Source organism: Apodemus sylvaticus, chromosome 3 (assembly GCF_947179515.1).
Source record: "Apodemus sylvaticus chromosome 3, mApoSyl1.1, whole genome shotgun sequence".
In the NCBI taxonomy this organism is placed as follows: domain Eukaryota; kingdom Metazoa; phylum Chordata; class Mammalia; order Rodentia; family Muridae; genus Apodemus; species Apodemus sylvaticus.
This window is the reverse complement of record NC_067474.1, coordinates 170,932,037-171,054,820: the sequence shown is the minus strand read 5'-3', so window position 1 is coordinate 171,054,820 and position 122,784 is coordinate 170,932,037. Positions and strand designations below refer to the sequence as shown.

Genomic DNA, 122,784 nt, shown 5'->3' with positions numbered 1-122,784 from the left:
TCTCTCCCACACTGGGCAGAGCTTGAGCATAGGACCTCAAATCCCACCCCCACGGTGACACATTTCCTCCAAGGCCACACCTATTCTAACAAGGACACATCTCCTAATAGTGTCACTACCTGTGGGCCAAGCATTCAGACATGACTCCATGGGGCCAAACCTCTTCAAGTCACTACACATTATATGGTGGTACAGTAGGCTTTAACCTTATTTCGTCTGTCTCTCTCTTATTCAATTTTGTGTTTTGTCCAATTTTCATCTAGGGCTTGTCTTCTTTTTTCTTCTAAGGCCTGTCTCTGTTTTTCATATCGTTCTTTTTCTTGTAAAACCTCTTTCTTTGAGAAGGCATGGCCGGGCAGTGGTGGTGCATGCCTTTAATCTCAGCACTTGGGAGGCAGAGGCAGGCAGATTTCGAAGTTAGAGGCCAGCCTGGTCTACAGTGTGAGTTCCAGGTCTATAGAGAGAAACCCTGTCTTAAAAAACCAAAACCAAGAGAGAGAGAGAGAGAGAGAGAGAGAGAGAGAGAGAGAGAGGAGAAAGAGAGCACAGAAAGCCAGTATGATTACAAAGGGTTACCAACATGGTAATACTCATAATAGGTATTGTGACCATTTCAATTAAGTCATTTATCTCTGTTTTTTATTTCTTTCATCTATTTTTCTTTTGGTTCTATCTTTAAGCCTTTAAAAATGGCATTATTTACAGTCCAACCTCTGTGTTGTTGGAGGTTTTATTTGGTTTTTTTTTTTTTTCCCCCCCCGAGACAGGGTTTCTCTGTATAGTCCTGGCTGTCCTGGAACTCACTCTGTAGACCAGGCTGGCCTCGAACTCAGAAATCCACCTGCCTCTGCCTCCCAGAGTGCTGGGATTACAGGCGTGCGCCACCTACCGCCCAGCTCCATCTCTTATTTCCTGAGACTCATTGGCCATAAGCTTTTTTTATTGACAAGTGATGCTTATAAAAGATTTGCTCTACAATAAAGGTCTCTGTGTCATTATTCAGGAACAAGGGAGGCCATAAAAGCCTTTGTGAAGGGAGGCAAGCTGTGTGAAGATGTATCTGCCCTTCCCCAACAGGAAAAGAACATGATATGAGGGTTTAAGGAAATTGGCCCAAAGCAAGGGCCTGTTTCTATGTGTTTAGCAGTGAGTTTTATCTTCCTAGTTTATGGGAAACAACTTAAGTGGATCAGAGTCTAGGCCTGGTCTGAGTTATCAAGCCTGCAGAGAAAACAGATACCAGATTGGAGAAGTTCACACTCAGCCCAGCCTGTTACTAAGAGACTCACTTTAACCAAAGAAAGGTATACCAAGAAGAAAGATGGCATGGACTCCAGGAACCAAAACATGAGAACTCAGAACTTAAGGACAGTAGAGAAAAGCTTCTTACCAAATAGCTGTGTGGTCTAAATTTTAACACAAGAATAGAGGGCTCTTTGAGGTCTGTAGTAATCATGATAAATGGCTTTGGACAATGTTACAGAGAAGTGAAGATTTTGGAACATTTGGAAACTAGCATCAGATCAGCAAAAGGCTAGTAGTCAGACAGTGGTTACACAAGTTTTTTTTTTGTTTTTTTTTTTAAGATTTATTTATTCTATGTATATGAGTACACCATAGCTCTCTTCAGACACACCAGAAGAGGGCATCAGATCCCATTACAGAGGGTTGTGAGTCACCATGTGGTTGCTGGGAATTGAATTCAGGATCTTTAGGAAGAAAAGTCAGTGTTCTTAACCACTGAGCCATCACTTCAGGCCCAGTTGCACAAGCTTTTAATCCTAGGAGTTGAAAGGCAGAGGCAGATGGATCTGATCTACAGAGTAAGTTCCAGGACATCCAGGACTATACAGAGAAGCCTGTCTCAAAAAACAAACAAAACAACAACAAAAAATACTAGAAAGCAGGCTAAAGGTGTGGCTCATTTGGTAGAGCACTTGCCTATCATCCATGAAGCTCTGGGTTCCATCCCTAATGTTAGCTATGGACATGCATTTTCAAAAAGTTCTTCAAGAGGTTGAGAACACTGATCGCCTTCCAGAGGTCTGAGTTCAAATTCCACCAACAACATGGTGGCTCACAACCATCTATAATGATATATATATATATATATGCATGCAGAATACTGTATATAATAAATCTTTTTTTTATGCCGGTGGGACTAAAATCAGTAGCTGGGTTGGGGGTTGCTCAGTTGATCCTCACTCTGCCCCAGAAAGAAGGCAGGAAAACAAAAGAAAAAAAGGGGTGCAACTATGATTTTAAAACAAATTAAGTCGTGCTGGGTGTGATAGTGTATGCTTTTAATTTTCAGCACTCAGGAGACAGAAGCCAGTGGGGCTCCATTAGCTCGAGGGTCAGTCAGGTCAACATAGCGAGGTTCAGGCTATGTTGCTATATGTTGCTACATATTGCTACACAGTGAAACCTTATTTCAAAAAGAAAAAAAAATGCCAAAAGAGTTACTTTGGATGCGTTTTCGCTACAGCTCTGGAAACCCCACCCATTTCAGGCAAGACGTCACCCGAAACTTCTGTCTCCAAGGCAACAGAGAGCGTCCCGGGAACAAGTACTGCGCAGGAGACACGTGCCGCGCTGGCTCCGCCCGGACGCACTTCCGGGTCTTGCTCGCGTCACCTTTCTACGCTCGCTCTTCGTTCCGAGAATGCCGGGCCGCAGGCATTTCCAGTTTCTTCTTTAGAGAAGCGGAGCTCCCGCTGGCCATACATATCGCGGCTGTCAGCCCGTTTGCTACCAGACCAGACACGTACGTCATGATCAGAGTGCCTCGGTAGCTACATGCCCCGCCCTCTGACCTTAAACATATTGCGTCACGCGCGGGGCCTCTTGGGAGTTGTCTGCCCCGCCCCCGGGCTGGCTCTGCAAACTACAGCTCCCGGCAGTCTGTGCGGCGACCCGCGACTGTAGTCGGGGGGCCGTGGTGGGGCTCCCAAGTGGGCTAGCGCAGGAGAAGCGGCCTTGCCAAACACTGTTAAGGGGCGGAGGACGGCGGGCTGCAGCTGGCGCCTCGGTGGCTAGCCGAGGATCCACTGTCAGCCTCTGCGCTGCTCAGGGCCGTGTATTCCTGGGCCGAACAAGCGCGGAAACTCCTGGCAAGTGGGGGGCCGGGCCGGGAGTCCTCCCAGCGCCGGGGGCGGTGGTACGGGGCCTAGGGGGCCTGATCATCCTGACGGGGCTGCAGTTTTGTCGTCTGACCTCGGCCCTTCAGCGCGACAGGCTTTTGGTCCTTCCCCCTGGACCCAGCTCGTGCCCGTTGCGCGTTCTCGGTGCGTGGGGGTGATGCAGCGTGTCCCAGCCACCAGACCCTTGGGAGCTGTTTAAGGCGACCAGCGGCTTCTGTCCCTTCTCAGATCTTAACTGCGTCTCTGCATCCCTGGCTGTAGATTTGGATCTCCAGGGGCTTTCAGAAAGGAAGGTCAGCACAGCGGAGGCCAGTCCCACAAACATCAGGGCTCCTGCTGGATTCTCAAGGCGGCTGGGGGACACTGGACCTCCAGACAGGTGAGCGCTTGACAGTTTGGGTTTGGTTTGTTTCCTTTGAGGATGGCGTCTGATGATGTTATGTCAGGGTTTGTGTTTCTGTTTAAATGTGCTTGAGTGGACTGGGCAGTGAGAAATCGTCCTTTCTGCCTCCTCTGGGTTCAGAACCAATGAGAAAAGCAGAGATGCCAGGAAAGCTCATAAGGAGCTAGTGGGCTTGGGGACAGAGCAAGGCTGGCTACTTATACAATGTCTCCTGGCTACATATTCAGCTGTGGCCTGTTGCTTCTGATGCAACAAGTATCTGAATGTCATTATCCCACCCAAGGTCAGCCCTAGGCAGGGTGGTGAACCTCAAGCTACAGTGTACCTAGAGTTCCCCTGCTAGATGACCAAGATTAGCAGCCATGATATCCCTGAATCTTAATGATGTCCCCCAGCAGGTGTCTTGGTGCAGGGTAGATCTGGTTTCCTGGCCTGTGTCTTCAGTTGACATTCTTGTTTGCCGCCGGGCGGTGGTGGTGCACACCTGTAATCCTAGCACTCTGGGAGGCAGAGACAGGCGGATTTCTGAGTTTGAGGCCAGCCTGGTCTACAGAGTGAGTTCCAGGACAGCCAGGGATACACAGAGAAACCCTGTCTCGAAAAAACCAAATCCAAAAAAACCCAAAAAAACAACAACAAAAAAAATTCTTGTTTGATTCTACTAGCATCTAGGACATCCACATGTCTAGTAGGGGCTTCTGATGAACCAGTTTTGTTACATATTTTCAATTCAGTAGTATCTCAGACATCACCAGAGGTATAGGGAGATAAGTTTGAGTCTTGAGCCGGGCAGTCTTTAGTCCTGGCACTTGGGAGACAGAGGCAGATGGATTTCTGAGTTTAAGGCCAGCCTCGTCTACATAGTGAGTTCCAGGACAGCCAGGACTACACAGAGAAACCCTGTCTCAAAAAACAAAACAAAATAAAAACCACCGGGGGGTGGGGGGGTGGGGGAGTTTGAGTCCTGAATTTTCTCTGTGTCATGTAGTTTTATTCTTCTGAATAAAGGCAATCTGCTAACTTTTATACTATAACATGATTTAATTTTTGTGGCTGTTTGGGGATTCCCAATAAAATATTCATATAATAAGGGGCAACATTCCCCTACACTGTCCTGATAATTCTGATCTATTAAATGTCTTGGTGTGGTGTCCCACAAATGCTTTTAATCCCAATACTTGAAAGAAATTTGGTCTATGTAGTGAGATTAAGGCTAATGAAGGCCATGTTTTAAAAAAAAAAAAAAAACAAAGAAGAGAAGAAAGTTTGTTTCTTAAAGGAAGGAACACTGGTAGCAACAGCAGCCAGAATGGTCACTGTCTGGTAATGGTAGTACATACTGTGTGTAAAACTGCCTCTAAAATGATCTTTCCCTAGCCCGGCTCCCTGCCTTCCTGTTTGGTTTGCTGTATTCTATGTTAGCAATGGCTGCTAGTTTCCCACAGGAAGTTTTGATGGCTGAGCAAATTTGTGGCCCAGGAAGTAGCAACTAAATGCCTGGGATGCTGACTAGAGGCTTCTTTGTGTCCTAAGGTGAGTTTTTGTTCATTTGTCTGTTTTTGGTTTCTCTTAGCTTTTCAAGACAGGATTTCTTTGTATAGCCTTGGCTGTCCTGGAACCCTGAAACTAGCTAGTTCAGTAGACCTGGCTGGCCTTGAACTCACAGAGGTCTGCCTGCCTCTGCCTCCTGAATGCTGGGATTAAAGGCATATCACCTAGAGTAAGGTGAGTTCTACTTCTGCTGAAGCACATTTGTCTAGAAAATCCTCATCCTTTAACTTACCCCATTGCCGGGCGGTGGTGGCACACGCCTGTACTCCCAGCACTCTGGGAGGCAGAGGCAGGCGGATTTCTGAGTTCAAGGCCAGCCTGGTCTACAGAGTGAGTTCCAAGACAGCCAAGGGCTATACAGAGAAACCCTGTCTTGAAAAAAACAAAACAAAACAAAAAAAGAGCCTTGACAATTAGGGATGGAAGATGGAAGAAAAGAGTCAGAGGCTTCCTATTCAGTGGAGAGGGCTGGCTTGTGGTAGTTGTTGGGAGGTCATGGCACATATATTAGTCAGGGTTCTCTAGAGGAACACCACTGAATATAGTTAGTTAGTTGGTTTTTCTTGAGAAAAGGTTTCTCTGTAACAGCTCTGGCTGACCTGGAACTGGCTCAGTAGAGCAGACTGTCTTCAGACTCACAGAGTGTGTGTAGCTAGACTAACAGGCTGTGATCTAGCTAGTCCAACAATGATTGTCTCCCAGTGGAAAGTGCCAGCATCCAGTAGTTCTGTCCAAAAGGGTGGATGTCTCAGCTGGTATTCAGTGTATGTTACAAAGAAGTAGGCTCTAATTAATACCAGTGGATTGTTAGTGAGGGCAAGCAGATAAGAACATTTTCTTTTCCTGTTCTTTATGTAGGCTACCACCAGAAGGTGTGGCCCGTGTCAAAGGTGGATCTTCCCAGCTCAAAGATCTAGATTAAAGGGTCCTTCCACTTCAAATGATTTAATTAAGACAAATCCCTCACAGGTATGTCCAGCTGTTTGGGTTTTAATAAATTCCAATGCAATCAAAATGTTGACCAAGAATAACTATCACAGCAGAGGTGGTCAGAAAGAGGCAGTAGTATTAAGATCCTTTGAGGATGCATGTATCCCAGAGGAGTTGTGCTGTCCTTCCAGACAGGCAGGCCTCCAGTCCTGCATTTCATCAGGAACTTCTCTCCCTAGGAACCCTGAGTAGCATATATACTCACCCAAGGTTTAGAGACTGGCTAGCCTTGGCACAAGGTACTGTTCAAGCATGCAAGCTACTTCTTGGACTTACCTAGAGGGTTGGCATAGTAGACACATGACTCTCTGACTGGTGTCGTGCCCAGTATGCTAGGGACCATCTTCCCTCTTGGCCTTGTAGTGCTTGGTCAATCAGTTGCCAGGTAAGCTTAAGGGATGAGACTTCTATTCTGAAGTAACCTCATGTCCTCTCAATCTCTGTTGATCATGAAGTAGACAGGCTCCTTCACTGTGGTCAGGGTCCCCATGGCATCCAAAGAGCAAGACCCTCAGGGTGAATGAAAACAACCTTTGCCCAGTCTGCCTTTCTGCTTCTCATTCTGGTCTGTCCACTATCCCACATACTTCTGGTGAACTTTTCCCAGATAGTGCCATCACAGGCCAAGAAATGCTAATGGTTAGTTGATAACACTGCAGAGATCGGGCATGGAGGTCTGGAAGGAGAGGAGAGGGAAAGCTACTGCGTCTTCTAATAATGTCATAGAATGCTGAATCCAGCTGCCTTGGAGGCCTAGGAACCTGTCTCCTGTCTGGTCCTGCAGGATCTATGTTCCAGGTGGCAGCAGGGAGGCATTGCCAGAGGCACAGCTCAGGTCAGGAGATGCAAATGAAGAGTTCTGCCTCCGAAGCAGAGGAGAGACCCTAAAACCTCCAGGATATAAGGTAGTTGGGAGGGAGAATACAGGCTCTCACGTTTAGTGCCACCAATGCTGGGTGCTTCTTTTTTTAAAAAGACTTTATTTATTTATTATATATAAGTACATTCTAGCTGTCTTCAGACACACTAGAAGAGGGCATCTGATCTCATTACAGATGGTTGTGAGCCATCATGTGGTTGCTGGGATTTGAACTCAGGATCTCTAGAAGAGGAGTCATTGCTCTTAATGGCTGAGCCATCTCTCCAGACCAGGGTGCTTCTTAGTATTTACCCATTTCAGTACTATAGGGAAGACCGTCTGTGAGAGAAGCTGTGCGCTGAATCTCTTGGCTGCTTCCCTACAGTTTTGGCATTGAGATGCTGATTGTGAGCAGAAAGCCCTCTTGCAGTGTTCCTTATGGTTGTATCTGACTTTGCTGGGCTGTTCCCTGGGAACAGCCCTTGAGACTAGCAGTTCACTGGCCAGGGCTGAGGAGAGTTTGCCATCAGCCTGTGGATAAGCTGTAACTGAGAAGCTGGTCTCAAAGCGTACACCACAATACATAGCTTTAGCCTTTACTGCCCCTTTATTTTATCCCAGTGCTGGGCCGGGTCAGGGGGTTGGCTGTCAGGGTGTCCTCTGCTGTCAGAGCTACTAGTTGAATGTGTCTGCCCACCTTTGTTGGAGTCTGAGGTTCTCTTATAACAAGCCTTGCTCTGGCTAAACAGGTATGTTGGGGGTGGGAATGAAGTCTTCTCAATATGTCTTCCCAGCGTGCTGAACTCTGGAGGCAGGAAGGAAGTTTAATCTGGTTCCAGCAGAGATCAATAGCCTGGCAGAGGCAGAGCTGTCTCTGAAGAGCCGTGCCACCACTGTGCCCACAGGCCACTATCTTCCCCTGCCTCAATCACGTGTACAAGGAAGGTTTCTGTGTAGAGGATACTGGGAGTGGATGGAGATGCATAGCTTGAGAGTGACCGCTCTTGTAGGAGATCTATACAGAGAGAATATGAAGTCACAGCAAGGAAGGGCCTAGGAAATGGCACAGCCAGGAGCTTTAAAGATCAGGCAGTGAGAAGTTCTGTGACTGAGAAAATATATTGAGAAGAACTCATCCCCACTCCAACATAGCTGTTTAGTTAATTTCCCTCCAGGATATTTCTCAGTAGTACAGCCATGGCAGTTACCAGGGAGGGGTGGTGGAGCTGAGCTGACCAATAGCGCTGTGCCCCGTGTTGTCTATGCCACTCAAGGCTTACAGTGAGCAAGCAGTGATGGGATCCTGGATCCCCTAAGTGCAGCAAGGGACTGCTCTGGCCACACTTGTGTTAGACTCCTGTGGCTGATAAGGAGTTGAGGCTACACAGACTGTAGAGGAGCAGAGCCAGCTGTCATGGCTAGCTGCCACAAGATCTTCCCCTTGTCAGGGGCTCACTAGCACCAAACAGTTTTAGACTTTTCATCATGAGTTCTCACTGTGACTGCTCTGTGGATTGTCTCTACCCTGTGGAAAGAGGAAGAAGCTAGGATTTCCTCTGGCATTAGGCCCCAGTGCCACAGCTTAGCAGGGACTCTAGAACCCACGGAAAAGAGTGAGTTAAAAGAGAGGAATGGCATGGTCTGTGGACATATGAAGGGGATTCCTCTGAAGAAACAGAGCTCTGCTGTTTGGGAAGGCTTTTCATAGGCAATGAGCCAGGAGAATGTGCCTGCCTGCTTTGCAGTGGTTCTAGAAGTCCTGGGCCTGAGTAAAGGAATAAGAATTGAAGAAGGGACTTGAGAGATGGTTTGGTGGTTAAGAATACTGCCTGCTTGTTCAGACAACCTCCAGGTTCAATTCCTAGCATCCACATGGTGTCTTACAATTTACTTGTAACTCCAGTTCCAAGGGATCTCACATGCTCTTTTGGCCTCTCCTGGTACTGTACACACATGGTGTATAGACATATGCAGGCAAAACACCCATACACATGAAATAGTAAACTTTAAAGATATTTATTTATTTATTATATGTAAGTACACGGTAGCTGTCTTCAGACATACCAGAAGAGGGTGTCAGATCTCATTATGGATGGTTATGAGCCACCATGTGGTTGCCGGGATTTGAACTCAGGACTTTGGGAAAAGCAGCCAGTGCTCTTAACCGCTGAGCCACCTCACAGCCTCCCCCCCCCCCCCCAAATAGTAAACTTTAAAAGAAAACTGCACAAGACTATACAGGCCAGGAGGCTTGTGTTCCTGAGAATGTGGTGAGATTCACATCCAGAGTCTGCATGTGGCAGTGCCCAGTGTATACACACAGGCTTCAGAGTAGTGCTGGATTTCTTACTGTACTTGGCTCTGAGACAGCCTGTGGTGCTCAGGCTACTACCACTGGCTGTAGACACCCAGCCATCAGCCGGTGTACGTGGCTAGACAGAGCTATTGGTCTTCCTCACTGCCCACCTGCAGCTTCACAGTAGGTAGTGGGGAATGTTTTCTGAAGGCTGTCAGTCTGGGGCAATGCCTGGAAGAGGGCCCAGGCAGAAGGCTGCTGTGTGCTATATTACTCACTTAGCCCTGATCTGCCTCATGGCTGGAGTGCTACTAGGCCCCAGATAGAGTTGGCAGGACCCTGTCATGCTGACAGCTGTGTCCAAACCAGGTTGGGGGTGACCTTTCAGCCTCTTATGAAGGCTAAGTGTATGTGTCCTAGAACAGGACCGCTGGCTGCTCTTTCTAGGCAATCCCCCACACCTCTCCCAGCTCCAGGGATTGTTGCTTAGATGGGATGAAATAGAAGTGGCTTGTCAGAGTGCAGGAGCCCCTGTGCCTCCCCGTGTCAGACTCCCTTTCAAATTCCTTTGTGTGCCTTGATGTTGGCACTTTAAAGGCTGAGGCAGGATAGTGAGTTTGAGTTCAGCCTAGCAAAGACCTTGTACATGTTACTTTAGGTTAGTATAGAGACATATTTAAAGTTAGTATGATTCAGGTTAGTATGATTAAGGTCATGAGAGTAACCTAAAACTTGGCCTGGCTGTTCACAATGCCCTGCATGTGCCTGTCCACTTTTTAAACTTCTGTGATTAGAGTCCCTGTTCTGACACTTTTTTTTTTTAAATATTTATTTATTTATTATATGTAAGTACACTGTAGCTGTCTTCAGCCGCCATTAGAGGGTGTCAGATCTCTTTACGGATGGTTGTGAGCCACCATGTGGATGCTGGGATTTGAACTCATGACCTTTGGAAGAGCAGTCGGTGTTCTTACCAAGTGAGCCATCTCTCCAGCCCTCTTTTTTTTTTTTTTAAGGATTTATTTATTATTATATGGAAGCTGTCTTCAGATGCACCAGAAGAGGGCATCAGATCTTGTGATAGATGGTTGTGAGCCACCATGTGGTTGCTGGGATTCGAACTCAGGACCTCGGGAAGAGCAGTCAATGCTCTTAACCGCTGAGCCATCTCTCCAGCCCTGTAGCTGACACTCTTACCTGAGCTTCTCCCCTTCCCCTTACCTCATCTTTGTTCTGCTGCCCCACCTGCAACGTAGGTTTATATTCTCTTGGGCACCGAATTCTCAGGCCCCAGTCCACTGTGAAGGACATGGGGCAGGTGCTTCCATGAGTGTAGCACTCCTGCAGCTAGACCATGCTTCTCTAAAGCGTTGCATGACTCTACTGCACAGTCATTTGAAATGTAGAGCAGAGGACCTTGTCCTGCCTATGAGCAGCATTCTGGAAACAAACCATTCCACGTGTAGCGCGTGTTCCGGAGCACATGTTTCCACATCTTGCCCATTTTCAGATTGTCTGCCTTCTTACGGACTATGGGAGTTCTCTGTGAATTTACATTGTGAGCCTCCTCCCTCACATCCTTACCCTCTTCAATTGCTTTATAACAACTTGTTGAAAAACAACCCTTTAATTCAGTCCCACATATCAGTGAGCTGCACAGAAGTCTTTGCTCTGAAGGATGGATAGCCTTATAGTCTTTCGCATGGGTGTCTACAATGTACATCTATTAGGTTTATTTTTTATTAATTTAATTTTTGGAGATATGTTCTTAGTATGTAGCCTTAGCTAGCCTAGAACTCACTAGACCAGGCTGGTCTTGAACTCAGAGAGAGCCTCTTGCCTCTGTCTCCTGGGTGCTGATGTTAAGGTACGCACTGTCATGTCCAACTCTAGCTTTAAAGTGTACCTGTGCTGATGGAGCACCATGTGCAGACCTTTGGAAGCAGATCCACTAGCATGTGGCCACCATGCCAGGCTCAGTTCTGGGTTCTGTGGGCCTGTCCACTTACACTCTTTCTAACTTCAGCCCCTTCCTTTCAGGTTACCGTAGTGACTTCTAAATGTGGTGGGCACTCTTGCATTTGGCCACTGCCCTTCTGCATCTAACAGTATCGTTCTTCTTCCCCACCATTCTCACTCCTGGCTCTCTCTGGTCATGGTCTGTAGGCCCATGCTCCTGGCTTTCCCAAGCCCCTGCTGTCCTTTCTTCTTTGGTCTTCTGGCCTAATTTTCTCTGTTCCTGACCCATACTTCTCTCCCAGGTGGTCATGTCAACATGCGTCCTATGGTTAACCTGGCCACATAGCTTTCTGACATAGTCTAAGGATGCTCTTTGTTGCAGGTCTTTGAACAACCCCCCTCACCATGGACCTGGACCCCCATGCAGGTGTGCAGGTGGGCATGCGTGTGGTACGCGGAATGGACTGGAAATGGGGCCAGCAGGATGGAGGTGAGGGCGGTGTGGGCACCGTGGTGGAGCTTGGCCGCCATGGCAGCCCCTCGACCCCCGACCGTACAGTTGTCGTTCAGTGGGACCAGGGCACACGTACCAACTATCGAGCTGGCTACCAAGGTGCCCATGACCTGTTGCTCTATGACAACGCCCAAATCGGTGTGTGTTGATTCCCAGCTGTGGGTGGGGCTGGCCAGGTGACAGGAGACCAGCAGGTCCTCACTTACCCCATCCTACACCTAGGTATCCGCCACCCCAACATCATCTGTGACTGCTGCAAGAAACATGGGCTTCGTGGTATGCGTTGGAAGTGCCGTGTCTGCTTTGACTATGACCTCTGTACACAGTGCTACATGCACAACAAGCATGACCTTACCCATGCCTTCGAGCGCTATGAGACATCTCACTCACGCCCGTGAGTTCCCTAGGCAATAGCCTACCTCCCCAGGGCCTTCTGACTGGTGCCTTTGACATCCAGCTAGGCTTTAGCCTCTGGATAAGTCACTTCAAAAGTACCTAGTAAGCCTTCCCTGCCTGATTCCCTTGAAGAATAGCCCTGAGAATGTTACTCCCCCATTTCTCACTGAAGGCTTTTTCTAGGCACACTGTAAGGTGGAGTCCATGGATGGGTTTTCTCTGTCACTGCACCCTTAGAGACAGGCAAGCATACATTTTTATTAGAGCAGTATCCTAGAACACTGAATGCGGTCTGAATATAGCCACATGGATAGCAGAAGCAATTGAAACATACACCATCCCCTTGTGGTGCCAGGCCTGGCAGGGAGGCTTGTCACCTGGCAGCTCAAGGCCATAGTGATAGCTGGGAATGGCCCTGGCCTGACACAGAGAGATGAGGATAGGAGACAGGTCTTTGTTGGATTGACTTGGGAAGGCAGTCAAGTACCATCTTTTTATTTTCAGTGACCTTAGTCTTTCCTATGTATGGAGAGAAGGGTAGTATAGGTCTCCTCTTCTGATGAGCCTGAGGTCAGGGTAGGTGTCAGTTCTGGTGGCTAGATAATGTTTCTTTCCTCTGGGTTAGGCTCTGCCCCTATTGGCCTATAGGCAGCAGACATGGACTGGTCACATGGACTGTGCTCCAAGAGACATCTCCGGTCTCTTTCCAGCCTGGTATTGGTGAAAGTCTCTGAGTCCAGAGACATTGGATAGTTTGTTCCCTCTGCCAAAGTGGAGATCTGCTGGGAAACCACTCAAGGGCAGTAGTTTGACCTGAGATCCAGAATACCTATCCCGATGCTGTTAGGATAGAGGGACAAGGTGGGCAGTGCTGATTCTGGCCATCACAGCTGCATGGCTCAGACTCATTCTTTTACAGGGTTACACTGAGTCCCCGGCAGGGCCTCCCTCGAATCCCACTGAGGGGCATCTTTCAAGGAGCAAAAGTGGTCCGAGGCCCTGACTGGGAATGGGGCTCACAAGATGGTGAGTGGTGGCTGGAGAGAAACAGGGAGGTGAAGCTGGTTATAGCTCAGCCTTAAGGCACACATACTAAGTTTGTTGGTGTGCATACTGTCTTCCAAGGAGGGGAAGGCAAGACAGGCCGTGTGGTGGATATCCGTGGCTGGGATGTGGAGACAGGCCGAAGTGTGGCCAGTGTGACATGGGCAGATGGAACCACCAACGTGTACCGAGTGGGCCACAAAGGCAAGGTGGATCTCAGATGTGTTGGTGAGGCAGCTGGAGGCTTTTACTACAAGGAGCACCTCCCGAAGCTTGGTATGGGGCTGACTCTGACACTGGCTGCCCTCCTGCCCTGGCTGTACCCATGTCACCCTGGCATGTCCTGTTCAGGGTGGGCAGGTTGCTTCTTGAGGCCTAGCCTGCCACCCTTCCCCCAGGCAAGCCAGCAGAGCTCCAGCGCAGGGTGAGTGCTGATGGCCAGCCCTTCCAGCGTGGGGACAAGGTCAAGTGTCTGCTGGACACAGATGTCCTAAGGGACATGCAAGAAGGCCATGGTGGCTGGAACCCTAGGATGGCAGAGGTGAGCCACCTCTTCTGCTGACTCCCCATGTGCTCCCCTTCCCAAGTCCTTTGGACCCCATCCCTCTTCCTGCCCCAAGCGTCCAGCCTGACCCAGCCATAGCCTCCGTGACCCGCCACAGTTTATCGGACAGATGGGCACCGTGCACCGCATCACAGACCGTGGGGACGTGCGTGTGCAGTTCAACCATGAGACCCGCTGGACCTTCCACCCTGGGGCTCTCACCAAGGTGCCTAGGGGGCTGGGCTGAGCTCCACTTACTGCTTCTCTGATTCCCTCCATGTACCTGTTCAGTCTTGGGAGTGGTTAGGCAGGACTAGGCACCAGTCTCCCCATGAGTTTGCAGACCTGAAGGAAGGGGAGAACCTGGTGGGTGGAGGTAAGACCAGAAGGGAACGCAGGTGTGAGGGACACAGAGGAGAATGAAATACAGACATCTGAGACCAGAACCCGTGGGCCAGGGGCTCTGTCCTGAGAACGAAGGAGTACAGTAGACTAGTCATGGGGTTGCTTGCCATACTCTCTTGAGATGCTGTTTGCACCAGGGAAACAGATGGAGTAATCTGTAAGGCTGGCTGAAGTGTAGGCTTGCCAAGGTGTTGGAGACTAGGCTGAATAGGTTCTGTGGAAGCTGTTTGGAACACTGGACTGTGGAGATGAGACATGTGCCAGATAGATGGGAACATCCAATGTGAACCTGGAGGATACTTTAGATCAGGTTCATTCTGCACATGAAGTGTGTGCGTAGATCTCAGCAGGAACCCTACACCCCAACTGGCCCTGCCCTTCTTCCTGGCCTGTCACACAATTCCACCCTCAATTTCTTTCCTGGATCTATACAGCATGTACTGTGCTGCCTTGTGTCTGGTCAGTGGATAGGGACCCTCGCAGCAGGTCTTCTTGACCTTCACACATCTCCAGAGCTGGGCTTTGGTCTCTGCTTCTCAGACTGTTATCTCCTATGGCTCAGGCTGGCCACCCAGGCCTGATTTGGTCACCTGAGGCCCTTGACCACCAGCCAGACCATTTGGTTGTACTTGTGTACTTGAGGCAGGAACTGGGACCAAGGATAAGTCTTCTTGCCCTGTGGAGCAGGATGTGCCCTTCTACCTGACTCTGAGTAGACACAAGTAGCTGGAGGAACTCTCCTTATTGGCTTCTCTGTCATCCAGCACAACAGCTTCTGGGTGGGTGATGTGGTCCGGGTCATCGATGACCTTGACACGGTGAAGCGACTGCAGGCTGGACATGGTGAATGGACCGACGACATGGCCCCTGTGAGTCTTAATGTCTGTTGTCAGCACGTTGACCCCACCTCCACTTCTGTCTACACCACCTCCAACCTCTTGTGATCCCACCTCTTCTCCTCAGGCCCTGGGCCGAGTGGGGAAAGTGGTGAAGGTGTTTGGAGATGGAAACTTGCGTGTGGCAGTTGGCGGTCAGCGGTGGACCTTCAGCCCTTCCTGCCTAGTGGCCTACCGGCCTGAGGAAGATGCCAACCTGGATGTGGCTGAGCGTGCCAGGGAGAACAAAAGTGCGGCATCAGTCTCAGTGGCAGGTGGGAGGCAGGGCAGCCGCTGGCCAGCACTTATCTCAGCCCTGCCCCCAGGCTCACTGAGTGTGGCCCTGGACAAGCTGAGGACCCAGAAGAGTGACCCAGAACACCCAGGGAGGCTGGTAGTAGAGGCTGCACTGGGAAATGTACCCCGGGCTCTGGACCTTCTGCGAAGGCATCCGGAGCAGGCAAGTTACCACCCTACCCTTCTGATAGCCGCCAGGGAGAGTGCCCAGAGTTCATGTGTTGGCTTTCTTCACAGGTGGACACCAAGAACCAGGGTAGAACTGCCTTGCAGGTGGCTGCTTACCTGGGCCAGGTAGAGCTGCTGCGGCTGCTGCTGCAGGCAAGAGCAAGTGTGGACCTACCAGATGATGAGGGCAACACTGCGCTGCACTACACAGCCATGGGGTGAGGCCTGGGCAGGCTGGTGGGTCCTGTTGGGAATGAACTCTAGAGCCAGTGTTCAAATGGACTGTCCCCAAACCCTCCCACTTCTTCCATTAGGAACCAGCCTGAGGCCACAAGGGTGCTCTTGAGTGCAGGATGTGGGGTGGATGCTCGGAATGGCACCCGCAGCACAGCCCTACATGTGGCAGTACAGAGGGGTTTCCTAGAGGTGGTAAAGATCCTGTGTGAACGTGGTTGTGATGTCAACCTGCCGGTGAGTGATAGTCAGTCCCTGGATTCTCTGCCACTAACCAGCCCTAGGTCAAGGAACAAACTTGACCGTGGAGAAAGGCACTGCTCTGTGACCACCCCCTCTGTTGCAGGATGCCCATGCAGACACACCCCTGCATTCTGCCATCTCTGCGGGTACTGGTGCCAGCAGCATTGTTGAAGTCCTCACCGAGGTCCCTGGCATCGATGTCACTGCTACCAATAGCCAGGGCTTCACCCTGCTGCACCATGCATCCCTCAAGGGCCATGTGCTGTGAGTGTGGGGGTTGGGCACACTGCTGTCATGCAGTCTTCTGACCTACAGCTAGGTTACCCTGATCCAGAGCACTCAGTGAAGGCTTAGGGAAGCCCTTGGACATGTATACCTTCTTGTTCCCACAGAGCAGTTAGGAAGATTCTGGCGAGGGCACGGCAGCTGGTGGATGCCAAGAAGGAGGATGGCTTTACTGCACTACACCTAGCAGCTCTCAACAACCACCGTGAGGTGGCCCAGGTCCTAATCCGAGAGGTGGGTGCAGGGGTCCCAGGGCCACCCAAGGCCAGGAACCAGGCCAAGTGCAATATCAAAGCTGAGCCTGTGCCCATCCTTTACTTAGGGTCGCTGTGATGTGAATGTGCGAAACAGGAAGCTTCAATCCCCACTGCATCTGGCTGTGCAGCAGGCCCACCTGGGGCTGGTGCCGCTGCTAGTGGATGCAGGCTGCAGTGTCAACACTGAGGACGAGGAGGGCGACACAGCCCTACATGTGGCACTGCAGCGTCATCAGCTGTTGCCCCTGGTGGCTGACAGGGCTGGGGGAGACCCAGGGCCCTTGCAGCTGCTGTCAAGGGTGAGGAAGTATGGTGTGGGTACTGGAAAGGAGGGCCCGGATGATTTATTTCCCATTATACTCCAGAGAACCAGGGTTTCTGGAGAGTAGGGCAGTTTGTAATCTCTAGTTTCAAGAACCATTCTCTGTAATCCAGACCAACCTGGAAAAGGATTGGGGCCCATTTGGGATGAAGGGTCTCAGAGTTTCTGCCCCTGCCTAGCAAAGGGCACCTTTGGAGTCTGCTTTCCCCACTCATCCTAGAACTAGAAGCATTAGCCCAGACAGTGGTACCATTGTTCAGACCTCTGGGGTAGCCCAATGCCAGCAAAGGCTTCCTTCAAGTCTTTGTGGGTTTCCACCCTTATCTGTATGTCCTGCCACTCAGCTACAGGCCTCAGGCCTCCCAGGCAACACAGAGTTGACTGTAGGCGCTGCAGTGGCCTGCTTCCTGGCATTGGAGGGTGCTGATGTGAGCTACACAAACCACCGCGGCCGAAGCCCACTGGACCTGGCCACAGAAAGCCGAGTGCTCAAGGCCTTGCAGGGCTGTGCCCAGCGCTTCAGGTGAGTCCATGATGGGGAGTTTGTAGGGGGGCAACCATTGAGGCCATCGGGCCGCCTTTCAAGCCCCCTCCTCCAACTGCAGGGAGCGACAGGCAGGTGGCGGTGGGGGTGTGCCCCCGGGCCCCCGGCATGTGCTGAGTCCTCCTAACACCGTGACGAACCTGCATGTGTCTGGCACAGCAGGGCCAGAAGCTGCCGAGTGCCTGGTGTGCTCGGAGCTGGCATTGCTAGTTCTGTTCTCACCGTGTCAGCACCGCACAGTGTGTGAGGGTGAGTTCGGGGTGTGGAGGACCAGGGTGGCCCAGCTGCCTAGTCCAGCCCTACTAACAGTGCACTACCCCTGGCAGAGTGCGCTCGAAGGATGAAGAAGTGTATCAGGTGCCAGGTGGTCATCAGCAAGAAGCTACGCCCAGGTGGGTAGGATGGGGCTTGGTCCCGCCCATCTTTGTCCCTTGGAATGCTACCTTGCACCAAATCTTCACACCTACTGTTGCCAATTCCCTCTCACCTCATCCCACAGACGGTTCAGAGGTGGTAAATGCCATCCAGGTGCCCGGCCCACCTCGGCAACTGGTGGAGGAACTACAGAGCCGCTACAGGCAGATGGAGGAGCGCATCACCTGCCCCATCTGCATCGACAGCCACATCCGCCTGGTGTTCCAGTGCGGCCATGGAGCGTGTGCCCCCTGTGGCGCTGCGCTTAACGCCTGCCCCATCTGTCGTCAGCCCATCCGTGACCGCATTCAGATCTTCGTGTGAGCGCACTCCTCACGCAGTGGCTGATCCCAGACCCTCCTTCAAAACCCCTGTATTTTATAAAAAGATTATCCGTCGTTGCTTCCTGTTCCTTGCCTGAGGGTGTTGGGCAGGCCCCAGAGATCCTCGCCTCCCCTCCCCCGCCCCGCAAGCCCCACCCCACGCCCGGCATCCGGCTCCAGAAAGCCTGTAAGTGAGGAACACGCTCTGGTTGAGGATACAGGCCACCATAAATGCTCTGGTTTTGGTTTGACACAAGACAGTCCGGAAACTCCAAAAGGCTGAAATGGCTCTTCTATCGCCCCTATAAGGGGGCCACCCCACTTTGCACTTTCCCTTGCCTGCTACTCCCTCCGCCCCTCTGGGGCAGGACTTGATCTGTGAAGATGGACTAGAGAGGGTCCTAGCTAGGAGGGAGTGGGTTGGAAGCCGCCAAGCTCTTGACAGTTGAGCAGGGGCAGAGGAAAGCAGCGAGAGAGGGTTCACTTGTTGGAACAAATACTTAGTAACGAAAGGAGAGGACAGATGGCTGGCTGACCCTTTTCAAGAATTTCCAGCGCAGCTATTCCCGGCCGCAGGGCACTCCAGCTGCTTGTCTCTGACTCTGCTGGCGGAGTACATTGTTGCAGTCACCAAGGGTCCAAAGCCCGCAAGGAAGATTGGGAGGGAGAAGACTTCTGGCTAGGAGCCCTTCTTCCCTCAGCCCCGGCTCCTACGCCTGCTCTCACTGCCTCAACCACCCATAATCATCTCCGTCCCGGGATCGCAGCTGTGCCTGGCACAATTTCGGTTGCCGTGCTGCATCCATTCGGTACCCATCCATTACAGCCATCGGCTACCCAGTCTAGCTTTCCTGCCCCCTAGCCCTACCGCGCCAGACCACCACACTCAGGCCCTGACTCATTTCCCTTAATTCCCTCTCTTCCGAGCCGGGGCAGGAATTCCAGGTCCTGGCACCCTCCCCAAACTTCCTGCACTGGTCCAACGAGAGCACCCTCTGGTTAAAGCAGATGTCCTAAGGACTCCCACTGGTCTCCTTAATCCTTGTCTTTCCTGAGGCATCTTTCCTGCTGCAATCTCTCCCCTCTGCCGGCTCAGCCACCCTTCTCTCATTGCCACGTCCCCTCGCTCTGCGCTCCCCTCTGGCGGGTATGCTTCTTACACTCAGTCACTGCGAGCCAGAACCGAGGCTTCCCTCCCAAATTTCATTGTGGGACCAGAAGGTTGAGGGGTAAAGCCAAATGTCATTCAGCCCCAACCAGTGGGCGCAAGAAGCAATTGATTTCCCTACCCCAAAGCCCCGGAGCCTCGCATTCTGATAGACCCCCGACACCGTGGGCTGTGTTCTGGCCTCTCCTGCCGACTAGGATCCTGGTTCCTGGAATCCCACTGGGGGACGCGGACCGTTTCAGACAGGCGCATTGGTTCACTACTCCAGCCAGCGCCGCCAGGTCCTCACCCCACCATAGGGCTGTAACTCGAGCCGTCCGCGCCCACCCCCTTCCCACTCCGCCCCAGCTCTGCGATCCAGGTCCCTACGTCGCGCGGCCCCTTGTGGCCCTAACCCGACTGCGAGTCTGCTATGGGCTGCCGGGCCTGTCTCCGTCCGGAGGCGTCCGGCGCTGTACAGGGCCGCTGGTTGGGGGTTGTCCTGAGCGGGTTGTGCCTTCTCTCCGCGTTGGCGTTGCTGGAGAGGCTAGGGGAGCCGACAGAGACCGCACGGAGTGCAGCTCAGGTGAGAGGAAACGGCTAGGAGGTGCGAGCGGCAGGTCAGCATCTGAGGGTTTATCAGTGGACCCACGTGTGAGGGGGTTTGTGGGATTGCATATGAGTGCTTGGTTCCAAGCATCTTGAGTCATTGTATCCAGTGGTCGCTAAGGTGGGAGACAGCATCCATCTCCAACTCTGCCCGTTCCCAATAGTTTTTTTTTATTTTTGTTTTTTTGTTTGTTTGTTTTGGTTTTTGGTTTTTCGATACAAGGTTTCCTGTGTAGACCAGGCTGACTTCTATAAACCACCTGCCTCTGCGTTCAGAGATTAAAGGCATGCACCACCATGGCTGGCTCAACTCCCACCGCTCTTTACAACACCCCCAGCCCAGGTGTTGGCAAAAACAACTCATTAAGGGTAGACAAAACAGTACATCCACAGCCTCCTCTACCCCATTGCCTAAATGTCCGCTTTCGACCACAATGTCGAAAGACTGTTCCTCTGGGCTCCTCACATCCACTTTCTTCCTGTGAAGGGAAATGAAGATGCGCCAAATGTGGGCGGCTCCACTGCCCAGGGACCCGGCCTATTAACCATGCTGGTAACCCGAAGACGCCGCTACACGCTGACACCAGCCAGGCTGCGCTGGGACCACTTCAACCTCACATACAGGTGCCGCCTGGACCGGCGAGGAGGGTAGGTCAGGCCATAACTCAGACACTGCCGCAAACATTGACTCTAACATATTACCATCATCCTCCATCCCAGGATTCTCTCCTTTCCCCGGAATCTTTTAAGCCCGGAAGAGACGCGACGGGGCCTAGCTGCTGCCTTTCGAATGTGGAGTGATGTTACCCCATTCAGCTTCCGTGAGGTGGCCCCTGAACGTCCCAGTGACCTCAAGATAGGTGGGTAACTTAAGTGCTCCCCAACCACGCCCAGTCTCGCGGGTATTACTGCAGCCTTGTGCTTTCTTAGGTTTCTACCCAGTCAACCACACCGACTGCTTGGTCTCTGCTCTGCACCACTGCTTTGATGGTCCTACAGGTGAACTGGCCCACGCTTTCTTCCCACCTCACGGTGGCATTCACTTTGATGACAGCGAGTACTGGGTCTTGGGCCCCACGCGCTACAGCTGGAAGAAAGGTGACCCAACTCCTTGGTCTGTCCTGCTGGGGGTGCCATTCTCTCTTCCGTGGTGGGCTACAAAGAGGTTTGAGGCAGGAAGGGTTTCCTGGGGCTGAGTATTAGGGTCAAGCAATCAAGGAAGAGGAACTCTGGCTCTCACAGGCCTTAGTCGCCGTCCCCGCCTCCACCCTCCCCCACATGCCACTGAAGAGGGAGTTGGAGCTGCATTCCTGAAGGCCAAGCTCACAGCCTAGGCTGGGGAAACCCACTTATCTTCCTTGGCTGTGGGTTAAGGGTGGCTTGCAGCTGAATCCCAGCAGCAGCGCTGGGCCTCCTGAAGCAAGACTGGGAGTGGAAGGACTGAGGGCTCCTTACTAAGCCGCTGGCCCACAGGTGTTTGGCTTACAGACCTGGTGCACGTGGCAGCCCACGAGATCGGCCATGCACTGGGACTGATGCACTCACAACAAGATCGGGCACTCATGCACCTCAATGCCACACTGAGAGGCTGGAAGACACTGTCCCAGGATGAGCTGTGGGGATTACACCGACTCTATGGTAGGTGTAAGGGGGCAGGTGGGTGGGCGGATGGATGGTGGGTGGGGCTCTGGGCAAACCCTAAGCCAGGTCGCCCTCCTATTAGGCTGCCTGGATCGGATTTTTGTGTGTGCATCCTGGGCACGAAAGGGATTTTGCAATGCCCGCCAGAAGCTCATGAAGCGGCTCTGCCCCAGAAGCTGTGATTTCTGTTATGGTGACTGAGGCTTAAATGGGGTTGGTGTGGGATTCTTGAGCTCAAGTCTCTATCTTGGACCTGGTTCTATGGGGGCTAGCACTGACTTCTCATTTCACCACTCTGAATAGAATTCCCATTTCCTACGGTGGCCACCACTACATCACCCACCAGAACGAAAACGAGGTTGGTGAGAGAGGGTAGGAACATGACCTTCCACTGTGGACAGAAGATCTTACACAAGAAAGGCAAAGTATAGTGAGTAGCCAGCACTGGCCAGGCTTGGGGCGCTCCCTGGGATCCCCTTGGTGCATATATCCTGGGGCCCTTGGCATGGGCAGAAAATGCAAGGCATGTAGGAACCTAACCTCTGCAGCTGGTACAAGGACCAGGAACCCCTGGAGTTCTCCTATCCTGGCTATCTGGCCCTGGGTGAGGCGCAGCTGAGCATCATTGCCAATGCAGTCAACGAAGGCACCTACACGTGTGTGGTCCGCCAGCACCAGCGTGTTCTCACCACCTACTCCTGGAGGGTCCGAGTCAGGAGCTGAGCCTGCTTGTGGCCTCTGGGCTAGAAGCCAGCAGATAAAGCACTTTCTCTCTGATGTCTGTGTTGTTTCATGGGAAGAGGGAGGATCAGTCTCCGCCCACCTGGATGTGGGGATCCTGGAATGAGTGTTCCTACTTATGCAAAGACCTTTGTGGTGAGGACCTAGTCCACAGGACAAGGGGTTTTACCAATATGGTCTCTACACTAGCCCAAGTGTCAGCGAAATCATCTGGGGTGTGCTGAGAGAAGGGTGTAGATGGGCTGATTCAGTGTGAACAGGGAATGGAGGCTGAGGGCCAGCTTAGGCAAAGGTAGAGGCCCCAAGCAGTCGTAGGCAACAACTTGCTCAGTCAGATTGGAGGAGGATCAGAGTGAGAGGCGGGAAGCGCTAGGAAGTCTGGAAGGGTTTGGCATGTGTAATGTCAAAGCAAGACTGTACCCAAACTTCTCAGTCTGCTCACCCTAGTCTAGGCTGCTAGCAGTTCCTACCCCAGGCACGCTCACAGAGCTCAGCTGGAAGCCAGCATGCTGACAAAAAGGCCATGCCAGAGCTTCCTCCAAGAACCGCTTACTACTGCTTAGGACATCTAATAACCTCATATATAAAATCCACTGTGGCTGAAGTTGGCACATACTTGGCTCTGAGGGCCAAGGTCTGTATGGACAGTGTAACTTAGATACTCCAGGGAGAAGCTGCCTCCAAGACTGGTAAGCATGCTGCTCAACTCTGCTCCTGACCAGGTCCCTCTGTGTGTTTGTGTGTGTGATCTACTGTGGCACCTATGGATACACACACTTCCTCACGAGGCAAGTTAGACACTTCTTTCCTTCTGGAAGGAATATTTCATTTAATTCTACAAATTTACAATACCCCAAAACAAACAACATGGAAAAACAACAAAGTTGTCCTGATTCAGCAGATCTGGCTGTCACAAGTCCATCAAGCTGACCTCAGAACTTAAGGCTGAAGCCAGGCCCAGCAGCTGAGGCTCCCTGGTTGGTGGTGGTGAGGTGGAAGCCGGTTTCCTTCAGGTCATCATCACCCTGTGAAGTAAGGTGGCCATCATAAGGACTGTCCCCACCCAGACTCCCCCAAATGGGAACCCCTATCAGTCATGCCCCTCACCAGCTGGCTGTAGCCCAGGCCGCCCTCCGGAGGCCGTGGACTTGTGCCTCGCTTCACCCTCTGCTGCTCGCTCTTGGCAGGCCACGTGGGGAACATGGATGGGTCGATGGGGAGGGGAGTCTCTCGGAAATATTCGTGCTTGAGGCCATCTTCTGCATTGATCCTTCTCCCAGGGTAGTATGTCAGAAACCTAAAGAGACGAGGACAGGACAGTGGGTATCTGCTGTGTGCAGTAGGGCACATATGCCATCACAAACTGAGCCAAGCCTTTTGCATTCTTGGTGGACAGTTGTGGGGCTAAGCTGAAATGGAAGGTGAGACCCCCTGAGCCTTAGCATCCCCTAAAACCTGGTATTCTGGGGCTTCCAGGCCTCAGGGCCATTCTTTTTTTGTTTTTTTGGATTTGGTTTTTTTGAGACAGGGTTTCTCTGTGCAGCCCTGGTTGTCCTGGAACTCACTCTTTAGACCAGGCTGGCCTTGAACTCAGAAATCCGCCTGCCTCTGCCTCCCAGAGTGCTGGGGTTACAGGTGTGTGCCACCACCGCCTGGCAGGGCCATTCTTTAAGAGAGTCAGCCTAGAGTTCAGTGATTGTAGACTATGCTACACTCAGACTTACTTGTTCATGAGATCAAATCCTTGATCTGATAACAAAGCCCCAAATCGCTTTCGGAGGTTATTATAGGGATACTCGCTGAAGGTCATCTTCTTGACAGCTGGGAGGTCATTATAGCCAGGCCAGATTTTCTCACTGGGAGTACCCAGGTCCTGAAATACAGGGATGTCTGAATTAGATACACCCTATATGGAGCCCATGTGTGTGTCACTTTCATCAGAGAGGCCACCAAAGGACCACAATGTGCCTGGGGTACCCAATTCTGATCCCAGTTCTGCATCCATGATGCAAGACATTCCCAAGTCAGTCAGAGTACCTCCAACATTCACCTTGAAAACCTTGTTAATCTGATCAATCTCTGACTTCCCAGGGAACAGAGGTTTCTGTGTCAGCAGTTCTCCAAATATGCAGCCCACTGACCACATATCCACAGCTGTGGAGTATTCCTAAGAGTCCAAAAGAAACCGGTTTAGATGCATGCAGACTCATTAGTATTAGCCACAGGTTCAAATAAGGCTGGCATGGGGCATGGGGCAAGGACGGTTCTCAGACCCCTCTTCGACTCACCTTAGCACCGAGCAGCAGTTCTGGGGCACGATACCACAGGGTTACAACAACTGGAGTGTAGGCCTTCAGGGGTGAACCATACTCCCGAGCCAGCCCAAAGTCGCCCACCTATAACAAGGACAGGGTGGCCTATAAGACCACACTGTGGACTGCTTTCTCAGGCACGAGGCAGAAAGGATAAGGGCTCACCTTGAGAATGCCAGCATGGCTCAGCAGAAGGTTAGAGGTCTTAAGGTCACGGTGTAGGATCCAATTGTCATGGAGGTGCTTCACCCCACTCAGCAGCTGAATCATCAGGGTCTTCACCTCCCCTGTGAACGTGATGAGATCACACAGATGCTCTGTTTGCATCTCTGACACCTCTGTAAAAGGGCCCAGGAGCCCAGGGTTCTTTGGTAACCCAGTAGCAACTAGTCTTCTGGGCAAGTTCATTCCAGGAACCCTTACAGACCAGGGTGGCTCTGAGCTTAGTAGGACGACCATTCACACAGATGGGGTTACTAGGGCACTATTCCTACCTTTGCTCAGAGATACCTCACAGCGTGGCAGAGAGAAGGATGCCCTGCCCTGATCTCATGACTGAACAACACTGTTGTCTGGGGTGGCATGCAGCCATACCTGGCAGGAAGGGCTGCTTCATGGTCTCCATTAGGCTTTTGAGGTCATGTTCCACGTAGTTCATCACAATGTAGATCTTGTCCATGTTGCTTCCCACAACAATTTCCTAGGAATTAACAGTCAATGTATGGGTTCTGGACATGGCTTCTACCTCCTGCCTCACCCTAGCTAACACTGGTTCTTGAAAACCTGAAACTGAAGACACACATGCTGTGGGCAGCAAAGAACTACTAAGACATCTTGGGAAGCTGATGCCTTTGGAAGTGCTATCACCTGACCCTAGGATATCATGGAACCCTCTTCCTTGTCCCTTCAGGGGATAAGCTTCCACAGAGGCAGGGCATGGCAAATGTGGAAGCTGAGCCTTACTCTGACAGTGACGATATTGGGGTGCTGGGCCTTGAGGATGGTGTTGATTTCCCTCAGTGACGTGATTGGGAAGCCTTCCTTCTCTTTCTCCATCTTTAACCGCTTCAAAGCCACAATTTCATCTGTAAAGAGAATTGTATAAGCTGGGCATGGTCGTTCATGTAAGCTGAGACAGGAGATTTGCCACAATTTTGAGGCCCATGCTAAAGAATGGGAAATATCTCAAAAAAGTCAAAATAGTCAGCTGTAGTGGTAAATGCTTTTGAGCTCAGCATTTGGGAGACAGAAGTAGGCAGATCTCTGAGTTCAAGGTCAGCCTGGTCTATATGATAAGTTCCAGGGCCAACCAAGTCAACATAGAGAGTTCTATTTTTCAAGACAAGGTTTCTCTGTGTAGCTCTGGCAGTTCTGGAACTCACTCCGTAGACCAGGCCAGCCTCGAACTCAGAAATCCACCTGCCTCTGCCTCCCAAGTGCTTAAAGGCGTGCGGCACCACCACCAGGCTAACAGAGAGAGTTTTAATAAAGACACAGAAAGAGCCTGCTTCAAAAAAACAAAACAAAAACAAAAACAAACCCCAAGCCAAACCAAACCAAAAAACCATGTAAATGCAAACTGAATTCAGGAGCACTTCAGTGATAACCATGATCAAACTGGCTTTTTTCCAATGTCAGGGATGCTTCAATATATGCAAATCAATAAATGATATAAATTACATAAATGGACTCAGGAACAGAAATTAAATGGTTATCTTGATGCTAAGAAAAAGCTTTTTGACAAAAATCCTTAAAATCTTGAGGGATTTTTAGTATAGTAAAGGATAAACACGATACACTTACAATTAACATTATATCAAGTGGGGGGAACTTAAAGCATTTCGAGGGGTTGGAGCTGACTCAGCAGTAAAGAGCACTCACTGCTCTTGCAGAAACCCAGATTGGTTTAACCTATCCATACATGGGCCATGGAACTGAAGAGCATCCTCAAAAGAATACAGGGGTCATTGAGATGACTGTCATCCAGAAAACCTGGGATTGGTTCCCAGAAAACCCGTGGCAGGTCACAACTGTCTGTAACTCTAGTTTCAGGGAACCATACCCTCTTCTGGCCTCCATAAGCACTGTACATACATGGTTCACAGATTTACATGCAGAGAAAACACCCATACACATTTTTAAAAAGTAGAAATGGTTAATAAACATTTTTTAAAAGTATTCAACATTGTCTGCCATCAAGAAAATTAAAACTGCTTTGAGATCCCACCTCACCCTAGTCAGAATGGCATCAAGAAGACACATGACTACAAACGCTGAAAAGGATATAGCAAGAGGGGAAGAGATGCTATGCAGGCTGCTGTAGAAAAGACATCAGTAGCCAGAGAAGCTTCTTTTGTAGTGGGTGATGGTTATGCAGAGGCTTGTAACTTATCAAAGATATCAGAATAAGTGACTGTTCGAAGCTCAGTCCTAAATGGGACACTTATTATCACCTAGTCCAAGGTTCAGGAAACACGGAAGAGGAGGAAGAAAGAAAGAGCTGAAGGCTGAGGAAGATGCTGTAAAACACTCTATTTTGGACACAACATGGTGAATACACTCAAGCTGAGGCTGCCCATACAAGATCAAGTTAGTCAACATTTCAACACGGTTGTGGGAGGGGCTCATGAGATCCCATCTTGAGCTGAGGCAGTTGATAGCATCTGGGTAAGGTGTCATGCTGGCATCGCTAACTGAATCATGTTAGTTATAATGTAGGAGGAAAAGGAAGGAAGGAAGTATTCCTTCCAGATTGCCTGAGTTCAGTTTCTCAGCACCTATCTTGGATGGCTCACAATTACTGTCAGGAGTCATCTAGGATAGGCTAAGACTAGCAGGTGACCTTCCTGGAGGTGGCCCAGTGCTTCATAATTACACTAAAAAGAGAATTAGGCTTGGGACAAATTTGAGTTCAAGGAAAAGCACTCAGGTCCAAGGATGAAGTCACTGGTGTGCACTATGAAAAGGCAAGGCCATAGAAACATTGCTTTGGGGTCTGGAGAGATGGCTCAAGCGGTTAAGAGCACTGACTGCTCTTCCAAAGGTTCTGAGTTCAAACCCCAGCAACCACATGGTAGCTAACAACCACCTGTAATGAAATCTGATGCCCTCTTCTGGGGTGTCTGAAGACAGCTACACAGTGTACTTACATATAATAAATACATTAATCTTAAAAAAAAAAAGATACATTGCTTTGAACTTAATAATTAACACATAGAATGAAACAATGCTTTGAACTTTCAACATCCTGTAACTCCTATGTTGTGTAATATTTTATCTATGAGGTAATTTTGGTTTTTTGGATTTGGTTTTTTGGAGACAGGGATTCTCTGTAGAGCCCTGGCTGTCCTGGAACTCACTCTGTAGACCAGGTTGGCCTCGAACTCAGAAATCCGCCTGCCTCTGCCTCCCAGAGTGCTGGGATTACAGGCATGCGTCGTCACCACCTGGCTTTATGAGGTAATTTTCTAAAGAACTTTTATCAAAAAACAAAAAACAAAAAACAACAACAACAACAAAAAACCCAGGTAGTGGTGGCACACGCCTTTGATTCTAGCACTTGGGAGGCAGAGGCAGGCAGATTTCTGAGTTCAAGGCCAGCCTGGTCTACACAGTGAGTTCCAGAACAGCCAGGGCTACACAGAGAAACCCTGTCTCGAACCCCCCCCCCCCAAAAAAAGAACTTTTATCTATAAAAAGGCCAGAAAAAAGAAATAAAGATGGTGGTGTCTTGGGGAGCTCTGCTCCATCCATCCAAATGCATGTATGTATATTTCTATACATGTGTAGATGTGTGTGTGTGTGTGTGTGTGTGTGTGTATGTGTGTAAGCATGCATGAACACTTATGGAATTTATAGAAACAGATGGTTGAGCTTGGCCAGAGAGTGTATGAATGTATGTGCACTTGTGCATATTTGCCTGTGTAAACAATCTTAATTCTTTTCTTTCCTTCCTCTGTGGTTCACAAGAAGTTAACCAGCTCTGCCAGGGAAGGGCTTCTGACTGCCTAGCCAGAAAAGGAAGTGCTAGCATTAAATCATTCACCTAACCCCCAGCCATTAAGCAACGGGTTATAATTCCTCTGACGCCATTGGTTTATGCCCCCTGTATGACTAAGAATCAAAGAGTAAGTATTATTATTAATACTAAGCAACCTTTATACCCCACTGATGCTCTGCCCAACTGGCTACATTTCAGAGAGGACCCAGCCCAGGGAAAGCTCTCAGCAAATTATAGCTAATTATAGGCAGCTTCTGTGGGCATCTGTACTCATGAGCACATGAAACCCCTCCTCCCCACATATACATAATCTTTTAAAATCATGTTTAAAAAAAAAAAAACAAGTATGGACTGAAAACTCTAATGTGGCTAGTTATGTTGGCACACACCCTTAATCTTAGCGCTGAGCAAGACTACAAGTTCAAAACTAGCCTGGTCAATATAATAAGTTCTAGGTCAACTTCCAGTAATCAGAGACCTTGTCTCAAAACTAATAAGACAAGCCATACATGGTGGTATACACCTCTAATCTCACTACTTGGGAGACAGGGAGCTCTTGAGTTCAAGGCCTTCCTGTTCTACATAGGGAGTTCCAAACCAGCCAGGGCTACACAGTGAGACCCTGTACCAAAAAAAAGTTAGAAAAGAACAAGAGAAGCCTGGGCAAGTTGTTTAACATGGTGGTTGAGTGTCTTAAGAGCCCCAGCCTTGCAAACAATAAAAGGAAACACATGGCCTATACAGCACCTTTACCATTCCCTGGCCTTCTCTCTCCTCTGGTGCTTGCCATCTGGTGTCACAGTAAACAGCAAGATCATAGTGGAGCTGACCTCTGGTTCTGAAGATACCAAGAGGCTCAGGTACGGGGCTGACAGTGCATAGGTAGAGACCACAGGCCAGCTGCTGGGGGCAAGACACTCAACATGCCTTCCAGGGTCTGCACAAAGACCAAGGGAGGCTCACTGCTTGTCAGAACTCCCATGGCTGACTTTGTTCTAACTAGTGCAGGAGCGACAAACTCGTATCACTCAGGAATGACTCCTTGCCCCAGGGTGGGCCAAAGCTTTCTGCTGACCAATACCTGTCCCTGACACTCCCTTAGTAGACTACCTACCTGTTTTCTTGTCCTTTGCTCTGTAGACCACCCCATAGGTGCCTTCTTCAATCCTGTTCAGACACTGAAACTCCTCTACACTCCGGCATCCCTGTGGAGGAAGTAGAGTAAGAGGGCTCAACAGCCATATCTGATAGCCTAACATCTGTACCTTGTACAGGCAGTCATACTGGAGACTAGCCTATGTGACCTAAGAAGAACAGAGTATACACGTGAGTGTACAAATAGAACCAACTTAAATTCTTTCTCTGCTTCATCTAAGACCACCTACCACATTCCTGTAAAATAACCTGGCATGAAAAGAATATTTCTTTTACAACGGCATAATCTGTCTGGTGAACCATGCCACCCTAGAGAGGGCGTGGCCAGCCCGCCCCTAGTGAGGACCTTCCATGTATATCAAGGACTTGGGTACCACTACTCTGTGTGGTCTATGGCTAGACTCAACTACCTGGAAGCACTAAGAGGAGGGTAAGTGACAAGAGCTCAGAAAGGTGCTATCCTACCTAGGACAGCCACGGCCTCTACATCCACAGGGCAATGTTGCACACCCACTGGCAGTTTCCTAAACAACTATAAGTCTGCAGTCCTATGCACCTACAGTGAATCCCTTGCAATATCTAGGGATCAAGAGAAAGCAGAAGCAACAAGACACAGCTCTTGGTACCAGTAAGCCTGACAGTGCTGCCAGGCATAAGGAAGGATCATGGTTGAGGTCATGAGAGACTGGTGGCATGAATAGCCAGACCACTGTATGGAGAATGCCAACACCTCAGGAGAGCCATCAGTACCAGAGTATGATTCTGTTCTGCAGCACCTATTTAATCTGTAGGTTTGTCAATGCAGGGTACCAGCCTTAGGGTGAATGGGGATGAGTCTGACCTGTAGGGCTGGCAGGTACTTGGGCAGTTCTTGTTTCAGCTCAATAGGTGACAGAGCTGGAGAGTCAGGCACATAGTCTCCTTCAGTAGGGGCACTGCTCTGTGGGGTTCCTTCACCAACTTCTTCTTCCCCTTCTTCACTGTCCCCAGAATCTCGGTCAAATCGTGACTCTGGAACTTTAAAAGTTAAATCTAATTATAGAACAGGAGAAAGTAAGTACAACCTACCCTACTGCTCTGGGGCTGTGTAGAAGTGGTATATCCTGTGTTTCCCATGGAAGATGGAAGGAGCCAGTTTAGGGCCTATCCTTGGGAAACAGGTACTTGAATTAGCTCTGGAGCCCTGCTGATCTAGGCAGAGTAAGAATCAGAGCTGGGACCAGTTATTGGACTAATGCCACACGAAGTGGGTAGGCCCCTAACTCAAGGCTACCAGGCCACAACCTTGCTAGCTCCTTGAGGCCAGGCCAGGTCTCCCATAAGAGTGTCTGTGCCATCAGACCCCAGAAAACTGCTCTCTAACACAGCCTCATTCCCTCTGAGCACAAAACCATGGGCTCCCTTAGCATCTATGTCACAGTGAAGGTTGCCATCCAAATAAAGCTGTTTTCTGCCAAGAAATATCAGCCACAGTGGGCACAGGCAGCTAAGTGACCTATGGTGTGTCCTCTGGGAATCAGAATACCTCTCAGATCACTACCTCTGTTCTTCAGCACTGCCAGGACAACAGTTCTCTACTAGCTTCTAGAGAATATCTTCAATTTATGGGGTTATTGCATGCTGTGGATGGTTGTGCCTTGCTCAGAGCATCACTATACAGGGGCAGAGGAACCACAAAGAGGTCCTTACCAACCAAGATGTGGTTCTCGTTTTCTCTATCTTCATCTTCACTCATTTCTTCATCACTGACTTCTTCTGCAAAAGAAGAGAGGTGTCTGCTCAGATCAGTGTGCAGCTGAGAGCTGGCCTTGGAACTACCAGTTTACCCTGCTTTAGGCTGCTTGCTCTAAGGGGTTAGCAAGAGGTGTGGAAGACAGCATGAGTTCTTACCTATCAATTCATGGTGAGGGTATCTCTTTGTTTTCCTGGTGGTGTTAGGGATTGAACCCAGGGCCTTATATACACTGGGCAAGTGGCAAGTGTTTTACTATTGAAGCACACTGCCAGCCTCAATTCTGGAGTCAATGTGTGTCTCACAGAATAAGGCCAAGTTTATTTGGGTATGTGCTTTCATTAAATGTTAAATTATTTTTCTGTAGTACATGAACTCTACACTGTAAACATAAAATACTTTTCTATCACTGTAATCCATTACAGCCTGCCAGCTTCTTACCTGCAGACTGTTCTGAGGCTTCCTCAGAGTTGCTCCCAGTCTCCTCTTCCTCCTCCTCTTCTTCCTCTTCCTCCTCTTCTTCTGATTCTTCACTAGTGCTCCCTTCTTCCTCTTCTTCCTCTTCTTCTTCTTCCTCCTCCTCTTCAGAACCTGAGCCTGACTCTGCTACAGAATACAATAGTCACAGTTAAAATGTAAATCTTGGCTTTTTTCTTACAGCAGCATGGCCTCAGCCAGGTGGCCTCAGGTACCTGATGAAGACTCGGCTGAGCTGGTTTTCCTCTCGCTGTCACTGATGTCCTGGAGGTCTGACAACAAGTCTCTTTCTTCCACCTTCTCTTCTTTTACTTGTGAAAAAAAAACATACACAGATAAGTTTGGAGAGGTGTTTTAAAAATTGCAATTTCTTTCTAAAACTATTTTATTTATTTATGATGAGTGTTTGTCTACATGTATGTGATACATGCCTGGTGCCTGCTGAGGTCAGAAGAGGGTACTGGATTCCCTACAAGTAGTTGGCATCTGCCATGTGAGTGTTGGGAACAGAATTCAGGTCTTCTCCAAGAGTAACAAATGCTCTTAAGCACTCAACCAAATCTCCAGTCCTTTTTTTTTTTTTTTTAAAGACAGCATCTTATATATCCCAGGCTGGCCTAAAGGTCACTATGTAGTAACTTCTGATCCTCCTGTTTAACCTCCAGAGGACTGGGATCAAAGTCCTATTTGACCATATTCATTTTTTTTTCAATTTGTGTTGCTTAGGATCAAACACTGGGCAGGCTACAATATCCCCAACTGTGGGAAAATATTTTAACAAGACAGAATCACCCAAAATTACATGCAGCTTACACAATGATCAAGTTCACTATTTTCAGAAAACAATTCATCCACACATATTTTAACTGGAAGAAAAACTTCTAAGAAGACCAGCAATGAGCATCTCAGTTGAGACACACATGCCCTATTGGGAGCATGTGTGGAGGTCAGAGGACAACTGTGCAAGGAGTTTTCTCCTTCCATCATGTGGATCCTAGGCATCAAATCAGGCTATCCCATTTAGCAAGAACTTTTACCAGATGAGTCATCTTGCTGGCTCATCAACACATGATTTTACTGTGAAAAATAAATTGCTTGGCAAAGACTCCTTAATTTCATAAATTGTTTTGTCTTCCCCTCACATTTTAAAAATAAACTTTTAAGGTTAGCATATAATACAAAATAATAGGTCACATTATGGCGCTTTTATATATCATAATTACAAAAAAAAAAGGCAAAACTTCATGTATCTCCCAGGAAAGACAGCCATGCTTGCCTGGACTCACCTGGCTTCCGGTTGTCTCCGAGCTCAAAGCGCTCTCTTGGTGGCCTCAGAGGACTGCGGCTCCAATGGCCAACCTTCCCCTTATCACTGTAGTCCTCCCTCATGGTACGGTGATGTGCAGAGACTACACACACAAAACAGAGCAGACATGTTAGTGAGAGCAGCCTTGCAAACACAGCTTCACAAACCTATGGCTTCAACAGCTTCAACATCACAAGCCAAGACACATTTGGGAAAAGTTCTACTCTGAAGGCTATCAGCTCAGCAGGGGACCTTCTAAAATGATCTTCACTGGTCACAGAGGCCAAGGTAGGAAAGAATTCTGGGAAGATGGTAGAGTGAGAAATACCAGGAATTTCAACAACAACTTGGCCTGTGTTACCCAATTAGTACAGAACTCTGGGATCAGTTGAGGGTCTTCAAGTTCCAGGAAAGGCTTGAGATAACTGGTCAATTCTTGTCAATTTATCTGTTAGCATAGAAGCTGCCCACTCCCGTCTACAGGGCAATCAGTTATTCTGGGTTCCAGAGAAGCTTGCAGACAAGAACTAGTCCCCAATCATCTAAACCTATGCTTCTAGTGCTATGTGCAGTCCCAGACAGGATAAAGTACCCAAGCGGTTGAGACTACACTCCACTCTGGTTAGAGTGTCCTTTAGAGAAAACATGAGGTCCAGGGCATTTGTGTCCACTTGTTTTTTCTTTTCCTCCTTTTTAAAAAAAGATTTGTTTGTTTGTTTGTTTATTATCTGTGAGTACACTGTAGCTGTTTTTAGACACCCCAGAAGAGGGAATCAGATCTCATTACGGATGGTTGTGAGACACCATGTGGTTGCTGGGAATTGAACCCAGGACCTTCGGAAGAGCAGTCAGTGCCCTTTAGCGCTGAGCCATTTCTCCAGCTCCCTCTTTTCCTCCTTTAGAAGCTAGATATTTAAGGACATGGACATTGAAGCAATTGTATGCACAGCAGAACCTAGAAAATGACTGCATATTCCCAGAGAAAGGCAGACTTAGATTTTGATGTTTAAGAGGACGTGCCAGGCCAACTGTCAGTACAGATAATACCAAAATTCACAACACAGTCATACCAAGTCCTGAAGAGGGGTCTGATCTCAGAGCCATGACAAACATTTAACTTAAATGACAAACAAACAAGATCCAGCATGGTCGCACATGCCTTTAGTCCCAGCACATGTGGCAGAGGCAGAGGCAGGCCTATCTCTGTGACTTGGAGATCAGGTTGGTGTACATAGTGAGTTCTTGGACAAGTAGGGTCACATAGAGAGACCCTGTCTCAAAACAAAACAAAACAAAAATGCTGCAACAACAACAACAACAACAAACCAAAAACAAACAAGTAACAAGAAAAAGCCCACAATCAAACAACTGTGCTGGGTAGTTCTATGTCAACTTGACAGAAGCTAGTCATTTGGGGAATCTCAATTAAGAAAATTACTCCATACAATGGGTAGGAGTAAGCCTGTAGGGCATTTTCTTAATTTCTTAATTAGGGCTCAACCCAGTGTGGGTGGTGGGCTGGTGGTCTTGGATTCTGTAAAAAAGTAGACTAAGCAAGTAATGAGAAGCAAGCCAGAAAGCAGCATTCCTTCATGGCTCCAGGTTCCTGGCCTGATTGAGTTCCTGTCCTAACTTCCTCTGATGCTGAATTGTGATGTGGAAGTGTAACCCAGATAAACCCTTTCCTACCCAACTTTGGTCATGGTGTTTTACCAGAGCAATAGTAACCCTAACTAAGATACCAACCAATCAAACGAATGAACGAACTGGAACAACTTTACTCCTAGCACTTGGGAAGCAGAGGCAGGTGGAACTCTCTGAGTTGGAGGCGAGTATGGTCTCCATAGTGAGTTGAAGAACATTCAGGACTATGTATAGACCTGATCTCAAAATACAAACAAACAAAACAATAAAACCCATATCCACAAGACATTCAAAAAAGTAACAATGTTTGTCCCAGTCAAAGGAAAAAAAACTAACCACTCCAATGTAGGTGTGATGAGATGCCAACAAAGCCAAGTCTGAAGATGACCTATAGATACAGTCTCAGAGAAATGGAAGAGAGACAGACAGCAGCCTATGTCTGACCTCAGAAAAGTGTGTGGCTGATGTCCACGCAGTGGTACCACGGTCCATATGCTTACCCTCCCTGCTGCATACCTGGGATGAGAAGAAAGCTAATGGAGTCCAAGGCATGCGCTGCCATGATGACTGCTCAGGAATGGTTCAGAAATACAAAGAAACTGTGTAGTCCTACCTGCCACAGTCTGGGCCACAGGAGGAAAGTGGACTCCTGAATCTGGGCCTCAATTAGCCCAAAGAGTCCTGCCCACTAAGGTATCAAGGCAACATGAGATTTAGGGTGCTGTTCTACTCCTTCACCAGTGCTATGAGCACGGCTCCATATATCACTGTTTTCTCTGAAAAAAGCCTCCACTGACACAGGGAACTGAGAGACATAGCCATGAAAACTATGGAACCTAAGAGACAGGAAGCAAAACCACTGAAGAACAGTCCTGAGAGCAGAGAGGACCTGGGGGACACCAACAGCCCAGCCTGAGATTACTGAGTCCAATAAGGATTAGAGAGCATCAGAGAATACACCTAAAAAAGTTAACTGCTGAAACTCACATTTTCCACAAGACATTCATTCTCCTCAACACTCTCTAAGAAGGATGAATTCAAAATGCAGGAGACATAGTACAATGGAACTGCTCTCTCGTGTAAGGTAACAACTGTTTGTAACTCTTTCTTAGGCTAATGCATTTTTAAGGGTACTACATACAAAGATTCATTTTTATGACAGGATCAACTTAAAATGGCTTCAGAAAGATTAAAGCAACAGAATTTATAACTTACTGAAATGAAACTAAACTAGTATTAATTCAAATGTCATAACTTTAGAATGTTATATATGTACCATTTGTACCCATACAAGCAAAAACCAGATATAGAATAAACACAAAAGAAAATGAAAAATGAATTCCAATATTTGGCTTTTAAAAAAAAGAGTGAGCTAGAGAGTTGGCTAAGTGGTTAAGAGCACTTGCTCTTGCAAATGATCCAGATTCAATTCCCAGTACCCACATGGAGACTCACCACCTCCTTGGGTACCAGGCATACATGTGCTGCACAGATGTACATGCTGATAAAACACTCATACACATCAAATAGAAATAAATAAAATTAAAGCAAGAGAGAGAGAGAGAGAGAGAGAGAGAGAGAGAGAGAGAGAGAGAGAGAGAGAGAAGGAAATAGGTAAGTAATACAAAGAATGACAATAAAGCAAAAATAAAGGACAAAATGTATGCAGGATATAATATATAATGGCATTACATATTATAATATATAAACAGCAAAATGACAAAAGTAGCCTATCCAATCAGCCAGTCTTCAAAAGAAAGTCTGATACAAGTTTGAGTTCTAACACCCACCGAGAGGCTCACTATAGTCTGTAACTCCAGTCCCAGAGGATCTGACACCCTTTTCATAACTCTAAGGACACCATGCATATACATGTTACAGACATACATGCAGACAAAACACTCAAACACAGAATGAAAATAAATCAGACTTTGTTAAAAGGTTAAAATAGATAATGTACATATATTGATATAAAATTTAAAGGAGGGGAAGGGGGAAGGGTTTAGTAAAGCAAGCATAGGAACCAAAACTTGCCTCTTTCTGCCTCCCTTCAGGACCTTTCCCAAAACCCAGTCAAGGCTGTGACATCACAGGGTGAGCCATGTGTATGAATCTATGGCACACCAGTCAGCCCCCTCAAAGTAACCAAGGAACAGTCCCAGAGAGAAAGAGGACAGTCCCTCCCTCCTACCTTCCCTACGAGCTTCTCTCTCTTTGCGACGCTCCTCTGCCCTCCGTTCCCGCTCCTTTTGTTCCCGCTGTTCCTTCTGTTGCTCCCTCATTTTGCGCTCCCGCTCCCTCTTCCTTTCTAACTGCTCCAGGCGGTCCCTGGAAGAAGCATACCAGGTCATCATGTTGCTACCCTACAGAAGTTTCTTTGGGGAGGGGGGGGGTACTTGGGGATGAGACTGTTGTACTGGCTAGTTTTGTGTGTCAACTTGACACAGGCTGGAGTTATCACAAAGAAAGGAGCTTGGGGAAGTGCCTCCATGAAATCCAGCTGTGGGGCATTTTCTCAGTTAGTGATCAAGTGAGGAGGGCCCCTTGTGGGTGGTACCACCTTTGGGCTGGTGTTCTTGGGCTCTATAAGAGAGCAGGCTAAGCAAGCCAGGGGAAGCAAGCCAGTAAGAAACATCCTTCCATGGCCTCTGCATCAGCTCCTGCTTCCTGACCTCCTTTAGTGATGAACTGCAATGTGGAAATGTAAGCTCAATAAACCCTTTCCTCCCCAACTTGCTTCTTGGTTATGATGTTTGTGCAGGAATAGAAACCCTGACTAAGACAAATTGGTACCAGCGTAGTGGGGTATTCCTGTGACAACCTGACCATGTTTTGGGGAGGACTGTGGAAGGACTTTGGAACTTTAAGCTAGAAAAGCCATTACTATATTAAGAGCTCGGTGGAAACTTCTGTAGGAGCTTGGAAGACAATGTTAAGAATAGTGCAAAAGATGGAGGCCTGGCTTGTGAAATTCCCAGGGAAGATTAAAGACTCTTACAGTGGACATGTTTTGATTGTGAAGATTCTGTGGTTTTGGTTAGCTGGGGCTAAAGAATCAGCTGTGAGTAAGAAGATACCAGAACCACTAAAGCAAACCTTTGTGTTACTGGGACTATTGATGCAGGTTAGCTGGAGCTAAGAAGTTAGCAGTGATTAAGAAGAGACCAGCATCACTGAGATGAAATCTTCTTGGAAGTATTTTCGGAGAGCACACAGAGTATGTTCCAGATATAGCCACAGTTGTATTTTGTGCTGTGGCTGGACTTGGTACTGTGTAAGAGTCACCCAGATGGTACTGGTTTTGAAGGCATGAAGGGGTCATGAAGAGCAGCTGAGGCTCTTGGCACAGTGAGAGGCCACAGAAGGCCATTGGTGAAGGTGCAGCCTCAGTTGCAATTGATGGCCCAGGACATGAAGGGGTCATGCATAGGAGCAGAGGCTTGTCACCATGAAGAGAGCCTATGAGAGGCTATTGGTAAAGCCTAATTACAGTTGAAGTCAGCAGTGTTTTGGAGATGCCAGTGCTATGAGATGACCACCAAGAACAGCAGCAGCAGTGGAGTACAGGCAGCTGGAGCCTAGAAGACAAGCTGTGTGCTACAAAGGACAGAGCTGGAGAAGTGACCCACATCCTTGGAGGAGCCCGGAAGATTGTGAGCTGGATCCCAGACACTGAACCATTGCAGTTTAAGTTTTGCTTTTGGTTGTGACTGTGCCCTGATATGTTTCCCTCTTGAAGGAAGAAAGTATTTTAGTAAAGCCCACAGTTAAAAGGCTTTGAATTTTTAAAAGACTTTGAATTTTAAAGATATTGGACATTTTAAGGTGATTGAACTTTTAACGTGTAAAGACTGTAGGACTTTTTGGGGTTTTTTTTGTTTTTTTTTGTTTGTTTGTTTTTTATTTTTCTCCTGAGACCGGGTTTCTCTGTATAGCCCTGGCTGTCCTGGAACTCACTCTTTAGACCAGGCTGTCCTCGAACTCAGAAATGAACTCAGAAATTCGCCTGCCTCTGCCTCCTGAGTGCTGGGATTAAAGGTGTGTGCCACCACTACCCAGCTTGACTGTAGGACTTTTAAAGTAATTTAGATCTTGGGGATGAATAAGAAAGTAAGGGTTGAGACTTAATAATGATGTGTTTGTGTGTCAAGTTGACAAGGGGTCACCTGTACTGGCTAGTTTTGTGTGTCAACTTGACACAGGCTGGAGTTATCACAAAGAAAGGCGCTTCAGTTGGGGAAGTGCCTCCATGAGATCCAGCTGTGGGTATTTTCTCAATTAGTGATCAAGTGAGGAGAGCCCCCCTTGTGGGTGGTACCACCTTTGGGCTGGTGCTCTTGGGTTCTATAAGAGAGCAGGCTGAGCAAGCCAGGGGAAGCAAGCCAGTAAGAAACATCCCTCCATGGACTCTGCATCAGCTCCTGCTTCCTGACCTGCTTGAGTTACAGTCCTGACTTCCTTTAGTGATGAACTGCAATGTGGAAGTGTAAGCTCAATAAACCCTTTCCTCCCCAACTTGCTTCTTGGTCATGATGTTTGTGCAGGAATAGAAACCCTGACTAAGACACAGGGTTTCTCTGTGTAGCTGAGATCTATGTCATGTCCTGGAAATTGCTCTGTAGACCAGGTTGGCCACAAACTCAGAGATCTGCCTGTCTTAGCCTCCGAGTGCTGCAATTAAAGGCATGTGCCACCACTGGCTGACAGAAGTTTCTTAGACCAGGTTGTGTGTTTTCTGCTCAACTCATGTAGTGTATTTGTACACTGTAAGCCCACAAATGGCTTCTTAGTTGTGGAATGCACATATCATCAAGCCATCCTGGCAAGCCGGAGAAGGCAAAGTCCAAGAAGAGGTTATTGTGTCAGATTCCAAACACTGGTTCAATGGCTTCTACTAACAACTCCAGGAAACACAGCATGTAGGTCCCCACATATACAAGAGAATCCAAGTTAGATCCAGCAGATCAGGATCTACACAAATAAAAGCTATGGTAGAGAAGCTTCCTGGGAAAGTGAGGAGGCAGCCAAGGCCCCAAGACCTGGGGGCTGATATTCCTTCACTTGGAGTCTGGGCAGATGGACCTCAAACCGCTTCCTGTCCCAGCCTGAGACATTGTAAGCTTGAACACCATGGTGAGAGCAGAGGAGCTAGCTGCTTGAAAACAAAGTGTCAGAAAACTAGGCACTAAAACATGTTTAAGTGGCTAAAGTCATCAGTTTTCATATTCCTGTGCCTAGACAAAGGTACTGTTTCTAGAGTTTTACATCTCAATTATTCTTTGATTCCCCCCCCCCCCCCGCAAGACAGGGATTCTCTGTATAGCCCTGTCTGTCCTGGAACTCACTCTGTAGACCAGACTGGCCTGGAACTCAGAAATTCGCCTGCCTCTGCCTCCCAAGTGCTGGGATTAAAGGCGTGTGCCACCACTGCCCAGCCTATTCTTTGATCTTAAATATAAACACCAGATACATTATTTAAACTTGTGGTATTTTTATTTTAACTTTTTTTGTTAGGGTTTTATTATGCCTCCTGGACTGGCCTTAAACGTTTAGTAATCTTTCTGCCTAAGCTCCTAAAAGCTGGGAATACAAGGATACACTACAAAGCCTGGCTATTTTTACTATCTATTGGGAGAAATGGGAGGTTGAGACAGGGTGTTACAATGTAGCTGAGGCTGGCCTGGAACTCCTGTAAAGCAGGCTAGTCTCAACCTCATAAAGACCTACCTGCTCTACTACTGACATATACAGTCACCATTTCCAGCCTGAGGTTTATTTTAAAGGTCTTCCTTACCATTTCCATAGAGCTGTAAACTATGAAGTCCACCAGTCTTTACCACATAATGTCTTTATTTTCCTTTCAATTTTGTAGAAAAGTTGTGCCAGACACAGAATTTCCAGTTGAGATTTTTGCTAAATGGTGTAGGGCTAACACATCCTAGCCCCAATGCCACCATCCTGACAGGAAGTGTAGATCTCTTTGGCAACTCTGTTCACCCTGCTTGGAGATCATTGAATTATTTGGATATGGATATCTGGATTTGAAAGCAAATCTGGGAAGTGCTCAGCTGCTATTTAGGAATTTACCCTTCTGCTTTTCTCTGTTCCTAGGACTCCAGTCACAGAAGGTACATGTGGTACCATGGAAGTTGCCCCACATAGGCCACTCAGACTCTTCTTTCTCTTCCTCTTCTCCAAAGAGGATAACTCCTACTACTCTATGAAGCATAGTGTTCATGTTTAAGCTAAACCCTAGACCTCTCCAAGGCAAGTTCCCTGGACATGTCAGGTCACCTGTGTAATCGATGTGATCTTCTTTTAAATTAGTTAATGTGTATAATTGTTGTGTACACATATACGTGTGCCATGTACATTACTGGTGCCTGTGGAGATCAGAGAGGATATTAGATATCCTTGCACTGTAGTTAAAGGCAGCTGTGAGCCACGATGCGGGAGTTAGGAATTGAATACAAGATACCACCTTCACTGCTGAACCATCTCTCCAGCTCTGTCACCACCTCTGCCATTTGAAACAGGGTTTTCTGTATCCTAGGCTGGCTTCAAACTCACACTACATTGCTGAGGATGACTTTGAACTTCTGATCCTCCAGTAGATCAATGTCTACTGCTCTCACCCTCAGTTCTCAGTCTATACTCTAGTGGGTCTCCAAAGCACAGATATGGTTACTTTACTCAATTATAGCCAGCATTAAAGCTAGTTTGGGGGAGAAGACAGGTAATCTTTGCTTAATCTTATCTAGAAATCTGTGTTTTCTTTCTTCTGTTTTACCTTACAAAAAACTACATAGATACTCAAACTTCACCTACCAAGCTCCATTTCTATCTTAAGCTCCTGTCATTGGACAAGGCACCCTCTGGCTCTAGAAACGGAATGAGGCATTCCACATGCTCTGAGTTTATATCGGGCCCCTATAGGCCTCAGATTGCCTGCTGAGTATACCTAGTACTTTAGTGAGAAACAACTTTTTTGTTTTTGAGTCTCAGAGACAGGGCTACTCTGTATTGTCCTGGAACTCGATCTGTATAGACCAGAGATCTGCCTGGCTTTGCCTCCTGAGTGCTGGGATTAAAGGTGTACACCACTACTGCCAGGCTTTATAATGAATATGTTAGGTGAAATAAGAAGATACAGCTACTCTGGGTGGAACCATTCCATCAGCAGAGGGTTTTAACCATGTGAGGTGGAGGAAGTGAGGCTAGAGAGATGGCTCAGTGGTTAGAATACTCACTCCTCTTGTAGAGTTTGCATCTACATCAGGCAGTTTACAAGCACCTGTAAGCCCAGCTCTAAAGGATACGGCACTCTGACCCCTCAGGCCACCTGCACTCACATACACAAGCATGTCTGCACATAATTAAAAAAAAAACAAAAGCTTTTTAAGAGGATCTTTAAGAGTGGATAAAGTGAACTGAACACTAATGCGCATGCATTAATTTATCTCTCTGCTCCACTGTAGATGTAATATGCAGAGATGCTTCAATCTCCAGGCACGAACTGCCCTGCAATGACGACTGTTAACCTGAAATTGTGGAACAAGTCAGCCCTTTCTCCCTTAGGTTGCTTTTGTCAGAGTATTTTATTATAGCAGGAAAGAAAACTAAAGCAAAGCATCTGCATTGACCTCTGCTAAGCACTGACTATGACAGGATTCAAACTATGAACTTGAGTGACTTCCTCTAGCATGCTGCTACCTTTCTTTTTTTCTTTTTTTAAAAGACAACATCGCTGGGCAGTGATGGTGCAAGCCTGTAATCCCAGCACTCTGGGAGGCAGAGGCAGGTGGATTTCTGAGTTCGAGGCCAGCCTGGTCTATAGAGTGAGTTCCAGGACAGCCAGGGCTATACAGAGAAACCCTGTCTCGAGAAAACCAAATCCAAAAAACCAAAAAAAAAAAAAAAAAAAAAAAAAAGAGTCTAAAAAACAACGTCTCACTTTGTAGCCATGAGAATGACAAGACAGAACCTGCCTCACTCCTCAGTGCCACGGGGTCAGAGTTATTCACAAAACACATCTTCCCACTGTGCCTCCCTCTCCAACTCTACAACTTTACATTTAGCTCAACTTCATCCTTAATGCCTGAATTCCTATCTGGTAACTTGTGTCAATACTGTCATGTTGATGGGTCTACAAATCTCTGGGTACCACAATAAAGGAATTTTTAGACTGTTTTGAGGTGAAAGGACCCACCTTAATGTGGGTACTGCCAATCAATGGAGCTGGATTCCAGAATGAATAAGAAGAAATAAAAATGACTATCAACATTTATTAGTCTGATTCCTGACTGTGGATTTAATATAACTAGCTGCCTAATATTCCTGCCACTCTGCCATGATGGAGGTTACCCTCAAACCGTGAGCTAATCTCTCTCCCTCCCTCCCTCCCTCCTTCCTTCCTTCCTTCCTTCCAGTTGCTTGTGTAAGGTGTTTTTCTCACAGCCAAGAAAAGTCGCTAGTGCAGATCCCCAGCATTCCCCTGTAATATCCTTTCCCCAACTGGCCACAGTCACTTTACTAAAGGTCATTCATGAGCAGGTCTCACCTCTCTCTCCTGGAATGCTCTCTTGCCATTTCCCTCCTCTTCTGTCTTTCCCATTCCCTTCGAGCTTTATCCTGTTCCTCTCGATGGCGTTTCCGGCGTTCGTGTTCTCGTTCCTTCTCTTTTACTCTGGCATGTTTCCCTAATGAGATATAAGCATCATGAAAAGAGACTTGGTTTTCAAAAACTTAACTTGAATATTAAATCAAGAAAGAAAGAATAGTACTAAAGATGAATCTTAAAAGTGCTTGCTGTTCTTCCACAGGACTCATGTTTGGTTCTAAACACACTCACAACCACCTGTAACTTCAGCTCCAAGGGATCTGACGTCCTATCTGACTCATCTACCTATGGCATACATAGGTGCTTGCATACATGAGTCTAAGCTCTTGGGGCTGGAAGGATGTCTGACGTGAGTGCTAAGAACCAAATCCAGATCCTCTACAAGAGCAGTACACATCCTCAACCACGGAATCATCTCTCCAGCCCAGATTTTTTTCTTTCTTAATGTTATATCATGAGATATTATCTTCAGAACTTTAAAGAAAATCAGTATTCATACACAATATAGAACAAAATTGTTTCTTTTAAACAGATTTCTACACCATGTTAGAAAACCACATTAGCATCTGCACTCAGAGTTAAGATTTAAATAGGTTCCAGAGAACATTTTAGAAGCTAGGTATGCAGAATTAAGGAGGTTAATGGAGAGAATCTTGGGTGCTAGGGGACAGACTGAGCCACCTAGCAATATTTTGCTTTTAATAAATGTTATTTAAAAAACAAAAACAAAATAAACAAAACCAGACCCGCTTGGCAGCCTGGCAGTGGTAGCGCACACCTTTAATCCCAGCACTTGGTAGGCAGAGACAGATAGATTTCTGAGTTCCAAGCCAGCCTGGTCTACAGAGTGAGTTCCAGGTCAGCCAGGGCTACAGTGAGAAACCCTATCTCAAAAAAAAACAAAACAAAAAAACAAAAAAAAAACAAAACCAAAAAACCTCTTGGTGGTGACATAAGACAAAACGTCTCAAAGTCAAAGCCACTAGTCAGACTTAACTCCAACATCTATTTTTTCTTTTTCTTCTTGTTGTTTTCACCTGTATGTATCAAATGACAGTAACTGTGTATGTAGACAAATGACACACACACAGAAGAAAAGCAAACAGCCATTCCAAAAGTCTACTATGAGTTTATGATTTTGGCTAAAATTCGACTTGTCCTCACTTTTAGACACCACTGAAGAAGGCAGAGCACAAGAGAGGACACAGGCAGCTGTGGCCACCACAAAGAAAGCAAAGCCACTCATACCTCCCTCTGCCGAATGGCTACGGTGTCGACGTTTCTCTTTTCTTTTCTCATCTTTTCTGTGATGAGCCTTTTCTTTCCGAGACATTTGCTGGGGTGGTTTGATGGCGAGAGAATCATCCTCCTCTCCTCTGAAAGAGAAGAGCAACACCATGACTCCAAGTGCAGAGAACCAGAGAACTCAAAGAAAAGCATCATTCCCAACACAAAGATCTATGAGAAATCAGTGTGGTCTGTCAAACAAGAGTGCCTTTCTACAGAGAGGGGCATGTTCGTTTATTCATTACCTTGATTGTGGTGATGTCAAATCACACATTATATGCAATTCATTTAATTATACTTCAATAAGGCTGCTAAAGTCCTGTAATTTTATTAACTTTCACAAATAAAAAGGCCATTTAACAGAACCTTCTACTAATTCTTTAATACCAAGATCCTGAAAGAATTTACACTCTGAGTATCTCAGAAGTAGTTCCCTTACTCTCAGAAGTAGTTCCCTTACTTATTGTAAAGGACGGGAGAAGAAAACAAATGATATCACTGCACTGAAAGAATCATCAGACATCAATATTACTGACAGTGGGCCCTCTGAACTCAACTTTGGGTTACTTTGAAAATTGCAGACTTGCAATACAAGTAAGCCATTTAAATATGTTATCTAAATGGTACTAGCTTGATTGAAGATATCACAAAGAAAGGTATATATGCTCATTTGGACTTCATAATAACTGACTCCACCCAAAAGCAATTTCACATGTGAGCTAAACTTCAGATCAAAATACAAACATTAAATAGCCAGGCATGGTGACACACACCTTTAAATCACAGCACTTTTGAGGCAGAGGCAAGTGGATTTCTGAGTTTAAGGATTTATATAGTGAGTTCCAGGACAGGTAGGACTATATAGACACCCTGTCTCAAATAAACAAAAAACCAAACATATAAAAATTTATTTTTAAATAAATTCACTTATGTGTATGTATTTTTTCCTGTATATATGTATGTATATTACATGTGCCCATGGAGGTCAGAGGAGGGATCAGATTTTCTGGAACTGAACTTACAGATGATTGTGAATCACCATGACTCACTACTGAAACCAAACTGTAGACTTGCAATACAGGATATAAAAACAACAAGGGCTCTTAAACACTAAACCTCTCTCCAGCCCCCAAACCTTTTCCAAGTAATACTGACAAAAGGCAGGCTAGGGGACTAGAGAGAAGACTGAGTAGTTAGGAACATTCGTTGCCCAAGTTCAGCTCCCAGAACCCATACTGGGCATCTTACAACATCTTACTCCAGTTTTGGGGATCATCTGGGTCCTATGGATGAAGACAGACAGACAGACAGACACACACACACACACACACACACACACACACACACACACAGAGTCATTCTCCCCCCCCCACCCCATCAAACTGAAAAAACAAAACACCTGATTTAAGTAGTTTTCAATTCTGCATTGGGATGCAGTCATAGCTAACCTAGGGTACATGTAACTCATGGGCTACAGGCTAAATATGACAACACCTTAAATTCTCTCACCTGTCTTCCATAGAATCCTCTCTTCTATATGGTGAGTTCCTGATTGTGATCTCCATTCGATGATCTCTCAGCTCCCCCTCCTCAAGGGAATCCCTTTTGGAATCCCGGTCATCAGACTAGGAAGCAAAGAAAAAGGAAGCATTAAGTCATCTTCCTTATCAATAACCTTATTTCTTTTTCTATCTTTGAAAAATAACTTGTTATGTAGCCCAAGATGGTTTTTGAGCTAGAAATCTGCCTCAGTTTTCTAAATGCTAAGGTTACATCACCATACATATCTCACTATATATATGCACACAAACACACACACACACACACATACACATATGGAAGTATATGTGCGTATGCACATATATACACATACACAGGAATATGTGTGTGTGTGTGTGTGTGTGTAGAATTGGCTGGCATATATATATATATATATATATATATATATATAGAGAGAGAGAGAGAGAGAGAGAGAATTGGCTGGCTTTGAACTCAAGAGATCTGCCTGCCTCACCCTCTTGAGTTCTTGAGTGTTAGGATTAAAGTTTGTATAGCCTAAACTTATCTTTAATGGTAACTGAAGTTTGCTAGCCAACTCTAAATATATATGTTTTTTGAATAGAGACTTTGCAAAATATAACTTTTGGGACTAGAGAGATGGCTTAGCAGTTAAGAGCACTGACTGCTCTTCCAGAGGTCCTGAGTTCAATTCCCAGCAACTACATGGTAGCTCACAACCATCTGTGATAGGATCCAATGCCATCTTCTGGTGTGTCTGAAGACATAGACAGTGTATTCATATACATAAAATAAATAAATCTTTTAAAAAACAAAATGTAACTTTTGTTCAAAACTAATGTAACTGACATCACATTTTTTTTTTTTTTTGGAAACATGAAACCTGAGAAGAGAAAGTTTAAAACACCGTATATGATAAGGGACACGAGACCGTGCAAACGTTAGCTTTTCTAAGCCAAAACTAAGATTTTAGTTGGATTTTTACACATGAAATAAATCATATATACATTGACAATAAGAAGTACTTAGGTCAATGTTTCTTATCCAGTCACCTAGCAACTTTAAGTATATCATCAACCAAACCAAGGTAATTACAAAGCACTCATTTTAATTGCAAGGAAAGTTCCCACTATATTAAAAATGCTTGGTAAATGATATTATGAATATACTAATAATCAAATGAGAAAAATTAGTCTGGTGGCATTAATGATTCTAGGTTCAGCCATTTTATTTTTAATGAAATATTCCCATTTAGATACAGCTTCAGTGTGTTATTAATCTACCTTCAATGTCAACTGAGTATATGAATGTTTTTGTTAATTTTAGAATAGATTTTGGGCTCACCTGTGACATTTGGAAGTACAAAAGAACTTCACCGAAGAAGCGTTGTTCTAATGGAAAAATGAGGGCAAAGAAATTAAATCTTCTTTAAGAAAACCACTTACTTAAAAAACATAGCTTACATTTTTTAAGCGTTTTATCTCTGCTTTCTCCTCTTGTTCTTTCCTTCGTTTCTTTTCCTGGAGAATTTCATCTAACGTTTTCACTTTCCAAGAGTCCTTTTCATCACCCATTTGAGTTAAAACACTGCAAAAAGAAAAATTATTCAAGCAACCTCGGGACACAGAAAGCTAAGATCTGTCGCTCTGTCTTTTCTGAACACTTAAGTCTAAACATTAGTGTTTCAGAATAAGTCTCGGAAGTCCCGGTAGGTAGGAAGGAGTCTGCCTGAATATAGTGTCGTTTCTGTCATTCCTGTAAGGTTTTGGGCAACTCAGTTTACCTCAGTTCAGTTTTCCGTAAAACGCAATCATCATCATCATCCACGTAATGGTACTGTTCTAGGATGAAAGACCATCCAGGTCAAAGCTCTTATTTCAGTGCCTCGCACTCAACAAACTCTGCCTTAGGTGTCAAAAGGTTGTATGAGAAAGCTCCAGGACGCGGGGAGGCCTGGGTAAGATCAAGGTGTACTGTCAAACACTGGACTCCGGAACGGGGTCCGACTTTTGAGGGTTCAGTCACGCAAACCTGAGGCAGGGGCTGGCTTCGGGGAGTGCCAGGGCCTGCCGCCTCCACTGCCCTCTCAGCTCTGTGTGGAGCAATTCTGGTCGCGGCAGCAATGTGTCGCTAGCCGCGATTCGTCAAGAGCGCCGTAATCCCTGATCCGACCTCCCCGCCGCCACTCACCACTGCGCCGCTTCGGCCGCCGCAGCCGGTCCTGGAGTCTGGGAAGAAACAGCGCCCGGCGCGCGCCAGGATTTTCGTCACTTCCTTCGCGGAAGCGTGCTGATGACGTATTGACGACGGCGAACGAGGTGCGAACTCTTTTTTTTTTTTTCCCCCTCTTAACAGTACCCTACACAGACCGGAAGTGTCCTTACTCCGTGTGTTGGCTCCTGCCAATGACGCACGGCTGGGAGGCTAAAAGCAAAGTAGTGTCTGGTGCCGCCCTAGGGTGTCTCTAAGAGATGACGTTTTGAGACGATGCGCCTAGTCGTCCTCGGATGAGGGCCAAGACTGGCTGAGGTGACTGGGCCATTCCTCCCCCTTGCACCTCCGCTTTGCCAGGCAGGACTACCTCCAGGCACTCGGTAGTGGAGTCAGCAGGCCGAACAGCCATTGCACTCAGGACAAGCTACTGTGCTATTCAACCTTCCACAAACAGACATTTGTTTCTACCCATCAGCCTAGTTCTGCTAGGCCCTCCAGAGTGGCTGAATTCCCAGATAAGCTAGTTAACATCTGATGATGAGGAAGTCCCCGGAACAAGAAAAGAACATTGAAACGAATCCAGATTCCTCAGCCATGCTCTTTAAAACCAACCTCTTCTGCTTGACCTATGAGAGTGGTTGGGTTTTTTATGTTGTTTTGCTTTGAGACAGGGTTTAGTAAGTAACCTGGCCTCTATCTCTCTTGCCTGTATTTCTCTGTATTCTTTTTGTTTTCTTTTAATTCTAATTGCTGAATCACAAAGTTAATTAAGATCTCCAGATTGAGCCGGGCGGTGGTGGCTCATGCCTGTAATCCCAGCACTCTGGGAGGCAGAGGCAGGCGGATCTCTGAGTTCGAGGCCAGCCTGGTCTACAGAGTGAGTTCCAGGACAGCCAGGGCTACACAGAGAAACCCTGTCTCGAAAGAAAAAAAAAAAAAAATCTCCAGATTGTAATGTTTTCTTGACACTTCTCAAAAGTGTTTACTTAAACCACATTTCAAAGGTCTTAAAGGGATCTATGATTCCACTAAAAACCTATTAAAGTATCAGGGCTTATGGAAGAGAAAGCAGAAAGGAAAATTTCTCTGCTTGTCTCTGTCAGGTTATCCTGTGGGTTTGGGGTGGGGACATACATCAGTGAAGTACTCCTTTCATCCCAGCACTTGGGAGGCCTAGAGGCAGGAGGATCTCTTGTGAGTTTGAGGCCAACCTGGTTTACAGAGCTAGTTCCAGAACAGCCAAGGCTACAAAAGTAGCTCTGTCTTGAAAAACAAAAATAGCAACATAATTAAAATAAGAGTTATACAAGCCAGGTGGCGGCAGGGGCTCACATCTTTGATCTCATCAATTCGGAGGCAGAGGTAGGTGGATCTCTTAAGTGCAAAGCCTCCCTGGCCAACAGAAGAGTTACAAGACAGCCAGGGTTACACAGAAAAACCTTGTATCAACAAAAACAACCAAACAAAACAGTTACATGTTTTCATATTTATACAGGAACCATTGGCAGCTTGGATAAAAATAATGAGGCTGGGGCTGGAGAGATGGCTCAGCGGTTAAGAGCACTGACTGCTCTTCCGAAGGTCCTGAGTTCAAATCCCAGCAACCACATGGTGGCTCACAACCATCCAAAATGAGATCTGATGCCCTCTTCTAGAGTGTCTGAAGACAGCTACAGTGTACTTACATATAATAAATAAACCTTAAAAAAAATAATGAGGCTGCTACTGCAGGATTAATTACACAATACAAATTTATTTCAGCAATCACTGAATTATCTAACAATTCTTTTCTAGGAAGCATTAATATAATTATTTAAATACTGAAAGAGGTGAAATACAAAACAGTATACATTTTATGATGTGTTTTAGTCCTATAGTATTGTTTGGTATAAAGCAAATATGACTTGGCTTTGATGCAGACGATTACCCGTCCTAAACTGTGGCCTCTTCCAAAGTGCCAACACTGAACAAACACAGACTCCAATTATCTCCAAATCTGGACATTACAAATGAGTTTAATATGCAGTTTGAGTCCCAGAAATGAAAAGTAAAAACAAAAACCCCACAAACTCACAACTTGCCAACTTCATCTGTTTCAAATTAAACTTGGACATGTTAGGAAGGGTCCAACAGCTACCAAAGTCAGGATCAAAGTCCCCAGGAAAACATACTTCAGAGACACTGAAGTTAAAACCTACTACACTCTGAATTGTGGTGGGTACCATTGTCCACAATCAGCAAGTCCTATTCTAATTCATGGGGAGAGCAAAGGCATTTATAAACTAAGAAAAACAGGCTGGAGACCATGTCTCAGAGAAAGAACAGCAGCCTAGCATTCCTTAAGCCCTGAGTTCTATCCCTAGCACAACAACCAATGGGTTGGGAAATTAAGAGATGAAGACCCACCTCCCCCACCCCCAGGTCAATATTTATGTGTTAAGGAAAAACAAAAGATTGTTGCTCAAAGGCGGAAGAGTCAGGAGTCGGGATGCATACTTGTAATCTCAGTACTAAGAACGTTGAATTAGAAGGATCTAGAGTTTGAGGACTTCAAGGACAGTATAGGTAACGTAGGTAAAAGCAATCTCAGGAGGAATCGGAGTGGTTTCCCATCTGTGGTTGCATCTTTGTTTACCCTTTTCCAATGTTAAGCAGACATCATTTAGACAGACCTGAAAGGTTGCGCTGGACATCTATTATCTCCACTGAGCAAAGTGACCATCTGAGAGCAGGATCACAAAGCCACTTGTTTTATGCTGTTTATAAGGCACAAAGTAAAGTTTACTTGGCTGAATTCCTCAAGCAGCTTTTATTATCTTTAATATCCTCTGATTCATCATTTTTAATTTTTCTTGAGACAGGGTTTTTCTGTGTAACAGAGTCCTGGCTGTCCTGGAAATGGCTTTGTAGACCAGGCTAGCTTCAAACTCACAAAGAATTACCTGCCTCCTGAGCTCTGGGATTAAATGTGTAAACCACCACCACCACCTGAGGATGGATTATAATCCTAATATTTGAGAAAGTATGATCATAATATTTTTTGAAACTTGGTCTTAATTTGTAGCTCAAACTGGCCTTGAATCACTACGTAGTCTCATATCTCCAAAGTACTAAGATTATACATATGTGCCATCATGACCTGGTTTAAAAACAAACAAAACAGCAGTTGGTCAGATAGCTGATCTTCAAGAGGACCCAGATTCAATTCCCAGGAGCCACATGGCAGTTCATAACTATCTGTAACTCCAGCTCCAGGAGATCCAACACCCTCACACAGACACATATGCAGATAAAACACCAATGCATATAAAACAATAAAAAAAAATGTTCCTTGTCTTTTAGTAGTGGAAGTTTTGGTTGTTGTTGTATCTCCTTTATCCCTCTTTCAGATGTCTGCTTCTGGGCTTCACAATGCCTGCAGTGATGCGCCACTAAGGTAAACCCCAAATCATGAAAGTTTTAAAAAAAATATTTATTTATCTGGTTTTTCAAGACAGGGTTTCTTTATGTTGCCCTGGCTGTCCTGGAACTTGCTCTATAGTCCAGACTGTCCTCAAACTCAGAAATCCACCTGCCTCTGCTTCCAAAGAGCTGGGATTAAAGGCATGTATTACTACCACCCAGCAAATGTACTTAAGGTGTGTGTGTGTGTTTATATCCATACATGAGCCCAAGTGCAGATGTCCAGAGAAGCCAGAGGCATTAGAATCCCTAAAGCTGGAGTTATAAGAAGTTGCTAAAGCACTGTACATGAGTTCTGGGAACTGAACTTGGGTCCTCAGCAAGAAACATAACCACTAGGCCATCTCTATATCCCCTAGAAGTATTTTTGAAATTAGAAATGTGTTTATCTGCCGGGCGGTGTTGGAGCACACCTTTAATCCCAGCACTTGGGAGGCAGAGGCAGGCAGATTTCTGAGTTTGAGGCCAGCCTGGTCTACAGAGTGAGTTCCAGGACAGCCAGGGCTTTACAAAGAAACCCTGTCTCAAAAGACCAAAAAAAAAAAAAAAAGAAAGAAAAAAAAAAAAAAGAAAGGGGGGGGGGAGAGGTGTATTTATCTTTTCCGTGTGTGTAGTGAGTAAGCAGATGGCTGGCTCAGGTCCATCCAGTGCTCTGTTTACAACAGACCAGACAATGACACAGACTCAGGAGGAATCATCCAGGACATAGAATGACACGTGGTGTCAATATTTGTACATGTACATCAGTAACAATTTATGAAGAACATAGTATTCTATGAAAGTACTAACAAAGTTAATTAAAAAAATATTGTTATGGTATGGTCATAACAAATGGTCAAGCAGGGCCATTCCAGGACTCTCAACCCAGCCCTGTCCTGGAAGTGGCTGATTCCATGATCTTTCCACCCGTGAGGACAAGTCCCCAAAGCAGCTTTAAGAAAAATCTTTTTGTTTCTAGTCCAAAAACTTAGAAAATCAAAACAAGCTGAGTCTGGTGATGTAGAGGAGGGTTGGCCAGTCACAATAGGCCATTTCCTAATTACACATAGGACACAGGTAGAAATTCCAAATGATAGTAAGAAGCCAGACATGTGGAGCTCTGAGCATACTTGGATGTGGCCTGGGGGAAGGCCAGAGGAGATCTTCCAACCAACACCCATAAGCGTGTGCTCTTCTGTATCAGCAGCTCCACAGCCAAATTTTGAGTAGACATGTCTACTACACAGATTAATCCAACATCTGTCATCTACCCTCCACTGGATCTTTGATAAGAGCAAAGAGGAAGGAACTAGAAACCTGGGTGAAGTCAAATGAGAGAACATCTTCACAGTGGAGGTGGGTGGCCTTACATAGCATAGAAAAGATACACCTAGCCAGTATCCAGCACAGGCTGCTTCTTTTAAAAGGTGGCATGTAGATTAAAAGGCCTCATTTTGGTCCATCATCATGGCAGATGACTTTACCAAGTAAATAAAACGTAGACATAATTATTGCTCGTTTTCACCCCAATCTATCTCTTTGAGGGGCTATTTTCATACTTTCCAGGTAAGAAGCCAACTTTGAAACCAGTGAACCACCATGGGCACATAAGACTTACAGCAAGGAGGACTAGTGATACTTGGACAAGAAGTGCCAGTGGCTACAGCTCATAAGTAATGGAGAGAGTCTTAAAGACTGGCTGGCAACATACTGCACCCTACACACAACTCAGGAAATGATGAATAATGTAGAACCTCAGTGTCTCACTCCCAAGGCCCTACTGTTGTCTTCCATTCTTCCTTAAGCTCTGGGCACCTCGTGGCTCTGGCAATCATCATATGATCCCTGGTGAAGAGCCAGCTGTGAGTGTAGACTTCGATGTACCTTACATGCAGATACTCCAGAAACTTCTACAGGCAACTGCTTTGTCAAAAAGCAGTGTTCCTTTAACTAAAACATAGTCTGTAAACACTCAAATGCTCTTCAAAACATCCCTATTATCCTGAAGGGGAATCTTCACAGGGTAGCCAACTGTGCCATTCAGAGCAGCCCACTTCACATTCATCATACTTGAAATGGAAAAGCATTCCAGAACATTTGTTTCAATTAGAGATTTGTCCCTAACTTCCCAGAGTGGGGCAATCACCAAATGAGTAACAGACACATGGGACAACCCCGGAGCAGGGGAGTTCAGTGTAGCATAAACCAAGAAGGGGACACTTTTCCTTTACATGGCATTGTCCCTCCATGGCAGGAGACACTTGTCTATTCTGTCTGCAACTCTGGTTTCTCAGGGTTTTGTGACTCTATGCTAGAGTCATTGGCATCTGGAATGTCTGTTTCACAGACTGTCAAGAACTAAGAGGCTTCAGTGCCGGTGGTGGTGGTCATAGAAAAGTTTAAGTCTCCTGGATGGCATCAAGCAGCCAGTAACTCAGGTTGGTGCTTATTCCACGGTTGGCCCCACTGAGACATTGGCCCAACTGTAGGCTGGGCACTAAGATATTGGTTCAGTTGCAGCCAGGGGAGCTGTAGGTCGTTTGATTCCTCCTTCAGGGCTCTGCCAGGCAGAAGCTGATTCCTAAATCCCCCCATCTAATATCCAGGAAGGAGCAAGAGACCTGCCATGCACCATTTCCCTCTCTGTTCCAGCATGGAGTGCAGAAGGACCTTCTAGGCCTGGACGCAGTATCAGGTGATCAGTGGTGCTGTCTAGAGTCCAGGGGAACCAGAGGCTCTGTGTTATCTTCTAAACCTCGGCTGGTAGCTGTGACCATACTCTGCATAGTCTCCTGCTGATACTGTCTGGCCTTGTTGTAGAGCAAGACACCCACTGTGACAAGGATGGTGCCAATGGCAGACAGGCTGGTGATTTTGTTTCCAAAAACGATGATGCTGAGCCAGATAGACAAGGCATGCTTCACAGTACTGGCGACACTATAGCAGTAGAGATAACAGTCAGACTATGGGTTCACACCCACACAGGGTATAGCCTGCAGCTGGCAGTGACTGTAAATGTCATACAATGCAACAGTGCTGTGTTGTCCATGCAGGGTCACAGCCCCAAAGGGACATGAATAAGGCGCCTACCACAGCGGGTTGGGAGCATTAGGGGGTATGCCTGCATCTTTGTTCTTTTCTTTCTCAAGTTTATTATTTCATTATTTTAATGAAAAATTTCAAAATAAGGGCTAAAGAAATGTCTCCGCGGTTAAGAGCAAAAAAAAAAAAAAAAAAAAATTTTTTTTTTTTTTGTTTGGTTTTTCAAGACAGGGTTTCTCTGTATAGCCCTGGCTATCCTGGAACTCACTCTGAAGACCAGGCTGGCCTCGAACTCAGAAATCCGCCTGCCTCTGCCTCCCAAGTGCTGGGATTAAAGGCGTGCGCCACCATGCCCGGCACAATGGCTGCTCTTTTAGAGGACCTGGGTTTGGTTTCCAGCACCCAGATGGTATCTCAAAACTGTCTGTAACTCCGGTTTAAAAAAAAGAAGAAGAAGAAAAAGAAGCTATAATTTGTTAAATTAAACTGGTTCCATACACACATTTGGACCAAGTAGTAACAGTTAATAAGAAATACATGAAAATGTCTGTACTTCTGTTCTGTTGGGCTGGGATTATGGATAACTTAATTTTTATACTTTTCTGCCCTTTTGAACTTTCTTTTTTTGTTGTTTTTTTTTTTTTCTTTTCTTTTTTTTGTTTTTTTTGAGACAGGGTTTCTCTGTATAGCCCTGGCTGTCCTGGAACTCACTCTGTGGACCAGGCTGGCCTCGAACTCAGAAATCCGCCTGTTTCTGCCTCCTAAGTGCTGGGATTAAAAGCGTGAGCCACCACCACCCAGCCCTTTTGAACTTTCTATGATGAGAACAATAAGTTCTATGTGTTAGACATGCCTGGAGTAAACTGACCACAGACAAAAATATGTGGAAAAAAACTGAGCCCATATTAATTGTATATAGACTTTTTTCCTTGTTATTACTCCCTAAAAATACATGTAACAGCTATTTATAGCATTTACACAGCAATTTGTTAATCCTAAATATAGTTTCTATACAAAGTCCTTGTCATTCTATATAAGGAATTTAAGATCTGTGGATTTTGAATCAGGTATGGTAGTACATGCCTGTAATCCCAGCATTTGAGCAATAGCAACAGGAAGATTATGGAAGTTTACAATCTCCTCAGCTATGTATTGGGTCCCAGGCCAGCACAAGCTACTGTGACTCTTCACCCTGGTGGGTGGCCCTGGAACCAGTCTCCCTCAGATACTACGGCATGTCTGTGCTCATTTATTACTTCCACAACAGAAACAAAACAAAAACTTTTTTTAATGAAAGGTTATTTTTCCAGGCAGTGATGGTGCATGCCTTTAATCCTAGCACATAGGAAGCAGAGGCAGGCAGATTTCTGAGTTCGAGACCAGCCTGGTCTACAGAGTGAGTTCCAAGACAGCCAGGGTTATACAGAGAAACCCTGTCTTGAAAGCCAAAAAGCAAAAAAACAAAAAAATCAAAACAACAAAAAAAGATTTTTTTTGAAAATTCATTTATTATTTATTTAATTGGTTTGTTTTTTGAGACAAGGTTTCTCTTTATAGCCCTGGGTATCCTAAAACTTCCTTTGTAGACCAGGTGTGCCTTAAACTTTCAGAGATCCTCCTATTTCTGCTTCCTGAGTGCTAGAATTAAAGGTGTCTGGTTTAAATTAAAGGTGATTAAAGAATCACCACTGCCTGGTATGAGGTTTTATTTTTATTTTATGTGTATGTAAGTTTTGTCCATATGTAAGTATGAGTGTGATGTATGTGTGGTAACCAAGGAGGCCAGAAGAAGGGTGTTGGATTCCCTGGAGCTGCAGTTACAGGTGGTTGCTAGTTACCAAGTGGGAGCAGCTATCAAACTGAGAAGAACAGCCATTGTGTATGCTATAGTGCATATGAATCATCTCTTAACCACTGAGCAATCTCTCCAGTACCTCTTTTTCTTTTTGAAGAATCACCAACATTGAAAAATGAAGTATCAAGCCAGGCAAGGTAACACATGCCTTTAATCCCAGCACTAGGGAGGCAGAGGCAGGTGAATCTGTATAAATTCTAAGTCATCCTGGTCTATAGAGTGAGTTCCAGGCCACCAGAGCTACATAGAGAATCCTGTCTTTAAAAAAAAAAAAGCAAAAAAACAAACAAAACAAAAAACAAACAAACAAAAAACCAGAAAGATAGAAAGAAAGTGATTAAACTCAAATTTAAAAAAGCACTCTTGGGCTGGAGAGATGGCTCAGTGGTTAGGAGCACTGACTGCTCTTCCAAAGGTCCTGAGTTCAAATCCCAGCAACCACATGGTGGCTCACAACCATCTGATGAGATCTGATGCCCTCTTCTGGGACTGTCTGAAGGCAGCTACAGTGTACTTACATATAATAAATAAATAATTTTTTTTTTTTTTTTAAAAAGCACTCTTGTCACTGTACTTCTCCAGCGAGTGCTCAGAAATAGTATGTGGCCACCAGTGCCTATCTGGGACAACACAGACATCCCATTATCTAGACAACTCTGACAGCTCTGTTGTAGATAGTCCAAGAATCTCAGAAAAATTTCAGCAACATGGATTTCTAGGAAAAAGTTCACTGTAAATCTACTTCATGTAGTGATGGCAACAAAATATTTAATGAATCCTAATGTTCCACTCACCTGAAAGTCACAGGGGAGATCTTTCCCATCAGGGCATATGCAGTGACACTCTGAAGGTGAAACAAGGCACCGTCTGTCAGAAGCAACAGCACGATGTCCTGGCTGTAGCTGAAGCTCTTCCCACTCCTACCAATCACAGGAACATCCTATGGACAAAACAAAAGGACACTTTTTTGGCCTATGTCTCCCTGTCACCGTCACCGCTGAGAGGATATGATATCACTAGTGCTCAGTAACTAAAAATCAGGAACAGTGAGAGCACTGTCCCCCTTTATTGGGACTCTCAGGATGTATACAGAATGCTACAGAAGAAATTGAAACTCCTGTGCACTGCTAATGGAAATATAAAATGTTTCAACCAACCATTCCAGTTTCAAGACTATATTCCCAAGATGCATCCCCATTTGCAAAGAGCATAGATATGAAAAATACCTTTACCATGTGTGTAACCGTGGGGTAAGGTAAAGGCTATGTCCCACCACATGATCACTGTAGACTTCCCGGTGCAACATGTTTTAAGGAAAGAAGTTTAGACAAACACACACTTTCATAAACCGAGTGACTCAAGGAAATATGTCATGAGTGTATCTGTACCTACAGGCTCACTAGATAGCCATGTAGGGAAGGGGGCCGAGGGTGGGAGATCCTCTCAGTTTGGTTTCAAACATTGACTTAGGTGGGTGTGGGGATACATTCATTTAACACTAGCAATCAAGAGGCTGAGGCAGGCATATCTCTAAGTTTGAGGCCAACCTGGTCAACATAGCAACTTTCAGGCCAACAGAACGACATACCAGATCCTGTCTCAAAACAATAAAAGACTCTGAAGACTATTCTTTTTTTTTTTTTTTTTTTTTTTATTCCCCACGACATGGTTTCTCTGTGTAGCCTTGGCTGTCCAAGAACTCACTGTAGACCAGGCTGGCCTCCTCATCTACTAACAGAGATCTGCCTGCCTCTGCCTCCCAAGTGTTGGGATTAAAGGTGTGTGCCACCACACAGCTCTATTGACTCTTCTACACTGGAAAAATATCCTTTTCCAAAGTAAAAGATAAATTAAGCAAGCCTAAAAACCTTAAAACTAAAAATGAGTTGCCCACCCTTCTTCTTCTGAACTGTCGGGGTGGCAGTAGCCCCCAGTGTGGTGGGTGCCAGGCTGGAAACCCACCATGAAGAAGGTCCATGCTGGAATCAGCAAGGCCACAGCAGCAGCACTGGTGTAGAATTGCAGTTCCGGGGCCCTGCAGTGACAGAAGACACTTGCTCTTTCCCATGCTCGGGTCTAGGCTTCTACGCAGACACTTTCAGAAAAAAAATCTACAGAATCAACAATCTAGAACTGTGTCTCCCGCAGTGACAATGATGCTTGTGGCTCCCTAGAATGAAAGGGTCACCATGAACTGAATTGGCTGTTTGGTAGTCTGAAGAGTAAGTTGGGAAACAGGTAGTTTTCTCTCAAGTTTTTACAAAGACCTGTCAAAGCTGGTCAAAACACTCAAAGAGAGTTCAGGCTCTCAGAGGTCATTCAGAGCTGTACAATGATCGAAAGTCCCACTGGGCCTTATGAAATTAGATTCAATATTAGACATGGTAGTGCATACCTTCGATCCCAGGGGTTGGGAGGCAGAGACAAAGATCACAGGATCTTCATGAATTTAAGGCCAGCCTGGTCTATACAGCAAGTTCTAGGACAGCTAGGACTACATAAGGAGATGCTGTCTCATCCCCTCCCCACTCTACCTCCATACACTGTGGCCAACAGACACAAAAGTAGACACTAGAAATCCTCTTACTAGAGATACTTACGAGAACCTGTATTTGTCCCCACTGAGAAGCTTTTTTGAAAAACATTCTGCAAACTAGAACAAAGACAAAATGTTAACATTTAAGTGGTTAAAGAGTAAGGAGCTGATGACAATGGCTGCAAAGGCAGACAGCCACTGGCACTTACTTGCCAGAGGCCAGTCCTACACCAGGTGTGTCCAGGCATCATCTCATTGAGAAGGAGAACTGTGCCTACTGTCCCTACAGACAAGTAAATAGAGAATGTAGAACCTGAATGACCTGCCGTCTCAGACATCAGAGGACCACAACTGTCTTTATCTGCACTTTAACTTCCCTCGTTGAAAAACCCAACAAGGGAAGTAGAGGCAAGAAGATTAGAAGTTCAAGGTCATCTTCAGATATACAAAGAGTTAGAAGAGAGCCTGGGCTATGTAGGACTCTGTTCCAAACACCAAAAGAAGGACTAAAGAGATAGCTCAGGTGTTAAGAGTAACTTGTTACTCTTACACGAGGACACAAGTTTGATTCCTAGAACTGACATGGTGGTTCACAACCTTCTATAACTGCATAGGGCATACTGCATCCTCTTCTGACCTCCATGGGCCTCTAAGAGTATCAGGAACACTTGTGATGCACAAACATACATGCAGGCAAAACACTCATAAATCTATAATAAATATAAATCGAAGTCAGGAGTGATGGCACACACCCTTGATTCCAGCACTCAGGAGGCAGAGGCAGGCAGGCCTCTGTGTATTCAAAGACAGCCTGGACTACAGAGTAAGTTCCAAGACAGCCAAGGCTAAGTAGAGAGAACCTATCTAAAACAAACAAAGAAAATCTAAACTAAGCCAGGTGATAGTACACTTGGGAGGCAGAGGCAGGCACATCTCTGAGTTCCTAACTAGCCATGTCTATAGAGTGAGTTCCAGGACAGCCAGGACTACACAGAAAAACTCTGACTCAAAAAAAAAAAAAAGTATGGAGGGAGGGAAAGAAGAAAGAAAGAAAGAAAGAAAGAAAGAAAGAAAGAAAGAAAGAAAGAAAGAAAGAAAGAAAGAAAGAAAGAAAGAAAGAAAGAAAGAAAGAAAGAAAGAAAGGGAGAGAGAGAAAGGAAGGAAGGAAGGAAGGAAGGAAAGAAGGAAGGAAGGAAGGAAGGAAGGAAGGAAGGAAGGAAGGAAGGAAGGAAGGAAGGAAGAAAGAAAGAAAGAAGACCTCAGAGATCGGAACTGACACTGCTGCCTAGCCTCTCACTGACAGAATAGTGACCAAAGAGACTGGCTCAGGCAACAGAACAGTATGAATCAAGAGCATCTGCAGATGTTCAGGATTTATCTGGAGGTTTTACCTTTTAAAGGCTCACTCGACAGGGCAGTAAGAAAAAGATAAAGATTCATGTTCCCTGAAAATTGGCTTCTGAGCAGAAGGTTTCAGTGTGTGCAAGATCAAGAGGAAGTCAGGAAAATCAGGCTGTAGATAATGTCTAGAGATGAAGCTTCTCACATGAGGTGTTCTGTGTGGTTAACCCTGTTAGGTTCCTGAGAACCACAAACCTTGCAGGTCAGCCCAGGGGGAGTCAGTCATTCTAAGGTGATCACTTCCAATTTCTGTTCCTGACGGCAAGGTCAGCTGTTGTCTTCAGCAGTAACGCTGATAACAAACCTATAGAAACTTGTGGTGGATTATTTCCTTCTCTCAAAAAAAGAAAGGCTAGACAAGCTAGTGCATGCTTTAAATTCTAGCACTCAGAGACAGAGGCAGGTGGATCTCTCTGAGTTCAAGGCTAGTCTGGTCTACAAAATGAGTTTCAGGATAATCAGGGCTAAATAGAGAGACTCTGTCTCCAAAACAAAAATAGGAGAAGCAGTAAACTGATTAGAAGTTCTGAATGAATATGTTTCATGGTAAACTTCTGTGATGGCATGGATGGAGATCACCTGTCCTGATACACCAATACGTGGCTAATACCTGTCGTCTCCACACTCAGGAGATGTGGCAGGGAGACTGCAAGTTCAAAGACAGACTGGACTACACAGTAAGAAAAAAAAAAAGTGTAAAAAGAGACAGGACTGGAAGATGGCATCTGGCCCTCAACTGACTGTGTGACTGGAACACTAACAACAGCAACCCAATATTTTCCCCAGGACCTTGCCACATGGCTGGCATCTGCCTGAGAGATTTTTACCTTATCTTTGTAGTCCTGACACCAGGATATAAATAGTCACTCAGCCAGGAAGAGACAAAGGATCCATAGCCTGGTTTCACAGACTTGAGATAGTCTCTAGCTTCTGCCTTGGTTTTATTTAGACTGACTCTGTGACATAAAGGGTAAGCTTGTATTTTCCATGAGCCAATGACATGCTTCTTAGAATTATCGTATTAATCACAGGACTGATCGCACACATTAACAGACTCGAACAAAGTGCACATGTCTGGGTGGAGTGTGTGTGAATGCAATGGTGCCTTCACTGAGGTTTAGATGTTGCTGCTATTTAAGGTAGTGTCTCACTACATATTCCTGGATAGCCTACAGCTACAGCAGCTCTTCTACTGAGAAGACAGGTGTGTGTGCTGCCAACAGCCTACTTAACACACTGGTTACCACAGTTACCCTGACTGTGTAACTATCTCTCTAGTTAGCATTTTAACAATCAGGACTACACAGCATCAAACTCCATCTTGGTCTGGAGAAAATGCACCTCATCTGGAAGTCAATGTTGTACTTCTTGAGAAAAACCACGACAGTGGAGACCGGCTCTGAGCTAGCTTGGGTATGAACACCTATGGACTAGATAAAGTAAAGCCAGCATGTCTTAGGTAGGCCTTCTTTCATCATTTCCCCTTGTGCTTTGTGACTTACCAATCCATAATGTTGGTGGATAATGCAGCTGAAAACCCCAAGATGTTGAAGCTTATTTCCGTGGCAGTGCACAACGCTAGTCCTCCCATGACTGGGATGAGGGACAGGTTGACCAGCAGCCCTGACAAAAACAAAACAGGAATGTGCTAAGTGTAGGTACACTCGGTGATGACACATATGTACAGGTTAGAGGACAACCTGTGGGAGACAGTTTTCTCCTTCCACCGTTATGCCCTGGAGATCTGTTCTGGCCTCTGCAGGAACATTTTTTTTTAAAGATTTATTTATTTATTTTATATATATGAGTTCACTGTAGTTGTCTTCAGACACACCAGAAGAGGGCATCAGCTCACATTGCAGATGGTTGTGAGCCACCATGTGGTTGTTGGGAATTTAACTTAGGACCTTTGGAAGAGCAGTCAGTGCTTTTAACCACTGAGTCATCTCTCCAGCCTCCTTTATAAGAACTTATATACATGTGTGTGCACGATCGCATGCGCGGGTGTGACTCTTAAAGCAACATTTTTTCCATCCTCTCCAAAGCTCTGATGTACTTTAATAATATAGAAACTGTCTCTGATTATTTCCTTAGCATGTCAGACATATACCCTAGGAACATTTCCTTTAAAAAATTTAAAATTGTGTATGTATGGATATTTTGCTTTCATGTATGTGTGCACACTGGTACCTGGTGCCCAAGGTTTCCTGAAGCTGGATTTATTAATGGTTATGAGCCACCTGGCTAGAAAGATGGCTTAGTGGTTAAGAGCACTTGCTTCTATTCTAGAGAACCTGAGTTTAGTTCTCAGGATTCATATTTGAAGCTCACGACTGACCATTACTCCAGCTCCAGGAATCCAACATTCTCTTCTGGCTATTGAGGTCACCTGCACACAAGTGACACACATGTACATAGATACCTACACATAGACATCAGTTGAAACAAATCTTTAAAAATAAAAATCAAGCCAGGTGGTGGTGGCACACGCCTGTAATCTCAGCACTCTGGGAGGCAGAAGCAGGAAGATTTCTGAGTTTGAGGCCAGCCTAGACTACAAAGTGAGTTCCAGGACAGCCAGGGCTATACAGAGAAACCCTGTCTCAAAAAAAAAAAAAAACCAAACAACAACAACAACAACAACAAAAACAAATCCCCCAAAAAAACAAAAACAAAAACAAAAACAAAAACAAAAAAACAAAACCCATAAAAAGAATTACAAAGTGCCAGGTAGTGGTGTTGCATGTCATTTATCCCATCGGTCAGGCAGCAGGGGCAGGCAGATCTCTATAATAAGTTCAAGTCCAGCCTGGTCTACAGAGCTAGTTCTAAGACAGCCAGTGATATACAGAGAAACTCTTATCTCCAAAAAAGGTCAAAAGAATCACAAAGTACACTGGGGATACCATCTGACTGTTCATTAAAGAGGAAGTCCCTATCACTGAATATGGGCATTGGCTTATCAGCTTTGGATCAAAGATCACCCTTCGGAGGTATGGCCAGATGGTCATTTTCCAGTTCCCACTGACCTCTCCACCCAGCTGGAAGTCATGAAGTACAATCATCCTCTGATCCCCCCATTCTCCCATAACAACAGCCCCAGCACATGGTAGGCTTAGTGAAGTCCTTGCTCAAAGGAAGGCAGAAGACCACATGTGACTGCCAAGGACACTGTTCAAGCAGGGAGAGCAAGTGATGGTAGCACTGTCGGTCCTAGGTCTGTCACTGCTCTCTGCTCTGAGAAGCTCTAGAAAGCTGAACAAAATCCAGCATATGACAGGCAGTCAGTAACACTACAGGTAGAAAAAAGGATGAGGAGGTCCAGCCCAGGCAGCAGGACCCAGAGAGGCCTTACCTGTGTACTCCCCCAGAATCATCCGAGACATGATCACAGTGAAGATGGGGGCCGAGCTCTTCACTGTCTCAGCAAAGGAAACTGCCACGTTCTTGAGGCTGACCAGGCCCAAAACCACCGTTGCAAACCTCAAACCAAGAAAAGAGCATCGTGAGAAGGACCTGTCTACTTATAAACAGAGACTCTAAGTACTTGGTCATGAACAGTGGGTACATCTGGTTCCTCATCCCAACCAAGAGGTTGAGTCCCAGGTAAGGGTGTCGCCATTACACTCAAGGATTGCAAACACCTTAAAACCACTATTGAGTTATTTTATTTTTTAAGAACAGGGTCTCACTATATAGTTCTAGCTGTCCTGGAACTCGATATTAGACTACCCTGGCTTTGAATTCACATAGAGCCAATGCCTCCCAAGTGCTGTGATTAAAGGCACAAGCCACCACACCCAGATAAATTACTTTTTTATGGTTGCTTTATAAAGAATCTGAGAAAGAACCAATCATGGCAGTGCACATCTTTAATCCCAGAACTCAGGAGGCAAAGGCAGGTACATCTCTTTAAGGGTTTGAGACTAACCTGGTCTATAAAGTGAATCCAGGACACAGAGGAAACTTGTTCTGAAAAACCAGCCAACCGACCAACCAACAAACCAAAGAATGTACATGGTGGCATTAAAGGCCACAAAACTAAAATCTAACTGATAGCTGTCCCACAACTGTAAAGCTGTATAATTATATCCTGTACCCTGAACACACACTCAACAGCAATAATCACCAAGGGTTCCAATAGGGTTTCCACACTTAGTAACTAGAAAGGTATTTTATATCTTTAAAAGAAAAACAATTAAAACAATCAACACGTTTACCTCATGAGGCCCACGAAGAGCATAGTCATGATGAAATTGGGTGGGTAAGAGAGCCGGGTTTTGTGTTGATATAAACAGCAAGGAACAAATATTTTAACACATCCAATTAACGTTGTTGACAGCATCTGCACAGCACCTGTGGAAGGAGGCATGAGGCCAAGCTGAGAACAAGTTTCCCACACATGAGCACTGAATATCACCCTTATTCCAGAAGCACATCTGGGTAATAAGTCCCTTTAGCCCGTTCCCTCCCTCCAGGTGGTCTCTGGTCACTTGGCACTGGGGCCACCAGGAGGGCACATAGATCAAGAAGGCATTACCTAACATGCTGGGCTCTCCCTCCAACAGGGACAGGATGTACTTGTTGAGGAACAACGTACAGAAGCTGAAGAAGAACCACAGTGTGAGGTAGATGAGAGCTCTTGAACTCCACACACCTAGGTCCGACTCAATGACAGTAGTCTCCGTGATGGTAACAGTGAGCAGGCTCTCCTCTGGGCTGCCATCACCTTTAGTAAAGACAATCTTCTCACTCCGGTGACCAAAAAGAGGCCCCCAAGTGAGAAGTGGTTTTCCCTTTGGCTCCTCTTCGCAGCTGGGTGCTGTCTCCTCCAGCACTTGGGATTTTGCTGCTGATGACATGCTGAGGGCACTTGTGAGGAATGAATCTCAAAAATAGTCCACATGGATCAAAGCAACTGCCCAGACAGAGAGATACGGCTGGAGGAAGAGACAGCAGTCCTGGTCTGCATGAATGTTGACTCCAACATGCTGGTCTCCAGCAAAGTACTGAAGCAAAGGCTAAAATGGTAAAAAAAAAAAAAAAAAAAAAAAAAAAAGAAAGAAAGAAAAAAGAAAGAAAAAAGAAAAGAAACCATGTTACAAATTTTAAGCATCTTATATTCTTTTGTAACCTTCTGTGTAAGATAGATACATGAGACAACTGAGTGTGGCAACCTTGGTTCCTGCCTTCTACTTATTTGCTATTGCTTTAGTTGTTTGCTACTAAGTGAGCTAGTTAGCCCATAAGCTTCCAAGGGTCCTCCTGCCTCTATTTTCTATCTTACCTTCCAAAGGTTCTCCTGTTTTTTGTTTTCAATCTTACCAAAGAAGCACTAAGATTATAGTTGCCAGGTCCTGGAGCCTACACTGAGTTCAGGAGGTACCAAGCTGAAGCAACCCTCTTCCTCTTCCCAGGCTGGTCCTTCTATGACTGGCTCAGCTCAGATCAGCCCACACCAGGTTTTGCCCCCAATCTCTAATGACATTGCTTGCATCTTCTCAGCCCTTTCAGGAACCAGGAACCACCCACGGATTGAAGGAGCTGAGTGTTCCTCTTGAACTGCTAGCTCTAATTTTTCATGCCTGGTTTCTCCACATTTTCCACAGAAACCCTCTGAACTTTAGCCAAAGCGTCTACCTGTTCCTAGCTGGAGAGTTGAATCACCACATTGAATACTTAATTTATGAAAGTTCTTGATTCCATTTCAAACTGGCCTGTTCTCATTTTGTTCTTTCATTCCTCTTTCACATCATTTATGGTCTCTGCTGGTTTATTTATCCATAGATCATGGCAACTCGGTCCATTTTTTTTATTGTTGTCCTACTCAGATGAATGTACCAGACAGCATGTCAGACTACACCCCTTCATCTCTTATCCTGGCTCGAGGCTTACCAAGGGTTCAGGACCAATTTTACACTACTTTCTAGGCAAACACTATGCTAATGGCATCAGTTTAGAGCTTGGCCCAAGGATGCTCAGACCTGTGCTACAATGTCTGCAGGTGAGAAGTCTACTACTCTAAGCCAAACCATCCTGTTCTCCTGGAGATACTGGCATTTTCCTAGTTTTGGCTTTGAGCAGGGTCTCATCTTTGAGCTCCTAATGAGGACCAAGGTCATCTCCTTTCCAAAGAACACATCAAAACTTCACCCCAGGCTGGAGATGTATGCCATACAGTGCTTGCCTACCATGCACAAAGCCCGAGGTTTGAACCTCCATACTGAAACAAACAGATAACAACAAAATACAAAACAATACCACCATCAAGAAAGTCTTAAAGTCACTTGGGCTTCCTGGTTTCTGCTTCTATTGTTGGTTGGAGTACTGGCTGTTCTTCTATAGAACTTAGTCCAATTCCTAGTATGTACATGGCAGCTTACGACGATCTGTAACTCCAGTCCCAGGGGAGCTAATACTGACTTCTGGCTTCCACAGGCACCAGGCATATATGTGGTCCACATAGGCACATGCAGACACAAATATCCACACATGTAAAAAATAAGACAATTTTTTTTGGGGGGGGACAGGGTTACTCTGTGTAGCCCTGGCTGTCCTGGAATTCACTCTGTAGACCAGGCTGGCCTTGAACTCAGAAATCCACCTGCCTCTGCCTCCCAAGTGTTGGGACTAAAGGTGTGCGCCACCACCACCAGGCTTAAGACAAATTTTTGGTTTTGTTGAGACAGGGTTTCTCTGTGTAGCCCTGGCTGTCCTGGAATTCACTCAGTAGACCAGGCTGGCCCCGAACTCAGAAATCTGCCTGCCTCTGCCTCCCAGAGTGCTGGGATTACAGGCGAGCGCCACCACCGCCCGGCGAGACAAATTTTAAAAGGGCACTGTAGTGACAATTCTTGAATTTTGGTTTCTTTAAAAACACAGATATATTATGTGGATATGATTTTGTTTTAATCCCAGGTGTAGGGTTAAGAGGCTGCTTTGGACTGTCTGCACCAGCAGCTTACTATGTGTTGCCTCGTGCTCTAGCAGAGACATGGTTTTGCCAGCTGCAGATAGTTTCTGTGATTGTGACATTTGGAATTCTTGGGACTTTTCAGAGTATATAAATGTTAGGGCCATACTAGGCAGGGCTGGTGGTTGTTCAAGGGAGTTGGATGCAGTTTGTTAGTAGTCCTGCTCAAAGAAGAAAAAAATTAAATGTGAGGATTTCTATCTCTCTCCTTTCTATTTACTGATAGGGGATGAAACTGGAGGGATAAAGGGAGGAAAAAAGAACCCACAAGAGTTGCTAGGATCGGGGGACACCAAGGTAATGATGAGACTTGGCAGAGCTGTGGGTAGAGAAGGGAACAGACTGATGTTACCCATGCTGAGAGCAAGTCAGACTGTAAAGTCTCCCAGCTGAGTATCAGGTCCTCTGAACTACAGGCAGATGAGCAAAGGTACCTAGGGTGAACCCTCAAAGAGCAGATATAGGGCACCTCTTCTTCTTATATGTTAAGAGTACTTTGCCTGCACGTATGTTTGTGCACCATGTACATGCCTGGAACCTGAAGAAGTCAGAGGGTATGATCACCTGGAACTGGAGTTACATAGGGTGTGAGCCAGCATGTGGGTGATGGGAACCAGACTCAGGACTTTGGCAAGAGCAACAAGTGTTCTTAATCACTAAGCCATCTTTCTACTACCATTCCTCTTTTTGAGGAACATTATAGATATCAGTTCTGGATTATACATTTAGCTTCATGCCTTTCTGGATATCAGGATCTCTACCTCACCAGCACCCTTAGTTTATACTTCCATGTTTGCATGTGCCTGACTCATATAAAATATTCTGTATGTTCATACACTGAAGAATGCACACACTGCCTGCCGGTGAAGACCTCACCCTAGGTACCTTTGCTCATCTGCCTGTAGTTCAGAGGACCTGATACTCAGCTGGGAGACTTTACAGTCTGACTTGCTCTCAGCATGGGTAACATCAGTCTGTTCCCTTCTCTACCCACAGCTCTGCCAAGTCTCATCATTACCTTGGTGTCCCCCGATTCTAGCGAGTATCTTTCTTGTTCCTATTGTGACCCCTCAGTACATAGAAGCCTTGTAGTGTGTACCAGAGCATTATGGAAATAGCACTACTCCTATAGCCCTCTAACTGCTGTTTAGACCTTGCTGTTTTCTTCTTCCTCATAACTGGCAATGCCATACTTTTTGGTTCTAGTGACAACCTGCTGGGTACCTAAACCTCCTAGGCTCTAGGACTGGCCAGACCCTGTGCTGGGATGAAAAGAGAATTCATGTTCCACTACATCCCTTTCCTGCCCAGGAGAGCAGACTGACTGAAGGTAGAATGGCTGATTTACTATCTAGAAGGCAGTAGACAAGAAGAAGGGGCCCAATATCCTGAGCAGTGAAGTCAGAGAAGTTCAAAGAAAGTTTCAGATCATGTTTCAGGTCCTTTGACAAGTCAAGGGCAGCCAAGCAAGAAGCTGAGAGAAGCCATCCCCCGCAAACACAGTGTGTTCTGTTCACTCCACTAGTCTGAAAGATCTAACAGTGCCAATGCAGACTCCATATGTTAACTGTTTAGACATGACCTTTCATAAGCCAGTATAAGCACCTACACTGGACAGTTCACAACCAACTGTAACTCCAGTTCCAAGGTATCTCAAGTCTCTGTCCTCAGAGGGCACTTGTACTTACAACCACATCCCCCACATGTAGGCACACTGTTGCAGTCAACGAAGCTGGGAAGGACCAGGAGAATCCAAGAGCCACCTACTCCTCAACATCAAATGTGGAGCAGTAGGATCTGAAGTTCCATGCTAGTTTGTTTTGTTTCAGTGTTTCCTCACTGTGCCCCCTTTTCTCGCTTTGGATAATGGAATATCCTATGTATGTAATGCATCCTATGTAATATATATTCTGTGCTACTGTATGTTAGAAGTATTTAATTTAATTTCACCTTACATGGGATTACAGTTAAGAGATTGCTTTAAGTCAACAAAAGAGATTTTGGACTTTTAAAAAGTCGTGACTGCCGGGCGGTGGTGGCACACGCCTGTAATCCTAGCACTTGGGAGGCAGAGGCAGGCGGATTTCTGAGTTTGAGGCCAGCCTGGTCTACAGAGTGACTTCCAGGACAGCCAGGGCTATACAGAGAAACCCTGTCTCAAAAAAACCAAATAAAAACAAAAAACAAAAAAGTAGTGACTTAAAGGCTATGGGGACTTTTGAAGTTGGCCTGAATGCATTTTGCATTATGATATGGCTATAAAACTCTTGTGGCAAGGGAAAAGGTGGTGTTTTGAATAAGAACATCCCCACAAGCTCTAATACTTGAATGCTTGGACCTCAGGTAGTGAAACTATTTGGTAAGATTAGGAGGTGTGGTCTTGTTGGAGGAAGTGTGTTACTGGGGATAAGTTTGAGGTTTCAAAAGGCAGCAGTGAACGTACAGGCCTTTAATCCCAGAATTGGTAGGCAGAGGCAGAGGCAGAGGCAGAGGCAGAGGCAGAGGCAGATAGAGTTTGTGGCAGCCTGGTCTACAGAGTTCCAGCACAGGCAGGATTACATTGATAAACCCTGTCCTGAAAACTACATAATGAAAAAAATAAAGTTCCAGAAGGGCCAGGCTTGGTCAAGAGCCTATAATCCCAGCTCTCCTAGTATAGGCACCTGAGTAATACTTTGTCTAAAAGTAAAAAAAGGCTTAAAGGTGTCTGGCAGTGGTGGCACATGCCTTTAATCCCAGCACTTGGGAGGCAGAGGCAGATGCAGATGGATTTCCATGAGTTCCACAACAACTAGGATTATATAGAGAAATCCTGTCTGGAAAAAAACAAAACAAAAACAAACAAACACCAATAACAAAAGAAAGGAAGGAAGGAAGAAAGAAAGAAAAAAGAAAGAAGGAAGGAAAAGAAAAGACAGAAGAAATTATCAGGCCAAAGAGATAGCTCAACAGGTAAGAGTACCGGCTGGCCGGGCGGTGGTGGCGCACACATTTAATCCCAGTACTTGGGAGGGAGAGGCAGGCGAATTTCTGAGTTTGAGGCTGGCCTGGTCTACAGAGTGAGTTCCAGGACAGCCAGAGCTACACAGAGAAATCCTGTCCCGAAAAAAAAAACCAAAAGAGTACTGGCTGTTCTTCCAGAAGACTCAGGTTCAATTCCAAAGAACCACACAACAGCTCACAGACATCTGTAATTCCAGTTCCAGGGGATTCAAAACCCTCTTCTGGCCCCTGCAGGTACCAGGCACTCAAGTAGTACACAGACATATGTGCAGGCAAAATACCTATACACATTAAAAATGATAATAATCATATGATTGTATTAACAGAAGAAACTTTTTTTTTTTTTTTTTTTGGTTTTTTGAGACAGGGTTTCTCTGGGTAGCCCTGGCTGTCCTGGAACTCACTCTGTAGACCAGGCTGGCCTCAAACTCAGAAATCCACCTGCCTCTGTCTCCCAAGTGCTGGGATTAAAGGCGTGTGCCACCACCACCGCTCAGAAGAAACTTCTGAGCAGTTACCTATGTCAGGTTGAAGACTGCAAGGGCTCTGAACAATACTAAGCACAAAGTACAGCCCTGTTTATCTTGCAGAATCAAGGGCCAGGAATTCCAGATTGAGCAGTAAGTAAATATTGTGGAAAATGGAAGCCGGATTCAGTCCTAAAGGCAGATACTGCGTGCAGACAGCTCTCTAATTATGCCTAGATCACCATTCCCATGCAGTGCTTGCAATAAACAATTCTTCCCTCACCCTGAAAAGGCACAAGACAGTTACTAATCCAGAGGGCATCAGGATAGAACAAGTATCACTAGGATAGGGGTATGAAGTTAGTTATGGGCTTGTTGTTCATTGTAAGAATGGTAGAATTAGAGGATCATTCGAAGCTGGAGCTCTAAGTGGTTAAGAGCACTTGCTGAACTTCCAGAGGACCCAGGTTTGATTCCCAGCAATAACTCCAGTGCTAGGGAATCCAATGGCCTCTTCTTGTCTCAGAAGGCAGCAGGCATGCACATGATGCAGAAGCATACACACGAGGCCAACATGCATATACTTAAAATAATAAAACTACAGATTAGTTGTTGGCCATCATAATGCCACGTGAACAATCTCTTGAAGAAGTAGCAAAGACCTCTGGGAGCAGAGTTTGACTCTATAGATGAACCAAGGGCTACACAGCTCTAATGTTGGCAGAGTCTGACTCAACCAATCCTGGTCCAGTTCCCAGCCCACAATTCTCATCAGTTATAAAGGTAAGAAGATCTTAACCTGCAAGAAGCTGAAGACCACCAGCAGCAACAAGCTGCTTGCATTTAAGAACTTGTAGGTGGGGCTGTAGAGATGGCCCAGAGGTTAAGAGCACTGACTGCTCTTCCAAAGGTCCTGAGTTTAAATCCCAGCAACCACATGGTGGCTCACAGCCATCCATAATGAGATCTGATGCCCTCTTCTGGGGTGTCTGAAGACAGCTACAGTGTACTTATGTATAATAAATAAATAAAGTCATATATTAGTCACACACACACACACATATAAATTTGTATAGCTGATTTGACCTACACTGGTCTAGAAGCTAGTTACAGCTGCTGAACCTGAACTTGTGGTATGTAGAAGAGCCACTCTATTGTAAAGGTCTTAAGTCACCATGTCCCTCTCAATTTATAAACTATATCCAGAAGAATAGATGACTGGCTTATTAAAACTTATTATTGCTGGCCAGGCACTGGTGGCATACACCTTTAATCCCAGTACTTGAGAGGCAAAGACAGGAGGGTCTCTGAGTTGGAGGACAGCCTGGTTTATAGAGCAAGTTCCAGGACAGCCAGAGTTATACAGAAAAACCTTGTCTCAAAACAACAACTCCCTTGCTAGCAGGGCTTACCTCATAAGTTTCTGCTGTAGGCTCTGTCATAAATGTGAATACAGAGCTGAAAGAAAAACAAGTCACACTCTGCCCTGGACCCACAGCAAAGACATGACATCAAAGCTTCAAAAACCAACAGCTGCTTGTCTCACCCAAATGCTAGTGAGATCCCCATTCCCTGTTTTTTGAGACAGGATCTTAAAGAATAGCCCAAGCTGGCCTTGAATGTGTCAGTTCTCCCATATCAGCCTCCAGAATGCTGGATTCACAGGCACACATGATGCCTGGCTCAAGATGTCATTTTTATCCCATTCGGCATTATATTTTTCCATAGTCTAGTTCCATGGACCCCAGGTTATAAATGTCTGGGCTGCTTGCTGGCAGTGGGAGGGAGAGGGGGGTTGTTGGGGAGGGAGGGGAGCCAGCCCTTGTTCCTGGGGGGGGGGGATGTGTGGGTTGGTGCAGTGGCTCAGGGAGTAAAGAAACATTCTGACAATCCACATCCACATTTATGCTATGACATAGATGAGGCCACACATAGATTTTTAGTGGAGGATGCAGCCCACTGGTAGAGGGCTAGCCTAGATTCAATCCCCAATAGAAAATGGAGGGACAGGAAAGGGGAGAGTAGGGGTAGATATAAGGAAATGTCTGTTCTGAAACAGACAACTGAGGTACTCAAATACCTGGCCAAAATACCTGGAACAATTTGAACAATCAAATACCTGGATTGTTCAGTGCTTATTTAGTGAAAATGATACATCAAGTCTCCAAATACCATGCATGTCTAAAAGCTTATCTAAGGGAAATAATAGCCCAGAAAAGGGCCTGCTTGGACTCAGTTTGTCCACCCTGTCCTGCTTCTAACACTGACACGTCACTCAGTAGTGAAGAATTTGTACTGAAGAATAAAGTAGAGAAGTAGTGAAGAATAAAGTAACACACTACATTCTGTGGCTCTATGATAATGTTTATCAGTTTTGAAGAACGGATACTTTGAGGACCACTGGTATGGCATGCTCAGATTTAAGACATAAATAGTTGGGGGGCATCCACATTACCAGCCACAGGATTTCCGTGTTGGGGAGAGGTCCTTCATGTTGTTCTCTGTCTCTCCATCTTCTGCACTAGAAAAGAATCACTTGAATGTAAAAGCCTTCCTATCTCTTCACTCAATGGGCCTTCTTTTGCTTTTTAAAAGTCTCTCATTGTGCTTTCAAATGTGCTCTGTAACTAGGGATACTTGTAGTACAGTCCCATAATTGCAGTACTGAAATGCTGAGGCGGGAGAGTCACAAGTTTAAGGCCAGATGGGGCTACACCGTAAAGAACCTCTCTTAAAAGAAAGAAAAATAAAGCACAAAAAATTATTTTCCAGTTTACTTTTATTTTTTTTTTAAAAGATTTATTTATTACGTCTAAGTACACTGTTGCTGTCTTCAGACACACCAGAAGAGGGCATCAGATCTCATTGCAGATGGTTGTGAGCCACCAAGTGGTTGCTGGGATTTGAACTCAGGACCTCTGGAAGAACAGTCAGTGCTCTTACCTGTTGAGCCATCTCTCCAGCCCCAGTTTATTTCTTAATAGAGTACATTCAAACCATAATCGGGCGACTAAGGAAACACTGAACAAGGACCCCACCTCTAGACTGCAGTTTTGCTTTTTGTTTTATTCTTTTGCATTTCAAGATTTCAAAACACCAACTCTGCAGCGAATCTGCTTTATGCTTGAAAAGTACCGGTTAAAGAAAAACCGCCAGCTGGCTAAAATAAGAAGTTGAAGCTTGGGACCTGGCGGAGTCGCCCATACCACGGCACAAAATGACACGTTTCGGGAGGCAAAATCAGTACATGCCGACGGATGTCAGGGTGCCTGCACTTGTCACTGGGTATCGCCTCCTTCCCGGCGCCGGGTGCAGTCACAGCCCGCCCGCGATCCCGCCGGTGCCCATCACTGTCTCCACCCTACCTGTGCGTCCAGACCAGCAAAGCCCGCCACCTGGTCGCCCGGTGCCAACGGCCCCTGAGTTGACCTGGGCTGACTGCAGGACCGGGCGCCCCGGTCCCTGGTGGGGTTCAGTTCTGAGGCTGCCCCTGGAGTTTATGCAGAGCCTCCGCTTCCGCCCACGAAAGACACAGCCAGCTTCCCCACGCAGCCGACTCGGGGCCGACCAGCTTCACTCAGAGGGGTTTGGAGCCTCGAACCCTCTCGCAGTCCTCTAGCAGAGATCCTAAGGGTTTTTAGATTTGGGACACACATTGGTGGGCGGGGAGGGAGCCGGACGTGACGCACAGGAAGCCGTGGTCCGTCACGCCCCCCTGCGGGCACAAAATGGCACCTTCCAGAACGTTCCACCGCGGCCCACCACGGGTAACCAGGACGTCCTAAACGGCGCATTCACACCTTCCGTAACGGTCCATCACAAACCACGGGGCGGGTGATGATGCGCGGCCACACCACCGCCTTGTGGCCTCCTGTTGGTAGCTTCCGGAATGTCCCACCACTCCGGGGTCTGTGATGCTGGACGAATGTACAAGTGTCGCTCCTCTCGCCTGTGGTACATTCCGGAACATTCCACCGAGACCGAGGTGGAGAAGCCAATCCTCTGAGACCGCGAAGATACCGACCTCTAAGTCAAACCCTGGGTTTTGAATTCAAGGAGCCTAAAATCTGACTAGAAAGTCAGAGGACGAGAAGCGCCCAGTGGCGAACATGCGAATAACCCCCGTACGCTCTGAGTCTTGGATGATGCCGGGATGGGGGCAGGCCAGCACCTTGGCGACGGGGCGCTCATTGGTCGAGTCTCAGAGGCTCCGCCTTCAGGCAGGACGCTGACCCTGACTCCAGAGTTCCCCAAGTAGCCGCTGGCTGCGGGAGCCTTCCTGGCCCTTTTTATCCTTGAAGGTCATTTTGTGGGGAGGTTAGAGGTTGAACCTTGCCTCTGCTGTTGATGCGCCCGCAAAGGTTTGCTTTTGGTGAAACCTTCCTTTTTTTTTTTTTTTTTTTTTTGGTTGTTTGAAAACTAGTAAGGTTTCTCCTTCAGATCTCGCTCAGAGTAAGTTAAAGTTGGAGCTTCTTAAACCTTTTCCACTAGAAAACCCTTTCCATACGCAAATCAAACATTTAACTGATTATCAACCTTTAGTCTATCAAACAGTTCTTTGTCGGGCGGCCGAAACCAGTCTAGTGAGTTCCTGGACATCCAGGTCTAAGTAGAGAGATCTTGTCTCAACAAACAAAAGTCAATTCTTTAGTACACAAAGCAATTTTACCACCCACTTAAAAGCAAAGACAAACTAGCATACGAATGAGAAGTGCCTTTTAAATTTTCGCACAGATCATTAAGTTTTAACTGAATATCTGATACCACGGGACATAGAGTATCTTCAGCATTTTTCAGAGTTGATGTTTTTATTTTTATCAAAACCAAAGTATGTTTGATTTTGTTGAAGTATGTTTAGAACCTTATCAGTTGGAAATTCTGTCCTAATCACAAGCCAAATTTTAACGATTCTTTAAAATGAAACTCAACTCACAAACTTAAGCAAGAATTTCGTTGTCTTTGGGTTTTTTTGTTTGTTTGTTTGATTGATTGATTTTGTTTTTGAGATAGTGTCTCACTATGTACCCCTGGCTGGCCAGGAATTCACTATATAGATCAGGCTAGTTTTGAACTCACAAAAATACACATCTCTGCCTCCCACATTCTGAGATTATGCACACCTAAAATAAAGAGTTGTTTTATTTGGTTGTTGTTTTGATTTTTTTGTTTTGTTTTGAGATAGGGCTGGTGTATCCCTGTCTGCCTTGGAATTTGATGTACAGCCAGGACTGACCTTGACCTTGATCTTACCCAACTAGTGCTGGGACTGCAAGCATGTCCTACTTTTTAAAATGATCCTGGCAATACAATCCTAAAACCTACTAAATTGACAGCAGCAGGAAAATATCAAAAGTCCTTGCTTTCTGTGATTAAAACACTGTACTTCTATAAAAGCAAAACGCCACATGTCCACTAGGAACACTGAAGTTCAAAAATCAATATTCTTTTATGGGAGCTGAGGTGTTCTTGCAGTGATGATCAGTTGGTGTTACTTGGTATGATTGCATGCACAATGTAAAGTATGCCTGTATGTGTAAAAAAAAAAGGGGGGGGTTCAGGGAGATTGCACAATAAAACACAGGTGAGCTCTGCATTCATTACATGTTTGATTTTAATTTAATTAATTTTAGCCATTGTCTGTTGATAAACCCCTTACTGTTGTTAGACAGTAAAATCTTAATCATTCAATTCTATCAATGGAGACTCAGGGACAAGATGCCTGCTGGCTCAGAAGCAGAGAAAGCACACAGTTGAGCTTCCGCCTCAAAGCTAATTCCCACCAATAATACCCCTCTCTCAATAAACCTTCAAACTGAATGTCCCTCCCTTTTCCTTCCTGTGTGTCTCTTCCTGTGTGACAGATTTTACAGAGTTTATTACCTTTTAATTTTATTTTTTTACTTACATTACATCCTGAAAACTTTGTACCTAATCAGTCACACCCAAAATCCATACCTAATATGCTTACAAATCTTGATTATGGAAATTTTACACAATAGTCTTAACAAATCTTGAGGTGAGATTTATACTTTAGCAAAAGTTGCGAGCCATAATGTAGTTGCTGGGAATTGAACTCAGGACCTCTGGAAGAGCAACCAGTGCTTTGCTTTTTTATTCCCTGAGACGGGGTTTCTCTGTGTAGCCCTGGCTGTCCTGGAACTCACTCCGTAGACCAGGCTGGCCTTGAACTCAGAAATCCTCCTGCCTCTGCCTCCCAAGTGCTGAGATTAAAGACATGCGCCACCACTACCTAGCTATAGGTTTTCTAAAAGGTGTCCCAAAGAGGAATGAGAGGATGGAAGACATGGTTCCTCCCATGGATGAGAGAAGGAGGAAAAATGTCATTGCAACCTGTAGTCCAGGGTGTCCCCAAGACTCAGGGAAGACTAGAGGAAGACCCAAGCCATTCCTGGATCACTGCACTCAATGGGGGTTAGAAAGACTTGGTACCAGGGCTTTTTTTGGAAGCTGGAAGGTAAGGTGAGAAACCACATCCACAGGAAAGTATTGGAGTCACAGAAGCCAAGAGGACCCAGAGGAGCTGTGAGAATACTGGCTGCTCTGAAGGGAAGGTGGGTGAAACGGGCAGGAAGGGACATGAGAGCCCAATTGAGTCTAAGAAACCCTTGTAGGTCCAAGGGTAGGGATGGGGTCAGGTAAAGGACTTAGAGTTAGACTTCTGACCTGAATCAGAGGCAGCCCTCAAGGAGGGTGATGGGATTAACTTGGGTATTGACTCAGTACTGAGCACAACACTCCAATGTTCTTCATTACCCTGTTACCATTATCAAGCTATGTCAGGAAATCACACAGACATATTTTTTTCTCTCAGAATCTTAGTAAATTAAAAAGATGTATAAATTTTGTTGTCTTTAATTTTCCAACTAATCCAGATTTTACCTGGTAGATGCCTCCCATTGGCAACCACAATTTTCTTTTTCAGTTGCTTTGGTAAATTATATAACCCAGAATTGTTCTTGAAGTTTCTATAGATGAGGATGTGTTTGAACTCCTGATCATCCTGTCTCTAATCTCCCAAGTGCTAGGATTGCAAGTGTATGCCACCACATTCAGCTATTATTCTGTAACGATTTGGGTTTTCTAAAATGTTCTTTTTTTTTTTTTTTTTTTTGGATTTGGTTTTTTTCGAGACAGGGTTTCTCTGTATAGCCCTGGCTGTCCTGGAACTCACTCTGTAGACCAGGCTGGCCTCGAACTCAGAAATCTGCCTGCCTCTGCCTCCCAGAGTGCTGGGATTACAGGCGTGCGCCACCACCGCCCGGCATGATTTGGGTTTTCTAAACTTGCCTCAGCTTCTGAAAAAGGACACAGAAACGTATTCATTCCTAGGAAATGTATTTATCCCTAGGTCTTAAGATAGGCCTGCTCCCAAACTAGCTCTTCTCTCGATTTAACTGGTTTGTACTAACCTAAGTCTACCACATGACTGGCAACCTCCCCTCAGTTTCATAAATTCAATTTCTTCTGAGTCCAGATGGTGAACTTTTTGCATGCCTAACTGCCTAACTCTTTCCCAGAGTTCCTGTCTCTTGGAATACCCAAGTTCTACTTACTGTCTTTGCTATAGGACAACAGCTTTTTATTTTATCTAATCATAGTGTGCCTTAGGCAAGCAGGGAAGGACAGAGGCTCATTTTCACACAGTGCATATAAACATTATCCCTACATTATCCCAATCTTAATTACTAACATTAACTCACAGATCACATGTCACTATCACTTCTTGCAGAATGATATGTAGGTTATAGAATAGCTAATAAAGGGCTAAAGAGAGGAACTTTATTAAAGCCAGAGGCAGAGAAATCATAAAAATGCACTTACTTAGTTTTTATTGAAGCCAGCCACCTTATAGAGCTATTTTGACACACACCTGAGTCCAAGCTTACTAGTTCTTGATGAGTGGAAATTCTACTGGACAGCTCTCAAGTAGATAGCTGAACCAAAGCCCTAGGAGTGAATAGGAATTTCCTGCCCTGGAGGTCTGGTAATGGGTCAAGGACACCATCATATCCCAGAATTAAGGGCCCCTTCTTATCATGTGATCCATTTGAGGAGTTTTTAGCATTCTTTGGTCTGGGTGCCCAATGTGGTCTGAGCCCCTGTGGTTTGTTCTAGGCAGGTTGTATTATCTGTGCACACAAACAAAATGCAAAGTCATTATGCTTCAGCCTTTGTACTCAGAACATAGTCACTCAGAGCAAAGCAAGGCTTGAAAGCAACTATTTTATACAAAGTAACAGAGCAGAACATGCCCTGATCACATCGATCTCAGGTCATGACTTCTCACTCTCCTTGGATCCTGTGAACCATGAGCATTCCATTATGAATGACCTTGCTCTCTCCAGAAGGGACAGCATTCTGCCTTTATTGAAGCCACCACCCTGTGATGCAGGTCCTATCTAAAACTGAATCTCTAGTTCAGACCAGAACTATGAGAGCAACTTTGACCAATGCCTATGGTTTGACTTAACAGATGGGTTAAACTGAAGCTGGTAATGCTAAGTAAGTGATATGGTTGACCCAGTGAAGGTTATATACTTCATCACTTGACTAGATGTGCTCTCATGGGCCCTTGGCTGACTCAGAAGGTCTGCAGCTTTCTCAGATGTGTGTGTGTGTGTGTGTGTGTGTTATGGCTGGTGTTTTGGTCAAGGGGCCAAATTTGGCATTAACAAAATTCTGAAGCACCTTGTGGTAAGAGATAAAGGGTAGTGTGTGTGTGTGTGTGTGTGTGTGTGTGAGAGAGAGAGAGAGAGAGAGAGAGAGAGAGAGAGAGAGAGAGAGAGAGAGAGAGAGAGAGAGAGAGAGAGAGAGAGAGAGAGATGTATGGGGGGTGTGGAGGTGCTGTGTATGTATGTAGGTTTATATGGGGGGGGGGGGGATGATCCTCTTCTCATAAAGCCACCAGAATCCAACCACAGGAACCACACCTGACAGTTTCACGGTTTCATATAATCCTCAACCACTCCCAAAGGTTCTACTGGGTCTTTTTGTTTGTCTTCTCTCTCTCTCTCTCTCTCTCTCTCTCTCTCTCTCTCTCTCTCTCTCTCTCTCTCTCTCTCAAATGAATAATTGCCTTGGCCAGTAGCTTTGGCTTCTTTCCTCGTTTCCCTTCCAGAACCCCCTATCCCATCTCCCCTCCCCCTGCTCACCAGCCCACCCACTCTTGCTTCCCTGTCCTGGAATTCCCCTACTCTGGGGCATTGAGTCTTCACAGGTCCAAGGTCCTCTCTTCTCATTGATGTCCAACAAGGTCATCCTCTGCTACATATGCAGCTGGAGCCATGGGTCCCTCCATGTGTACCCTTTGGATGGTGGTTTAGTCCTTGGGAACTCTGAGGGTACTGGTTGGTTCCTGCTGTTGTACCTCCTATGGAGCTGCAAACCCCTTCAGCTCCTTGGGTCCTTTCTCTAGTTCCTCCATTGGGGACCCTGTGCTCAGTGCAATGGTTGGCTGAGAACATTCACCTCTGTATTTGTCAGACGGTGGCAGAGCCTGTCTTTGCTTTTCTGAGGCAATCTCTGTATGTAATCCTGGCCTTCCTGGAGCTGCCTATATAGATCAGACTGATTTTAGACCCACAGAGTGTTGGGATTTAAGACATGTGCCACCATGATTAGGTTCTTCTGTTAGAATTAAGATGTTTTTACTTTCCTTACAATGGAATTAAATGTCAACCACAGAACTTTGGAACAATACCCCCCCCCCACACACACACACCCCACACACAGTCTCAATCTCTCTCCACATGTCCTTTTTCTTTTTCTATATATGACTACACTGTCTCAGTCAAATCCCATTAAAGATGGTTGTGAGCCACCATGTGGGTTCTGGGAATTGAACTGAGGACCTTTGGAAGAGCAGTCAGTGCTCTTAACCACTGAGCCATCTCTCCAACCCCCTCCGTCTCGCCACATGTTTTTATCTCTTAGTCTATATTCACCTCTCTCTCTCCCTCCACTCCCCTTCTCTGTCTCTGGAACCAAACTGAAGGCATTTTGAATTAAACTTCCATTTTGAAGAGGGGTCAAATAAAGTTTAATTTCCCAAGAGCTTCCTGGGTAACTGATATCCTGCTTGTTAGAAAAAGACATATATGTATGTGAATAACTGGCATCCTTGGTTGACAAGTTGAGACATGGAAGCTAGGCAAATTGCCCCACCACAGTTAAATAACCCAACCAATGAGAACAGGATAAATGTGCTAAAAAATGGCTGGAAGAAGCACTCTTCGGGTGTGTGTCTGAAGACAGCTACAGTGTACTCATATAAATAAAAATAAATAGATCTTTAAAAAAAATCTGGCAAAGAATGGCTATACACCTCTGGAGTTTGTTCTGTAGTCTTAATTGATCAATAGCAGCCTGAGTACAATGAATTTTTGTTATCTGCTTAAATACTTAAAGATGAATATTCAATGACACGTCAGCTCCCAAGCTATTCTCTTGTCCCTGACTGGACAGTTTTTGCTGCATAATTCAAATAAAGATCTTGCTTTGCTGAATTCTTGTGACTGCTTAGGTTGTTTTGAATTTTTGGACTCCATCTGTGTGTGTGTGTGTGTGTGTGTATGCCTCTTCTTTTGTAATCTTACTGTGTATCTCTCTCTGTCTTCATGTCTCTTAGTCTCCATATATTGGTCTCTCTGATTCTTCCCATGTTTCTTTGTGTCTCCATTGTCTCTGTATATCTGTATTTCTGAGTTTTCCATATATCCTTGTGTGTCTTTGTTTCATTCTATCCTCATAAGTTTTTTGTTTGTTTGTTTGTCTTTTGGCTTTTTGAGACCAGGTTTCACTGTGTAGCCCTGGCTGTCTTGGAACTCACTCTGTAGACAAGGCTGGCCTCAAACTGAGAAATCGACCTGCCTGTACCTCCCAAGTGCTGGGATTAAAGGCATGTGCCACCACTGCCCAGCCCATAAGTTTTTTGTTGTTCTTGTATTGTTTTTTTGTTGTTGTTTTTGTTTTTTGTTTTTTTGGATTTGGTTTTTTCAAGACAGGGTTTCTCTGTATAGGCATGGCTGTCCTGGAACTCACTCTGTAGACCAGGCTGGCCTCGAACTCAGAAATCCCCCTGCCTCTGCCTCCCAGAGTGCTGGGATTACAGGCATGCACCACCACCACCACCACCACCGCTGCTGCTTGTATTGTTTTTTTGAGACTGGATTTCTCTGTGTAACTGACAAGGTTGTGTAGGAAAGGCTGTGGCAAGCCACTGAGTTTTCTGGTATTTGCCCACTGTTTGCATGGCTGTAATAGGTGTGCTGTGAGAGGCATGGACCCCAGAGACTTCATCCCAGGATTGCTTCTTGCTGCTAATATGCCCTTCCTACCACTATTACATAGCCTAATGATTCCTGGTATCAGCCAACCCCATTGGGAAAATTTCCTGCAGATCAATATGAAAATGTATGTTCATGTAATAATGCTGGTTAGATGAACTAATAATTTCATAATTCTTTTTGTTTGTTTGTTTGTTTTCGAGACAGGGTTTCTCTGTGTAGCTCTGGCTGTCCTGGAACTCACTCTGTAGACCAGGCTGGCCTCGAACTCAGAAATCTGCCTGCCTCTGCCTCCCAAATGCTGGGATTAAAGGCACATGCCACCACTGCCCAACTAATTTCATAATTCTTTTATTTTATTTTATTTTTTTGTTTTTTGGATTTGGTTTTTTTGAGACAGGGTTTCTCTGTATAGCTCTGGCTGTCCTGGAACTCACTCTGTAGACCAGGCTGGCCTTGAACTCAGAAATACACCTGCCTCTGCCTCACAGAGTGCTGGGAATACATTACAGGTGTGTGCCACCACAGCCTGGCTAATTTCATAATTCTTGATAATGATTTTAAAGAATTCCTGAGTTGATTCAAGTAATTTTAAGCCCCTGTAGAATAAAAACCTGCAAATAGAGTTCTGTGTAACAAGCACATAAATCGCACTAGAAAAAAAAAATTTGCTTGGAACAATTAATGATCAAGAAAAAACATTCCTTCTAGGTCCAGTCCAAGGACCAAGCCACAGGTTTCCAAAAGGATATAGCAAGGCCATGTGAAAGTATTGTTTTGAACTGATAATGAGCTTATAGAATGATACATTAATTTTATAAAAAACTTTTAGCTGGGTGGTGGTGGCCCACGCCAGTAGTCCCAGCACTCTGGGAAGCAGAGGCAGGTGGATTTCTGAGTTCGAGGCCAGCCTGGTCTACAGAGTGAGTTCCAGGACAGCCAGGGCTATACAGAGAAACCCTGTCTCGAAAAAACCAAACTCCAAAAAAAGAAAAGAAAAGAAAACAAAAAACTTTTGGCTGGGCAGTGGTGGCACATGCCTTTAATCCCAGCACTTAGGAGGCAGAGGCAGGTGGATTTCTGAGTTCAAGGCCAGCCTGATCTACAGAGTCAGTTCCAGGACAGCCAGGGCTACATGGAGAAACCCTGTTTTTTGAAAACAAACAAACAAACAAACAAACAACAAACAAAAAACCTTTTGTCTAAGAAGTTATGAAAAGGCTGAGAGAAAAAAATACGGTGTGGCTATTGGGGACTCCATCCACCAAATGTGCATATGTATGTGTGTATGTATGTATGTATGTATGTATGTATAATGTGTATATATGTCTACTGACTATATGTATGTATATGTATATGTGTATATCTGTACAATATGTATGTATGTATGTATGTATGTCTATATGTATGTATGTACAAATATATGTTGGTATATGTGTATGTATATAAGTATGCATGTGTACATGTGAAATGAATGAAACTGGTGTTCCAGCCCGGCAGAATGTGTAGAATTTGTGCACGTGTGTGTGTGTGTGTGTGTGTGTGTGTGTGTGTGTCCCAGAATACCCCAAAGCTGGAGTAAAAGGTTGTTGTGAGATGTCCAGTATGGGTCCTTGGAACTGAGCTTGGGTCTTTTTCAAGAATAATGAATGTTCCTCTCAGCCTTCTCTCTAGTCCCCTAGCCTGCCTTTTGTCAGTATTACTTGGAAAAGGTTTGGGGACTAGAGAGAGGGCTTAGTGTTTAAGAGCCCTTGTTGTTTTTATATCCTGTATTGCAAGTCTACAGGTTTGGTTCCAGCAGCCTATGGTCATGGTGACTCACAACCATCTGTAAGTCCTTTTCTTTCTCACTGGCTCATGAAGAGTTATTGAGCTCCAGTGAGTGGACCCTGAGTTAAAGAGCAAAGAGCCCAAGTAGTTAAGTTTCTTTTACTAATCCCTTTTGCTATCAGCAGGAGTCAACTGCTAGAAGTCATCAGCTTTTGTGCCCCACCTCAGTATCAAGGCAGCCCTGACCGGCTTGGAATTCATTTTGTAGACCAGGATGGCTTCCAACTCACATAGTTTAGGTTGCCTCTGGTGCTCCCCTCACCCCTCTCTGTACCTGGAACTAAAGGCATATGCCACCTCGCCTGGTCATCTTCATAAGTGTGTCTTTATGTGTAGATATCTGCTTTCTTGCCCATGCCTCTCAAGTGATGACATTAAAGGCATGCACCACACCTGGCTTTTGTTCGTTTAGACAAGAGTCTCTCTTGTTTTTTGTGTTTATAGACTCTCTTCACTTTGGGTCTTTCTAGGACAGAATGTAATGGAAGGGGCTGCTGCTGGTGATGAAGGGGCTTAATGATCTGGGAGGGACAAATGCAACATAGGGTCTGGCCAGGCAAGGGTGTACAGTCTGCCCGGAACTTCACTGAGTGCTGCTAGGACACCATGCCTCGACCCCCAGCAATGTCTAAAAGGTCTGGTGTGATCCCTCTCTCAATTCTCCCTCTCTTGAAACCAAGGTCATCAGCCTTTGCCAGGAACATGGATGGCCTTGGGAACAGGAGTGTCTCTAACACTCCTAATGAGCTATCCTCTCTGGCTTGGAGTCTTTGGGCAGTGCTGGGTCTAACTCCTAGGCCATGGAAGGGATACAGGCTCTGAACAAGGAGGCAGTTATAAGTCCTGGGAAGTGGTAGGGCTTCACCCACAATAAGCAGCTTTTGACCCAGGAATGCTGGCACCTGGGTAGGAGAGATGCTTCCCCTCACAAGGTGAAGCCCCAGATACTGGGTATGATCTATCAAACAATAGCCATTCTTGCTATGTCAGGACCTGCTATATCAGGATTCTTCCTGAATCCTTCTGAATCTTTGATTAGGAGTCTCAGGGAGAGTGCTCATGGCAGTGAGGTATGGAGGTAAAAGGTACAAATAGAGCCGGTAATGACCGCCTGGGGCCAGGGCTGGCCTACATGGTGGGTTTATAAGGGCTCCTGACTGGCTTTGTCCAGCCCAGAGCTGTGTTTGTCTTGAGACAAGCTTTGCCTGGCTTATAGCTACCTCTTGACCTAGACCAGGTAGTTGGATGAATGATGGATGAAGGACAGGTGGCTTTCGTCACCCCCGGGCAGCAATGGGACTCTGGGACTTCTTTGGTCTCAGGATCTTCCTGATGATAGTACAGACTGACTTGAGGACACTTCTCTGAGAGGCTGTCAGGCCATAGTCTTTGGCCTTGTTAGTCACTGGTCTATTCCAGCTTTGGGCACTACATGTGACCTCTTTGCAAAGGTGATTGTGCCCCCAACCATGCTATATTGCTTTAGAGTGGGCCAGGTGCCCACCCTAGGGCTTTGGTGCTATCAGGGTAAGGTTATCTCTTGTGGTTAGGTGACCTCTGAAGATGATGCCCTGGAGTTGTTGAGCCAGAAGTAAGCCACTACTTCATTTTTTTTAAACAAGTTTATTTATTGAAAGAATCTGAAAATAGTAATAAGGCCTTCATTAACAATTAACAAAATTTTAAGATATTAACAATATGAAACATTAAGAATTTATGTGAAAACTCCATGTGTTCTAGATCAGTCTGGTGGCAGCTGCTTCTAGATTTGTCAACATTTGCTTTTTTAGATGCATGACATATGCTTCAGACCCTGCTCTCCTCTGGATCATAGCAGAGGCCTCCTGTGCTCAGTCACGGATGAACAGGACAGACCGTGAGGACGAGTCACCATGGCTTAACAGCACTGAAGCCAGACCACTTAGGGCTCCACAGGTGCTCAGTAGGTCCTGACTTTAACAGGTAGAAGAAAGCTCATTGTGGTCAGTTCTACAGCAGCTGACAAACCTTTCCTAGAAGCATGAGACAAAAGCCTGACTTCACTTTGAAAGCCAGTCAAAGAACAGGCAGTTCTTTCTTCCTGCCGTAAGAGGTGAGGATAAAACTGAAAGCAGATACTTAGCTGAGGTGCCGTGACTCTCCACTGACTCCACAAAGGCTCCAGGCCTGTGTGGCACTCATGTGCTAATGTTACTTGCATTACATACATGCATCACCTACAGGCTGCATATGGCTGCTGCTCAGATCAAATCAAACCTAAGATTCTTATGGAAGGAGGGAGCAGGCCCACAAGCCTGATGTCAATCATGAGCTGGTCTCAATCCCTGTGGCCACTGTGAGGGAGGAGTGGAAGCACAGAGCCCTGTCCTGGACACAATGTAAACATTGGACAACAGGCAGTCCCCTCTAAATCTTCACAAAGTGTGTACAAGAAAATATGTACATAATCACTTCAGAAAGTTTAAAATAATCTCTAAAAAGTGTATACAGGATTTAAACTGTCCCCAGGATCTGCTGCCCTGTTGTGTGAGGAATGTGAGGTTGCTGGATGGCTGTGCCAAGTGTTACCTCTGTCTGCTCTGGAAGGAGTCAGAGGTCTTGGGGCCAGACCCAGAGGTACTTAGCCATCTCCAGAAACACAAAAGCAAGCTTGCCTTGCCAACCCACAGCAAAGCTGCCAGGGGAAAGGTACAGGCCCCGGGGAAAGCACTGCAGGTAAAAGAAGATTTCTGGCTGAGACATTTATTTCAGTATCAAAAGGAAGATCAATTCATTCTGACCCCCTCAGAATTTCAACAGACTGATTTATGGGAATTCCTGACCTGGGAATCTCAGGGGGATGCGGGGGCCCATGGGAGAGATGTAGGACACCCCGCCCAGTTCTCATTTTGCTTTTTTATAAATGAAAAAGAGGTTTAAAAACATTAAAAAGCTGATCTGTTCTGCAAAAGGCAGACCCAAGCTCTCCCAGCAAGGCAGGCAGGACATAAGATGCCTGGACAGCCATGTGGTTTGTCAAGGCCAGGTCAGCCAGAAGGCCAGCAGGAGAAATAAGGGCCCCAAGAGTTTGAGGGTCCAATCAGGTTGGAAGCTGGGAAATGTAGTCTAGCTGTCCTCCTCATCCTGGTCCTCTTCATCTTCTGGAAAATGAGCTTGCTTCTTTCGAACATTCCAGTGCAGACACTGGGCAAGGCTCTCAAACCAGTCACTCACAGGGTCACACACACAGATGGAGGGCAGTGGGTAGCAGGAGGTGGTGATGCTGATGCTTTGAAGGGAAAGAGAAATATGTTTGGGTAAGCCATGTACCTTTCCAAGTAACAAAATGCTTTCCCTAGGCCAGAGCTCTCTCCCAGGGCCTCACTTTGTCTAAGTGCAAGTAGCTACTTTGGATCCTTAGATGGGTACATAGACACAGACTCTGTCCCTGTTAATACTGTGCAGATTGACTCCAGGTCTCTGACTCCCAAGGGATCTAGGCAACTTCTCTCAGAGATGAGGCAGGGTGGGGATTGGTCAGACAAAGACATAAGCAGCTCTGCTGGCCCATCCTAGGTCTTGTGGTAGACCACACTCAGCTGGGTAACAGCACACCCACATGTCCAGGAAGATACAGGGGCTAGCTTGAATAGGTACAGTTGGCTGTTTCTGAGGCTGTGTAGTGGTGGGCTCATCGCAGCCTCAGACCTTTCCCCATTAGGTACTGCAGGCTGTAGGCAGCACCACAGCCATGCTGGAGGTGACTCACCCTACAACGAGGCTGAGACCAGTACTGTCTTGTGTGTATAACAAGAACCAAGGAACGGGGCCTTGCTGCAAGCCTACTGCATCTGCACATGACCATGCTTTTGTAACAGGCCACCCACTAGGACTAATCCCACCTGATGGAAGACATGGACTCAGCCCATGCCCCAGTCTTGCAGTTCCAAACCTGTCTCCATGGCGGATTTCCTGTCTCTTCCGTCCATCAAAAGACACCCATGCCGTGTTCCTGGCTTCCGGTGACAGCATAATCTAAAGGGGTAGAGCAGGAACAGAAGTGGGCTCCAGGTAGGAAGGGTGTGTTCCTAGGCCACTCTGGGCCCTTCAGAGTTCCTGCACGATACAGCTCTAGCCTCGTTTTTGGTGCTCTAAGAATAGCTGAAACCTCCCATACATATGGTCACTAGAACTTACACTAGTAACTAGTTAACTAGCCTAAGTGGCCTGAGATGGAGGGAGTTTAGAGAAAAATGAGGCTGAAGGTGGGCACTTGGAAGTCTGCCAGAGACCAGGTCAGAGGCTTTGAGGATCAGACCAATCAGGAGTCTTTCCTTACAAGTAGACACTTATGCCATGCCCTCCCAATGGGGACCATCCCCATCTCTTGCAACTCAAGAGTCCTGCACAGAGGGCTGGCCAGCTCTCTGTGCTGTCAGAGACCATGGACAGATGCAAAGCCCTTCTGCCTTAGGTTCCAGGTACACTAGCAGGTGGGGCTCACATGTGAGGGTGCTGAGAGGTAGACACTGGAGATGGCAGGTACTAAGGTAGTGACAACTGTGTTCTGCTAGCCTAGGGTCAAAAGACTCACAGATCAGAGGAGACAGAGAGGGACTGCTCTGACCTTTAGCTCGACCCCTGCAGGGACCACGATAGGCCGGAATGACAGCGAGTGGGGGCAGATGGGTGTAACCATGATGGCTGGCACGTTGGGGTGGACCATGGAGGCCCCGGCTGCAGCTGCATATGCTGTGCTGCCCGTCGGGGTGGACACGATCACTCCTGGCAGGGACAGGGTGTAGGCATCATTCTTGGGCCAATGTGGGGTTCTTGGGTCCCTAGCTGCAACATGGGCCTTACCATCGCCCTGCACAGTGGTGATAAGGTGTCCATCCAGGTAGACATCCACGTTGGACAGATATGAGGAGGGGCCTCTGTCGATCACTACTTCATTTAAGACCTGGAATAGATGGAAGGCCATGTACTGCACTCAGGGAGTGAGGTCATAGCTAGTGTTGCTATCAGAAGCACTGAAGGCTCACCACAACTTTCTCATCCTGGTGTCAGGGATTGCAGCCCCGAGTCCACCCCACTCTGGTCCCCTCCTTGGGAGTTAAAGTTAGGCAGTTGGGGAATTTTCCACAGACCTGGTATTGCATAGCCTGTTTTCCGCCCTCTGTGTCCAGACCATTCTCACTGAGGCCGTTGTGGATGGCTGTCTTCTTGTCTCTGGGCTCTTTCACCACCCTGACCTTCAGCCGGCTCCTCAGGATAACAGCGGCATTCCCTGGGGTCAGCAGGGTCCAGCTCAGGGAGGCTGGGGCCACCTCCAAGGAAGCTGGGACCCTTCCCTTTCTAAGTCAGTGACCATCAGTGCCTTTCATCAAAGCCACCCTGAGCAGCTCATATGCTGTTGGACTTCCCACATTAGTAAGGAGTGTTTGAAACATTTGAAATTAAAAAATTCCCAAAATCTTGAAACTGCATCATTAAATTAAAATATATATATATATATATAAAAAGATAACCAAAGGTGACAGAAACATGACTCAGTGGTTAAAGAGCAATGCCTGCTTTTAAAGAAGACCCTGTCTCAATTCCTAGTTCCCACATGTTGGGAAATAACATCTGTGCCTTTCCCAGTGGACCCCACACTTCCATGAGCACCAGGTACACACACAGTGAGAGCACAGACATACTTGTAGGTAAAATACCCATACACATAAAATTGAAAAACAAAGCAAGCCCCATAGCAATAACAATAATCTAATCAAGTGGGAGTGAAACACTGAACTATTTTGGGAGATCCAGGATGCTCCAACTTACCCTCTATCACCTGATTCACTTGGGATTGGAAGTTCTCAAAGTTGAATGGGGTCAGAAAGCCCAGGGATCCAAGGTGGAAGGCCATAACAGGAGGCACACTGCCCTGTGGATGAGGAGACCAGGTGGCATCACCAGACTACCCAGGAACCACTAGACTGTCAATAGTTGCACATCTTGGGGATGGGTGGGCATGAGCCAAGCAAGAGGCAGAAGAGCCAGAGCAGGGCAAGGCAGGCCATCTCCCAAAGCAATGAGAAATGGATGGGAAGGGCAAAAAGGAAACAAAAGCAACAGGACCCGACCAGTTCACTGGTCACACAGCCACGATCTGGCCAGTAACAGATACAATGCTATGGCTGTGGTAACCATGCCCGTAAGGCTAGGAGGTAGGCAGACTTGGCAGAGACCTGGGGGATGGAAGAGGAAAGTTGGAGATGGTTTAGGCCTCATCTAAATGCAAGTGGGGCTGAGCATAAAACTAAGGTTCAAAGTACAAATTGCCTGTAGTCCTTGGACAGAAACTTCTAGAGCAAAGCAGGGGTGACATCTTGCCAGAACCCCAACCCCACTCCCATCCCCAGCTCCACACAGCTAGATGGGCTCTGCCCTGGCATCTCACCAGAGGTACTGTCCCGCTCCACCCCACTCCCTGCAGCACCATGCCCACTCCTACCTTGCTGAGGTTGAGGCCAGAGGTCCCCTTGCTGCCCTTACCTGCCTGGGGCTTTGGTTTCTAGCCTGCTTGTACAGTGCCAGGTCTGTCGCCATGTGGTCACTCTTCAGGAGGAGCCTCCCCACACTCGCCCCCCTCACCCACCCTGACACTGGCAGGGGCGTGCCCACTCATCTCTACTCACCCAGGAGACCAGGTACTTGTACTAATCTGCAAACCTGCTCTACTGCTAATAACTGGGCTGAAAAAGACTCCATCTTCTTAGAGCAGTGAGTGGCTCTCAGCCTCCCTAATGCTGCAGCCCTTTAATTCCGTTCCTCATGCTGTGCTGACCCCAACCATAACATTATTTTCGGTGCTATTCCATAATGGTATTTTGCTTCCCCCCCTTCCCCCCCCCCCCTCGACAAGGTTTCTCTGTGTAGCCCTGGCTGTCCTGGAACTCACTTTGTAAACCAGGCTGTCCTTGAACTCAGAAATCCGCCTGCCTCTGCCTCCCAAGTACTGGGATTAAAGACGTGCACCACCACTGCCCAGCCTATTTTGCTATTGTTATGAATTGTAAGTATCTGTGTTTTCCGATGGTCTTAGGTGATCTCTGTGAAGAGGCTGCCTTTGAGTAAGAACAATAAGGAGCTTGTGGCTTTCGGCAGGAAGCTGTGTGATGAAGGGTAGGGATACTTACATTGAAAGCACCTCCTCGCACTGTACCCAAGAATACCTCAGCACTCTACACAAAGCCTTACCTGGAAAAGTGAGGAGGCGTACAGCAAGGTGCCATCCCCTCCAAGGCATATGATGAAGTCTATCTGGTTGGAGATGTCATCATAATCTAGAAGACAAACACAGAATGTGGGAACTGTTGTCACACAAACCCTAGTGCCCAAGTGTGCAGATACAAACAGGGCAGAGTGCTAATGGCTTCTGCCAGTTGAGGGGGTTTAAGCCAGCACACCTTCACGGAAAGTGCAGAACTTCTTCTTCACTGGTCCAAAGTTTTCATCACTCACTATAGCAGGGTCTTCCAGAACTTTCTTTTCCACATACACGATCATGTTATTTTCCTGGAAGCAAAGAATGCATGGGAGCCCCTGCATAGCCCATCAGGCCCTGACCAGTCCAGTCCAGTCCAGTCCAGTCTAGTCCAGTCCAGGTCATGTTGGCTTTTACACTTTGGGATAGGGTGAGAAAAGATGTTTTCCTGGCTAGTAAATAATTTCCATACTGCTCAGTTCATTGCAATGTAGTCAAAAACTCTGCGACTCAGGATATCATAGAGGCCTCTTCCCAAACAGGAGCTTTCTAACCCCAGTGGCATTGGGTATTGAGGGAGTTCCTGAAGTCATATACTGAAGGGCAACATGATTTTGAGGTGCAACTTTAGCCTTTGATGTCCAGAGGTGGCACCTCTGGGGGGTGATTAGGAGTAAAACCATCAGGGTAGAGCCACATCACTTCATTCATAGGAAGAAGGAAAGGCTAGAAGATATATGCACACATATTTGAGAACACACTATCTCTTGACAAATGCTGTCCTATGCCTTGGGGCTCTGCAGAGAAGATGGCCATCATCAGATGTGGCACCTGGACTTAGCATCTTCAGAATCACAGGCTTAAACAAACCTCTCTTTCTTAAAACTTACCCAGACAGGGGAGATGTGTTATTAGCATCATCTAAGGGACCGAAGTAAGGGTTAAGTGCTGCAACAGGACTCAGGAGGTAGTGTGATAGAGGGTCTGAGGTTAGGCGGGCAACTTCCTCACGAACACATGACACAGTACAGGGTTCTTGCCAGATGCAGTTCCTCCACCAGGGATTTCCCAGCCCCCAGCACTACAGGCTAGTATTTTTTAGAATGCTTCAGACATCTAAATAAAAGGCCTGTTGAGTCCTTGGTTCTGCAACCCTGGCCAAGTCTCTTCCCAATGCAAGTAGGATGCATCAACCCAAGCTGAGACCAGAGCCTGCTTGTCTTACCTCCATGAGGTATATGCAGAGCTCCTTGAAGGGCTGTAGTAAGCTGGCATCTCGGATCTTTTTGATGACAAGGACACTCTTGGGAGACTTGTTCCATGTCAACCGTTGACTTGCAGGGTCCTGGATGTGCCTTTGGGGAGAGAAAAGAGCTCATACCAGCAGTTGTCTGTTCCTTGAGGAATTTGGTAAAATAAAAATAGCCACAAACTAGAAGCAAATAAAAATGCATTGCCAACTGTATCTGTATGCACAGTGTTAGCAATGGTTCCCATCAGGGATGGCTGTCGGCCAGCCTGCAGCCACATACCCAGAGCACAATGGTTCCAGAACAACTGTCCTTAGCTGCTGGTAGACCTTGAAGACCCACCTGCCCACTGTCCACACGACTTTGGCCATATCCTCTTGGGCACCCTGCTTGTCAACTGTACCTATACTCACCTTCATGGGCCAGAACACATGTGAAGACAGAAATGGCATAAAGCAACAGAGGGAAAAGCCTAGACTATCTGTCAGCCCATAGAGGACATCTGCTCCTCACAGAATCTAGAACAGCTGGTTTGAGGACTTTGTCCTGGGGTCTACTATGGACTATTTCCAGTCCCAGAATCCTTCAGAACATGTGTTTCCTTTGATGTACCTGGAGGGTGTATGGCCTACCTCTCTATGCTATGGTATAAACTTAGCTGAGTCTTATTTATTAATTAAAATTAATATAAGTATTAATTAAATAATAATTAAATAATAATTATTATTATTAAGTTTTGAAGAGGTTCTCATTATGAGGCCTTGACTGGCTTGGAGCTCATTATATAGACCAGGCTAGCCTTAAATTCATAGAGATCTACCTGCCTTTGCCTCCTGAGTGCTGAGATTAAAGGCATGACCTGGTACCATGCCTAGCCCAGTAAATTTCTGAAGTATCTTTTTTCCTGTCCAACATAATTTCCCCAATTATGAAATGTATTCTAGCATTGTGAGAACCCACAACCAACCTTCAAAATTATGACACAAACTACTGAAAGCAGAGGCCACGAGTGGTCAAAGCACTCACCTGTTCCTGGCATTTCTGGGAGGAGAGAGGCCACTCATCGCTGCCTCTCTGAGCCTCACCACCTGCCTGTAGTGCTCAGGACTCCTGAGGCGTCTCCACCTTCTAGGAGATAGCAGGCATGTCCCCAGCATTGCGGTGTTCCCTCACCACACACACACAGCCCTGCCTGGCCACCATGCTCCTAGTTGTGTATACACTGAGTTTAATTTTTGTATCCTCGAAACTGAAAGCAAAATGTAGAAGGCTTGTCAAGGTTCTATAGCAGTGTTCGATACACTATAAAATCAAATAAACAAAAATGTAGACTCCCTTCCGACTACATGGTCCTTTTGCTTCATCATCTGGTTTAAAAATGAAAAACACAAGGTTAACTATTAAGAGCAAAGAGGGCTAGTCTCAGTCCTCTGCTCCTAAGGAAGGGCCAGGACCACCTGCCTAGCAGCCCTGGCGCTGAGAACTGGGAGCATGGAAAAGGCAGGCCCGCCCACAGGGAGGCGGTTGGTCGCAGGCAGGTGAAAGGGCTGCAGGTGAAAGGAGATCTCTCCCTGAACTTGCCAGCCTCCCAGTTCCAGTTCCAGAGAATGTGGGCGGATCACAGACCTCTGCCCCACCAGAGCTCCAAGCCCATACCCTGTACCCAGCAGCCTGTCCTGCCCATATGTGGGTTATGGCTGCCTCAGGCAGGCCCAGCCCATGACTCTTTCAGGCCTGAAGCTCAGCAGGGTTCAGCATGTGTCACCAGCATTATTATACACAGGCCAAGTCCTCCCTGTGACCACAAACCAGCTCAACTTCCTGTTGTGCCATCTACAGAGGAATGGTGACCATTCCAGGCAGTCTGGGTTTCAGGTGCCATGTGGAGCTGACAGGCTCATGGCCTGTCAGAACCAGCTCTAAATGATCTGCTCTGCCAGCCAGCGATTCATGACCACTGTGCCACATGACAGACTGACATCCTCATATATCCCCATAAGGAAAATATAGCCTCTAAGTAAAGCCTCAAACTAATAAGGAAATGAAAATTCCTTGTAAGTCCTCCATGCTATCTTGGGAATACTTGATACTTGGCAAATGTATAAAGCCCTCATTTTTATAACATAGGTGCTATGAGTCCCTACACTGACACATAGAAGTATACAGAGATGCAGGTGACAGAACTCTACCTCAGAGCCTAGAACAAATGGTCCAGGCAGAGCAGAGAAAGATGCCTGTGCTAGACACTAACCCACAGTTCTAAAGCACCCTCACTTGGACTTTCTGACCTTATAGAATGGCTTGCAGGCCACTTTGTGTCCTGGCCTAAATAATTGATATCTAAGTAAAACTGGCTGTGGAGGGATGGAGAGAAAGCTCAGCAGTTAGGAGTGCATACCACACCCCTAGCACTTGGAAGGCAGAGACAGCTGAATCTCTGAGTTTGAGGCCAGCATGATCTAACAAGTCGAGTTCTTGGAGAGCCAGGCTACATAAAGAAACCATGATTTAAAACAAAAAGACAAGACAAAACAAAACAAAACAAAAAAAAGAAGAGGGCACGTGTACACTGCTCTTGAAGAGGACCCATGTTTAGGTCCCAACACCCATATCTGGTATTGTAATTGCCTGTAACTCCAGTTCTAGGGGGTCCAAAACCTTCTTCTGGCCTCCACAGGAAGCTGCACACATGTGGAGTAAGTAAACACACATAAGCACATACATATATACATGTATTATATACCTACATACATTATAAACAAAATTGACTGCTAGAGAGCGTTAGGTGAGTGGCAAGTGCTAAACTGTGTAGGAAGGAGCTGCAAGCAGTAGGTGCTTCACAAACACAGGAGACCCCTAGGATGCTGGGAGGCGGTGGACAGGAGTGTGGGTACCAGGCCAGGGATAGGAAGCAGGGAGGTGCCTAGAGCTCTGGTGGTGGGGAGCTAGGGTGGATCACACATGGGATAGACAATGGCATAGAGGTTATCAGCAGACTGCTTGGTGTTGGTGCAATTGCGATTGCTGAATGTATGGATAAGAGAGTATAGGGCCAGGCAGTAGTGGCTCACACCTTTAATCCCAGCACTTGGAAGGCAGAAGTAGGCAGATTTCTAAGTTCAAGGCCAGCCTAGTCTACAGAGTCAGTTCCAGGACAGCCAGGGCTACACAGAGAAACCATGTCTTGAAAAACCAAAAGAGAGAGAGAGAGAATACAACAGGTCAAGAAATCTTGCTTCCAATGATATACATCTAGCAGCAACAATAACTCATAACTCTGCTCTGTGAACTCATAGGCATTGGAAAATTTCCCTAAAAAACACTAATACTAGCATCTCTGCATTGCATCCCTAAGGGTGTAAGAACAGTATCCTTACTGGGATTTACACCAACCCTTGAGCAGAGTTTGAAGTTTAAAAGCAGTTTCTTGGATGGCCTGCAGGTGGCAGAAAAGCAATGATGCTGTCCTCTCCAAGCAAGGGGTTTCAACCATCGGGTTGTGAACTACTTTGGGGCTTGTATATCAGTTATCCTGCCCATCAGATATTTACACTGTAATTCATAATACTAGGAAAATTACAGTTATGAAGTAGCAATGAAATAACTTAACAGTTGGGAGTCCCCAAATAGGAAGTGTATTAAAGGGTCGTAGTAAAAGGAAGGATGAGAACCATCCTTAGAGGGTCATACATAGCCTTGGGTCAGGTCTCTAATCTAGACCAGAAGAAGGTGGTGTACAGCACAGGCTTATGTGTCCTGACCCAGCCCCATCATACATCACAGCCCTACCTTCACTTGCCTAAGAGAGAGGAGCAAAAGTGAGGTGTCTCCCTTTTATGTATCACATCAGCGCATACCTCCCAGGCAGCCACACTTACATCAGCCCTTCCACACTATCTACTTTGAAAAAAAGGGAAAGCTCAGAACAGACTCTGGATACAACGAAAACAATGGTCTCTAGATGGGGGCAGAGAGAGCCAAACAAAAACAAGAACCAAAGGTGAAGAAATGAAATGCTCCTGTGTCCTCCGAGCATTTCCTTACTCAGCTACTAATTTATTTAGTGTGTGCACATCTGTCAAAATAAGACTGTGAAACTACAACTGTTCTTTCCTTCCACCGCATGTGTTTTGGATAACTCAGACTATCAGGCTTGGCGGTGAGTGGCCTTACTCACTGAGGCATTGCTGGCCCTGACATTATAATTTTGTTGTTTTTCTTTTCTTTTCTTTTCTTTCTTTCTTTTTTTTTTTTTTGAGACAGGGTTTATCTGTGTACATACCTAACCATTCTAAAACTTGCTCTGTATTTTGCGGATTAGACTGACCTGGAACTCAAGGGGTCTGTCTGTCTGCTTCTACCTCCCAAACCCTAAGGGCTGGGATTAAAGGTGTGAGCCATCAGCACCCAGGTACCATTCTAAAGTACCAGTATCAACCCACCTAAGGGATTTTTTCTTTTTTTTTTTTTTCACCCATGACAAAACACAGCTAGATACTGTGAAGAACACAGGGCAAAACATTTATTCTTTTGGAAATATCCAATGCTAACCAGAATTTGGGTTGACAGAGATAATGATCAGGTGTAACCCAGTAAGATACAGTAATTCCTAAGGTCTCAGGGAGTTTGTATTCCAGGTCGTTGTCCTGGCCAGTGACAGGGTTGTGAGGAGCACACAGGATGAGATGTGGCCAGTCAGTGGTAGAGTGTATGCCTGTCAAGGGCAAGTCTTGGTCCCATCTCTAGCATGGCAAACCCATAGTTCAAACATACACATGAACAAAGAGAAGTATCTTTCAAGCAACTAAAATCAGGCTAAAAAAACAAAGAAAGTTCATATTTCTACACCTGGTACTATTAAAAAAGATGCCTGTTAGAATGTGATTCTCATCATTAGAAATAGAAAACTGGGGCTAGAGCGATGGTTCAGCAGTTAAGAGCACTGGCTGCTCATCCAGAGGTCCTAAGTTCAAGTCCCTGCAACCACATGGTGGCTCACAACCATTTACAGTGGGAGCTGATGCCCTCTTCTGTCATGCAAGCATACATGCACATAGAGTGCTTGTACACATAAATACATAAATAAGTAAACAAATCTTTTGTTTGTTTGTTTTTTTTTTTTTTGAGACAGGGTTTCTCTGTATAGCCCTAGCTGTCTTGGAACTCACTCTGTAGACCAGGCTGGCCTTGAACTCAGAAATCCGCCTGCCTCTGCCTTCCAAGTGCTGGGATTGAAGGTGTGCAGCACCACTGCCTAGCCAAACAAATCTTTAAAAGAAGGAAAGAAACAGAACACCAAGTAACTCTCACTGGCCTTATTTAACCTGTGTAGACAGGCACAGTCAGGGAGCCCAGTCCCACTTGGCCACAGCCCTCAGCTCACCATTGCTTTTCTCTTTCTCCCTGGTGTATGTGTTTTTGCTTTTCAGACAGGGTCTGACACTAGGCTGACATCTTACTAACAGCTCAAGCTGGTTCAGACTGTAGATCCTCCTGACTCAAAGAGAGTGCCAGAGTATAGGTGTATACCAAAACAGAAATTTGCCCTCTGCCTTTGGAAGCCATGGGAGAAACCACCAGCTAAGAGTCTCCACTTCGGAGTCTATGAACACAGATGGTTTCTGAAAGCACCTGTTTGGCTTTTGTTTTAAACAACTCAGAACCTTGCACAGGGCAACCCCATAATACTCTCAAGAAACATCCCTCCCCTCCAGTTCTGGTAAACTCACATGATGGTCTGTGGGTTCTGCAGCACGCAGGCCTTTGGTCCAAATGTTGTCACTGGGCACGGCCCATGGAGAGAGCGGGTCCTCCTGTGGAGCACAGAGAGGATTGGTGTCAAAGTAGAAGGGGACAGAAAGCAAAGCAAACATGGCCCTGTCAGTCTCCAAGAAACCCAAATGACAGTAGCTCCATCATCCACAGCATTCACATGGCAGGCCCAGCAGACCCTGCCCTGGTCTAGGATGCTGTGCTGGCACTCACTACTGCCCAGGTTCCCTGTGGCAGTAATGAGGCATGAAAGCTGACCTGGACAGGCTCCCGTGGACACTGATCCCAAATCAGAGGAGGCACAAGTCTAGTAAGAGCCAGGAAAATACTGGCCTAGCATGAGCCCAGGACCCAAGGCAGCACCTCTCAGCAGGTCTGTGGGCTATAATCGGGAGTCAAAACCTGGCACCACCCTGAATAATCTAGATGAACACTCAAGCAGAAATATTTGCTCTGGAGCACATGTGTCTATAACACACAGATACCAATTGAGCAACCCAGCCTTCCCTCCTGAAAAGTGACCCAGCCAGTTGAGCATCCAAACAAAGGTTCACTGCAGCCTGCCCTGACCAGGGACAGCAGCAGCCAGGCTCCCTATGCTTCTGGGGATCAGGGCAAAGACCCGAGACAGTATTGTGTTTGTTCATCTTGGGACACTCACTCAAGGATCTGGGGCTTCACTAACTCCTCTTAGCCCAGAGAGAACAACACTGAGTTAGCAGAGTAGCCTTCAACCTTGCTTTCCTTTTCAGCTGCCTATCTCCAAATCCACAAAATCTTCCAATGCTGGTGACGCAGATGAAAGACAGCCTGCCTCTGGGGGAACAGGCAGTGTCCAGGGTCATGGAACCTGGCCAGCCTGGCCAGCTGACAACTGGAAAGAAGTCTGATTCCTGCAGGCCTTTCTGAACTAAAGAAGTGCTAGAGTTTTACATAAAGTTTTTCCCCCATTTTTTTCTTTTTTATAACAGGCCTCCCAGTATGGCCCAGACTGGCCTTCAACTTGTGATTCCCCAGCCTCAGCGTTTTAAATGATAAGATTAAAAGTGTGAATCACTCACTAAGCCTGGGTTATTTACATAAGCCTTTAAAAAGTTATACAGGGCAGGGCACACACCTGTAATCCCAGCACTCTGGGAGGCAGAGACAGGTGTATTTCTGAGTTTGAGGCCATCCTGGTCTACAGAGTGAGTTCCAGGACAGGCCAGCGCTGTACAGAGAAACCCTGATTCGAAAAAACCAAATCCAAAAAACCAAAAATAAATAAATAAATAAATAAATAAACAAACAAGCAAAAAGGTTATACAGAACATCACAAATATCAATTCATGTAGTAACTTAAAGGAACTAGGAAGGGAACTTGGGGCTTGCAGAAAACAGAAGTCAGCACTGGCACCCTCCATCCTCCCTGAAGGATAGTTGCACGGGAAAACTTGCTTGTATGCTCACTGCTCCAGGACAGCAGCCACCAGCTGCAGAAGCTGCTGTGACCTATGGACACTTCCACAGGTCCAACATCCCCACAGAAACCAGAAACTCAGGCAATTATGTCCTAAGTTGGCAGAGCACAAATATAGTGGTGAAGGAAACAGAGGCTACACTGTGATCAGCTGTGTACCTAAGGGCAAAGGTGCTGGCCACCTGGCCTCTGCTGCAGCCATCTCTCACAGAGAAAGCTTTCTACACACACCTGCAGCAGCCCCTTGTCCCTCGACTGCTAAAGGGGAGCTCTGTGAGATCACTCTATCACATGGAAAAGACTGCCTGCCTGATGTTAAAGGAGCTCCTCACCAGCAAGCCCACTGTTACATTTCACAGGTGTGATCCTTCTTCTGGAGTCAGTGTCAGTCTCTGGCAAGCTTCCATCTAAGACAGTATGGTTGTCCCCAGGAATGAGAGCACCTTCTGATGTCAGTGGAACCCCATGCTTATCAGGTGGCCTTCCCTTAAGGCTTTATGCAGCAGCAGAAGAAGGCCCACAACGTGCACAAAAGACTCTGCCCTGCGTGTAAGGAGCGGAGGCCTCTAGGTTACAACAGTGCCTTTCTTCCATCAGCACTTCTTTTACTGAGCACAACCATGCTTTCCTATCAGCTTACCTCCAGTTCAGCATGTCTCTGGCTGGGTGTTTCTGTGCTGAGGCAGAAAGGAAAACATGGTGTGGCCTATATTTCGTACATGCCAGTTGGTAACAAGTGTCCAGCACAAGTCTCGTGGACAGTGTTTCCCTCTGCTAAGGTCAGCACCACTTGGGCAGTGCCAAGCTCCACCCTATGGGCAAAACTCACACTAAGCAATGATGATTACACTGATACAGGCTGTGTCCTCTGTAAGTATCCTAGCATGTACCTCATAGTATGAAACAAAAAGGGAGCACTCCTGATCCTACCTGAACTCCTTGGTGCTGCCCAGGGCAGGTGAGGCTGACAGGCTCCGAGACTTGGCCCGGCCCCGGATGGGGTGACTGTAGCTCCAGGTCTCATCCCCATGACATGCTGAGCAGTTGTAGGAGGCTGAGTCAGGACTCAGCTCCTTACTCAGGTTCATCTTTTCTTGTTCCATTTCCATAGTTGATATGAGAAAAACACTGGTGCCTTAATTTGATGAAATAAAGCAAGTTACGCTTAGGAGCAGTAATAACAAACATTCAGCCATTCAGCGCTATCTGGGGTGAAATGTTGGGTATGATATCTGGCTCTGACAATAAGAACTTCATGACTAGCCTTATGGAGGGAGGGGGAAGATTCCTGAGGCCCCTCCTCTCCCTGAAGGTATATAAACAGTAAATTCTACTGGGCACACCTTTAAATTTTTAAATTCAAGGCCAGTCTGGTCTATAGAGTGAGTTCCAAGACAGCCAGGGCTATATACAGAGAAACCCTGTCTCAAAATACAAAAACAAACAGTAAATCCTGCCAGTTAGATTGTGGTGATACAGCTGCCCAAGGCACCCAGGCTCCTGTAAGTAACATCAATAAATTCACTCCTGGACTTGGTTGGGATCATTTGCCAGTATGTATCTGGGTGAAAAGAAAGCAGTTTCCCTAAGAAAAGTCACATGCAAGGGACACACACACACACACACACACACACACACACACGGACGACGATGACGGACATTTTTTTCAGAGTTTTCAAAAATAGGCTACTTTCATCTTAAAAATATTTAAGAACTCAGAATCCTTCCTGCTGTCATTTTTCTCAAGTTTTAGAGATTGAATCCAGGGCCCAGCACATTCTAGCTATGTCCAAGATACAACCTCACCCCTCACCAGTGTTACTGAACCTTTTAAAAGATAATGGAGAGTAAGGACAAAACAACCAAGGTAAAGTGTTAGCATTTCTATCACGGGCCAGACTAAAGGGTCCCTGGAAGGATGGGCATGGCACTGCAAAGCAGTCATTGTAGCCAAACAAGTGAGATCAAAATGTAAAGTGGTGGTGTGGACAACAGTATAGGAACATCCAGTATTGATGTAACTGAGCTGTAATAATCCCCAAGGAAAACTTCAGGTCCCAAATGAAGATACATAGTTCTGACCTTGGTTCAATAAAATCAGGAAAAGACAAAGGAATGAGGGGGGGAAAAAAGCCTGTTCACTTGGGAGGTTTGAACAGTTCTCCCAACTATCTTGAGACCAAAGCCCAAGGTCAGCAGCATGGAAAGCCACATGGGAAACATCCAGGCAGTAAAACCAGGTAAACCCAAAGTTCATTTTGTTGCCTAGAACTGAGCTGAATTTCTAAGGATGAATAGAAGTGAACTAACAAAGCTGGGAAACAGAATAAAATGAGCACAGCAGAAATCAGGTGAGGGAGCACAGTACTTTATTCCCTTCTCTTGCGAAGCAGTGGCAATCAGATTTGTCAGCTCCAGGCCAGCCAGGCTGCAGTTAAGACTCCTGTCTCTAAAACAAAACAACAAAGAAGGCTAGGCATGGTGAGAAAGACCATGAACACAGGAGGCAGAGGCAGGCAAATCTCTGAGTTTGAGATAGGCCTGGTCTATACCTGGACAGTCAGAGCTACAAAATAGAAACCCTGTGACCATAAAAAACAAAACAAACAAGCAAACAAATGAGACCAGCAGTAACAAGGAGCACTTTGAGAATTCCAGTCCAGACAAGGCTACATTTTATCTGTCTCAAAAACAAAACAAATCAAAAAAACAAAGAGGAAAAAGAAGTAACATAAAAAGAAGCAGAGTCTGTAGAGAAACTGTAATAAACTAGTTTCAGTTTAGGGACTGTGCCCTAGTTTCTTTCCTGTTGCTGTGATATGTCACTGTCCAAAAGCAACTTAAGAGATACAGATTGACTCGGTTTACACACCCAGGTCACAGTCCATCACTGAGGGAAGTCATGGCAGGAAACTGCAGAAACCATGGAGGAAAGCTGCTCACGGTTTGCTCTAGTGCTCAGTTTGATTCCTTAGTTAACCACCGAGGAACACCTGCCTAGTTATGGTGCCACCCACAATGGGCTGATCCCCCTCTACATCGATAATCAGGACAATCCTTCATATATCCATAGACCGACCTGATGAGTCCTTTGAGACTAAGCTGTGCCAAGTTAATGTTAACTAGGACACACTGACACACTGATAACTTTTTGTGGGGAGATGGGGTTATTTTTGAGATAGGTCTCATGTAGTCCCAGCTGACCTCACACATTACTATGTTGGTAAGGATGACCTTGCTGAGTACTGGGATTACAGATGTTCACCCCATGCTGTGGTGCACTGAGAATCTTATCAAGGTGACTTAAAAATGTCTTTTTAAAGATTTGTTTTAGCTGGGCGGTGGTGGTGCATACCTGTAATCCCAGCACTCTGGGAGGCAGAGGCAGGCAGATTTCTGAGTTCGTGGCCAGCCTGGTCTATAGAGTGAGCTCCAGGACAGCCAGGGCTATACAGAGAAACCCTGTCTTGGAAAAACAACAACAACAACAACAACAAAAAAAAAACCAAAATCCCCCCCAACAACAACAAAAAAGATTTGTTTTAGGTGTATATGTCTTACCGGTAGGTATGTGCACCATGTGTGTATACCTGGTACTAGCAGAAATCAGAAACAGGGCATTGGATCCCCTGGAACTGGAGTTACAGATAACCGGTTGTGAGCCACCTATCTGTGGCTTCTCCCAGTACCTCCCACCCTGCTCCCTATCCTAAACTCTCCAGCCCAGGGGCTGGACTTCTTTTCCCTTCTTTCAGCTTCTGATTCCTATATATGAGCCATTTTGGTTACATGCCCTCTTGGCTCTCTCTCTCTTCTCTTTTTCTCCTTTATCTCTCAGTCACCTCCTAGCCTTCTTATAGCCTGGTTTGTTCTGCTGGCCATGTCCTTTCAGTCTGGACCCTTTCAGATGCCTCTGGCTGTTCTCTCCCTTATATCTACAATAAAATACTTCTCAGCCACACTTTGGCGAGATCATGTCCACATTTTCATTCAACTTTGCAGTTCAGGCTGTCCTCTTACCTTCAGTGACCCTGCTGCTTCTGGGTCCAAATCAAAAGTGTAAGGTGATTTCGGCCCCCACCCCGACACTCCCACCCAGATAGGGTTTTCCTGTGACAGCCATGGCTGTCCTGGAACTAACTCTCTCCCTATAGACCAGGCTGGCCTTGAACTCACTTGCCCTGCCCTGTGTGCTGGGATTAAAGGTGTGTGCTACTGCTGCCAGGCCAGAACTTTTTCTTAGTTTAAAAGTGGGTAAATGTACATGCATGTGCAGGTGCCAATTGAAGCCAGAGGACTTGGATTCCCTAGAGCTGTAGTTAATCACAGCTGCCTGGTATGGGTGCTGAGAACCAAATTCTGGTCCTCTACAAGAGCAGCATTTGCTCTTAACTGCTGAGGCATTTCTCTAGCCCAAAGGGGATTGTAAAGAACCTTCAGAGAACAAGGCATAATGTTGCATAGCTGAAATCCTAGCCCAGGGAGCTAAGGCAGAACAGGGGGAATCGTAAATTCAAGGTCAGCCTGCTTTACAGGGGAGACTATAAAAATGAAACCTCCAGAAAGAATTGTGGTGGAAGGAAACAGGGTCATGATTTCAGGCCCAGTGCCTTGCTGTGGTCAATGACAACCCCAGACTTCAGGAAGCCTGCAATGGAGCAAACTAAAACAACAAAAAACAAAAACACAAAACAAGGGCTTCAAAGATCTTTCAGCAGTACTCAGCACTGGCTGCTCTTCAGAGGACCAGAATTAAATTCTCAGCACCCACAAGGCAGTTCACAGCTGTCTGTAATTCCAGTTCCAGGGAGCTGACACCCTCACACAGACACATACACAGGCAATATTCATAAAATCAAAATAGGTAAATCAAAAAAAGGAGGGGGAGGTGTAGGCTAGTGAGACTAGCTCAGCAGGTGATGGTGCCCATCACCAAGGCTGACAATCTTGGGTACAGTCTCTGGAATCTAAGGCAGGGAAGGAGAGAACTGACTACCAAAAGCTCCCTGCCCCCATAACACACACATCCACCACCACCACCACCACCACCACCACCACCCAGTACCATGCTTTCCTGTTGAGCACAGATATAAAAATGTCGCCAATAGCTAGTGGCCTGGATGGAGAGTGTGCTACAAGCAGGTACACAGCATATAGAGAATATGAGCAATAGAGAACACAGACATTGTGTCAAAAAACAGACATTTTTTCCATCGAAGAAGAGAAGCAGCTGGGCCTGGTAGCATGCACCTTTAATCCAGCACCAGGGAGGATCTCTGAGTTAGAGACCAGTCTGACCTACACAGAAAAACCCTGTCTTGAAAGAAAGAAAAAAAAAAAAAGGAAATTAGTGTAAATCCCAGATGTATTAGTGCTGTTTCCCCAGCAGTAATGGGGAACCCACTGGACCAGGTGCTCTACTGCTGGGGGCACAGCACAAAGGTCCTTGCACCCATAGGCCTCCAGAGAAATCTAGAGTGTTAAGTACACTGGATTCTCTTTCCAATGGGAAAGATGAAAAACTTGTTCTTCCGTCAGAAAGCTGAGAATTGGACTTGATTAACAATGGTGATCTACCTTATCTATTGGGCCAGGACAAGCTCCTACAAACAGGACCAGAGGTAGCTAATAGCCCAAATGACTGAGATCAGGCCAGACCCTGAGGCCCTTAAGCTAGTACAGGTAGTGCATCTCTAGAACCCACGTTTTTTGAAGAAATAACACTACCCCGAGTTGAGTTTCAATGTAATTGTGCTTCCATTTGCATCCAAGATTGTATTACAGCAGGAAACTTTTTCCAAATTATACTGGGTTTAAATAACATGAGAGAATAACCTGCCTGTTCTTACACTCCCTGGAGTCTGATGCAGGTCGACAAGTCAATCTACCCCAGGTTTTCATTCTCACCTCTTCATGAGGGATGAGTGCACATCGCCACAAGTGAGCTAGACCCACACCACAGATGACTTAGTTTATTGAGACAATCTGTTACCTACACAGCACCTTGAACTTGTGATCCTCCTGCCTCAGCCTCTAAACTAACTTGGATAACAGGCCTGTACCACCAAGCCCAGTGACATGCTTGAAGCTATCATGAACCCTTAATTACCACTGTGACTGTATTTGGAGAAGAGCTTCTGAGGAAATGAGTCACAGGGTGGGGCCCTGATGTTCATTAGTGCCTCCTCCCAACACACAGGGTTTCTCTGGGTAGCCCTGACTGTCCTGGAACTTGCTCTGCACTCGAGGCTGGCTCTGCCCACTCCCTGGTTCATTAGTACCCTTTAAAGAGGTATCAGAGACATCCGTCCACTTTCAGACCTGCCCATCACGAGCAGCACAGGAGTGCTGGGAAGAGTTCTCCATAGTGAGCTGGGCTTCAGCTTCCAGGACTGTGAGAACATCAATCTACTTTGAACCACCCAGTCTGTGATGCTTTGTTACAGTAGCCCAGACAACTGAGATCTGTGACCTTGGACAAAGGTGAGAGGATAGATGTGGTTCTTATCCTGGCTACATTTTACAATCACCAGAAGAACTTTATCCATTTTTTTTTAAAAAGACAGTTTCTGTGTCCCACCTACTAATAATCCAATAAATCAGAATAAGGACTGAGAGGCAGAGGCAGAGGCAGAAGACAAGCCAATGAAAATCTGAGGAGAGCTAGGTCTATGTAGCAAAGAAACAAAAACATCTGGGCCTGGTGGTATAGGCCTACAATCCTAGCTATTTGAGATGCAAAGGTAGGACAACGACAGGTTCAAGGCTTGCCACAGCAACTTAATAAAACTCTGTCAAAGTATAAAAAGGCTGAGATATAGCTCAGCAGTAGCGTGCTTACCTAGCACAAGGCACACTGCCCAATTTCAGTATCAAGCAACAGAACAGATGACTGAGAAATAGACATCAACCACTGTTTGTGTGTGTGGTGAGTGCACAGCTATCCCTCTGAGACACACCCTAGCCCAGTCTATGGGTCTTGACAAAGGTGCTGAAGTGATTCAATAAAGAGAATCTTCAAGTAGTATTAAGCAGATGGATAGGCAGTTGAAAAGACCGAAAACTGAACTATTTCCTCTTATCACATACAAATATCAACCCAAAATAGACTACAGATGTGCAGGCTCAAACTGTCTTTTATAAGTATGAGGAAAAAAAAAAAGATCATGATGGCCTTTAAAATCTTTTCCTGTGTGTGTTGTTAGCATATAAACCTAGGTCTTTATACTTGCTACATAAACGCTTACTACTGAGCTATACTCCCAACCCATTATGTGTGTTCATTTCTTCCTTCTTTGGTTTTCCCGGCAGGCTTTCTGTGCAGCCCTGGCTGCCTTTGAACCCTGAGATCAGACTGGCCTGCCTCTAGAGTACTGGGTCTTAAGGCATGTGCCACCAAGGCCTGGCTTTTTCCTTTTTTTAAACACAGGGTTGCACCCTGTAATCCAGTCTTCGACCTTGTGATACTCCTGCCTGTGGTCCCTGCCTCCCTAGTAACTAGGACTACAGGCCTATGCTGCCATGCTCATTTTACTTTTTGTATGACACTGTTAAGAAAATGAAAATTGGCTCAGAGAATTGGCTCAGTGGTTAAGAGCACTGACTGGTCTTCCAGAGGTCCTGAGTTCAATTCCCAGCAACCACATGGTAGCTCACAACCATCTGTAATGGGATCTGATGCCCTCTTCTGGTGTGTCTGAAGATAGCGGTAGTGTACTCACACATAAAATAAAGAAATAAATCTTAAACAAAACAAAACAAAAATTGTCAAATAAAGAGTTGAACTTAAAAAGAAAATGAAAATACATGCATGCATATACTAACAGATTTTTTTTTTGAGACAGGGCTTCACTATATAGTTCTTCATCCTCCCTCCATTCCCAGATGCCCAAGTCTTAGCCTCCAAGGGTTCAGTCTACTCCTGGACACTGACATTCAATCCCTTGGACCCACACTATGGGAGAACCAACTCCTTTTGACCTCCACAGACAGGCTGTGTACATCTGACACCATCCTCATTCACAAAACCTAAGTAAACAAGTTTAACTTTAAAAATTACAAAGTAGCTGCTTGGTAAAGTCCAAGGGTTACATTGGCCAAGGCCTGTGGGGTTTCTGTGTGTTACTGACCTTCCTCACAGTGCCTTGTTAGGTCATTATGGGGCAGAGTGGTTGGTTTGTCAAAATGCCAATTGTCACATAAAGACTCTGTATAAAAAAATTAAATAAATCTTTAGAGAAACAAACAAACAAACAAACAAACAAACAGATTAAGATTTATTTTTATGTGCATGCAGTTCACACAGAGACCAGAAGAGGGTGTTGGATCCTTTGGAACTGGAGTTAACAACTGTTAGCAGCCACATAGGTGCAGAGGGAAACAAACCCATTTCCTCTATAAGAGCAACAAGTGCTATTAACCATGACTCACCTGTCCACGCCCCAAGACTTTTTTTTTTAAATTACAGTTGTTTGGTGCGGAGGAATGGTTCAAATCCCTGTACTAAGAGGAAGAAGCAGGCGGTTCTCTGAGTTCAAGGATAGCCCAGTCTACAAGGATAGCCTAGTCTACATACATCCTGAGTTGCAGGCCATTCAAGGCTACATAGTGAAAATCTGTTTCAAAATATAAAAACAGAGCCAGGTGGTGTTCTTTAATCAAAGCAGTTGGGAGGCAGAGACAAATGGATCTCTGAGTTTGAGGCCAGCCTGGACAGTCAGGGTCACATAGAAAAACCCCATCTCAAAACAAAGAAACAACAACAAAATTAAATGAATAAAAAAAGAAGCCAGGCCTAGTGTGCACACTGAGCTCCAGGACAGCCAGAGCTACAGAGATACTGTGTCTCCAAAAAAAAAAAAAAAAAAAAAAAAAAAAAAGAAAAGAAAAGAAAAGAAAGAAAGATAAGCCAAGAGACTGTGGTATACAAGCCTTTATTCCCAGAAGCAGGTAGCTCTCTAAACTGAGGCCAGCCTGGTCTACAGATTGAGTTCTAGGAAAACCAGGACTACACAAAGACACATTTATTTACTTATGAGTTGGTGCACACATGCTGGCATGAAAGACAGGATCACGTGGCAGTCAGGATAGCTAGCAAATCCCTTCCCTCCTCTTGCCCTGAGGGTCCCTGGGATTGAGTTCCAGTTGTTGGTACAAACCAACATTCCTCTTCCTTTTTTTAAAAAAAAAATCTACAGTCTTTGGTCTTCAACTTTCTCTAGGTTCCTCTTGTAAACAAGGTCTAGAAAGTGAAGTGGAAGCTAAGGCTAGGCCAGATTAGTAGATGCTGAGGCAGCTGGTGGGGGTGGGGGCACTTAGCTAAACCTGTTGGTATTTTTTGTTGTTGTTGAGTAGCCTGGCTGGCCTGGAAAAAGAACTGAGTCATCATTATGGAGTGCCTAAAGAACTTATGAAGATGAGCAGTGGTGGCGCATGCCTGTAATCCCAGCACTCTGGGAGGCAGAGGCAGGGGATTTCTGAGTTCAAGCCAGCCTGGTCTACAGAGTGAGTTCCAGGACAGCCAGGGCTATACAGAGAAACCCTGTCCAAATCAAAAAAAAAACAAACAAACAAAAAAACAAAAAACAACAAAAAAAACAAAGTACTTATGAAAGTAGCAAGAAAGACATCAAGATGTCAATATACTCATGTACAACAGGAACCAAAGACAGGCACAAACACACAGAGTCAGCACAAGAAACTTAAAACAAAAAAGTTCAATTCCATGTGAACTTCAAATAAATATATGTAGTAGAAGCAGCAAATGAAAAGTAAATCCAGGTGTTTTGGTGCACACCTGTGACCTAAGCCTGACACACTGGTGCACACCTGTGACCCAAGCACTCAGCATGCAGAAGTAAAACTGCAGTCTGTGTTACAAAAGTTGGAGTATTTAAAAATAGGAGGAATGAAGGAAGAAATGGGCAAGAGAGAAAAAAAAAAAAAGAAAAAGAAGGAAAATTAGTGAGAGCAACATGGAAATGTTTAAGTTCATTAGTTAATAACAAGTTGGAAAAGTTTCAAGTTCTTGTTCATTTGTTTTATGAGACAGAGTGTTGCTCGCGACCATGTTGGTATCACTACTGAGCCACGATGTCCAGGTTTAGTGATTACCTAATATCTACCTCCTTTCTACAAATAAATGATACCCAAGCTAGCAGACAGGTAGGAGAAGTGTGTTGTTTCTGGAAAGTTCTAAGGAATGGGATCACAGGATCCATCTGGTGGTGGAAGAGTTTCCCAGACCTGAGGGAGGCGTTCTGGTCTAGGAGGGTAAGTGTGGCTGTCCCCACTGTGCCATGGATGGCAATGGCATACACTGCTGGTACCCTGTCTTAACCCAAACGTTTGTCTTCATGAACATGCTCCCAACGCAGAAGCCCTAGGAGGATAGCCACCACGGATCAGAATAGAGAACAATGATAAGCTAAGCAATTATCACAAACAATAAGGATGGTTTTGGAGGGCGAGAGCCATATGGAAACTGTAAACAGATCTCACAAGTCCTAGAAAGCAGAGCCTGAGATCACAGCCCACCCTCTTGTCCTCCCAAGGCTCCTCCTCCAAGTGCTGAGCATTGCCTCAGATCTCTTTCTTGCTGCTACACCAGAGAACAGACAGATCCGAGGTAAAGAAGATGGAGATGAATCCATTCCCACCACTTTAGGGGCTGGAGAGAAGACTCAGCAGTTAAAAGGCTCTTGCTGCTCCCAGAGAACCTGACTTTACTTCCCAGCATCCATATCAGGCAGCTTTCAACCTCCTGTAACTCCAACTCTAAGGGATCTGACACCCTCTTCCTGACTCCAAGGCACGTGTACTCATGTGCACATAATAACCACACACAGACAGACAGACATGCATACACATAAATACAAAATAAAATATTTAAAAAGTAAGAGTGGGGGCTCAGCAGTTAAGAGCAGTCTGCTCTTCTGGAGGTCCAGAGTTCAAATCCCAGCAACCACATGGTGGTTCACAACCATCTGTAATGTGATCTGATGCCCTCTTCTGGTGTGTCTGAAGACAGTGACAGTGTACTTACATATAATAAATAAATAAATCTTTAAAAAAAAAAAAGACAGTAAAGAGTGGGACTTGGGGTGGTGGTGGTGCATGTTTTTAATCCTAGCACTCAGGAGGTAGTGGCAGGGAATCTCTGAGTTCAAGGGCAGCCTGGTCTACAGAGTGAGTTCCAAGATAGAGAAACACTGTCTCAAACTCCATCCTCCACCCTGCAAAAAAATGAGCAAAACCACCTGAGACCTAAAAAAGAGTTCAGTTGGTACAGTGCTCTGTGCACACACAAAGCCTTGGGCTTCATCCCAGCATCACATTAAAACAAGAATAAGCCCCACTGGATATGGTTTGTTCATGCCTGTAATCCCAACATGCAGAGGTACACACAGAACAAGAAGTTCAGAGTCACCCTTGGCTACACAGGGAATTAGAAATCAGCTTGGCATACATGAGGACATGAGGTTATGCCTAAAAACAAAGGAAGGATCAGAGAGATGGCTCATCAAGTAAAGGCACTTATTACCAAGCCTGATGTCTTGGCTTTGACTCATGGAACCCACATAGTAGAAGGAGAAAACCAACTCTTGGAAGTTCTTCCACACATGAACAGTAGCAAGTATGTGTCTACTCCCATTTTTTGTTTGTTTGTTTGTTTTTAAAGGGAGCTGGAGAGATGTCTCAGCAGTTAAGAGCACTGACTGCCCTTTCGAAGGCTCTGAGTACAAATCCCAGCAACCACCTGGTGACTCACAACCATCCGTAATGAGATCTGACACCCTCTTTTGGTGTGTCTAAATGTACTTACATATAATAATAAGTAAATCTAAACAAAACCAAAAAAAAAAAAAAAAAAAAAAGGAAAAGAAAGCCACTTGCTTCTCTCCATTTTCCAAGTGAAGCCTCGAGAACTAAACTATTCATTTAAGTACTGCTGTTTTATCTGTTAGCCACTTCTACCCAAAAGGAGGAATGTGGCATGGACTGTGGCTCAGTGGGACAGCACTTACGTGAGGATCTGCGCTGGATCTATAGCACTTCAAACAGGACGAAAAAAAATGAATAGAACAGTTGTTCTGCCAATTGTTTTTAATAAATAAATCTAGATTTATTTATTAAAATAAATGCAGAAGCATTCTGAGATGCCACCTCCAAATGAAACTACCTGGTCAGACTGTATATTGACACCTGTTGCCGTCCCAGAGCCCAAGATGGGCTGTGTAAGTCACAGTGAAGTTACTGCTGAGGACAAATATACTCCAAAGGACAGGCTACTAAAGGCTCAGAAGAGCTATTTTGAGAGGGAAAGTGCCGTGCTTTTAATTACTAAGGCAAGGAAACCGACAGTGATACATGAAATAAATGAATATAAGTTTGAAAAACATTCTTCTCAAGAGCCAACTCAAACGAGTACGTTTTGAACTGAAACAGAAACTGTTCCCAAACAAGAAAGGAAAAACAAGTTGCTATTCAGAATCAAAGCCAGGAGTAAGCCCATTGCTTGGGAGAGCTGGAAAGAGACGCCAGATCTTGGCCAAGGAAAGTCAGACCCTGGGACTGCGCTGGGCACGCCCTATTCCCACAACTAAGAAACCTGCCAGAGGCCAAGACAAGCGGCTTGTGAGTGTGTGACATCATGAGAGGCAGCTGCCTCTAGGAACATCTCCGTGGACTCTTCAGGACTTTGGAAGTTTCTGGCAAATACTGGATACCAATACTGGATACGGTGGGATTTTGGAGAATTTCACACCCCGACTGCTTTACAAAACGCTTGTTTAACTACTTTGCACTAGCTTCTGAAGTTTGACATGCCAAAGCCTCTCCTGTTTGCTAAGGCCTCGTTGGAAGACCAATGGAGCTGAGTCGGCTGCGGGACTGCACGCTGAACTGGCCAGGAACAGAACGGCGGCCTACCTGGCTTCTCCCTGGACCAGAACCTCTGACTCGTCCCCCAGACCCATTCCCGAACCGGATCCTCACACCTGTCCCCTGGGCTCGTTCCCCGAGACCACGCGTCATCCTGGCCGCAACCCACATTCGGACGCAGGGAGGCGCGTCAGTGTCACAAGCACCCGGCCTCGGGCAGGTGGGCAGGGCCGGCGCGGTGACCCGGTCTCCACGGGTCCCGGCAAGTGACGCCGGGCAGAGGGCGACCCCAGGCCCCGCACTCACCGTCGGCTGCCGCGCGCCCGCGTGGACGTCTACATGCTGGGCCGAGCCAGCGGTCCCTGCTGCCCTACTGCTACCTGGCTCTCAGCGACCCAGCCGCCCGCCACCCCATGGCCGCTCGGTCCAGAGGCCGGCACCACCAAGCAGCGCCGCGCCGCGGCTGTCAGTGCGCAAGCGCAGCCCGCACGCATGCGCTGCAGGGCACGTGGGGAGAGCGGCGCAGCCGCACCTAAACAGACGTGCACTCAAACTTTGGGTTTCTCAAAAACCTTTGTAGGCCAAGGATCGGAAGCTGTGAGAGAGAGACATGAAGAGGGAGGGGCGAGGCACAGGAAGGAGGCGGGACCTAAAGGAAGTGGGCGGGACGGAGGGTGAAGAGGCGGGTCAAAGACAGAGCAGAATCAGGGCATAGCAGAATGGGATCTGGGCAAGGGTGCGGAACACAGCACAGGAGGGGTGGGGCCAAGGTTGGCAGAAAGGGACCGGGCAGATGGGGAGGAGGCGGGGCAGACAGTGGGGGAGGGACCCTCTCAAAAGGGCGGAGCCCAGGGCTGGAAAGGGAAGAAACTAAAGACTAAGCAGGAGTGGAGGGGAAGATTGGTAGAGTGGGCGGGGACAAAGGGTGAAGGAGTCCGAGCGGAAGGGGAAGGCGGGGCAGAGGGGACGGAGGGGACCGAGTGTATGGGAGGGGGAAGGAGAAAAAGGGAAGCGTGGCTGAGGAGGGGCCAGAGGCTCTGGCTCAGTCCCTTTGACTGTCTCAGCAACAACAGAGAAAACACCACCAAATTCTTTCCTTCTTTTTGCCTCCTTGCCTCGCGGTCTGATCTTTATTCCTGTCCTACGTCACACTGTTTGCTTTTTGCTGGAGAGGTCTCCAGGACCATGCGGTCAGTGCGAGCCAGCTTTGTGGGAAGCTAGGCTTACCGACAGGCTCCTGTTCCCACGGTTTTTTTTTTTTTTGTTTGTTTGGTTTTTTTGTTTTTTTAGATTTTTGGATTTGGTTTTTTTCGAGACAGGGTTTCTCTGTATAGCTCTGGTTTTGGAACTCACTCTGTAGACCAGGCTGGCCTTGAACTCAGAAATCTGCCTGCCTCTGCCTCCCAGAGTGCTGGGATTACAGGCGTGCGCCACCACCGCCCGGCTTCCCACGTTGTTCTTAAGGGCCAGCATATGGACCTGGTAGCCTTAAGCAGAACTCAGGTGACAGTGCTCATATGGGTCTCAGGCCCATCACCTTTGGCAATTGGCAAGGCCTCTAGGACTTGAGCCTGAAAAGTAACAAACCTGACAACTGACTGATAAAGTGGTTTCACTACTTTAATCCCAGCGCTGAGAGCTCCGGATTTCTAGGAATTTGAGGCCAGCCAGGGATACCATAGTGACAGAACCTGTCTCAAAATGAAAAAAAAAAGTCTTGATAGTTGAGAAGTGACTATGTAAACAGCGTGCCTCATCCACAGCTTTAAGAGCAGGGAAGGAGGGAGGCCACTTACTTTGTAACTGATCCAGGGGTATGCTAAACTAGTGGACACCCAGACCTTAGATTCCAGCATTGTGTATAGTGCACCAGTAGGTGTTCTGCAGTCCCCTGGCTCCCAGCACTGTGGCTTTAAGATGTACACAATACACTACATTTGTCAGGACTTGACACCCTGCCATAGCCCTTCCTGTATAGCCCAATTTCCAAGCTTCCCCACAACCTCCATACCTGCTGCAGTCAGGATGTTCTCTGGTGGGAACTCCTGAGACCTGTGTGCTGTCCTTCCAAAAAGAACACATCAGTGCAGTGGGGACGCAAAATTGTGGGTAGGGAGGATGGTAGGAATTTGTGGGGATTTCTTCAATTTTGTAACTTCCTCATGAATTTTGTAAGCCTACCTTCTTCCCCAAAGTAAACGCCAGCCACACCCACCAAAGGCTGTAACTGTGCTTCTGGCTACTATTGTATAATAAATAATAATCATGATTGGTATCTAGTGGTAAAAAGCAGGCATATGGTCAGGCCTGGAGAGACATCCAGAGTGGGAGTAGTCATATCCTTTGCAAAGGCACCTAGTCTATGGTCTGCAATCCAAGGTCACACACCAAGTAACCTGTGTAGTCTTAAATTGAAATAGCAGATGTCTGGTGGTTGCTGGGGAAATCCTTTCTATACAGTGGGGCCAAGGCCTGGACTATGCAGGCGGCTTCTCCATTTCAGAGGAAGGAACAAAGCTGACATTGTGCAATGTCTTACTGGACCCCACCAGACTCTCAAGACTCAGATACCAAGTGCTCATTTCCATCACTGTGCTAATGACAGTAACGGGGTCAATGACTTGGAATGACAAGAGGGTACTCAAAGACTCCTAGAGTGTTTACTTTGGGGTGGCTTCAAAGGGCAGCAGATCAGAGGTGACATGGGGGTGAATGAGGAACCAAGAAGAAATCAAGGCAATTATATATTTTTGCTTCAGGCCTCGAATACCTACTTTTCAATGAGGAACTGAAAACAGGATGGGCCTGTGCCAAGTCAGGTTGTCATAGTGTGTGTGCGCGTATGTATGTATGTATGTATGTATGTATGTTTGTATGTGTCTGGTCAGGTAAGCTCTCAGCCACAGATAATGGGGGAGGGGAGGGGTTGTGCCTCTTTGGGTCCTGACTTAGTACTAAGTGGGAAGTTGGTTTCATGTGACCAGGGTGGGGACAAACCACTGAGTGAAGGTTGTCTGTCCAGTATCTAAATAAGGTGACAGCTAACCAGAAGTGTATTATAGAGGAGAGTTGCTCATCTTCCATCAGTGCACTTGGCATAGGCAAAGACCAATACTGATATCATCATCAGGGGCTAGAGTCTCTTTATTGGAGTGGGTGAGAGCAACCTTATCCTTTCTTCAGCAAAATCAGTGAGACAGCTGCCAGGCACTCACTTTTTGGATGCAGCAGGCAGAGTAGAGCTTTGACTAGGGTACTTGGGAACAGATGTCCCAGGCAAGGGAATAGTGGGTTCAGGACTCTGGGTTACATAGTCACCAGCTGTAATCTCACACCAGGCACTTTGTTCTTGTAGAATCCCTGCCAGACTATTCACTTGTTCCCACATGGGGAACCTGAGGACAAATACTTGTCTTCATCCTGTGTGAAGAGACAGGTGAAAGGCTGCTGGCTGCTCTTAGACTGGGAGGGCTGGAGTGGTCTAACAGAATGCTGGTGGTGCCAGGTTGTACTGAGAATAAACTGTACAGCACCGTGAGAGCAGTGTGAGAGTGGGAGCCAAAGGAAACCTGTGCAGGGAGCAAGTTGGACCCAGGCCAGAACAGCCCTCTTCTGGCATTCTATCAGGATCCCAGCCTATAATATTTGGCAAATAATGAGGTGGTTCCCTTTACAGGTCAACAGAAATGAAGGGACACAGCCAAAGTGGGTCTAAGATAAAGACAGCAGCCTTGTATCTGCCTGTGTGCACTTGAACAGGTGTACTTCACCATGGGCAGCAGACTGGGTGATGACAGAGAGAGCACTCTGGCACATCAGAGTGTGAATGATATCGAATGGTGGATGTAGATGTGCAAGCCTGAGCATTTGTGAGGCCTTTCTTTCTTTGTATGCTTTTTGGTCATTAATGCTGCCCACATAGTCAAAGTGGACATATTTCAATGACTGCTTGCTAAACAAGTAGGCAGTGGCCTTGATGTTGGTTGAGAAGCAGGACAGGCCTTCTGAGACAGACAGACCTACCTCAGTCCATTCGGGCCCGCTTGTAGTCAGGCAGGGTAGAAGAAGATTAAGACATGGATTCTCAGAGAGAAGGTAGAGTTGGGGGCATAGTTAGCCTCACCCTTCAGATCAAAAAGACTTCAAGTGCTCTGCATCCTCCCTGTGAGTTGAGGTAGGTAAAGACTTGCAAATGTTGTGTGTGTGAGAACAGATTTATTCATTTATTTCAGGGAGACTGGGGGAGGATTATATTAGGTAAACCAATCTGCTTGATGACCGGCCACTCATACCACAATGTGTGGCATCAGGGGAGTCACTTCTGTGGGGGCACCACTGACTCTGGATGGATTTGTTTGCTTACCACCATCCAAACAAGGTGGCTTGGCTGGTCAGTGTTTAGGGGATATGAGCCTGAAGATTAGTTATATTTTAGAATCTTAAAACTTACTTAAGGTTAAAAATGGCATCATAAAGCTTAGAACTGGGAACTGCAGAGGAATGGGTGTCAGAACCTGGAACGGCAGTCTAACATCTTGGGGGTTGATGCTCACTCCTTCAAGATGCAGAAACCTTTACTGACTGAGAAGGAAATGCTGCTTAGTCAAAAGGTAAGAGTCTTTGGAGGGACAGGTACTCATATATTTTAGTAGAGGAAAAGGAAGCCAAAGCAGCTGATTGGTAGAGGCCAAAGCAGGAGATGGCAGACAGGACCCAGATGCTGAGGGTGAAAGGCCACTTGTGAAAAACACGTGGCTCTGCAGGCCTGAGATATGTATCAGAAACCTCCCAGGAGCTGATCCCCCCCACACCCCCTTGAGACAGTGTCTATATTGCTTGGCAATTCTAAAATTTACAAAGTAGATCAGGCTGGTCCTAACCTCAGAGATCCATCTGGCCCTGCCTCCCGAGTGTTGTGATTAAAAGTGTGTACTACTGCACTCAGCCCAAGCTGACACTTTTATAATAGAAGGGTGTTTCATGATGTTATATAACTGTTGAGTCAGCAGTTGGGGAAATGTGGCTACCTCCACACCCTGAAGCTGACCCTCAAATAACCATCACACCAGAGTCCCTCATGTCAAACTGCTTTATTACATCTTAAATAACAGTACAGTTTAATATAGTATCTATCTTGCATCCAGCCTCCTTGCAGTACACTGACTTTAAAATTAAATACAAAAGGTGAAAAGGGTACAGGGTGCAGAGAGCTCTACAGAGTCGTTTGGTAGGAAGAGAAAGGGCTTCGCTGTATTCTCTTTGCCATGTCCAGGCCTACCGCACAGTCACAGCACAGTTTTGTACAGGACACTGCAGAAAACAGAATGGCGAAGCCACTACTGCTATGAGGGGTGCAGGATATGGGGGAGGGGAGGGCCCACAGAACACTGCTGTCCAAACGCTGCTGCTGAACATGGCTTTGAGATGATAACCACGAAGATCTGCATGGTGTAAAAATGGTCGCCTCAGATGCAAAAGGCTGTTCCATGAAGGCAGGCTTCCAGGAAATGGCAAAGAGGCAGCAGAGCAGCTTTTCCCCTCCTTTCCTGAATCCAACAGCAATCATTCCCAACAGGACTGTTTTGTTTTGTAAAGTAAAGAGAACAGTGACTTATCCCACTACTCAAATGTGTAAAGCGCTTGCTGTTTCCGATATGTGTGCAGAATAGCAACAGTAATGGACAAAGCCGCCACGGTTACAACTTGAAGAGGTTATTTCTTAAAATAAAAAGAACATCTAAGGACTGAGTCCTATATGCACTTTAGAGCATTTCTACAGCATGCGATTCTAAGAGTAAACCCACCCAATATGGCAAACAATCAAATTGTTTAAAATTTAACTTAGAAAGTCTGAGATCATTATTTTCAAAACATTGATTTGTACATTGTTTCATACACAAATAACCAACTGACTATCCAAGCACAGGACAGGCACCTCTTTGGAGAAAAAAAATCTCTGACAGCAGGGGCAGGACGGCTAGTGTCACAGACTACAAACTTCCCCCCAACTTCACAGGAAACCCAAGGAAAGAACAGAAACTGGACAGTGAGGAGGACAAGTCAGGAGGGAAGGGTGCTGGGAACAAGTTCACTGCTGAGCAAAGGGGAAGGGTTCTGACCAAGCATTCGTGGCCATCATAACATGTGCTTGGCTACTTTGCTTCTGAATTTTTCTTCCACTATGCTGTGTTTGTGCGACAGTCATCTGTGACATGAGACAAAAAAATAAAATAAAATAAAAAAATAAAAAAAAGCAAGCCAGGGATAAAAATGCATCAGTGACAAGTCAGAGACAGGCATGGGCTCTGGTTCTCTTAACTACTGAACATGAAGGAATATGTTTAAGAAAGAAACATGAGCGCTTCCAAAGTCTTGCTACAAATGACTTATATTTAGAAACAATTCCAGATAAACAAAGTCTTCACCTTGTTTTTCATGAATGCCACAGAGCAGGATCAGTGATTTAAATGCAAATGAACTAGTAAAAAGGCGTGTCTGTCTCACAATCACACTCAGGGTTACCTTCTGGTTAACATTTTTATTTTAGTATTTCCTTTTAAAATTTGACCAAGACAAAACAAAAAACAAAACAAAATAAACCAAAGACAATGGCCCCCAAAAAATGCACAATTTGTTTTAGTTTACAGCACAGAGATCCTTCTCTTAATGGGAGTTGTGCTCTTGGTTTCAGCAATAAGTGAAGGAAAAAAGATCTTGCCCTTTTGAAGTTCTGAGGGGAGGTGTGGGTGTCCACGTTAGTATGGTTGGATAGGATATGCTATCGCTGTAACGATTCAAGGTTGGAATGGTCTTCCAGTCGCCATGGCATCCATCCACCTGCTGCTGTGAACAGAGCCTGGAGTCAGTGCACAAAAACAACCTCTTCCCACTCTCTGCTTCATAGCTAAGGGCCATCCGTCACTTCAGATCTGGTATAATGCCAGGCCAACAAGATATCTTTGTAAATCTACAACCCATATAGAAAAATGTCATATCCCGAGAATGGGGCTGATCCATTACCTCCTGGCCTTAGTTCCAGATCTTGAGGAAGCTGTCCCAGGACCCTGTTGCCACAGCCATGCCATCATCAGTTACCCCCAAGCAGCTGACTCGGTTGTCGTGTCCAGCTAAGACACCTGCGAACAAGAAGAGCATAACCACAAACACATGTGATGTAGTGACAAGAGCAGGTGGCTCATCTCGATGGACAATGCTCCAAGACTTTGGTACAACAAGCAATTAAGAGGACAAGGGAAGGTCACTACTAAGGGAGAAGGTTTTTGTCCAAATAGAAATTATCCTTAGGTGTATGGTCAATTCTGCTAAGAGAGCAACCAATCATAACATGTTCTTCTCTAACAAAGTGACATGCACAAGTAAACATGTGAACACAAATCAAGATAGACCCCCCCTGTGCTAATTTTTATACACTAACAAAAGTGTACAAAAGCAGGTAGTGGTAGAACTAATCCCACATGTTGGATAAATCCCAGCATTGGGGAGACAGATCTGTGTGATCCAAGCCAACCAAGGCTACATAAATAATGAATAAACATCCATCTATGTCTCATGGTCTGAGCTTGGTTTCCAGTGCACATATGTAACTCCAGTTCTAGGGGAACCCTCTTCCAGCCTCTGCAGGTACACAGACATAAATGCAGGCAAACACTCATACTCATAAAATAAATAAATCTACCCAATCCACGAGACAGGGGTTCTCTGTGTAGCTCTGGCTGTCCTGGACTCACTCTGTAAACTAGGCTGGCCTCAAACTCAGAGATCTGCCTGCTGGGCGGTGGTGGCGCACAGCACTCTGGGAGGCAGAGGCAGGCGGATTTCTGAGTTCAAGGCCAGCCTGGTCTATAGAGTGAGTTCCAGGACAGCCAGGGCTATACAGAGAAATCCTGTCTCGAAAAAACCAAATCCAAACAAAAAAACCAAAAAACCAAAAAACAGAGATCTGCCTACTTCTGCCTCCTAAGTGCTGGGATTTAAAGTATACCCTATTACTGCCCAGGTAGAATAAATAAATCTTAAAAACAAACAAACAAAACCTGAACAGCAACCTCAGAGCAACTGACCACAGGGTATACAGAGCCTACAGTTGAGATCATGGAGCCATCGTCACATGGCACATCATTGGCTAAGACACCCCTTCTCTCACAGAAGGGTTTGAAAGTTTAGAAACAACTTATAGTCCTGTAGCTACTAATGTACCAACTAAAAACAAGGACTGGAAGGTTCTCTGCAGTTCAGTGCCAATTTCCTGGGCTACAATGTCAAAGGCAGAAATGTTTATTTTTATTTTTGAGACAGGGTAGCTCTGGTTATCCTAGAACTCACAGAGATTTGCATGCTTCTGCTTCTGAGATCTGGGATTAAATGTGTGAGCCACCGAAGTTGCCCTCAATTCAGCATTTTGGCAGGGTATAAGCAGTCACAGTGGGACCCACAAGACTCGTGGTCACAGGGCTGGAGAGATGGTTCAGAGAGGTTTTTTTTTTTTTTAAAGATTTATTTATTTATTATTATTATATCTAAGACACACTGTCTCCAGACACACCAGAAGAGGGCGTCAGATCTCGTTACAGATGGTTGTGAGCCACCATGTGGTTGCTGGGATTTGAACTCAGGACCTTCAGAAGAGCAGTCAGTGCTCTTACCTGATGAGCCATTTCTCCAGCCCCCGTTCAGAGAGGTTAAGAGCACTGACTGCTCTTCCAGAGGTCCTGAAGTTCAAATCCCAGCAACCACATGGTGGCTTACAACCATCTGTAATGAGATCTGACCACCTTCGTCTGGTGTGTCTGAAGATAGCTACAGTGTACTTATTTATAATAATAAATAAATCTTTGGGCCAGAGCGAGCAGAGGTCCTAAATTCAATTCCCAGCAACCACATGAAGGCTTACAACTATGTATACATTTACAGTGTACTCATATACATTAAATAAATATTTATTAAAAAAAAAAGATCCATTGTCACAATCTTCTCTTCCATCCTCCAAAGCAGATTTGTTGAATGTACTAAGGTTCTTCAACTTGAAGCTTAAGGCCAGCATGAGCTCAAAGGGAGACTTGAGACAAAAATGTTCTAATCTTTTGTCCAGCTTGTATTTAACCCACTTGATTCTTATATACTAAATTCAGGTTTTAAATTGAATCATTACCAGCACACTGTTCAACAACCTTGTACAGAAAAAGGGGCATGGCACTGTATCAGGTATCAAAGCTGTACAGATAGGCCCAGAAATCTGAAGATGGAGCTGGCCAAGGTGGAATATGTCAGGAGGCAAATGAATACAGAGAATGAGTAAAGAAGATCGAAAATAATTGATGGTACTCACCAATAATTTTAGTATTTAGAAGGCTGAATCAAAAGACCGTTTTAAATTCAAGGACATCTGGACTAATAGTGTTCCAGGCTAACCATGGATACCCACAGGAAAAAGGGGGGGAAAATCTGGCAAACTACCATCTCCCACATTTTCCTCACAGAGTGTCAGTGGCCTTTACCTGTCCCCTCTGCTGAGCTATGACATAACTAAGCTGATGACACAAATTTCAGCTCATCTGAGTCTCATTTTACCACACAGAAGCAAGCTGATGTCTAAGAACACAGAAAGGCCACTAACCTGCTCTGTCAGCTTTGAGTGCATCCCAGACATTACAGTTGAAGTCGTCATACCCAGCGAGGAGGAGGCGGCCACTCTTAGAGAAGGAAACAGATGTGATACCACAGATAATGTTGTCATGGGAGTAGGTCATGAGCTCCTGGTCTGCACGGAGGTCAAACAGCCTGCATGTAGCATCGTCTGAGCCAGTGGCAAAGGCATTGCCATTAGGAAAGAACTAAAAAGAGTAG

At 46.0% G+C, this 122,784-nt stretch overlaps 6 protein-coding genes across 32 annotated transcripts in view; 2 read left to right on the top strand and 4 right to left on the bottom strand.

Annotated features, from left to right (window-relative positions):
* Positions 1 to 2,647: 2,647 nt before the first annotated feature.
* On the top strand, positions 2,648 to 18,141 carry Mib2 (MIB E3 ubiquitin protein ligase 2). 14 transcript variants are annotated; one of them, XM_052178379.1, is made up of 22 exons: positions 3,175 to 3,287; positions 3,405 to 3,522; positions 4,924 to 5,079; positions 5,956 to 6,066; positions 11,584 to 11,853; positions 11,938 to 12,109; positions 13,031 to 13,137; positions 13,237 to 13,431; positions 13,554 to 13,696; positions 13,830 to 13,925; positions 14,869 to 14,973; positions 15,068 to 15,230; positions 15,306 to 15,439; positions 15,514 to 15,662; positions 15,759 to 15,915; positions 16,025 to 16,185; positions 16,314 to 16,440; positions 16,529 to 16,762; positions 17,130 to 17,308; positions 17,391 to 17,578; positions 17,656 to 17,721; positions 17,829 to 18,141. In XM_052178379.1, the coding sequence occupies exons 5-22, from the start codon at positions 11,607 to 11,609 to the stop codon at positions 18,065 to 18,067; spliced, it is 2,862 nt and encodes a 953-aa protein (XP_052034339.1). In that variant the 5' UTR covers positions 3,175 to 3,287; positions 3,405 to 3,522; positions 4,924 to 5,079; positions 5,956 to 6,066; positions 11,584 to 11,606; the 3' UTR covers positions 18,068 to 18,141. The 14 variants fall into 14 exon arrangements, with proteins under 14 accessions (XP_052034330.1, XP_052034339.1, XP_052034338.1 ...); XM_052178378.1 differs by having other exon boundaries at positions 13,818 to 13,925; XM_052178371.1 differs by adding an exon at positions 6,872 to 6,992 and having other exon boundaries at positions 13,818 to 13,925; positions 15,068 to 15,439.
* A 1,160-nt stretch (positions 18,142 to 19,301) lies between these two features.
* Mmp23b (matrix metallopeptidase 23B) lies at positions 19,302 to 22,240 on the top strand. 3 transcript variants are annotated; one of them, XM_052178385.1, is made up of 8 exons: positions 19,309 to 19,799; positions 20,310 to 20,446; positions 20,543 to 20,682; positions 20,753 to 20,920; positions 21,311 to 21,460; positions 21,546 to 21,656; positions 21,767 to 21,893; positions 22,012 to 22,240. In XM_052178385.1, the coding sequence occupies exons 1-8, from the start codon at positions 19,647 to 19,649 to the stop codon at positions 22,184 to 22,186; spliced, it is 1,161 nt and encodes a 386-aa protein (XP_052034345.1). In that variant the 5' UTR covers positions 19,309 to 19,646; the 3' UTR covers positions 22,187 to 22,240. The 3 variants fall into 3 exon arrangements, with proteins under 3 accessions (XP_052034346.1, XP_052034345.1, XP_052034344.1); XM_052178384.1 differs by having other exon boundaries at positions 19,315 to 19,799; positions 21,296 to 21,460; XM_052178386.1 differs by lacking the exon at positions 20,753 to 20,920 and having other exon boundaries at positions 19,302 to 19,799; positions 21,296 to 21,460.
* A 757-nt stretch (positions 22,241 to 22,997) lies between these two features.
* Positions 22,998 to 48,614, bottom strand: LOC127681771 (cyclin-dependent kinase 11B). Of its 5 annotated transcripts, XM_052178365.1 has the most exons (21): positions 48,446 to 48,578; positions 48,039 to 48,208; positions 47,719 to 47,842; positions 46,247 to 46,362; positions 44,699 to 44,826; positions 43,391 to 43,529; positions 37,022 to 37,158; positions 33,167 to 33,289; positions 32,096 to 32,191; positions 31,845 to 32,009; positions 31,361 to 31,426; positions 30,513 to 30,688; positions 29,631 to 29,721; positions 25,480 to 25,601; positions 25,111 to 25,216; positions 24,682 to 24,803; positions 24,493 to 24,600; positions 24,255 to 24,371; positions 23,929 to 24,077; positions 23,312 to 23,501; positions 22,998 to 23,229 (listed from the first exon to the last, which is right to left on the bottom strand). In XM_052178365.1, the coding sequence occupies exons 3-21, from the start codon at positions 47,827 to 47,829 to the stop codon at positions 23,137 to 23,139; spliced, it is 2,355 nt and encodes a 784-aa protein (XP_052034325.1). In that variant the 5' UTR covers positions 47,830 to 47,842; positions 48,039 to 48,208; positions 48,446 to 48,578; the 3' UTR covers positions 22,998 to 23,136. The 5 variants fall into 5 exon arrangements, with proteins under 5 accessions (XP_052034325.1, XP_052034327.1, XP_052034324.1 ...); XM_052178367.1 differs by lacking the exons at positions 47,719 to 47,842; positions 48,039 to 48,208 and adding an exon at positions 47,600 to 47,646 and having other exon boundaries at positions 48,446 to 48,614; XM_052178364.1 differs by lacking the exon at positions 48,039 to 48,208.
* A 1,588-nt stretch (positions 48,615 to 50,202) lies between these two features.
* Positions 50,203 to 75,334, bottom strand: Slc35e2b (solute carrier family 35 member E2B). The gene is made up of 10 exons (XM_052175897.1): positions 74,553 to 75,334; positions 65,285 to 65,765; positions 64,965 to 65,100; positions 64,100 to 64,227; positions 62,247 to 62,367; positions 61,411 to 61,414; positions 59,408 to 59,460; positions 58,770 to 58,842; positions 57,602 to 57,747; positions 50,203 to 54,847 (listed from the first exon to the last, which is right to left on the bottom strand). The coding sequence occupies exons 2-10, from the start codon at positions 65,604 to 65,606 to the stop codon at positions 54,610 to 54,612; spliced, it is 1,221 nt and encodes a 406-aa protein (XP_052031857.1). The 5' UTR covers positions 65,607 to 65,765; positions 74,553 to 75,334; the 3' UTR covers positions 50,203 to 54,609.
* An 11,474-nt stretch (positions 75,335 to 86,808) lies between these two features.
* Nadk (NAD kinase) lies at positions 86,809 to 115,024 on the bottom strand. 5 transcript variants are annotated; one of them, XM_052178361.1, is made up of 13 exons: positions 113,227 to 113,426; positions 108,168 to 108,245; positions 100,969 to 101,173; positions 98,537 to 98,620; positions 92,783 to 92,912; positions 91,760 to 91,868; positions 91,551 to 91,636; positions 90,132 to 90,234; positions 89,453 to 89,592; positions 89,166 to 89,265; positions 88,930 to 89,087; positions 88,255 to 88,337; positions 86,809 to 87,591 (listed from the first exon to the last, which is right to left on the bottom strand). In XM_052178361.1, exons 3-13 carry the CDS (start codon positions 101,145 to 101,147, stop codon positions 87,429 to 87,431), a joined length of 1,335 nt encoding a protein of 444 aa, XP_052034321.1. In that variant the 5' UTR covers positions 101,148 to 101,173; positions 108,168 to 108,245; positions 113,227 to 113,426; the 3' UTR covers positions 86,809 to 87,428. The 5 variants fall into 5 exon arrangements, with proteins under 5 accessions (XP_052034321.1, XP_052034320.1, XP_052034319.1 ...); XM_052178360.1 differs by lacking the exons at positions 108,168 to 108,245; positions 113,227 to 113,426 and adding an exon at positions 114,932 to 115,024; XM_052178359.1 differs by lacking the exon at positions 108,168 to 108,245 and having other exon boundaries at positions 113,227 to 113,421.
* A 2,971-nt stretch (positions 115,025 to 117,995) lies between these two features.
* Gnb1 (G protein subunit beta 1) overlaps positions 117,996 to 122,784 on the bottom strand; it is a 268,388-nt gene continuing 263,599 nt past the window's right edge. For 3 of the 4 annotated variants that reach the window (XM_052178357.1, XM_052178356.1, XM_052178354.1), the window contains 3 exons: positions 122,555 to 122,771; positions 119,941 to 120,056; positions 117,996 to 119,760 (listed from right to left, as the gene is read on the bottom strand). In XM_052178357.1, the coding sequence (XP_052034317.1) occupies positions 119,950 to 120,056; positions 122,555 to 122,771 (324 nt within the window). In that variant the 3' untranslated portion in view covers positions 117,996 to 119,760; positions 119,941 to 119,949. Of the gene's footprint in view, positions 119,764 to 119,940; positions 120,057 to 122,554; positions 122,772 to 122,784 lie in introns of all 4 variants that reach the window. The other variant, XM_052178355.1, reaches the window with a different exon arrangement.

What these genes read in the sequence shown, in the direction of transcription:
- Slc35e2b (XM_052175897.1), bottom strand. Translation starts at nt 65,606, where the DNA reads ATGTCATCAGCAGCAAAATCCCAAGTGCTGGAGGAGACAGCACCCAGC. An exon ending in CTCTTCGTGGGCCTCATGAG is followed by an intron (nt 64,228 to 64,964) that starts GTAAACGTGTTG and finishes TCTTGGTTTGAG; the next exon opens with GTTTGCAACGGTGGTTTTGG. An exon ending in GATTCTGGGGGAGTACACAG is followed by an intron (nt 62,368 to 64,099) that starts GTAAGGCCTCTC and finishes TGTTTTTGTCAG; the next exon opens with GGCTGCTGGTCAACCTGTCC.
- Nadk (XM_052178360.1), bottom strand. Translation starts at nt 101,147, where the DNA reads ATGGAAATGGAACAAGAAAAGATGAACCTGAGTAAGGAGCTGAGTCCT. An exon ending in ACGCCTCCTCACTTTTCCAG is followed by an intron (nt 90,235 to 91,550) that starts GTAAGGCTTTGT and finishes CCTCATCCACAG; the next exon opens with GGCAGTGTGCCTCCTGTTAT. An exon ending in AGTGAATCAGGTGATAGAGG is followed by an intron (nt 89,593 to 90,131) that starts GTAAGTTGGAGC and finishes TGCTGACCCCAG; the next exon opens with GGAATGCCGCTGTTATCCTG.
- LOC127681771 (XM_052178365.1), bottom strand. Translation starts at nt 47,829, where the DNA reads ATGGGTGATGAAAAGGACTCTTGGAAAGTGAAAACGTTAGATGAAATT. An exon ending in CGAGAACCACATCTTGGTTG is followed by an intron (nt 30,689 to 31,360) that starts GTAAGGACCTCT and finishes TAACTTTTAAAG; the next exon opens with TTCCAGAGTCACGATTTGAC. An exon ending in AGTACCTGCCAGCCCTACAG is followed by an intron (nt 29,722 to 30,512) that starts GTCAGACTCATC and finishes CTTCCTCCACAG; the next exon opens with GGATGCCGGAGTGTAGAGGA.
- Mmp23b (XM_052178384.1), top strand. Translation starts at nt 19,647, where the DNA reads ATGGGCTGCCGGGCCTGTCTCCGTCCGGAGGCGTCCGGCGCTGTACAG. An exon ending in CACTTCAACCTCACATACAG is followed by an intron (nt 20,447 to 20,542) that starts GTGCCGCCTGGA and finishes CCTCCATCCCAG; the next exon opens with GATTCTCTCCTTTCCCCGGA. An exon ending in TCCCAGTGACCTCAAGATAG is followed by an intron (nt 20,683 to 20,752) that starts GTGGGTAACTTA and finishes GTGCTTTCTTAG; the next exon opens with GTTTCTACCCAGTCAACCAC.
- Mib2 (XM_052178370.1), top strand. Translation starts at nt 11,607, where the DNA reads ATGGACCTGGACCCCCATGCAGGTGTGCAGGTGGGCATGCGTGTGGTA. An exon ending in CTATGACAACGCCCAAATCG is followed by an intron (nt 11,854 to 11,937) that starts GTGTGTGTTGAT and finishes TCCTACACCTAG; the next exon opens with GTATCCGCCACCCCAACATC. An exon ending in TGCGAAGGCATCCGGAGCAG is followed by an intron (nt 15,440 to 15,513) that starts GCAAGTTACCAC and finishes CTTTCTTCACAG; the next exon opens with GTGGACACCAAGAACCAGGG.